Source organism: Maylandia zebra, linkage group LG4 (genome assembly GCF_041146795.1).
Source record: "Maylandia zebra isolate NMK-2024a linkage group LG4, Mzebra_GT3a, whole genome shotgun sequence".
Taxonomy (NCBI): Eukaryota; Metazoa; Chordata; class Actinopteri; order Cichliformes; family Cichlidae; genus Maylandia; species Maylandia zebra.
The window spans coordinates 31,253,600-31,389,688 of NC_135170.1; the positions used below are offsets into that span (position 1 = coordinate 31,253,600).

The 136,089-nt window shown below is 39.9% G+C and overlaps 1 protein-coding gene across 4 annotated transcripts; it reads right to left on the reverse strand.

The window, feature by feature from the left end:
* Positions 1 to 24,370: 24,370 nt before the first annotated feature.
* Positions 24,371 to 121,266, reverse strand: spop (speckle type BTB/POZ protein). 4 transcript variants are annotated; one of them, XM_012919365.3, is made up of 12 exons: positions 121,141 to 121,266; positions 105,796 to 105,931; positions 86,570 to 86,764; positions 77,239 to 77,442; positions 73,727 to 73,848; positions 69,837 to 69,988; positions 60,181 to 60,308; positions 42,196 to 42,373; positions 36,452 to 36,507; positions 33,312 to 33,434; positions 29,148 to 29,290; positions 24,371 to 26,517 (listed from the first exon to the last, which is right to left on the reverse strand). In XM_012919365.3, exons 4-12 carry the CDS (start codon positions 77,323 to 77,325, stop codon positions 26,373 to 26,375), a joined length of 1,134 nt encoding a protein of 377 aa, XP_012774819.2. In that variant the 5' UTR covers positions 77,326 to 77,442; positions 86,570 to 86,764; positions 105,796 to 105,931; positions 121,141 to 121,266; the 3' UTR covers positions 24,371 to 26,372. The 4 variants fall into 4 exon arrangements, with proteins under 4 accessions (XP_012774819.2, XP_004552476.2, XP_004552475.2 ...); XM_004552419.3 differs by lacking the exon at positions 86,570 to 86,764 and adding an exon at positions 107,378 to 107,461 and having other exon boundaries at positions 121,141 to 121,241; XM_004552418.3 differs by lacking the exon at positions 86,570 to 86,764.
* Positions 121,267 to 136,089: the final 14,823 nt, after the last annotated feature.

Below are 136,089 nucleotides of genomic sequence, written 5' to 3' on the forward strand. Positions count from 1 at the left end.
CACTGGCAGCCCAGAATATCCCAATAATTAAACTGTAATAGCAGACATGCTGTAAACAGCGTTTGCTGTGCAGAGAGTGGTAATAGCATTTTACAGAGAAGCGGACTGGGCCAGATTATTAAACAGCGCTGTTCACCTCCCCTGATGTGCTAAAGTGCAACCCTGCAAACACAGCTACCACAGCCGAAGCGACAACAATCTTCCAAACAAACACACGCACAGACTTGGAGAGACTGTAACTCCAGCCTCTTGGCTTCACCACGTCCTTCCTCTCTCCATCTGTCTGTCACCACAGACACGCACGCCATTCTAGGCAGCAGTCGCCTGGCAACATGGCTCAACCTCTGAACATATTTCCCAGTTCGGGTAAGATATACACTTTCAGCTACAGTGTTATTTCATTAGAACAGAGCATGTGGGTTTGTGTTTCTGCATCTCTGTCTCCAGCCACCTGCTTTTATTGGAGCCTGCCCCCGGAGTGTTTGCTGGGGGAATATTAAAAAGACGACTGCCGTTGAACGGGATATTATAACATAATTAGCAGGGGTTCCGGGCTGGCACACCACACAAAAACAGATGGCCTGCTAATTCTATTAGCAGGGCAAAAATGACCGCATAGCTTTTAGCAGTACTAGAATGCTGTGACCTTCAAGACCCTGGAAGAGGACCAGTGCGCAGAGCCCCAAACCATTACAAGACACTTTCAGTGACCCCAGACACTTCCTATTACACTTTTTTAGAAACTGGCAGTACTTGCGTGGGAAAACCTTTACAGTGAAGAGAATTTGAGGTCACGTGATGTAGTTTTCAAGCTGTGTTATTCATAAAGGTTTATGCAAAGATAACTAATACTTTCTCTAACAGACTAATTCTGCTCCACTGCCACAAAGACCAATAAAGGAAATGTTTCACATGTAAGATAATCTTGTTCCAAATGTTCCAAATAAAGGATAAATAAAGGATTTTTCTTTTCTCACCCTTTAGCAACCTCTTCTTGTTCTTATGGCATCAACTAATGCCATACATACTCTTAAAGCCAGTGGCATCTCACAGATACACACAAGGTGTCACTTGGAAGCTGCGTGTTGTGACAATACCAGACTATGAGAGCAGACAAAACAAAGTTTGCTTAAGGATGCAGGGGATTTGGCAATATCTTAAATCACTTTTCTCCATAGGGTGCCTGGGCTCAGCCTTAAAGATGCGGTAAGGATGTCGGACATCTGGAGAAAGCTTGGAGGAGATGAACTGCTCCTCTGTGTCAGAAAGAGCCAGTTGAGGTGGTTTGGGCATCTGGTTTGGATTCCTCTGGGCACCTCCCACTAGAGGCTTTCTCAGCATGCCCTAATGGGAGGACACCCGAGGGTAGACCCAGAACTTGGTGGAGAGATTACATATCTCATATGGCCTGGGGATGCTCTGAGATCCCCCAGGTGGAACTAGGAAGTGTTACGGAGTAAAAGGACATCTTTCTACTTAGCCTGCTGCCACTGCAACCTGACTTCAGGTAAGAGAATGGATGGATGGATGTGGTTCTGTGTTATGTACGGAACCTTTGTTTTTACATTCACTTTCTGTATATTTTCTTGTGTTATTAAATGTACTGGCTGGTTGCCTGTCATAATATTGATTGGCATCACTGTCACCACTGTAATCCACACAATACTTATTTTCACCTGTCATTAAAGACAAAGCACAGGTGTAACTGAAAGCATGAATGGTGGCTTTGTTCATGTAGTACATGAGATGCAAAATAGAAGTTTGCAGCCAATCACAGGGCTAATGGTATTATTTAGTGCTGCGCGATACTGCACATTTAGGTATTGATCTTTAAAATATTTTGCTTCCAAGGACCCAGATTTTCATGTCATTTTTTTAAGTGTTGTTGAGCAATAGTTCTCCAGACTTTCTGAAAGTCTTTCCGAGTTTTTCTTTGGACACTGGCTGCTTTTCCACTCATTCTCAATCCAGTCCTTGTACCTGACCATTTTCAAAGGATTTTCTTTTCCTCTTTGTTGATAAAGCTACCTAACATTGACCTTTCCGTCCATCAAGCCTTAAAAAAGGCACCGAATCCCAGGGATGAACCAGAATTCCAACTTTAAAGATCAAACTTTAAATTGTGTCTTTAGGCCCTTTTTTAATAGCAGCCTGTTGCAAAAAAATATTTCTTTAGTGAAATCTATAAAAATACCATAAATAAATAATAGACTGTATAAACTCTATTTATATTCATAGCCAGTTCATCACCTATATGTCATTTTCATTTTAGGAAAAGATAAAGAAATGAGTTGTAGCTCAATACTTTATATACTGTTTGTTCTTTGTTTTAAAGTAAAACAATATAAAATGTGAAACAACTGGTTATAGCAATTTGAGCACTTGGATTATATTACAGTAGTTTCTCCTGTCCATTCTCTGACAGGTCAGCACCATCTCCTGACAGTCAGCAGCACAAGATTGTCAAATCAACTTTACCTCCATGAAAGGAGGATGCAGTGATCACAGAAGCTCCTGCTCAGTTAGGATGTGTCATCAAACTGATGCGACACGCCTTCTGGTAATGCTGATAATTTGCTATTTTTATAATGCGGCTTTAAAAAAAAAGTATAATAGGAAAGAGAAAGCACATGGGTTCATCTATTTAGCATAAAAATGAGCAGTGGAATTACATATTGTATATTACCGCTGACATTCCTGCTTCTCAATATATTTAATCATCTTTCTTCACTTTAATATCCCCATTTTGGGTCACAAAAGTACTAAAAGCAGAGCTTTAGAATACTATCAGACCATGAACTATTACATAAAAAATATCATCTTTTATGTTTTTATTAAAAAAAAAAAAAGCGCTGCAGACGACATTCATGTGCATGAATTTTTAGAAACACTGCCTGAGCCTGGTCAAAGCATTTCTGTTTCTATATTCAAAGTACTGAATCACTACAGTGGATCCATGGTTCTAAAGCAGCTGAGCGCCATTTGACTGCCCAGATCCAAACCTCTGCTCTGCCCCGAATACTGAGGAGCTTCAGCCTTCGACTGTCATTCTCACACCCACTCACTTTTCATCTCTACCTCAGACTTAACGTTCTCCCTCCCAGGTTTCAATATGCCGTCCTTCATCCTTCATTTCTCAGAAGATTCCATTTACCTTCTCTATATATTTCACTGACACATTTTCAAGCCCTTTTCGCTTTTTCTTTCAGCCCCCTTCGCCACCCCCTTCGCTGTCCCTCTCCCTCTAAAGCAATCATCCTTCTTCCTTTCTCTCTTTATTTACATGACACCAAGGTTCTCTCTCAGGCAGGTGCGGATGGCAAAAGGCAGGCTTTTACAAAACGGTTCAGGTTTAATATCTTCCCCTTGCTTTTCATCACAACCCAAGAGCTTCATAGCAGAACTAACAGTCCTCTCGTAATCGCATTGTCCTTCTGTAAATATCATGGGCCCAGTCTCATCTTTATTTTATTACCACCTCTATCACTAAAGACCCCCAGTGAGGACCAATATTGTCTAGGCTTGAGGGCCAGTCGACGTCAATCTTATATCACCCACCCCTGCCCTGTATGAAATATTGCATGTGAAACACAGACGACTTCTTCAGTATGGCACGATCTAAAGGAACGGTTATCATTAAAATATCACCCAGATATGAAAATAAATAAAAGTGGTTTGGAGAAAATATTTCCTGTCAACTTTTAGTTTAAAAACGTTTGTATTATCTGACAGCTTGTTTGTGACTCAGTGTTTGAATGGTTTAAACAATGCCATTCATTCTTTTTTTGAAATGCACAGCTGAATAATCCCTCAAAACAATTACAGAGTAGAAACATTCTCCTCAGACTACTGCTCAATTTACAAAGAAAAACACAAACACTGTGGGAAGGCATTTTTTTTAATCGTTTATGGCACATTTTGTGAATAGATGGATTGGATGGACTGGGCACTTTGGCTCCACAGGTAGACTGTGCTATCTACTAATTGCACAGTTTTCAGTTTGATTTCCAGCTTCAGATTTCAAAGTATTTTTTTAGCAACTTTAGACACAGAACGCCAACAGCTCTCGATGCTTACACCAGTGCCTTGCATGGCAGAGTATCATTGCATGGATTTTTGAGCACTTTAAATGAAACAAAAACATAAATACAGCCCATCAACAGCCTTTTAAACCTCTGAAATTGTATTAGATGTTGATCAAATACGTAGATACATAGGCTACCCTGCATTTGTGAAATGTAATTTTGCTTCTGTATCTTTGTCACATTAAAGAAACAAAAGATAAATGTAGAGCTATATATTGAAATGAAGATGCTTCTTAGAAAAGATTTAAAAAAAAGTTTTCTATTAAATAAGCTTACAGATTGTGTGGTAAAGAAAAAGAAAATCAAATCAGCATCTGGTGTTCGTGACCTTTAACTAAAGCAGCACTCATTCTCATACACTTATGCAGATTTTCAAGAAAGTTTGTTCCAACCATCTCGAGGAACTTTACCCTGTTCGCCTGTGGATTACAGCTCGTTCAATATCGTTTCACGTAATCATCAAGTGGTTTGATTAGAGTTGCAGAACTCCTTCTTGTTCTTTATTGCAGATAGTTAGCTCATTAGTTCTCTGGCTTCACTGTTATGTTTTATATTTACATTGTGACATATCAGATGCATCTATTATGGCGAAAATCCAAACCCCTAAAGCACTTACAACTTCTGCATAGTGCTGTAAATGCCTCAAAGTCAAATATCAGACTTTAACCAAGTCGGGAATGAATGATCTATGGCGTATTGAAGTAGAGCCCAGTTTGACATTAGCTTTTGTAGAGTAGTCACAGTCATTTTCAGTTCCGTTTTTAATTTTTCTGTGAGAACTAAAATGACCATTTCTGTTGGATCAGACACAGGGAGAGTAGCAAGTGGTTCACTCATGCAGAAACTTGGCCTAAACTTTACCTACTGGAGCAGACCATGAAGGTCCCAGTGCACACTTTTTATTCTAAAGGAGGTTTGGGAGTCTGCAGCCATTAAGTCTGCAGAGCGTTGGTGACTTTTGCGTGCTACATGCCTCAGCACTCAGCCACCACTCTGTAACGTTATGTGGTTTGCCACTTCTTGGATCAGTTGGTGTCATTCCTGCTTCCACTTCAGAATAATCATGGAAAACATAGCAGGGAAGAAATTTTACTGAAACTGAAATTTTGTTATCCTATTACAGTACAGTGCTTGAATTCAGTGAGCTCTTTAGAATAACCCATTCTTTTAAAAAAGTAAAGACAAAATGCATGGCTACGTATTTGATCTTATACTTCTGTGTTAATGGGGCTGGAAACACCTGAGTGGGGCCCAATATTTTTGTCCATATGCATGTCTGGGTACTGCTGGGGATGAAAGACTGAAAATAACCCATTAAGTTACGATCACAAAGGTCATCTGGATCATGAGTCTTCATATTTTTTAAAAAAAACAAACTTCATTCTGCTGATTGGCTTCAACTCTTTCCCCTATAATGATGACTTTGATACCTTCCCCAGTACCCTTATTGACAGGTTTTGACAGGTTCTTTTAAAGGTAGTCCTAGTACACCGTAAGGCAGACATCACCCTCATTAACTTCTAATGCACACCCAGTCAGTTTGTTCTGGAATGACGCCTTAAATTTGACTGAAACTACTCATTTCTGAAAAAGGAAACAAGGGTTAACTCTACCTGGCATCCAAGGGGGCAAGAGTCAAATAATTATTTAATGTAATAATCATCTGGAGCATTAATAGGGCCACATATGCAAATCCCTGTGCATGTGCCATTCAAAACTAACTTGTAAATAAAAAAACTGCACATGCAACACTCACAAGTTTTATTTCATACTCCTGAACTTCCACAGAGGCTGAACAGATGTTTAGTCCAACAGAGATCTGAGCTACATCTTTTCCTTGACACAGAGGAGAGGAGGAGGAGAAAAAGTTGGAAGAAAGCAGAGAATCCCCATCAGACTCCATGTAAGCTGGCCGTTCTGTAAACAGAAACTACTCACACCCACTACTGGCCATCTAAAACACAGCATGCCATTATAGGTAACTTTTTTCTTTCTGAGAGGATATATATAAAATATCTTTGCCAGTGTGCAGTCATGAGATATGTTTCTGAAGTAGCTTTTGTGAAATCCTTCATTATAATCAACCAGCACAATCTCTCCCCACCGGTTCTGGTTTATAGCGTGTGTCATGTTGTCAGCTGTGTATTAATGGATTCCCACAGGAGCAGCACTGATTGCCGCAGCACAAGAGCGATCCAACCTACTTACCGTACGACCACTTTATGAAAACCTTCACATTGACATTTACCTTTCTGGGGGTTTTTGTTAAGCACATTGTGTTGGATTTGGGAGAAATGATGGAGAGATTGTTTTTATTTTAACAAAAAAAAAACGCAAAGAAAGAAACTTAGCGATGATGTCAACATTAGAAGTATGAGATGTAATACTCTAAAGCTTTAATCTGTGGCGAAATATTTGTTTAAACTCCAGACACACTGCAATTACACACGCTATATTAACGGCAATAGAAATGGCCTGCATTTGTATAGCGCTTTTCTAGTCCCTAAGGACCCCAAAGCGCTTCACACTACATTCAGTCATTCACACACACATTCACACACTGGCGATGGCAAGCTACATTGTAGCCACAGCTGCCCTGGGGCGCACTGACAGAGGCGAGGCTGCCGGACACTGGCGCCACCGGGCCCTCTGACCACCACCAGTAGGCAAACATGGGGTTAGTATCTTGCCCAAGGATATTTGGCATGCAGCCAGGAGGCAGCCTGGGATCGAACCACCGACCTTCTGATTAGCGGCTGACCTGCTCTGCCACCTGAGCTACAGCCACCCCAGAGCGCTGCAGCACATTGTACAAGGCATCATGTTCATAGTCATTAGCTGAAGCGACAGCACAATGATTATTATTATTATCCCCATCATTGCACACATACCTTTGTGGATCTACTGTAATTCATTTATTTTTCTTATTCACTCTGGATTTCTTAATGATGTGGTTCATTAGCAGAACGCAAATCACCATGCATCACGTTTTAAAATAGAGAAAACATCCCACAGAATGACAGGCCATGGAGACATCGTAAACTAAAATGAAAGTTTGCATGAGCACACACCTGCATGGTGGAGAAGTCTTCATTCAAATGAAAAAGAAATTGGAGTTTCTGAGGGAGAGAAGAGTTTGTTTCACCGTCATAATCTGCTGCTTCCATTGGAATGATTTTTATCATGAAGCGCTTTGAAAATTGTTTTCTATGTGAAGCTTATTATCCATGTTTTGACCTAATGAACCTCGACCAAAAAAAGACAAAAACATGCATCTGTCTTTCTGTTTCACATGTAATCAGAAGGAAACAGAAGCACCATGGTATTTTTAAAAGATAATGGAGGTTGTTTATTGGGTAGAACTTTATAATAATGTCACACAGTTAAGCATTACTAAGGTATTAGTAAGTGCTTAATTGATCATTTATAAAGCATTATTCAGCCTTAGTATATAATTTATAAATAAATGTATATATAAATGTTTATTCTTGATTAATGAGCTCATATATAACATACGAGTTTAAATAAGTGATTAACAAAGTATTTAGAAGCACATTATATATATAATGATTAAGATATACGGTCAGTGTAGAAGTATTAATATTGTAATTTATGGTTAATTCAGGAAGTTACAAGTTGTTAGTTAAGTATGGATATGTTTGCATCTGCAATAAATATTTGTATATTCTGTATTTGCACTTATTCCTGATCATGCGATGGAAAATGATTAGCTATGTGATCTGCAGTAGAAGGTAAATGAGACGGTCCTAGTGCCAAAATGTAAAACAAAGTTCACAGAAACAGACAGATTGTGTAATTGGGCCAGTGCAGATATGATATTTGGATTTTTCCCACTGAGAAATAACTGCACCCCCGGAGCACTCGTGAGAGAGGGAATGAGTGAGAAACAGAGAAAGACAAACTTGCAAAGCCTTACAAGTCAAGATAATTCTCAAGTGCAGTAGGGGGGAAATTGGCAGATTGAGGAGGTATAAGTGAGAAAGGCAAAAATCCTTTGCATTTTAATGAAAACTTTGAAGTGAACGTAAATAAAGGAAGGAATACAGCGGTATATAAACAAAAGAGGAGAAAAAACTCAGGCAAAAACCGCATCAGCTTTGGAGGTTTTGATGGAATTTTTAACCGAGCGGGAGAGTGTGTGTGTGTGTGTGTGTGTGTGTGTGTGTGTGTGTGTGTGTGTGTGTGTGTGTGTGTGTGTGTGTGTGTGTGTGTGTGTGTGTGTGGGGTCGGGGAGTGTTACGCTGTCATGATGAGGAGGACTGACACACAAACTCACCTCACCCAAGTGTGAGGAGAATGTGTGATGACTTCAGCTTGGACCCATCAGCTCACCTGAATGATCGGGGACTTCTGCAGAAGAGGGCAATCGGGTGTTTGAAGAATTCATGAGGTCTCGACAGCAGCTTCTCATAAGCAGCAACTATTTCACAGAGTCAGCTGGACAGAGATATTTTACAACTAATGAAGGGTAATAGCCAAAATGATGGACCAACATTCCTCACAGTGACCTTTCAGGTACACAGAGGCTTGTTTGTGAGGTTGTGTGTATGTGTGCACGCGCATGCATGCGGGTTTGTGTGTTGAGGGAACAGCAAGCCTGATAAAAGCGGTTAGAGCAAAGCTTCTTGAAGGACGAGTGACCTCATACATCATGCTGGCATTCCTCTGCACAGTGGTGAAATGAGGGATTTTCTGTCCCACTCCCTTCTCTCTTCACATGTGAGCACACTCTCTCACACACTCACACACACACCAAACAGATTCCTCTATACTTGTGGGGATAGTCATTAATACATTCTCCTGCCTGTCACTAGTCTCCCACATGGCTAACCCCAAAACTTTGCTTCAACCCAAAGTGAACCTAACACTGACTCTGAAATCAATTTTACCTTCCTCTTTACTGAATGTCATCCCAGGGCTTTAAATGCTACCACTCAGTCAGATGCTGCCGGCTTCACAGAGATACAGACAAAGTGCACTTTGCCACCAGCACCTTGACACACTGGCCAGGGCAATATTAGACACCAAGAGATCCCAGCCCTCCTTAAAGAGCTGCAGTCAGTGGTTGAAGGCTGGAGGGGTGGAGTAAGTCACAATCTTCCCACCTAATAGAATAAGGTTCATACTCTCTTAAGAATCTCCATTGCTATGTTTTAATTTACTTATATGTTTTAAGTTGCTTTTTACTTTCACTTTTACACACCAGTTTGGTATATATAGAAAAATCTAATTGTTTAGCAAAAGGTTGTGTGTGTTTTTTTCCCCACTTTTCAATGTTACAAACTGGGCAGAACATCCATGCCAAAAAAGATGCACACAGATGCCAATTATGAGAGACAGTTTAAGTTCATCCCTTTCATTTAAAATAAACAAACCATGGTGTGTGTAGTCAGTACAATTAGTGGTATAAATGAGCGCAGGGTGAACAAGTGGTGTAAGCAATGCTGTTTAGTGCGGAAAACAAAGCCAAAAGGGTTTCTTAGAGAGGAGAGCCATGCAGAAACTGATCTCTCGGGGCTTTTAGAGAGCACTGGCACACTGGGCCTGGGTGTGGCCAGTATTAATGATGAGAAATGAGCCACACCACCCCTCCAGCATCTGCAGTTGGGACCTGCCACATAAACTGGCTGAAAGGAAGGCAGGGTGGATTGGGTCATCACACCCAAAATTAAATCTGCGTGGCGTAAAATCATGCTTACCCACCAAGTTTAACTGTGACATCAAGGGGTCCTTTATAAGCATCTATATGGGACTAAAAGACCAGAGGGGTATACTTCGAACAAAGTTCAACACAGCCAACATTTTTATAATAATTGGCTCAATAACTAACACCTAAAACCCCAGACAGAGATAACGGGTATTGTGACGATGGTTATCAACTTTATCTGTTATGCTGGTTTTTGCGCTACAGGCTCTGTGAGTGCTCAAATAAAAAGGGGGCGTTTCAGGGGTCACATGACACTTTCTTGGCACAAAGTGATCCCTATGAGTGCTGCCGACTTCAGAGATGTTATCGGATGGCGATCGTTATAAAATGGTGATTAAGAATCTACAGTATAAAGAACATAAAAATAATAACAGTAAAATGCAACACTGTTGCAAATAACAAGAGATGAATGCTTCAGAAAATCGTTAATGCTGAGATTTATTGCACAGAGCTGTAAAAAAAATAAAATTAAAGTTTATGTATCGCTGAGCGCACTCTCAGTGCTGCTGTTTATTTCTAAAGTGACAGCTGCATGTTAGAGCTCTGAAACTCTGAAAATAGACACCTTTAAACATTAAACGTTACTGTCCTATGGCCTAATAAAGGAGATATGGAAATCCCTTTAGTTGTTGGCAAGTCAAAGTGAAACTACTTAATAGGTATTCTGTATTCTACTTGCAGCAACTCCAGCAGGGTAAAAGAGACTTAGCAGTAAATCAGAATAAAATATTTAAAATAAATTTAAAATAAAAATAAATGACTATTAAATGAATACACAAACATTGCCATGACAATGTGACACACACTTTGCACTTAAGTGGTTTTAGAAAGGTACCACTTAACATCTTGCACATTAGAATTTATAATGCACTTAAAACATGCTGTAAATGAAAGAATCTGTGAAAATGTGCAGCTTCCAGCAGATTTTAAACTGAACTCAGAACATAACCTGCTGCCAACCCGGTTAAGTGTTACCACAGTGATTTAGCCCAGTAAGAAGAAAGCCACTTTCATATCACTGAAAACTCTGACTTTAAGCTCGACGTAGTTTGCCAAGCCATTAATCTTGCTTCGTAGTACACAGTCTGTTGCACTGTTACCTTAACCCAGTGCATTAGATACCAATGACAAATGACACAGCCTAATAAAGGAAACTTAGTACCAGTAATATCATTGTAGAATAAACAAGTCACATTATGAACAATGTTGGGTTTCACTTTAACCTCTTTTTTGTTTGTTAATGCAGGCATATAGAACATTACAGCTACAATTATGTTGTTATTGGCATTACAAAGGATCCTCAATTATCTTCCTGATGGTGAGACAGAGAAAAGAAAGAGAAATTACTTTTCTCTTCCAACACACTTGTGCCCCAATCAGTTGATTTCAGTTCATGTGCAGAGTGAAGGAAAATGGAGTGGACACATTTGAGGAGTGGAGACAGAAAGAACTGCATTATGCTGCCAACACAACTTCAGCTTGTTGCAGATATCTTCACAGACAGATGTTTGCACTAACACAAAGCTAGCAAAGAGCCCAGAGTGATGTTAAAGCTTAGTGTCTGCCCACCACAGCCTAGCATCCAGAGCCTCATCTTCAACAGGTAGTAAAGACAGTGACGAGCAGTCAGACTTCCTATATTGTAGCCTTCATTTTTACCTCTACAGTGGAGTACAGTTTCTTTAGGGCTGGTTTTCAACGTTGCTTTGTGTTGTCAGCTGTGAGTTCAAACCTAAACGCTAAAAGAAAGATTGCATGTGTGTCCTCTTTAGGACAGGGATTTGTGTCAGTGTGTGGGAATGTAGCTTAAGGTTTACACTGCAGGATGCATTTCAGTGCATATTATGGAGAAACCAAAAGCAATGTAAAGAATAGTGTAGGGAATTACTTTCTTCGGGGAATAATTAAGCTACATAATGCATGAAAAGGAAAGAAATGTTTAATATCTCATCTCTTTCCTTTTTTTTTTTTCTGTTACAACCCCACATTGGATAAAGGTAGTCCTCGCTCTGGCATAACTGAGCCACCAGATCCCCCACTAAAGAGGCCATGGATTTTTTCCTTTAATCTGTCACCCGTGCGGTATGCTGAAACCTCAGACAATTAAGAGGCCGCTGGTCTCTGCCTGTTTCCATGACACTGCCAACCTGCGGTCTGCCCTCAAACCGACTATATTTCATAAAACCATAAACACGTCCAAATGACTGTGTAAGTAAGTGGACGCACGCACACATACACACAGAGATTAATCTGTTTTGTCTCGTCAATGAAGCTGTGTGACATTAGTGTGCAGTGTTGCTATCTGTCAGTAATCTGGAGATGTAGCAGGCAGCTCAGCAGTACTTCATCTGAGAAAAAACTGCTGATTAGCACTGGAATTATCCCATTAACAGAAATGATTTCACAAGCTTCAGCATACAAATGAGTCACTTACAAAACTTTCATCTGATACAACTGCAAAACTTATTAGATCATTTAATTGTGAGATTAAAGTGGGCTAATTTGACAAACCAGCACTAATCACAAATGACAATAGGACGGCCTCGAGGACTGAGCGGGGAGCGTGCAGCCTTGTGCTTATTTATATATTTCTAATGAGAGTGACTAAAGGGATACAGGGATGTTGGAGAGAAAATGAGGTAAACCAAACAGCTGAAACTGCAACGAGGAAGAGAATGAACAATTAATAAATGCTTAAAGGGAAGAAGAAAAAAAGAGTGTGTTTGGTTGGCCAGTTCAGAGCTAAGCTCCGAGACAATCACAATAAAGGCTCAATTGCTGCACGGTGAAGCAGACACACATGCTCAAAACAACGTGAGAGCCAGAGATGGTAATGCTGGAAGTAGCGGACTGTGATTAATCAGTGACAGCTAACCACTAATTACAACCCCCAATCAATTACCTCAACGCTCATTATCTAGTCAACACACCACCTGGAGAGCACTAATGCGCTTTACTTGCTGTGGGCAGAATCAGACTATATACTTGTTTTTTGAAAGCACTGACACTGAAAGTGAAAGCTAGCTTTGCTGAAGAACAACATTTGACAAGTGTGCAGTTGGTGTGTGTAATCCAGTGTGTTCTGGTAGACTCATGCTTGAGTAAGGGACCAAATGCATAATCCCCTATATGTTTTTAGTGCACTGTGTCTTTATAAAAGAAGGTGAATATGCAAACGTGTGTGGTAAAGGGAAAAATCTCTGCTGTGTCCCAAAGCCTCCGGCGTTTGCTTTACATTTTAAGCGAGACTAAAGATTAAAGCTCTTCTCCCGGCAGTTCGCTTATAGAGAACAACCCAATTACACCTCACCAGACCTGCACCTACAACCAAAAGGGGAAGAAAGGCAGAGATGCACAAGAAAGAGAAAAGAGACAATGAAGATGCTGGAGACTACAGGGAGTGATAAGTGAGTTGCAGGGGGGAAAAAAGAAAAAAGGTAGATGACTGTGGAGGGGAAAAGGACACGGGAAAAGATGTAGTTTATGTGAGAGAAGGGCAGTGTTGAAGGAATGAGTGCAATGCAAAGGAAGGTGTTAGAACAGAAAGTGGGAATAGAGAATATCAGAGGCGAGAGGAAAGCAATGTCAGACGTCTCCTTGGGGGAAAAATACTGTGTCCAGTTAAAAGCTGGGACTCCGAATGACAGAAAGAGTTAACTACTTGAAACTTCAAGACCTCAAAAAGCATGAATCATGCAACATGACGTCAAGAAGTAGACAGTTTGCTCATGTTTCAAAAGCCAACTGGTCTGTTGGCTTCAGGTCACGGCTTGGAAACGAGAATGGACCCACAAAATGTGCAATGTTCATTTCTTTCAATTCTTTGTAAAGCTGTTTTATGGGTATAACTCTAAAGATGGCAATCTCTGGGTTTTTATTGGATAGATTGTCATGAGGTTTTGTGCAGATATCCAAAGTGCACTGCTAGCATACTAAACAAAAGGTAAAGGTGAGGGAACGGATCGCTATTCAGATCATGCAAGCATGGTGATATTGGCATATTATTCAGACAACTGCAGTAGAGCCCTCACACAGCAGGATCGCTCTTCAGTTTTTTTTCTGCTCTTCTTTCGAGCTAAACTGTTAAATTGTAAAAATGAACTCTACACTATTTTAGTATACATACAGGGGAGAGACAGAGGCCAGACTTTAAACAGGGCACAGCCTATCTTTCCTTTTTTCGTTGAAAGTATACATTTCAAGAAGCGCCTTTTTACTGCTATTCCAAATTCATCAGTAAGCAATTTATTCTGTGTGCAATTACTTTCTTGACATACACAGCATCTATCAAAACAGCCACGCATAATTTATTTAGCTGCAGTTTATCCAAATCTGATAAACTGTAGCAAGGCTAATTTAGATATTTAGTCTTAATAAATACCACACTTAAATGAAAAATTGCATTAACACAATATTTTGCACTCTTGACAGAAATTCCAGGCTTAGTAAATATTCCCCTTGGTCTCGTTTAGTGGTGCCCCCTGGAAGTCGATGCTTCGAAGCATCAAGTGTAGATCCCACATGGCAAGCGCGCTGTGCTGGGGGGGGGGGGGGGGGGGGTTTGATTCATGAAAGAAGATAAAATCTAAGGCGGAGTAATGCTTACCAACCGAGCCCTTTCCTTTAAGGGACCCATATGAGACATGAATCCAGTGTTGTAAAGAGTGAGTAGTAATGTTACCAGCAGCAGGCCACAGCCTTTGTTAAAGTCAAAAGTTTTTTTCCCCCCCCCAACTGTCACCTAAAACATATTTTTTGCATGAATGGGACCTTTTCTTTCCTGTGTTTGTGTGTGTGTGTGCTTAGGTGTGTTTGTGTTGTAATACAAAGGCTCAAATGAGGTAAAAAGAAGAACACAAGATATTTCTAAAAATGCAATCAGGACAAAAAAAGGAAATCCAGTTGCTCAAATGAAGAAAAAATAATTTCCTACTATATCTACATTAGTCACCATTTTCAGCTGAATAAAGCAAGATAACTCTCTTCTCTTTGGTTGGCAAAACATGAAAAAAATATCACTCAGTGAATCAGATGTCAACAAGGTAGGTCAAAGGAAGGTACCTGAAGTTAAAAGAATTCAATTAAAACATGCAATCATAAAATAGTTTGGATTTCTGATGCTGAGAACATTTTTCCAACTGAATATGAGAGAAACGACACTCGCTGTTTCTAAAGCTAAAATTTCGTGTAGGCAGCATGCTGCAGACTGAATAGACAAGCGTGATTTTATGAAGAAACCCATTTTTGAAAGTGCTTTTTTTACAACACAAATCTCTAAATTCCAATCCAGAAATGACAGAAACCTCCTCTTCACTTTCCCCCCTCTTAACATCCCCCCCCAAAAAATGTTCAGAGTAATTATGCAGGTGATGATTGTAGCTGTCAAAGAGTTTTACACAACAAACCCAAACAGACAGAGAAGAAGTTGAAGAATAGAGATGAAACACGGGGAGAGATTAAAAGTGTGCGTCTGCTGTCTCCAAGCTTTACTTGCTTCTGGTAACAGCTATTCTTTACTCAGAGCCAGCAGAGTTTATCTGGTCTTCTGTAGCTGACTGATGATGTGAGTTTTTAGAAGCCAGCACCAATTTATCCCTAAAGTTGCAAGCTGGCCTTCATGTGTTCCTGTGAGCTGGATGAACATTTGGACCCTGGAACACAAATGGATTGAAATCAGATGCTTTAGAGTTTTTGGGTAATACATGAAAAATGTGTATAATTTAACACACACACACACACACACACACACACACACACACACACAAACATTTCATTGTTGTGATGTGTGATGCAAAAAGAAAAAAAAGTTTGTATTTCATACAAATCATCTTCAATTAAAGACTCAGATAAATATATTGCTCGGCATTCCACCTACTGACTGCAAGCAACCTCTTGCAGCCACTCGCCAGTCAGGTTGGGGAATACATAATTTTTCCTAGCAACCGACTGTTACCGGGGGCCACTGAGCTGAGCCACTGACTGGGGCCTTAGCAAACCTCTAGCAACCACTCACAACTGGTCAGAGAATGCAGAGATTTCCCTAGCAACTGGTGGTTGCTAACGGTACAGTCTGCTGCAACTGGAAGCAGTCACAACCCAAAAATAAGGAGCCACTGAAGACGACTGCGTAATTCTTAACGGTTTCCACTGGTTTTCTCACAATCTATAATTCCTTTCACAGCTTTGATTCATTCGATTTATTCTGCAAACAGATATAATACTACTGTGTCTGTCTCATTTCATTTTAAATCATAAATCAGACTTGAATAAAAGTAAAGTAAAGTAGTAAGGATTCATCCTTTTTTTAAACCAAGGAAAAATAATCTCATAGATAATTTGAGGCACCAGTGTGGATCAAAGTGAAGGATCTCACTTTGAGACATGTGGCCAGCAAATATTGATTAGTACAACTTTAAATATTTGTTCAGCTACTGGCATATGAGGCGATTGACTTTCAAATTTAGGTGCGGATAAATCTGACCCCGTGAAGCTCGTCTAGACTTATAGACGACTAAAACCACCATTTTACTGTAAACTGAAGTGTTTTGCTGCATTTGAGTTTGGTCGCTGATTTCTGACTTAATAAATGTAGTGGTCCCAGATCTAGGGGTGAAATTAAAAAAAATCAGAGTATAAAATTAATCAGCGGAAGCTATTTGAATACGGCTTATCAAATAACTTAAAAAAAAAAAAAAGAGAGAGACAGCCATTGCAGAATCAAAGATGGAGGAGGATGCTTGTATTATACATTCAGTGTATGAGAGAATGAATCAAGATTTTCTCTCCTCCCTCTATCTCAGCAGAATCCAAGCTAAAAAGCTAAATAAATAAGGAATGGCAGTGGGGGTCGCCGAGCCGTGACCTTTCGGCCCATTTGCTTTAAGAGTGCAGGAGTGCAGCCTCAGCTAGACGCTCCTCCAAACTCTAGAGGGTAAATTTTAATCAGCGCCGTGCCAACGGCCGAGGCACTGCATCATGCTTAACGAGGCTAGAAGAAGGCTCTCATTTACCCATGCACAGGTAACAAATGGACCAGTGCTCATAAGACAACCCCGTTTCCCCTTTTTCTGTGATGTCCTTCAGCATCTCTCTCCTCTCTCTCTACTTATGTGCTCACTTTTCCTCACATTCAAAAGGTTCATACTCTGTAACCACACCGTTTGATTTTTCTTCCCCGTATTTTTACCTGAAAACATCTGCTTTAACTCAGATACAATTTTCATTTTATTTTGAGCAAAGCAATTCCGGAGTCTGCCATTGTAAGGATTTATCTGAGCAAATGCTGCATCCATTTCCTACACATTTGTTTTATGTGAGTTTTCCACGTTGTGAGTTACACCCAAAGAAATCTAAAACAACTGCCCTCCAAAAGAAATCCTACCGCCTCAAACTTTATACATAAACTTTATGTATAGTTTGTATTTTTTTTAACAGTAAAACTTTACATTAAAAAACATAAAAACCTGCTTAGTTACTAAAGTGGGAGTGAGAAATTAATATGAAATGACCAGCTCACTGCCTTAAAAACTTCTCGATCTTATATCTCAATATTTGATGGACTGCTGTAACATTTGATAATGGCATTCATGTTGGATAAGCTTGTTTTTTTTATTTGTTTTGTTTTTGGGGGGGTGTTTATCTAGTATTCCATTTCTCCAGAACATTGGCTTATGATCAATTCAATTAAATTCAATTTTATTTATATAGCGCCAAATCACAACAAAAGTCGCCTCAAGGCGCTTCATAGATACAGAGAAAAACCCAACAATCATATGACCCCCTATGAGCAAGCACTTTGGCGACAGTGGGAAGGAAAAACTCCCTTTTAACAGGAAGAAACTACGGACAGAACCAGGCTCAGGGAGGGGCGGGGCCATCTGCTGCGACCGGTTGGAGTGAGAGAAGGAAGACAGGATAAAAGACATGCTGTGGAAGAGAGACAGAGGTTAATAACAGATATGATTCAATGCAGAGAGGTCTATTAACACATAGTGAGTGAGAAAGGTGACTGGAAAGGAAAAACTCAATGCATCATGGGAATCCCCGGCAGCCTACGTCTATTGCAGCATAACTAAGGGAGGATTCAGGGTCACCTGGTCCTATATGCTTTAGCAAAAAGGAAAGTTTTAAGCCTAATCTTGAAAGTAGAGATAGTGTCTGCCTCCCGAATCCAAACTGGAAGCTGGTTCCACAGAAGAGGAGCCTGAAAACTGAAGGCTCTCCCTCCCATTCTACTTTTAAATACTCTAGGAACAACAAGTAGTTCTACAGAGCGAGAGCGAAGTGCTCTAATAGGGTGATATGGTACTACAAGGTCATTAAGATAAGATGGGATCACATCAGTATGGTACTGTAGATCTGTAATTTTTCCACTCTATTCTTTGTATTCACTGTGTAAAAACCGAATGGTTCCTGTGAAACACTAAGGCACTACTCTTCTCACACCCTCTTTTATTTTCACTCATCTCTTCTTCCATTATGCTGTTCATCCTCAGCCTATTTTTACAGGATTAAAAGTCCAGTGGAAGATGGGCAGCAAAACATTGTCCATGCTACTTACGTATTGAGCTGATAATTCTGGGTGGAATTTCAGTTATTGCTAAAGTAGACGATGTAGCTGCAGAGTAGAATTTAGGTGGAAGAATGTTAGCCCACTTACCAGCAAGATTTTAGCTCTCTTGAAAACATGGTGGGTTTAAACTGGTTTGAAACCCCTGATTAAAAATAGATCTGAGTAAATTTAAGGCTTCTGACAGCAAAGATCAGGTTGACAAAAAGTGTAAAAAAATACATCGCTTATTAACCTAAGAGTTTTGCACCTTTTTTCTTTCATACCATTCAGCTTAAATCTCTCCCTCTCAAAGTCTCCATCACTTTTGGCTCCACAGGTCTCATTAGAGCCAGGCCAGTAGGGGAGATTCTAATGAACAGATGAAGGGGACACACACACACACGCACGCACGCACGCACGCACGCACGCACGCAACCTTGAAAAAGATTACACCAGGGACAAGCACAAAATAAAAACCTTGCACTTGATTATTTCACGTGAAATAAATCACAGCCCTCAGACACACACTCTAACCTCAAAGCAAGAAAAATGGCGATACAATAACATTTGCCATGAGAGCACGAGCAAACATGCAGCTATAGATGACAGCGCTCCTTGTTAAGGAAAAAAATGAATGCATACACACACACACACACACACACGCGCATTCAAACACACCCTTGGATAATGAAACGTATACACCCATGCACCTTCCTCTGTTGCACTGTGCACAATAAGTCTTGCTTCATTAAAGCCAAATCTCATCCACTATCAGTTTACAACCACAGAAGTCGTTTGAACCGCCAGGGAAATACAATTCCATTCCGTTTCAGGGTTATCTTAATATATGAGCTTGTCTCCACCACATTGGTCTGCGGTTATGAGCCGGGCAAACACCCACAGCAATGCAATATTGCACCGACACATTCACACGACAGATTGGAGCACACAAAGCAATTAGCAGCTCATATATATGTGTGTAATTGTGTCCGCGTGTGACTAAACTCCCTTGTCTACTTCTTATTTTACTCTAATTTCTACATCCGGTGTTATGAGCAAACAGTTCATTATGGATTGCAGTTTATTTGTTTGTGTCCTTCCCGTAATCCTGAAGACAACTTTCAGAGCAGAGGATTCACCGAAAAGGGCAACTAGTTACATTATGCAAAACTACACTGCTGCATTGTATCATCAGAGCTTTATGAAATTTAACTCGCCAAGACATGGTTGAAAAGAAGAACCAAGACAAATGGCGTTCAAAGAAGACAAATCTCTCAACGCTGTCAATGTCTGAGGTGCTTTGGCCATCCATCCTCGATCTCTCCTTCATTCGCTATCTGTCTGGCCCTATCCCACCTGTATGACACCCGATCACTCTTCATCCCTCTGTACATCCATTACCCCTGTCACTTCATCCTTCCATTTCTCTGGCCCAAGGCCTGAGCTTCCCTCGCCTGTCACAGATGATACTATCAGTGTGGATTACTTGGGATATCATGAGGAATATATGGTCAAATATCCCCTTGCAGAGGTCATAATATGTTAAATAATGACATTGCTATTTATAGGTAGTGTTGTTTTGTCTATATTTTATAAAGTGACTTAAAAATTCTGAGTACTGACTTACTATAAAAGAAACAGTGAGTGAGTGAGTGAATGATATTTACACTTTTAATAAGCTATTTATAATACATATTAATTATTACCAAATCATTGAGAGCTGCTCAGATACTCAACAGGTCTTTTTTACAGAAGATAAATAATCATATTTTCCATTATATAAATATTACTCATACTTTAATAGCTGCATATACAACCTGATATTTACAATGCAATAGTACAGCTGTCATTGTTTTTTTAAATTTTGTGACTCTGCGCATGTAATCGCAGTAAAATGTGTTTGGGTAATCATGCGCAATCATGCAGTTTTAAGCTCTTGGTCAAGTGTTTGTGCGTCTGTGTTTGTGGACAGACTTTTTCCAAACACTAGCATCAGGGAAGGATCAGCCTGTTGTGTGTGCTTATGCACCATGCAGCAGCTCAGAGCAGTCAGACTTCCCGCAGTCTCGGGTGGCCTCCTGAAAGGATTCCATCTGGGGCACCAGATTTCAGCTGTAGCGATAGGGCGAAGAGCTTCGACATCCAAAACAAGTAGGCAGTAGAGCTGCTGGTACTTTGAGTCAAACACAGCCAGCTGAGTCAAGCTCAGGTGGTTCGGGAATCTGATTAGGATGCTTCTTGGGTCTTTTCTTTCTAAGGCTTTCCTGGCATGTCCAGCTGGGAGAACACCCCAGGGTACGCTCAGAACTTACTTGAGGGATTGCACTGCTCCTCTGACCCAGGAATGCCTCAGGATCCCCCAGGAGGAACCTGGAAACGTAGCTGTAATACCCTGCTTTGAATTAAGGAAAAGAGATAGATGGATGGATGTGTAGCATAAATTCTTCCCCTAGGGTGAGACTGTCAATGAAGACTTTAAAATTCAGTGCAAATAACCTGAACCATGAAGCGTGCCATAGTGCACAGCACACAGTTAATTGAAAATGCATATATTTAGCTCTAGTCATAGACTTGGTTCTCGGCGACTTTGTCCTCTTCCCCAAAATGAAATTGAAGTTGAATGTGTGTGATTTCAATACAGTGGAGGAAACCTACTGATGCAAGTGAAAGTGGTCATGAGAGAATTTAGGAGCAGTCAAATAAAGGCAACCACACTGGAAACTGTAGCGCTACTCAAGGAGATAATGTAGAAGGAGGAAGACTGACCAAATTTAAATAAGTAAAATAATTGTTTTAATAAAAGTCAGTTGAACATCCTATTTTAAAACTGCTGCCATGTGTGTATAAAGTCAAAGGCACTGATAAACAAATAGCTGAGGTTTGAATTCTAGGCCCTTAAACTGAAAAGCCCGACAAGGTCTGACCCCCTACTCGACACTTTACTTTGCTATCTCCTCACTGCTATCCATCCTCCTTCCCCTCCTTCAGGCCAGTGCAGACCAGCAGGCATCAATCTCAGCCTTGATCTTCCTTCTCTTTATTGATGGTGGGGTGACACAGATGCAGAGCTTGTTACAGGCTTTCACAGCACTGACCTGCCACGCCTTGCTCTCCTTTCTCCTATAAAAGGAGTGAATGATGGGGAAGCGAAGGAAGGGGGGGCGACAGACTTATACAGCATGCATAACAACTGAGTACACCTCTCCACATGCATCATGCCATCCATCGCCCCCTGACTGTCTCATCTGAGGCCAATGGAGGCGCACACACACACAAACACACACACACACATTTACAAAGACACCGAAGGTTGGCTGCAAGCTGCTACCCAAGCTGACTATCAAAGCTAAAAAGAAATCACACCCTGGCGCCTCAAACTCCAGCTCACATGAAGAAGGTCACACTGACAGGCTCAACTCCAGTTAACAAAGGCTTTTCCTATCTCAGGGACATTCCCCAAAAAAGCAAAGTGCTGACATGCACGCCCACTCAGAGAGAACCATATGTCTGCGATGTTCGCACACTCTCAGTCCGACACACATGCGCACACACACCGTGACCTTTGCAGCAAAATTCTCAAACTCTGAAATATTGGCTGGACAGCTTATTCTGAGGGTTATCAGGCAATATAAAGTGTAAACCATCAAGTCTTGTTCTCCACTTTTGGCACACAGTTTAATTCTATAGTGCTATACACATACACTGCACCACAGTGGGATAAACACATACTGCCAGGTCAGAGGTTTAAGGTGGCATTCAAACAAAAGGCATGTTCTCCAAGGAATATAAATTTTATAGGAATATTTATTTTATTTCTCCGACTTCAGAACCTTGAATCTGAGAGTTTTGCAGACTCTTGTTATCAGCATTTCTTTAAAAACAGAAATTTCAGATATTATTCCTGGAATTTGCTGGTGCCATTCATTCAGTTTTTCGGTCTAATTGCCCCCGGGAATACTGGACGTTACCTTACACATCTATTCGAGCTCTTCGTTCAGCATCTGGTTATTCTTCATCTCCTTCCTTCCTTTTGGATGTTACTATCACCTGTGATTGCCACATCTATCACAACTGCCCTCTTCTGCTCCGAGTTACCACCACTATATCCGGTTGGTTAGCCAGCAGCTGTTTGTCAGTCTGGATGCTGCAGTCCCAGAGGATCTTAGCGCCGTTTCTCTCAGCACCTTTAGGAGGTGTGCCTCATGACGACTTCAGATCCATGGGCAGTACAGATATTTGTGAACACTAGCCAGTTATTTTAGTCCCAAAAATATATCTGCATTTGCAAATGTTGTAAATATATTAATATAAAGAACATATCCTTTTTGCCTTAACAAAAACTTGACAGCTTGAGAAATCACACAAAGCACAAAGTGACTGGTTAAATACAATATGCAAATTTAGAAAAAGAAAAAAAAATTGAGTCTATGTTAACTGAAAAAGGCACCCAAATGACCCAGTTGTATAAATTACTTTCTGGAAGTAGGGCTGTGCGATATGACCAAAATCTCAAATCTCAATATAAGACATTTATCGTCCTGACAACGATATAAATACAAAAATGTAATATTTTCTGTAAATTCTGTGAATCTCGGGCAACTCTATTTGCATGAAGTTTTTCCAGCTGGGCGGCCTTTACCTGGAATCGAGTGTTTTAACCACCTGACAGCTCTTTTTTGCTTCTCATCCGTAAACTCTCTGCATGCTCTTTCACGTGATTCGGTTTATTTTGAAAAGTCTCAACAGGATCTTGAGCTTTATTGTGAAAGGTTTACGTGAAAAACAAACGAGCGGCAGCGGAGCCATGGTTTTACGTCATTGTTGCTAACGACAACACGTAAAAACAGGCGCTTGTCCGTCTGTAGTGTAGTTATATTAAATATAAGAGAAAGAGAGAACTTTAAGAAATTAATATAGCCACTACAGTCTCCATCAAAACGATGAAAAAAAATATTGCCGTAAACAGTTTATTTTATGACACCACGAAACAAACGATAGCGTAATAGGAAACGATAGATGTTTTTATATCGTCATCGGATATCGTTATATTGAACAGCCCTATGTGGAAGTGCTTTTACACACACAGATGACTTTGTTCACTAGTTAAGATCATAACATTTATGCATGTATTTGTCCAGCTCTTCTTCTCAATGCTGGTTTGTACAGATGATGTGTAATAAAAAGCCTGCTAATATAAAAACTGTCCATTTTGAAATTATTGCTAAATAAATATTTTCTTTAGAGAATGACTCACAACACAATAAGAACCACCGAAGGTTCATGCGTGGATTGTCTCCTTACAACTCTTCTCATTTTTATACTCGCACAAACACTACACTCACATAAAAGGCGTAAAATTTGTTCACCATGACTCATAAAACTGTTACATAAACTTGCATCATAACTTGATATCTGATGTATGTAGTTGAATCAGTTCTACTCCCATGTGCCCAAACATTAAGCCCCTGTATACTGTCTGTATCACAAATAATGGCCATTTGTGTGTTTGATGAGCGCCAGCACAATGCCAGATTATCCCCAAAGACCGGTGGCCACGGCTGACTGTTTGATGAGGAGTGATTTAAAGGGCTCAGGGAAGAGCTTCCCTAAAGCTCGGAGGGCCTCTACTTTGGTCAACACAAAGAAATCCCTGTTAAAATACAGTCCGAGACAAAGGTCTGAGTCTCTGAAGTGATTACAATCTATCTGTTCTCTAAGCAAGAGACCCAGTCAAAGAAGCCTGAGAGGTAAGTCTGCATGCTACACAACTTGGTATGAGACCCATGTGATCTGCTAAGGTCGACAACATCTGTACAGGAGATTGAACACTGATCACAGCAGGATTACACTTGAAACTAAAATGTGACACTGAAACACAGTGACCTAGCACCAAGCTGAAAGAAGCTGTGCATTAATTAGCCAGTAACCTGTATATGTGGTCAAACTGCATAATTAGAAAGCAAGAAAATATAAAGTATTAGAAAAAAAGACACCAACATGCTGGGAAAAAATTCAAAAATATATGTATTTTACAGTTTTAAAGGGCAAGGCGGTGAACAAGTCAAGGGAACACATTAAGGCATGAGATATACTTGATTTTAATTATACACATGATGGTGAGTGTTTGGAGCTTCAGTTGTGAATGTCATCAAAAAATAAAAATATGTGTTTCAAGAAGATTCAAGAAGCACTCCAACGGTAAGTACCAGAGTCTGTATAGGCATGCTGGCATCTCTATGATGTGCTGTTGCCTCTGCACAGAGACAACTACACTTCATTATCAGTGTCATCTTAGGTATATGTAAATTAGACATAGGAACAAACAACTCTGATCGTTTAGTGGTTTGCTTGCCAAGCAAAAGCTCGCTGGTTCAATTCTAGCCAGAGAGACAAATTCCCATTGTGGTTGCATGACGAAAAACATCAAGCACGATCAAACCATCAAAGCCACCCGCTGTGGCGACCCCTGTGACAAGGGAGCAGGGGTAAAACAAAATGAAGACGTTGAGCTTTATCAATTGAAGTCCCACTGAGAATAAATTTCTTAAAAGAAATGGGCTGCCCTGATATTTACTGTTTTAGGTCATGCAAATATGGAAGCCCTCTGGTGGAATCCTCCACTAACACGTGTAGTAGGGAGTCAAGCACATAAAATGTTATATCATCACTGCAAGCGGATGTTTACGTTACTGCATGGTTAAAAAGCAAGTATCTCTTGCCTGAGGTCAACAGGTTAATGTAAAACATGTCATGTTTTGAAACTGGCAGATACCTTCTCTGTTGTGTTAGCTGGCAGCGCTCTCTTTTATTGGCCTTTCCTACATTTCATTTATGCTTATGTATCGTATGGCTCAACTGACCAACAGCAGGAGTGTAACAATAAGCAGCCAATTTTCTCAAGTGACACTTCCAATACAGTCGAAACGAATAAAAAAAATAAAAAAACGAAATAATAGGACTGCAAAACTGTGTTTAAAAAAAAATGACAAAAAAGCCTTATTTTGTGCAATTCTACAATGAATGAAAAATAAGAAGACAACATAAAAAGAGCAAATACTCTGTGGCTGTATGGTCTGTCAGCTTTGAAGCACAGTTAATGTCACAAGACAACAAATACTATGCCAATTATATTAAAACACTGCCCACTAGATATTAAAATATTGCCCACTAAAACATGCCCACTATAGATTACAGTGAATACTTTGATCGGACTCTTGTAAAATTACTGTCATGTCCTCAGTCACCCAAGAGCCGTACTGTTATCGATGTTATTATTCAAACAGAGCGACTGCGCCTCGCGCTACTTGCTAAATGACAACAATCTGGCAGAAGTCTGTCACTATTCGGAAAATAGTCAAAATCTGAGCTAAACATCTCGATGTGCCTGCCTGATTTTAATAGTTAAACAGTTTACATTTGTATTCTTTCATGGAAAAAAAATATAAAGACAATTGTTCAAGCCTTAGAAGAACAATAACCTGAACACCATTAAGGTCTCCAATAATGGGAACAACAGTCCTTCACTTTCCTGTTGGTTGATCCTCTTCACAAGCACAGTTTGGGTCACAACACTGTAGAAGTCAAGACGTCACAGACAAATATTTTCAGGGACTCAACACTGACTTTTCACTTTCAGACAGGAGATCAGTTCTTTACGTGCCTGACAGGCAGAATAGAGTTGTAGCCTTCCAATATCATTGATGATGGATATGAAATAAGCAAGGCATTGGGCTTGCAATCCTTAAATATCCAGGTCCAGGTCTTATGGTATTCACTCAGTTCATCTTACAGTGATGTGTAGTACCTCCTCTATAGCATTAGTCCAATAATTCTCTGTGCTGCCCAGCTGTATAGCTGCCCTAGCTATATATGTACCCAAGCCCTAGGCGTCAGTTGTGGGCATCTTGGGATGCTATAGGTACAAAAGTAGGATTGGGAGAGAGGAGCAGTGAGGCTGCTGGTACGGGAGGAAGCAGCAGGGTTAGGTCGGGAGAATCGCTCCAGACCACTAGGACTGTTTCAGCCGTTTTCTTGGGGGACCCAGGAAGGGACACTGGGCCGAGGCCAGAGAATGATAGGCCTCCGCAACCAGGTGTGGGTGAGAGATCACCATGGATTTCCATCCTGATGTCTCCATCACATCAGCAGCGTGACTGAGAGAAAAAAGGGAAATGAAATACAAAGGAAACGGAAAGCAGGAAAAGATGTTAAATTAAGAAACTAAACAGATATCCAAACAAAGTACACAAATTAATCTTTTTTCAGAGAGAAAGAGTTTGGGATTATAAGACTCCATCTGTGTGGAGAGCAGCTTTGAGACATTACAGATTTGTCATACCAGCTGGTGAGGCTGTTATTTATTTTATATTTTTAAATATTTAACCTTTGAGGTCATCTTTGTGATAAATAACATCACACAAATAAAAAGGCATCATTAAAGTTGCACAAATATACAGGCATGCGATAAAAAGGTTAAGTCATAATGTTTTTTATATCATATCATGAAATAATTACTTGATTAATCAGCTAATGAACAGGAAATTATTCAGGAAAGATTATGATCATTTGTTTATTTATGAGAGTCGATTTTTAAACAAAAATGTTAAACATTACCTTTTGTTAAGTTTTAATTGTGAGGATTTGCTGCTTTTCTGGGTCTAATGAACTAAATCTTTTGGTTTTTTGGACTCTTTTATACAATACTATTACACAGTACTCTTAACATGTACTATAATTCATATATTATAGTATATATAGTAAGCAGAACACAATATTAACAGATAGATGGTTCATTTTAGAGACCACATGAAAATCTCACTGTGAAAAGCAAAAAAAGGCACACAAATGATGACTAGTTCCCATTTTCAAAGCATTCCACGTTTAGGTTTCATTATTCACACCTGGTATTGTAATGAGGAGAAATAAAGATGGCTAGCATGTGCCTATTTCAGCTGAATTAATTCCATTAACTGTTCATTTGTTTGCTCTTGAAAGATCCTCAGACATTTAAACTAAATTGTTTTTCCTTAGTTGGGAAAAGGGAGGAAAAAGTTGGGAAGGTTTTCTAATTAAGTGCTGATCAGTTTACTTGTGGTTGAGCTTACACCAGCAGACCCTGTGGCAGTCTTCAACCTCCTGACACCCTCAGGGTGCTGGGATGCACTATCACGCACACTGCTGTGTGGCCTTTAATGACATTTTTCATGTTTTATTGTGTGTAAATAAACAACCGCATGCGTGTGCGTGTACACGTGTGTTTATGTTTTGGCGCGTCTGCTCCTGGCTGTTTGTGTGTGTGTCTGCGTGAATGTGTGGTCCTATGGTTTCCACACAGCAGCTCCAGACCTCCAGCCAACCTCTGACCCTATTCTCTGTGGAGGAAGTGAAGCCCTGCTCACAGTAATGGCCAGTACGCTCAAGCTGAGGGCAGTGAAAGGGCACAAGGAGAGCAACCACAGCAGGAGAAGGAGGGGAAGGGATGGACCGATGGAGGGGAGAATAAGACGGCAGCAGTGACAAATAAAGAAAAAGGGAGGTGACAAAGAGTAATCAAACGTCACGGAGGGAGGGAGATAGGGAGAGTGACTGGGAGTAGAGCAGTGATGTGAAGGTAAATCAAATTATAGTCTCCAGTCAGTGGTAATTATAAGTTACCAAAAAAATCTACTAAAAAGGCATTTTGTCTGTGCTTCACATTACTCGTGTTGTGTTTACATGCTGGTCTAAAAAAAAACTCTGTAAGCTTTTCTGTAAACAAAGTGGATTAGGAGAGTTTAGGTGCCTTTCCTCTCTGCTGCATCCCTGGTGAGGACGAATAAATGAGACAGAGGAAGGATAAAGAGGACTCTTATTGTCTCAACTACATGACTGTAAACTGCTTGTAAGGACTGGTGTGGAAAGAGGTTAAGGTGCTTCTGGGGGTAGGATTATTGGTTTCTCTGTGTCGTCTGTTTTCGATATTTGTCCTCTAAATTGATTTTTGTTTTGCTGCTCTTGTTGCTGTCGATTGTGTCTGCAGGAGCTGAGTTGATAACGCTTTGCTGGCCAGGAGTCCCCTGTGGCCAATTTTCCCACCACCACAACAACGCTGTCGCAAATTAAACTGTCATAACGCCCATAACCACAATTAATGACTGGGATTAGGGGGAGAAATCTGCATTACTGAACACCTTTAGGCACACATGAGCTCTTAAGCACAAAACAGAGGTGGGAGACGGGGAGAAAAGGGGGGAAAGGAAAGGATAATGGGAGTGAATGGAAAAGGGAGGGAGACGAAGCCCAGGCAGGAACAAGGAAAGGACATGAAGCTGTAAAGAGAGGACAGAGGAATGAACAAAGGGATGGAAAATGTGTCTGGCTCTAAGGCACACAGTTTGAACAAACACGGGTAAGGTGACAGGCAATTCAGGTAGCGACTGAGAGAAAGCCTTTTGTTTCAAGTGGGCATTGAAACACTGGATCAATCACCTGTCGGTGGACATAAATAGTAGTCATTGATGCTAATAGGCCACATCGTACCTAAACAGGCTGCACGCAACACGATTAACACCAGCAGCTGAGGTTTATTGCTAAATGGACCAATATGATACAGCAGCAAAATCATCTGATCTGGAGATTAAATTAAATTTCCTCGGGAGACAAAAATTGCTCCCACTGAAAATTAATGACATCCCCTGACAAAAAGCCGAACGCAGAAGCGTGCGTGTGTCGGTGAAAAAAATATTTGCATTAGTGTGGAGGTAGTTCTCAAGATGGATGATCTCAGCGTGAGCGTGTAACTCACTAGTTGATGAAGTCCACAGCCTGCGTCTTGAGCTGATCTGCACTGTGCAGGTCGGCCAGGATAAGGATCTCTGCGGCATTCTCCACAGACAGATTCGTGCAAAGAGCGTCCTCACACATCACCTTCAACCTCTCCAGAGCATACTACAAATGACAGAGAGGGAGGATAAACAGCAGGTAAACTAAATTACTTAAACAGCGCTGCCACCAACAACTGTAGCAGCGGTGTGTAATGATACGGTAACACAGAATTACTCCACCGCAGTCGCAACAAGCATTAAATTGAATAAGAAAAAAATATGGCAAAGAGAAGGGTAAGTGACAGATATGCATACTGAGTTGGAACTGATGATGGAATAGCATTACACGAGAAGCAAAAAATTATTTCCACTGAGTCTGATTACAAAATTACCAGCTACAATAACCTTCTCTCATATTCACACACACTTCAAGATGACTCGTAGAGGTTTAGCGGAGACTACAGTTTAATGTCGCAGTACTTCCTTTTAATTTAACAAGTTACATTCCGTCTATCTACATTCAGTGACATAAAGCAGTCGATTTAAATGATTTGTCATTAAATAAGACTTTTTTAAAACGACAAGTAAGCATGTGGAAAGATTTAAATAGGGCTACTGGTTCATGAAAATCCCAAAACTACCAGTTTATATTTATTGTTGAATGCCAAAAAGACAGGAATTATCCGTCTTGCTCCAAAGACACAAGTTAGGAAACTAGTGACGAGTTAACCTCCTAGGACCTGGCGTCCACACATGTTGTTACGTTTCGGTGTGTCAGTGTTTTGTTTTTGCATGACTTATGTATTTCCTGCTTTACTTTGAAAGTCTGTGTTATCTTAGTGTGTTCAGTTTACATTTTCCCTGTCTCGTCAGTTCTGAGTTGCCCCAGCTGTGTTTCCCTCTTGTTGTCCATTTTCCTGATTGCTCCCTCTAGGTATTTAAACCCTGTGTTTCAGTGTGTCATGGTCGCGATCTCCCCCGTGTTGTAAATAGTTTGGTGTTTTGTTGTAAATAAATAGTCTGTTGTAAATAGTTGTGAATGGGTTTGTTAATACTTTCGTCATGGGATATTTTCGTTTTGGGATTTTGGTGGAGAGCCTTCGTGGTTTTATTTTCCTTATCTTTGTTTTTCTACGTTGGGGGGACTAATCCCCGCCCAGGATTACTCCGAAAATAAAAAAGGCAAAACAACAAAAGAGTGCCCGAAGGAAGAACTTAAAACAAAGCTCAGCTGGACACTCACCTAACTAAACTGGGAAGTTGAATCTCCAAAGGTAAAAAACAGCCAGATAATCAAAAACCAATTCCAACTCAAAACTCCCTTTTCAACGATCCCGGACGAGCCCCCCTACTTGTTACGTTCCCCTGAGGGGTCTAGGCGGGGAGGGGGAAGTAACAAAAGTGACCGGGTCAGAAAAAGGAGTCAGGGAGGCAAAACAGTTAAATAAAACAGTTTTATTGAAGTAATTCAACTAAAAGAGACGGACAAGCCGTTATCACCATAAAAGAAACAAACAAAAACTCAGGCGTCGGTCAGTAAAGCAAAGTCAAAAGGAAAGCGCAGCTCACTAGCTGGAAACCACAAACACAGCTCACTAGCTGCAATCACCACAAAACACAGACAGCTCACTAGCTGCAAACACCACAAAAAATGGCACTCTGGCCCAGAGCTCACCTTTCCCTGGGCTTAAATACTTTTAATTACTGATGTGAGTCAGCTGTGTTACAGGGAAAGGTGGCACCTCAGGCGGAAGAAGTGGTGGGACACGCCCACACAGGCACCTTCAGGAGGAGGCCCTGCTAGGGCCGTAACACCCCCTCCCATAAATACAAACCCGTGGTTTGTCAAATTATCTCGATAACCAAAATGATTAATCAAGTCCGTAACCATTGCATCACCAAATTGCAGGTTTTCCACCTACCAAACCCCATAGCAACGGTTAGGCATTGTCAGCGGAAGCTGCCAACCCCATCTCAATGGGTTCAAAATACTTACTGAAGGTGGCCCCAGACCCTCAAAACAATGTCTCATGTGATGGCTAGGGCTTTTTTGAGCCATCACATGTGGAGAACACAGGCAGTCAGAAGACCTTTCTGCAACACTTTGCAGACGATTCCTCAAGTCACCGGTACAGGCATGTTTGTTAGCCAGGGTTGCGGGTCCTACTGGTGGTTTTATACACAGCCTGTCCCCCTGCAGGTCATTTTGGGGACCTGGGAAATTGTCAACCAGCGGCCACTCAGGGTTAATTGATCCCTTACACTGACCACAGGAGCCCCTTAAACAACTATGCCCCAAGTGTGGTCCTTTGCTGGGCCTGACAACCTTGTTAGTTTGAGAACCATGAGTGACTGCTTTCAAACCAGGCCTTCTTCCCTTTCGATACGCTTTCCGCTTAAGTGCCAGTTTCACACAATCAGCAACCACATGGCCAGGCTTGTGGCAGAAGAAACACAGTTTTGCTTTGGAACTTGAAACCACCACTTTTTCAGCCTCGTTAGCTGGCTCCCTCCTAGCTCTCCAAGATGTATTGTAGTGAGAAGGGATGTCACATTCTACAGCATTTGTTTTATGAGTTAGGGTAAACTCATCTGCCAGTATGGCAGCCTGCTGTAAAGTGGAAACCCTCTGTTCACTTAAATAAAGAGCAATACACTCAGGAACAGAGTTTTTAAAATCCTCCACAAGCATGAGCTCACGTAACGACCCCAAACTTTTAACCTGGCTTGCAGAGCACCACCTACCAAAAAGCTTTGCCTTCTCCCGAGCAAAGTCAAGGTAGCACTGACCCTGTGCCAACTCCAAACCTCGAAAGTTCTGCCTATAGGCCTCAGGCACAAGTTCATAGGCTTGGAGGACAGCACTTTTAATCTTTTCATAAACTAGGCTGTCCTGCATAGACAGACCAGAGCAAACTTCCTGAGCCTTACCTGTGAATTTACACAGCAACATCACCCCCCACACGTCTTCAGGCCACTGCAATGCAGTTGCTATGCTTTCAAATACACTGAAGAAGCTCTCAACACTGGATTCACAGAAAACGGGAACCAGGTGGACACTGACACTCCGAAACGTAACACATGTGGACATCACATTTTGGGTTATTTTAGACCAAAATACTCAATTTTGCTCTACTGGGGCCTGATATCCACTTACAAGGACATTATACCTCATATGTGGTTCTTATTTTTCTTAGAAACAAAAATCAGGTAAAAAAAAAATAAAATCTGGTAATTCTTTGTTTTTACATTCATCAGGTCCCAATATGCCCAAATTTCAAAGAGAAATTAAAAATGCATGCCGTGGAAGAGTTCAGGTCTTAGGGGGTTAAATGTTTTTTGGTTGCAAGTGTTTTAAACCCTTTGGCAAAATTTCTACAAAGCCTAAGATCGTGGGAGCAGTGAAGCTATGCTGAGTCACATGGTTCTTTGAGCCAAATTTGCACATTAAGCTACGACTATTAGGAATGTTCGTGATTTCATAATCACGTAAAAAGAAAAAAAAATTAGAGCTAGTAACTAATTAGTAATCTAATTAGTCTCTGATAAAATGATACACATTTACCGACCACTATTTAACAAGCACGGAAAAATAATGCATTAGTGATCTGCGATAACCAAGACGAGTAAAACAAGTTCAACCAAGGTGAATATAGATGACTTGGTATAAATACTAAAAACATACAAAGGTAAACACTACTAAAGCCTTTACACTGCTTGGAACTCCTCTGTGAATAAATTAGTTCATACAAAAAAAAATCAAACAAAAATGGTATCACATGCAAACTATGCCAGCTAAAGCTCATATATCATAAGTTTACCACAAGATCTTTCCGGTACAGAAGACTCACTCAAAATGTGATTTTACAGAAACAGACAGGAAACACTGAATATCCGGCATGAGTACAAGAATAAACAATGAGGAAAACGATTCATTGGAAGTGTGTGCATGTCTTTACCTTGCACAGTTGGGTCGGCTTTATCCTTTGCTATAAAAGTATGTTTGGATGTGTAAGTATGTGTGTTTAGAGGTTGAGGAGCATTTGGTGCTTCCCAGGTGTATTTTTGGGAACATTATCATGCATACCAGCTTGTGTGTAAATGTACATAGTAGCAGGTGCAATGCACACACACACTCTTTGTACCTTGTCAGCTGCAGCCAGCAGGTCATCAGCCATCTTGTCCAGGTTGGGGGCCTTGCCTGTGTAGATGAAGCACATCATCTCTTTGAAGACATCTGGCTCCACGTCATTTATCTCCACACGGTTCTGAACGGGTAGAGAGGACAGGAGAGGAGAATACATGCAGGGTTTAACAGAATAAAAGAAAAGAGAAGAAAAACAAACGCTTTGACAATCCTTCAAAACTATATATGGCAGCAGTGTCTTTTTTATTTCATGTAAATTTCCCAAAACCCACCTGACTTAAACTCTCTCACCTTGTTTAGCACACACACACACACACACACACACACACACACACACACACACACACACACACACACACACACACACACACACACACACACACACACACACACACACACACACACAGTGATACAACAAAACATGTTCCAAAATCACAATAGAGAAAGAAAGAAAAAAAACACCTTGAAGAACCTTCTGAGCAGTCAAAACACGTTTCAGCAAAACTACATTCTAGTAAATTTATTTAACTCTTTTCAGCAGATTCAGGAGAATTAATCCTGAGCATTCATTCCTTGACGGTGCCTGCAGCAATCAAAGTAGGCTTTATCGCTCTATGGCACAGTGACGGTAACCTGAACCTTTCCCCTCCACACTGACAAGAAGAACAAAGCAATAAACCAATTATAACAGTGCTTTATCGTCACCACAGTGACCAGCGGCGTTTTAGCAGGGTCAGACTGGGTGTACCAACAGTTTAGTGCATTTGTGTCAACTCTGACCACTCAACACCAACATAATCATACTGAGAAATAATCGAAGCAGAGTCTAAAAGCTTCTGGTCTGAGCCTGCAGTCTGCCATGGTAGCCTTTTGCAGGAATGCACAAATCACACAAACACATGAAGCCGTGAAAAAATTAGTAATTCTAACAGGCAAAATAACATCAATGTGTATAATATCAAAAACAACACACCTATTGTTTCTAAATTAACCTCAAACTCATCAGAATCGTTATATTTCTAATTCCTTTCTATTTTTTCTACACTTAACCAATTTCATTCTGCTAATTTCTAACGTGTGTTGGAGCGTTAATGAAATAAAAAAGACATACTACCACCAAACTACCTTGGAAATCACATGAGAAAAAAACATAACAGGACTTTCTCGCGTAATGAGAAGGCAGTGCCCAACCAGGTCTCATAAATAGACAACTCCTGTAGTTACAGTGTCTGAAGCTCCCCTCTATTCACAGAGCAGTCCTCTATCAGAGTGCTTCTTTATGAGCTCATTTGTCTCTTTTCTATAGAGTGCTGCAGAGGAGTGTTAACCCACCTATCTGTTTTCTCTGAGTCGTATGGGGACGTGGCCCACAATCTCTCCCTCTTTCTGATGAAGACGCCTACTTAAACAGCAATTAAGATGCATTTCCTGGCTCTGTGCTTTATAATTTCCCCATTTGAGCTCTGCAGGCATCAATATTCCGCTGACATGACGGCTAAATCACCACAGTTGAATCTCACCACCTCCTATCAGATCAACACAACCAACTGTGGCAGAGAGACTCAGTGCATCACACATGTACAAGCACACACAGACACAAACACTGTTTTGTTTCCATCACGTCAGACCTAAACTTAACCCTATTTACACTAATTTCGTGACCAAGCCTCACTAAACCATGAACTAATTTAATTATTTGTATTATGAGGACTGGAAGGGGAATGGCATCAGAGACATTATATTTATGGGATTTATGGGAGAATTCTGAAATGCTCCCAAAGAGCAAATCAACAACAGAAACAGGAAACAAATGAGCCAATCATGCTGTTACACTGACACACGAGAGGTTCACGACCCTTTTAGTTTTCTGGTGGCAGATGCATCTTTCTGCTCATTATTGTAGCGAGGGAGTAGCTACTTTTTAGCTCCTGTATCCCTAATGTGCATTAGAATGGAAAAAAGCAGAGACACTGATGGTGCCACCACCCTGTTATAAAACTGAGGGGGGGGGGGGGGGGGAGGGCAAAAACCTTTATAGCTTATTCTGGGACAGGAAATAACTGCAATGATTCATTCCAGGATGGCTGTTGAGTTGCGACACTTGCCTCAAGAGGAACTTGGATTGCATTTACCTAACTTTACATAAATTTGCACATAAATCTTCAACGTTTTTTCCATCTCTTAAAAGTATTATCAAGCTACTCGCATGCAGAACTGTAGCAACAGGAAGCTTGAATCCACACCGTCAACCTGCTAATAACACTAATCAGTCACAATAGCTCTCAGAACTATTCATACCTCCACAGTACTTACACTTTAGTTTTACATAATTAAATAAGAAGTTATAGGAGAGGCAGAAAGTTATCACAACTAGCATCATCTTTCCATCATCTCCACTGTAAATAGGACGACGTCAGACAGGTTATTTAAAATACACCCTTATGACACCGACTCCTGCCTTATAACTGTCTGCAAACCACTTCCCTCTTTGGAGCAGTTAATATTCCCACTAGACTCTCTCTACTTTCCTTTAAAGGTCAGTACTGTCAAGACATTTTGCTACTGATCAATGGCACCTATGCATGTGTTAAAGTTCACTAAAGTCAGAACTTATAAAAAAAAACCCAAATTGAGTAGATTTACTGTGCCCATTTCATTAAATTAATGAATTTTGATGTGAGGTATGAACATTTTGAGCAGCAGCAACACCAGGCACAAACTGCAGCACAAAAAAATGGCAAAAAGATATGTATATTAAAAAGATTAAAAAGAGATATCAAAAGGAAAACCAATTCCCTCATGACATTGAGTTCCAGGAACAGAGTGATCATACTGAAAGCAACAGAGACTTCAGTCATTTTGTCTGATACAGTCTTGTTAAGTCTACAAATAACACGCTTTATGCCATCAAAGAAATATCAAAGATTATACAAGTGATAATGATATAATCACTTAAGGATTTTTTCCATATAGTAGCTGTGATGACACCATATAATAGTCAGCAAGACATGAAGGAACATGTGCAGCCACACTTGTTTAAAGAGGCAAGTGCTTCCTGATGCAACAGAAGGAAAGATTGAAATTTAAACATTTGACTCACCATGCACTGAGGGAGCAGGAGCGACAGAGTCAACTCACCTTCTTACTCTCTTCCATCTCGTGCTCAAACATGGCACTGAACACCGGCGAGCGAGCTGGGACAGAGAGAAACAAAAGGCCGAGACAGAGAAAAGAGGGTTTGTTATTGAGTGTAATGTTGATACACGGTGAGGTCTCTGATATCCGTTAACAGCTTGCCACAGGGCCGGAGGAGAGCAAGGACATGACTGACAGCAGTAGAGGCATCATGTGGAAAAAGTCAGCTCCTTTCTGCTGACAGACTCTTGACAGCCTTTCTCGTTTGTTTAGCCAGTATTCAGCGTTGATGGGCCGACTTGAGTGTTGCTTATCTCATATATTATGCCCTAATAAAGATCTGTTTTCCTCTTTTAGTTGCACTTTCACTTGCTACCACTCAACTGCTATTTCTTTTTTTTTTTTTCCTTTCCTAGATATGGTTTTTCACACGGCTTTTGCATCACAGCACAGTCTACAAATCCTCTCAAGGAAAGTTCAGACTATTCTTCCATTTATAGAAAGTGATAAGCCGTGAGAGAGAAACAATGTAAAAGAGCTGCTGGTTATTTGCCAAGTCACAACAAGAAACAAAGAGGGTTTGCAATGAAAAATGTATTCTTATAATCCAAGTTCACACAGATTTTATATTGTATATTTTGCTAAAGACATTTTTGCACATTTTGACAATCTCCAAAATAACAAAGATAAAGTCTAGTAGGAAAAAAAGAAGCAAAAGCAATGACCCAATGGCTATAAAATGGAAATATTAATGTATTTAATGTTTTGCGTATTTAGTGAAAGCTTAAGCACAGTGTTTTTCACTGTTGTTATCCCAGACGTGACCCCAGCTGGAGAGGTCATGCTTAATCTCCAGTACAGGCAGAACATGACGGCCCAAACAGAGCTCTTTAAAATTTCAAATTACTGCTGTCTAATAATTCTGCAGGCTTAAAATAATCACCGCATCTTGTCCCTGTAGTTCTGCTTAAGGCAACAACACTGTATTTTCTCTCTTGTCGTCCCAGTGGTGACAGTGGTTAGTTTTGGCACAGAATAAAGCACAGCCTCACAGATGGAGCTTAGCCTGTACTTGATTTCCAGCTACTGTTATTACTAGTAGAGTAAGAATGTGTTCCTACAAAGGTAGACCTTGGCCTTTTACTCAGAGTCGCATATATACTATAGCCACGCTTTTCTGACATGGTTCGCTTAGTTTGATTATGCACTGAAAGGGTAACAGTTCACATTATTATTCAGAAGTGAATGCCTTATTAGCTAGTCATTAAAATCTAACAAATGTTGTAACACATTATTAAGTATGTGTCAAAGTCAGTGATATAATAATTAATTCAGACACTTAATAATGAGTTATTAACGCAAAGCTATCTAACCATTTAATTACTCATTGGGTTACACGGTCTCATCCATTAAAACTGCCAAAGCCACAAATAGCTATAATACTGTATAACTGAATAAGCATTAACAATGGACACTGAGGCTATAAGGTCAGAAACTCACTCGCTACAGGAGAATCTCAAATCCACTAAATAAAAATGGCTAACACTAAGTCTCTTAACATTTTCATACATGTTACTTACGACACGTTTAGAGTTTTAGCAAAGGTGGGACATTGGAAATAAATGGTGTTCATTTTAGTTACTTAAGTTGTCACAGTAATTTTACTATAGTAGAGAAGATAATTTGATGAGAAACAGACAAAATCTTAATCTTTGAAGTCCCATTGCCACAGGTTTATAAAAAAAATAATAAAAAAATCAAGCACCAAGCACTTATTTTGTAAGCGTATGGGGCATTCTTTAATAATAATGCAAGTCAGTTTTCAAATTCAAATTCAAAGCTTCGTTTAACATCAGCACAAAAACTGCAACAGGAGTTTCATGGCATGTGTTTCTGGGGCTGAATGAGTAGGCGGTCCAGAACTTCGTCTGATACAGTGTAAAAGTTTGTTCAATATCAAAGGAATTGCTCGTGTTCTCACACCAGTGAAAATGTTGAAACATTAAATAAATGATGGATAGCATCTTAACTATCAAGCTTGTTTAGTTGATAATGGAAATTCACATAACCTTCAAATATTCCTATTCTCCCGTCTCTTAGGAAGGATACTTCTTTTGTGTATATATGAGGTAAGACAAGCTAGCCACAAAATGTTTTTTGAGAAAATTAAGTTTTAAGAGAGTCTTGCTGTCCACAGGATATTAAGAAGTGCCATGTTAAAGACTTCAGCATACTTTATCCATTATGTATATGGATCCATAACTGAAGACGTAGTACTAATATCAGTACTCTTAGATGAAGTTAGAAAGTTTGGTCCTGTTACGCTTCAATGACTTGATCGGGAGTCCGCCTAGCCTAGACATTCTCTCTGTCTTAATGTCTGCATGGAAACTAAGCTTTGCACTGAATGGCCTGGTAGGACTCTGGGAACAAATCTACACCAAGTCTGTCTGGTGCAGCTGGTGAGCTCATACTGCAGTAGCAAATCGAAGGGGTGGGTGAGAGAGAGAAAGAATAAGGAAGAGGTCACAGTAAAGAAAGCATGGAGAGGAGAAAGGAAGGAAGGAAGAAGAGGGATGGACATGGGGAGAAAGCGGAACTGAGCACAATTTAAGAGGAGAGAAAAGCATGAAAACCACTGGGAAGACATTTAACAATCAGAAAGGCGCAGATAAAAGACAGGGAAAAGGAGATAAGAAAAGAATACAGTCAAAGGAAGATAATAAAGAATAAAAAAGGAGCAAAAAATAAAAAGCCTGAGTGAAAGAGAAAGAAGAAAAGTAAGAAATGTAGAAGCGGGTATAAAATTAAGGTAAGCGACAAAGATCACATGGCCAATGCACAGCCAATTTGAGTTACTCTCCCTACGCCGTTTGATCCCACTCTGTCCGTCTCCACGGCGATTAACGGACAGCAGAGTTGTCACGGGAACAGCCTAGAGGGGGAGTAACGCGGAGGAGGTACGTCATCTGGACTGAGCGGAGAGAGAAAGCACGGTAGCAAGAGAGAAAGGGGAAGACCCCAAACCACAGCAGCACATAATTAAAATGGCTCCTCACACACACATTTCAACAAATCCAATAATGAACAGCCTCCCCTCGTCTCCGCAGAGACACACAGTTCACCAGTTTCTTCAAACTTTTCACTAGCTGATGCTGGCTGTCATCAAAGTGCCAATATCTGAAACAAGTTTATGCTTGTCTGCATGAGAGTGTGAGAAACTTTATTTTCATCAATATGGATTCCTGAAGGCCAATGAAGACACACAGGTGCTGAAGGTGTCAATAGCGAATACGGATATTCAATGTATTCAAATTTAATCATCCCCGTGGCGAGCAAAATTATTCATCAAAATTAAAAATTTGATGAAGTATTTCCCCCAGAATTTAGTTCTCGTCACAGTGGAAAAGCCTCTGTAACAGCATTCACACCGAAACGAAAACTCTCCAGTGAAGCCTAGAATAATGACAGACTCCTCTATGAATAATAACAAACTCCACCACCCTCATAAAACTTTGAATTCAAAGTATTTTAATATAAACGGTGGATTAGAGTGCAATGTCAATGAACTACTTTTTCATCAAATTTTAATATTTCAATTCAATCTAAATACAGACCAATTTTAACAAAGGCATAAGGTGTTATATTCTTTACCATCAGAGTAAATAAAAGAATAAAAGAAACAAGGTATATATAAAATAAAACAGACCTTACTTAAATGAGGCCCTTTTCCCCATTCGAGGCCACTTCTTTGTGTACCAATGGACCACTTTACATTTGGTTCTGACTATTTGCACTTGTGCATCTGCAATCTCACCACTGAATTCAAACCTGCTTAGACAGCAAACCTGAACTTCTGTGTCAAACTGACCTAGCATATATTGAGGGGCAGCAGTATGGCTTCATGCCGAGAAAGAGCACTACAAGCGCGATGTTTGCTTTGAGAGTGTTGATGAAGAAGTATAGAGAAGGTCAGAAAGAGCTCCACGGGGTCTCTGTAGGCATTGAGGAAGCATATGATAGGGTGCCAAGAGAGGAACTATGGTACTGCATTAGAAAGTCAACAGCAGCAGAGAAGTATGTGAGGGTGGTGCAGGACATGTATGAGTCAAGCAAGCCACTGGTGAGGTGTGCAGTAGAAGTGTTAAATATGGAGCTGCCAGACAGAAGTAAAAGAGGAAGACCACAGAGAGGAATCATGAAGTAGGACATGCGAGGTTGGTAAAACACATATGACATGCTAGGGCCATGGTGAGATGGAGGCAGATGAGCTACTGTGGCTCCAAATAAAGGGAGAAACTAAAGAAACGGAAGCAGCAGCAGACTGGTGATCATGGCAGGTTTGTGCTGAGACCAAGAGACCAAACAGCAGTAAGTCTGAAGGGAGAACTCAAGTCACAAGTCATTAGTTGACCTGAAACATGGTTCTTGTAGTCCATAATAACCTAAGGCATGGCAAAAATTTACCATAGCGCACCTACACCAGGCTTACCAAAAAGGCTGATTTGTGGGGGGCTACAACAACAACAGGGTATTAGACCCCCATTTATATCAATGCAACTTCATCCTCTTCTCTAAAATTAAATTCAACTCGGGGGTGACCATCTTCATACAAAGAGGAAAAGAAGGCAAGCACCACAAACGTGATAAATGGTCAGAACTTCCAGGAAAGAATTTAAAAGGACACGTTGAAAGTGGTAGAGAGCTGCCCAAGTAAATAATCTTGAAGGAAGCATCATGAATTTAAATCGGATGTGTTTTTTGGACTGCATGTGCGACCATCAAACAAAACAAAAAAAAAGAGAATCCTAAAATGAATTTAATGCATCAGTGTTTAATGTGAAGTACTGTGCACAAAAACACATTGTCAAAAAGAAAAGACAAGTATACTCCTGGGAACAATCAACCAAATGTTGCCACTAGTCTAACAACACTAGCTGTTAGGATTAAAACAAACATTGCAAAGAAAGTTTGCCCATCGTTTGCCTATGGCATATCACTGTGTACTTTAGACAATGGTGTGATTGTTTTCTCAGCCCCTGCTGATTCCAAAGTCATATTGATGCAAAGTTTGATTAAAACAAGTCACTTGAATGTTCATAAAATGAACATGGCAGCTCCAGGCAACAATCAGTCATGTTTTATCTAACGGAAACCTCAGCGCTGTCAAATGAAGCCAACGTGTTGCAGTTTCTTAAAGGGGCACTTGTGGCTGGTTTAAAAAACAAAAATAAACAGTTTGTAATACAATTATCTGACAGACAATCCAAGATCATTCTTCATGGGTTTCCATCAGGGTTTTTTGCCATTGCTTGGCAACTCAGTTTCAGCAAGTTTCAGCTCTGTCAATTAATTTTCTATAGGACTGAGGTCTGGAGACCGTAATGTGCTTCTTCTTTAGGCTCCACTCTCCCTCTTTTTCAGAATTATTGTCTGACAATCTTAACTGATAATTTGTCTCTCACCAATAAATGAAACTACTATAAAAACTATACACGTGAAATAATTACTTCCCCTAATGTATGTATTATTGCAAAGAAGACATTAAAGTTGGACCACAAAAATTCTAAATGTCTTAATTTATTTATCAATCATAAACTTCATTAAAAGCATTTTATCTTCACAGACAACACAAAGCAGTAAGTGTATTGCTTTAAACAACGTTTCCAGCTGGGTTTTAGCACCTAAAGGCTAAATATAAAGCTGTAGCAATAACCTCTTACACATGTGACAAAGGATATTCTCACCTGCCAATATGGCTTTGTGTGCCTGGAATTTCTGGCCAGCAACACACAGGGAGCAGTCGGTGAATCTGGAGCTTGCCCACAGATCTCCAAGTTCTTCCGCCAGCCTGCAGTCAGGAACCCTCACCATGTTCATGGTGTTCTGGCCTGAGATATTCACAGAGTCTTGCACTACGCTCACCTGAAAAGACACACACACACGTTTACAGATTACCCCCCCATGTCGTAAATTTTGTGCCCTTTTTATTGTGTAAATCGGAATAACTTGTTTTAGAGTGAATAGTTCCTTTAGCACACTGACTGGTTCACACAGAGGCAAATAAACAGCATGCAATGTTCATAAAAGGAAAATAAATCGGTAAATCAAACATGCTGTGAATGCTTAATGTGGGTTCACTGTCTCTGTAATCAATACATCAGCCACTCAGTATGGAAGTAATTTGAAGAAAACCTATTGTTCCTTCTTTATCAAATCAGACTGGCTACACTCCCAAACAATCCAAAAAACCCGCATTGAAGTCAAATTGGGAGTGCCAGTATGTGTGTGTGTGCATGAGAGTTGTCTGTATGTCTTCCCTGCTGACTTCACCACCTGTTCCAGACAATGTCAACCAGACTCATTTATCTCTCAACAGGACTCACTGCAAACACACACAAACAAGCAGGTTCATGAGCACAAACACACCCACATATTCACACACACACTAATTACTAAGTAATTTCCAACAGACTGGATTGACTGACTTGCAGTTTTTCACCTGCCTGGAGTGCAATCTAATCAAAGAGAAAAATTAGCTAGCTATAGCCTGGTTTGGAACATTCTGTAGTTAGTTAATTAATTAGTTAGTTGTCTGGCTTTCGATTCATGACAGATTAGTCTAGTAATGACGAAGTCCAGAGTCATTCTAGCTAGCATCCGCGGAGTGAGGGTTAAACGGTGAAGGATTATTAACTGAGTTCCAATAATAAACTAAAACTAATGGTCTAGTTAATTTTGTTGAAATTATTGGAAGATGTCCTATTCTGATTGGATTAATATAATCTTGTAACGATTGAGTTTTTAGTAGAAGACAAAGACTGCATTGACAAAGTTACCAAGGCTACAACTTTGGTGTCAAAGAATTAATTTCAAAGAATAAAGAATATGGCTCATATTACCAATTATGATAAATTGTCAGTGTTCAACAAAGTCTCCTTTAGTGCACAACTTGTAAATTAATGTGTTTTAAATTGTCTAGCCGAGGGCTCAGTAAATTGTCAAATTAAGATTTTGCTAGTTTTCTGTTATTATAAGACATTAAGGCCATACTCCCCAACTGGGTTGCTTTCTTTTTCCTTTAAATTAGGCCTTTTAGGGTCAGGTAAGTTTACGGACACTGTAATGACACTATATTATGATTTTTTGAAAAGAAGTGATCCCACTCGTAGTTTTTTATACTTGTAACCATTTGATTAAAGAAAAGCTGAATCGTATTATTATTACTATTACTGTATTATTTTCTAAAATGGCACAATGGAACAGTGGTTAGCACAGTCACCTCATAGCAAGAAAATCCTGGGTTTGAATCCAGCCTGAGGCCGTTCTCTGCAGAGCCTGCATGGGTTCTCTCCAGTTAATCTGACGTCTTTCCACAGTCCAAAGAATGTATGGGGTTGGGTTAACTGGTCATTCTGAACTGGCTAAAGATGTAAAGTAAGCATAAAAGATTGTCTATGTCTTTGTGTTAGCCCTGTGATAGATTGGTGACCTGTCCAGGGTGTACCATGGACGGGTGCCCTATGACATCTGGCACAGCCAAAACTCTGGATGGATAGATTCTAAACATGATTTCATTAGAATATTATTGATTTTCAGGCTAAGCACTCTTGCATTCAACAAAACACTATTCAAAGACTTCTGACATGTTTTTTCTATCAACTTAAATAAATGTATTTTGTCATAGCTGGCAGTATTGGTGGTGGATGGAAAATGAAATTTGCAGGACTTGGTTTTCAGTTACATTTAACACCACAATTAAGAGCTACAGGGCACCTGACACCTGATAAATCAAAGGACGCTTGTTCTCCTGTTTTTCTCGCTGACACCTTCGAATAGCTTTCAGTAAACTATTGTCAAGAACAAGGCCAAAAATCCCAAAACATCCCACAAAGTGACCTTGCTGTTAAAGCATCAGCAACTGAGGCTGACACCCAAAAATCCATAAAAAAAAAAAAAAAAAAAAAAAAAAAAAAAACTAAACTAAATTACAGCCCGGTTCCCTTCTCATCCATCCCCATTCAACCATCAGCCCACCTATTCGTCCAATGCCACATCCATCCACCTATTCAAAGAACACAAAAAGAGTCCTAGAAAAGGAGGAAAAGTGCATACAATAGAGAAGTACGTGGCAAGCAGGAAATTGAATGTCAAGGAGCCTTGTTTGCTCCTGATGGAGGTTTGAGGGTTAGCCTGAAGGGGACAGAAAGACAGACTGATAATAAAACAGAAGAGTAAGAAAAGCAGGAGATTGGGGGGGAGGGGGAGATATGGAGATAATAAAAGTGGAGAGAATACAGATGCAGAGATACCAAAAGACAGACAGACAGAATAGAGAGAAGCCATCACACACAAAAGAGCTAGGAGTGAGTGAGCCATTGGTGGGATCTACAGTTGAAGATGACCTCTCATAGTAGCAGCTCATTCCTGGTACAGAAATGACAGGGACAGTGTGAAGAAAATGTGACTATTCTGAAGAAGGAGAATTCAAAGCATTCCTGTGTGTGAGACAGTCTGGTTTCCACAGCTGGGCCTATTATTCACACTCTAGGAGATGCAGGTTTGACTGACATATGTACATCTCAACACACTGACAGATGGGAACTAAAAATAAAGCCACATTCACACGAGAAAGAGACATTCCTGTGCACAGACTTTGGCATTCATAAAACACTGATTAGTAATACAGAAGGCCTGGTAGATAGGGATTTGCTGCGTATAAGGGAGGAACAGGAGGAAAAACAGAAGAGAGAGACAGACGCACAGGCAAAGACAAAGAGGGCGGAGGACAGAAGTTCACTGAGCTCAAGCTGGAATGAAAAATGGCTTTAGGAGGAGAAGAGGAGGAGAGAGGGGAGAGTCCAGAGCTGTGTCCTGAGTACCCACTGAATAAAATAAACAAGTGCTGAAAAGCGAATTGGAAGGGAAGCCTGGAAGCTTGGTCCGTGCGTTTCGGTATAAATAGCCCAATTAGTATGGTGGAGCCATCGTTGGGCTTTTAGATGCAGTGTGGCAGAGCCGGTCTAATTACTGGCTAACTTGACCAATTATTTCACTGTTTAACCAGGCAGAAACTAAATCGCAGCACCTGGTTATTTAGATACACTGGCTGCCCAGACAGTCTTCACACCATTAGCTGTCATCTTCAGTCATTGTCAGCTTCCTCCTGCTTGCATTTTCCCCACTCGAAAACAATTCTCATAGTGATCGAGCAGACAACATTCCTAACCATGTATACACTTGATCTTAATTCAGTCTTACAATAAGTATACTTTGTCATCTTAAGTCTTCACTTATTTTAGTAGAGATGGGTGAATGCTTTGTGATGAGTTATTTGTCACCTGACAACAAAAATGTAAGTCCTCCCAAGAAAAAGGCATTAGTGTTCAACATCTTAATAAATGTCAAAAACGCATATACAGACTGTGTGACTCTTTCGCATCGAGATTTCCTCAGTGAAATTATAAACTCCACTAACAGACGGTATATAAAGATGAACGTAGCCTCCAGGTCTGTGAAGCCAATGCATTAGTGAATTAAATCCTCATCGTTTCCAAGCAGGGGGTGAGTCCCTTTATAGAAGTCTAAGGACACAATCGTGCTGCTTGCGTGATTTATGGGTTTTATTGTTAGTTTCTAGTTTTTTTTCTTAGTACAGCATCACATTAATTGTCTAAGTACTTGTCAACCTAGCAGTTGACAAGTACCAACTGTATGAAAGCTCTCAGTCACATCACATCCGGCTTCAGCAAAGCAAAAGCTCAGGTGCAGGCTTCAAAACAGCTGGATGATGTCACACTAGTTGTTTTATATGTTTTTATATGAAGTCCAACTTATTATAAGAGAGTCACAGTCATGACACCCTCCCATCCTCATATCGTTTTTAATTAATATTAGATTGTTCAGGAAGACGTGTGGAGGCATCCCGGGTAAATGTAGTTTTTTCTTTAAAGATACCTCAGTAATGGAGTGTTAACTGAATGTTGGTCAATATCACAATTTTAATATCGACTTTGATTCTAAACTTTGAGTTTTGGTGTCAACGAGGTCAATAAGAATGATCCCTCAGAGGAAAACTCCATAGTAACTCTGCCAGCAGTGCAATTCAATGCAATGAAAGAACTGAATTAACCAACCAACCAACTAAATGATTGACTGATTTGTATTTATTACCCAGTAGTTATACTGATGATTATCATGATGATGATGACGACAGAAACCACTTATGTATACAACCTTAGGTAAGAAAATAACAGTAATGAAGAATCATTGCAGCTATATCACCACAATCATCATTTGTTTTGGTAATTAAGTTCCAGAGATAAGTACTTACTAAAGCGCTTGCCTCCCAGTTAGTTCCTCAGACATCAAGATGAATCTCATTGTAAACCCTCCAGGCAACGCAGAGTTAATATTGAGTTTCAGCACCCAGATGATTTATTCATAATGCATCAATCTTTTTCTGCCTGTTTATGTGTTTGTTTATGGATTTACAGTGTTTTGCCATGCGTGAAATAGTTCGAAAAAGGGAAAAAAAAAGAGATTCAAATCAAATGAAATTCATTAAGTTCTGGAACACTTGTTCCTTTACCTGCCAAGACTCATTTTCTCGGTGCAGTCCTTTGCATTCACAAACACGTAAACACGGGCCGAGATGACGGACGAAGCAGACGGACATATGGACAGATGCATGCATACATACACTCACCTCAGCAAACTACACACTTTCTCACACATATGACAGGACACTACTTGCTGCTGATGTATTATTTTTTTTAAAAAAAGTGTAATTTCCTTCTTTCTGTTATTTTTTACCATAGATAATTTGCATAAATATTATTTGACTTTCCACACAACATAGTTTTAATGACCTGCTTTGAGTGAAGGCAAACTTCTAACCTAGTCTGGCTTCCGTCCTCTGCATAGCACCGAAACTGCTCTTATAAAAATAACAAACGACCTTCTTATGGCAGCTGATTCTGGTCTCCTCTCCATCCTTATTCTCCTTGATCTGAGTGCAGCGTTTGACACCATCTCTCATCCCATTCTTCTTAGCAGATTAGCTTCTATTGGTCTCTCTCATATTCCATTAGCCTGGTTTAAATCATACCTGTCTGACCGCACTCAGTTCATTCAATTAAAATCCTTCACTTCTCAGCCTTCTCCTCTATCTACTGGGGTGCCCCAGGGATCTGTCCTCGGGCCCCTTCTTTTCATCATTTACCTTCTTCCACTCGGACATATTTTTCGTAAATATAATATTCAGTTCCACTGCTATGCCGATGACACCCAGCTTTACCTCTCTACCAAACCTGATTCTACTCTTCCTCCACCCTCCCTTATCCTCTGCTTAGCTGAACTCAATTCCTGGTTCTCCTCCAACTTTCTTAAACTCAACAGCAATAAATCAGAACTTCTCCTGGTCGGCACTAAACGATTGCTATCCAGAATTAACAATTTCTCTCTTACCATCAATAATTCGCTGGTCCCTATCTCTCCCTTGTCATTCTTGATAGCACATTATCCTTTAATTCACATATCAATAATGTCACACGTGCAGCATATTTCCAACTCCGTAATATCAATCGCCTCCGCCCTTTCCTCACTCCTCATGCCACTGCCATTCTCGTCCATAATCTTGTTATCTCTCGAATTGACTACTGTAACTCACTATTATTTGGCCTTACACAAAAATCTATTAACAAGCTCCAACGTGTCCAGAACTCTGCTGCCCGTATTATTACTAGGACTTCCTCTACCCACCACATCTCCCCAATCCTGAAGCAGCTTCACTGGCTCCCGGTTAAATGTCGCATCCATTTTAAAATAATCCTCTATACATTTAAGGCTACTCATTCTCTCTCTCCACCATACCTCTCCAATTTAGTACAGATGAACTTCCCATCCCGGTGCCTCAGATCTTCATCTTCTCTTTCTCTCTCTGTTCCTTCCGCTCGTCTGATTACAATGGGGGGCAGGGCTTTTAGTTGCTCTGCCCCTCGACTTTGGAATTCCTTACCCCCTGACCTCAGAAATATTAGTTCATTCCCTCTTTTTAAGTCCACCCTCAAAACTCATCTGTTTAAAATTGCTTATGTTTAAACCTCTGTATGCTCTAACTTTTATCTGTTATTCTTATTATTGTGTATATTTCCAGTTTGTGTTTTTATCTGTTGTAGTGTCCTTTGGTGCTTTGAAAGGCGCTATTTTTAAATAAAATGTATTATTATTATTAACCTGAAAAGGTGCTATCTAGACAGACAGCACTCAGGATGAGAATAAATATCCACTAGTTCTATGCAAAATAGAATTCCTTTATGCTGCTTTCTCCCAGACGTCCTCACCACACATTTTCATGACTGTCCTTCCGATTCTTTCAAACTCTTTACTTCTGAGATCATTAAGGATGTCATTCGATAAACATAACAAGTCTTAAAATTAAGAGTATTTGTTATGTGGTATGTTAAACAATAACCTGTTAAAGGAGGATGTTTTTCACAATTATTCAACAGCTTAAATTTGTTAACTTTTTGGGTCATTCTTCTAAGAAAAAAAACCTAATGAACATAATGGGAAAAACAAATTCTGTCCATCTCTGCAGGCAGAAGCAAAGTCTGACAGTAAATGGTTCAGAAATGGTTGCCAGGTTGGCAACGAGCCGCTGCCAAAATGGTAGCCTTATTTTAATTGTTTGGAATTGGAACAATTATGTCCATATTTCGAAAATAAAACCTGATACCAAGATCATCTGAAAGCAATTTACATAACACAGATGTTATTTTTTAATCGTCTGTACACACATACAGAGGAAATGTTACCATTGTGCCTTATTAATTATGCAAATTAAAAATATCAGTGTGAGGCTGAATGCATTTGAAATCACACATTTGCAAGTTTTGGGTCATTTGCCGCCACTGAGGGGGAAAAAAGGAAGATAACAGTTCCACATTTGAAAAACTGCATTAAATTAAACCAGAAACTGATTTACTGCATGTTTTCCATCCTTCTCTATTTATTAGATCAGTGTTGCTCCCAATCAGTCTGTCTTTTAGTATCAGTACAATGATACACTTTATTTTTCTTTAAGTATAAAGTCAGTTCTGTTGAGTGTTATTTATTGTTTTATTCAATCGTTTCACTGTTTTATTGCACACCTCACTTTTGCCTTTAGATGTGACAGTGTGATGTAATGCAGCTCTAGCACACTCATTTGCCTTGACAAAGATTATACACTGAAAGCACTGAATAGACATGAAAAGTGCTTCCTACAGTGGCAACCACACCATACTAAATGGCTGACAGTGATCCAAATGTGGCTGCCTGGGGCCACTAAAAACCTACTATTGATCTCTCTGGAGGTAACTACAGAAGCATTAACAAATTAAATCAGACAAACATCTTTTACAGCATTACCCACATTATATCACTGCTGTGTTTCAAATCAAACACACTGCTAGTCTGAGGATTCACTACTAGTTGTGTTTCTACTGCTTCAGTGGAACAAATGTGTTTAAATAAATCATTACAAATGTATTACGAGTTAGTTCAAGGAAAAGCACAGCCACACTTCAGAATTTCATTTATCTGTTATTTACATTTTTAATGGAAATTTGATTGCAATTGAACCTGAATCAAATGTCAGGGGAAAATATTGCATTTTATAATAGATTTTTAAGACGCAACAACAAGGTGAGTGCATGCTATCTGAGGAATAAATCTAATAACAAAGTGCATGCAATTCCACTATTTTTCGATAAACAACATAAATACACACTCATGATGTACACCTACTCATTTCATCGACAAACTCTCAAAAGATCTGTGATCTTTGAAATTGTCATTTCAACCCTTAAACACAAAAATTCATCACCATCTTTTTATAATGTACAACTTGCTCTCCACTCTCTAGCCAGCTAGAGTAAACAGGCTTGATGTCACAGACGCGGTCTGCAGCTCTCTTACTCATTCCCTGCATCTACTTTTAGATTTTATTGCTCACAAAAATCAAAAAAACAAAGCGCAATGACAGGATGTTGGAGTTTGGAGACAGTCTAATACACGGGTCTGAGTTAGTGGCCCTCTGGCAGCTGCAACAGGTGACACAACTGATTAAACCGGAGAATAATAGAGGAATCTGATTTAGTCCTGACACCATTAAACAAACATAGCCCTAAATCCCAGAGCTATTAAACAAAAGTCAGAAATAAACACTGTTCACAGGAAGGCGACAGCTAAAACCGCCACCTTCTTTAATTAAAGGCTATTCACTTCCTCCCAGCTGATCATTGTTTTTTAACCTCCTTATTCCACCCATAAGGATTTAATGGAAGCTCTTATATTTCCAGTGTTTGCTCGGTCTTCCCTTTGGTGAACAAAGAGTAATTAATTTTATTTCTGTTTTGTTTGCAGAAAACTTAGGAAAAAAAAAAGAACCAACCACTAAATACTGGATGACTAGTCTGAGCAGCTATAGACACGAGCCCCAATCAGACAAAGAACACTGCTGCATAATAACAAAAACACCACTATAGCGGTTTTTGATATAGCTTGTGTTTACTCCTACTATGCAAGACCATAGTGCTATAAGATTGTTAGCAGTAGAAACCACACTTTCGTTAAAGGTGACCTATTATGTCATTTATTATTCTTGGAGATACGATACTAGAGCAGCTTTAAACGATTCACAGTTTAAAATATACCTTATCTATTTTATACCAACTCCTGCTGCAGCCAGTCAGTTCATCTTCTGTCTGAAATAGGCCATTTCATTTCCTTCCCCACCCTCCCTTTATGATACCTTTCTTCTGAACCAGCTGCCCCTCACAAACAAAAGATTTCAACAGCGTATGAGTGGGGCTTTGTGCGGAAAAGTCATGTTAGAGATATCTCCTCTCACTGACACTGTACATAGCTAAGAAAAGACAGTCAGACAGTGTTTGGAGCTTTTAGCTAACAGGGATCACATGCACATAAAGTAGATTAAACAAAGATTCAAATATTGAGGTTAATGTGTATGTTAACACGTATATTAATATCTTTAATATTAGTTTACACACTCACCGACCACTTAATTAAATACACCTGTTCAACTGCTAATTAACACAAATATCTAATCAGTCATTCACATTGTAGTAACTCAATGCATTTAAGGCTGCACACCTGGTCAAGACAACAAGCTATAGTTCAAACAAAGCAAAAAATAAATAAATAAATAAATAAAAAATAAAAAATGGGGAAGAAAGGTGAGCTCAGTGGCTCTGAATGTGGCAAGTTTCTTGGTGCCACACTGGCTAGTCGGAGTTTTTCAGAAATTGCTGATCTACTGAGATTTTCTTTCCAACCAGCTCTAGAGTTTACAAAGACTGATCCAAAGAGGTGAAAATACCCAGTTCTCAGGGTGAAAATGCTGGAGTATAGGCAGACTGTTTGGAGCTGAAACGAAGGCAATAGTAACTCAAATACCCACCAAAGCTGAGGATCTCTGAATGCACAACGCGTCAACCCTTAAAGCAGATTGTCTACGGCAGCAGAAGACCTTAGAGCAGACAACTGAGGCTAAAATTGGCACAGGCTCAGCAAAACTGGACAATCAAAGAGAGGAACATTTCTGCTTTTATATGGTTAGAATTTGGCAAAAAAAACCAAAACAAAACATGCAAGCATAAATCCATTCTGCCGTGTATCAATGGTTCATGCTGGGGGTAGTGTTGTATGGGTGTGGGGGATATTTTGTTTGGGCCCTTTAGTGTCAACTGAGGATCATGATAGTGCTGACTATGTGCATCCCCTTTCATTAAAGTGCATGCATCTTCTGGTGGTTACTTTCAAATTACCTCTATAGTTAATAAATATCAATCTAAGACCACACTTTCAGGATGTGGTAGAACAGCACATTGCATCATGCCATCATGTCAATATGGACCAAACTCTCTGAGAAAGTTTCCAGCAAGTTGTTGTCTCTATGCCAAGAAGAACTAAACCAATTATGATGGCAAAAGAATCCAAACAAGTACAAGCCTAATACAGTGGCTACTGAGGGGGCATAAAAAAATAAATAAATAAAACACACACACACAGACTACCCAACAGTCCACTGAAAGCTCAGGGCATATTTCCATCAACAACATGATAACAAAATATCAATATATTTGGACATTTCTGAGTTTATTTCTAAATGTTACAAAAATATACTGAACACTCATTATCACATTTACTAAAGGAAATGTGGGAAAATGAGGAAAACTACTTTGCCAGGTGTAGCACGAAATGAGAATGCTGTTGCTAATTGCATAATGGGAAAAGCTGGATTATTGATAGCAGTTTTAATTCAAGGTAAGAATAATTAGTTTTTGGCCAAACACAACAGTAGCTCTTCTTTTCTAATTCCGACCAACAGCACACTACAAAGTTAAGCCAAGAAAGTTAAAGTTTTCACAAAATATTAACTATAGGTATCCATCCTGGTCTTACAGTGGTCACTTCACTGGCTGTGTGCAGGGATCCAGCTGTGTGAATTTCTGAGACTCTGCTCATAGACATACCTACTGCCCTGCCACTGACATGGTGGTATTTTGGTGAATCTACACAGACAGAGGCATATTTCATGCATGGTTTGAAGTCAAGCTGTTGAACGAGTATCATGGCTCAGGTCCTGATTCACAGCCAAGTATGCTGAGCCAAGCCAACTTTGTTCTTACACATACAGGCACACACAGACAGACACACACTCAGACGCAGTTCCTCTACACACATGCACGCACAGACAGACACACACATATAATCAACACACGCTCAGTAACACCACTAGCTGCGAGCATGAGCCTCTGCTTTCAGTCTATGAGAACCAGCCATTTGGGTCTCCTTTTAAGTAGCTTTGTTTTCTCTGCTGGAAGATCACAGACACCAAAGTGATAGCTTTGAGACTCTGATGCCCGATCTAAGAAGCTTGAAGGAAATGTTTGGACAAAGAAAATAAATAAACAGGCAAAAGTTGCCTGTTTGTTCAATTTTCTGCAGTCTTTACTCTGGGAGAAGCAAAGTGCTTTTGATGGGAAATGAAAGAATATTTGTGCTGTTGGTGCGAAAGCACTGCAAAGATAGTATCTATTAAAGGATCCACTGTGGCTCAAGTCACATTGTGAGACAGAGGGGGGTCAAGCTTGCACTCTGTTTGCTTTGTTGTTTCACCTTCAATCAGCAGTTTTACATATCCGTCTTTGATTAAATCCAAATTTACACCATTTAGCTACTACAAAACACAGAACTACACAAATATATTTCACCTCATTTCCCTTTTGCCTAACAAAAACCAAATCTCTCTGTGCATCCTTTCTCCCACGCCCCTTCTTCCTTGTGTCTCCCACCGCTGCCTCTTCCCTGAACCAAGTGCTGCTCATGTGTGTGAGTGTGTGCATGCCCGTCTTGTTCAGTGTGCAGGGAGAGAGCAGCTGGAGCATCTGCAGTCGTCTCCTCTGACAGCAGCACAGCATATGGCAGGGCCCTGTGAAGGATGGGTGCTGTCACCCGGCAAAGTGCTTACCCACCGATGGGAGAGGCGAACCGCGCTAACACCATGAGGAAGAGGAGGAAACAGCTGAACATCAGCACCCCACTCATTTATTCTCCCACCCTAGGAGAGGTGTACTGGAGGAGCCTTGAAGAAAGGGCTTTTACTCTAGCTATGGCCAAAGTCACAAAATATTAATATACTGTAAATCGCATCAAAAATAGTTATTCTGCAGGAGTTAAAGTTTCAAGAGAAAAAAAAGAAAAAGAACAGACAACCAGGTAACACATGCAAGTGCTGAGCTTCATGAACTCATTACAGTTTTATGACTCACACAGAAGTGCATGAAATTTTGTGCAAAGTTGCATGTATAGTTTTGTAAATGATGATAATAATAATTATTATCATTACAATAACAGTATTATTATACTATTATGCTACTACTATTACTACTACTAGACACTTAACCTTTAGATTTTAAAAATTATTTCAGCCTAGGTCTTTCCTGCTTCTAAGCCTCTGCCCTTTTGCTTGAGTATCTTTCCCATTAATGTTGCTTTTGTGGCTTTAAGTCTCAAAAGTTAAAAGTTTGAGCATAAATCTGAAGAAACTTGTTCATTGGACATGTAGTAACAAACTAGATAAAATGGTTCATTTCTGCATGGGAAGAAAATCTTCTTTTCGTAGCTTTTCATGCTAGCACTGGCTATGAGAAATCATACGCAGGTCATTATATTTCTATTTGTAAGTCATTAGTTGCTCTCTGGACTTTTTTCCTTTTCATTTTGGCTTTGTAATAAAATATAAACCTTTTCCATCAGGTTGCACCACAAGGAGAGCTGAGTGCTCAGTCAATCCAGTCAGAACATTTATCAAAGCTGATGATTCATTTTTAGTGTCTCAATCATTCAGGAACACCAAGATTCTCCGATTCTGGCCTCATCGGAGCCCAGTCTGACTGTGACTGCTTTTGTTTTCTTCCTAACGTGGAAATACTGAGCACAGAAACAAGGTTTTGATGATGCTTTGTTTTCTAGGCATTCCTGTTGTTTTTCTGCCTCTGTCGCCATCTTCCAGTTCTCTGGATCCAACAATGTGACCAAGTGTCAAGCTTAATCAAACTTTAATCCTGTTAATGATCCATGAATTTTGTTCTGCCCACTGTATTTAGATAAGTCTCCTCAGCATATAGTAAAGACTGATACACTGACCACAGCAACAGTCAAACTCTAGCATGCAAGTAGACTGCTGTGCGCACACAAACCTGTCATTCCTTGAACCTTCACAATAGAGGTTAAATATACAAAGTCACATGACCACAGTAATTAGAAGTACATGAAGTTGAAATAAACTGAAATTGTCATTTTGAACATGTCTAGTAAACATCTTAGGTGGCCATGAATAAATGTATCCAATTATGGAATGCTCTACCCAACATGCAACACATGAGCCATCTTCACCGCTAGCTTGAAGACCACGGCAGCCAGAACTGTACTATCATATTATGAAGGGTGTTTTGGGTTTTCATTTGGAAAAACTGTTCCAATTTTCAAAAACTGTGGTTATAGCCTGTTTTACTAATTTAATTTTCCTCTTCTGGATCAAACAGTGTGGTTTGGCTATGCTCTTCCTCAACTCCTTTTCACTTCTTATCTCTCTGCAGCTTTCTTCTATGCTATATTTACTAAGCAGCCCACATTTATGATTTAGAATCTTCTTATAATTAAAACCACCTCCATACATATTCTGTTTCAGTTTGAACTACGTCACTCCACTGCTGATAAAGAAGCTCTAACTTATTAAACAAACCTTGCTTTTTCTCTTTTCTCTGTGGCACTTTCCAGTGATGTTTACAGAACCTGAAAAAATGTCCCCATCTGAAAACTTCATCTCCAGCTTAGCGGTTAATTTCTGTCTAAATCAGACAGCCGCCAAATATGAAGTAGTTCTCAAGTTTACGAGTGTTTGGTGCTTGAATGGGAAGTAAAATCAATGCCAATCCAGGTTTTATCAACAGTCATTTTCCCTCTGCATACTCCCCAGTGAATTGAAGTGATTGTTGCAGGGGCAAAATACAAACCCTGATTGTGGATGGGGGAAAAAAAGGAATCAACAGGTTCCAGTTTGGTTCTCACACCTGAATCCTGTTTTTCACACGTTTTCCTTTCTAAAATTATATTTGTCTTTTTAAGATTTGACATTTTGACCACAATGTTAGCAATAAAGAAATTTGTGTGTGTACAACAAAAAAAGGCCAAAAATATTACATACTGGCATCTCTATCCAAGGTTAAGACCGAGAAAATGTAGTTTCTGCATGGTGGAAACAGATGCTGTTGTGGTTCATCCTGGCACCATTTCAGGAAGCTGGTATAAGCTAACAAATCCGAATTTGTTAATCTTGACACGACAAAACTCCACTTTTCTGCTTCAGAAAGAGTTAACCTAAATTCTGAGCTGGTTACTGAGTTAACAGACTCTGAACTTAACCTGCTTGCTGGCAGGTTTTCTACAACAAACTGAGTTTGACTACTCTCCTCCTGCGGTACCTGAACCAACTGATTGTGGTTTCGATTCCTCATTCATAAAGTCGCTGTCAAAGCTCGATGCAGAGCAAATCAACTGCAGAAGTTTTTATTTTCACAAACTTGAAAATCCCAGTACTTAACATAAGTGCTAATCAGTAAGATGCTAATTTAAGGATGAAGTCAACTATTACGTCAGATTTTACATTTTAACACTTATTGAAACCTATTAAACATTTACTTAATATTTAAAAAATGTTATTTATATAATTTTATAACTGCCTGAGGTTGGATGCACCCCAGAGTTTATTTCTATCTGGATAACTAATGTCACGGGTCAATTAGTAAACTGTCTTATCTGTTTCTCTGTCATTTTTTTCCACTTGCATTTTGTCCCCGGCAGGTTGAAATTTGAAACAGGGATTCCAGCTTCTATTGAAAATTCAAGTTGTGACCAGTATTAAAAGAATTATTGTTTTTGTATCAAACTTTTATTCTGTCTATGTTTATGATAGAGCTATACAAGCTAAGTCTCATGCACACTCTTTTGGTCCGATGGATTAAAATGGAGGTCAGATGATGGCTTTCTTTCTCTGCTTAACTCAGGAAAAAAAATACTCAGAGCTGTCGAAACTTACTCTGACCCACCATACTGGAGCAGGACACTCAGAGTTGCTGAACTTTGAGTTTAAAAATAAACTCAGAGTTTGTTGAATACACTTCCTGGAATAAGGCCCTGAAGCCACAGCACACAGGACAGGAGGAGAAATAAACCATATCTGTGCAGCAACGTTAGTTCTGTGACTCTAGTTCTTATGGAGTAAAAGGGGACCACTGTGCCTCTGCTTTTCAGTGGCCAATTTACAATGACTGACAGGTACGTTTCACTACAAACTTTCCAAAACAACCTCTTCTTTCCCCTTTAGTCAATCAAAACAGACTTTCTGATTAACTCTTACATTGTCAGTCAACACGACTCTTCCAGCAGGCAAATAACGGCAGCCCAAAGTTGTTGGGTTTCTTTTTTTGAGGAGCCACTGGTCCTCCCGAGTGAGTCTGGCATTACTCTAAAATTTCTCTTAAGCATCTGCATTACCTGTAGCATGAACAATAGGATAAGCAGTGGTTTGACCTTAGAGCTAGAGGTTACCTGTGTTGCTGACAGGGGAGGAGAAGGTCAGTTACAGAGAGAGAGGGTTTAACCTCCCTTACCTCAGCATCGCATTAAAGGAGGAGGAAGCAAAATGAAGGTAAAAAAAACAAAAAAAAACAACTCCAAATCCAATCTTGGCCTTTTGTTTTTGTCCTTTATCGTCTTTATTTTTCCATCTTCATCTGTTCTTTACCCCTGCGGCTTGATGCCACCCATTGTGCCCACATTCGCAAGAAGGCTTTTCCTTCAGTCTCTTCTCTCTGTGCCTTCTTCCCCTCCTTTTTATCTCCCCCTGTCCCTCATGCTCTCTTTTGACAGCCAACGCAGCACCTTTAATGGGAGCCATCTCCTCATTAAATACCTGCAAGGTGTCTGCAGTGGTTTGGCAGGGATAGAAAGACAAAAAGAGATTGAGACAAAGGAAGAGACAGAGAGAAAACACATCAACTATTGTTTAGGCACTTTCTGACATGACACATAGACAGACATAGACAGATTTCACTGTGTTAAATTTGAATTACTAATGTCTCTGGAGGCAACTGAACCGAACAGAAAGACCAGGGGGTCAGGAGGAGCGGCTGAGTCAGTTCCCCCCCTCCAACCTTAATCTGGCTTCTTTTCATAGCCTTTTTTCCTCTGACACTCTACTAGAAATACTAAAAGAGGAAGAATTAAGGGAGGGAAAAGAGGAAGGAAGTAAAAGTAGAGAAGCTCAGCAGACGGGTGAGGCAAGGGATACGAAGCAGAGGTGAAGGTAGAATGAGGAGAAAAAAGTAAGAAACTGTGATGCTCCAAGTGGGAGGCAGCAAGACATGAAAGGAAAAGGGAAAGGAGGAGGAGGAGATTGGGTCTGAATGAGAGATAAGATGGAGGGGAAAAAGAGGAAGGAGAAGAGATGAGAGAAGAGAGAAGAGGGAGCGGGCTGGGCTCTGGGGCGATGGGGCTCTCTCAGATGCAGGATGGGACCATCTGGACAAAAGTGGAGCCAGGTCTCTGACAGTAAACACTGGGCATCACTTTCACATGGAAAAAGACCAGGAAAAGAGATTCAAACACCCGTCCACACTTTCTTACCACCATCAACCCACTATGCTCCACCCAGTAGCTAACTCTGCCAACCATTCTTCACACATGTTGGTGAAAAATACTGCCACTCCCCTCAATATTGGCAATTTCATCACTACCACACAAAACACCCCACTTCCAGACTGCCTTTTTTCTCGAATAACACTCCTTTGCAGTATTTTTTTCTTTCAGAATTGATTCTAAAAAACACTGCTGCCTGTCTATATATCACATCTGACTTTCTCTGAGAAAATAAACTCTGTGTGCCCCTCAGGTCACTTAAGGCCATTCCTCCAAATGTTTCTAGAGTTTAAAAAAATGGTTGCTGTTATGCTGATGAAAACTTCCAATGTCTCCATCTTCCATTTATCTAATTTTCATATATAGCACTTTTTCTCTCTAAAATGTGCTATATAAATTTCCGCCGTCCTGCTTGTTCATCAGCGGAGCTGGCTAATTACAGCAGCAACAGATATTTACAGGGGAGGAAGTGGCCACTGAGGACTTGAACCAGCAACCCCATCTCTTTCCTTTCAGGAGAGTGGATGAAACCACACACACACACACACACACACACACACACACTATGTATACGATATCACGCACACACACTCAATTCTACCCCCTCCCTCATGGCTCTGGAGAAGCACAACTGCCCCTCCTACCCCTCTGTCGATAAGCCCGGTTTGGAGACACTTTAAACAGACTTGCACACTGCACCGCTACAAAAAGGGAAAACTTCAAGACATGCTCCCCTCCATACCCGCAGGGTTAATTAGAATTGTTTTAAACAGCCACGGCCATGCTTTTTAAACATTTATGGGGTGCATGCATTACAAGTAAGGCATTAACATATCCGGAAAGTTTAACCTCTTCTCTGCTCCCTGGCTCCATTACGAGTAGCAGAGGGGAACGAGAGAGAGGACAGTTGACCTCTGCTGCCCCCTGTGTTACAGCTGAAAAACAACAAGGGAATTTTCAATGAGGAGCAGCAGCCAGATTTGGATCAGAGGAATCGGAGCCAAGCCACCATGCAGGATGAATGACAATCAGCTTGTATGTTAGTGATGAAAGAGAGAAACCCAGAGAGTATGTAGTACCAATAAAAACATACATTATTAACTAAGAGGGACATAGAATAAGTAGTAGTGACAAAAAAACAACTCAGTGAAATAGGAGTTGTGATCACTTGTGGGCAAAACCACCAAAACACAGGAAATGTAGGTATTTCAGCAAAATTGAATAATTATAGGTTGGACTTAATAAAAATGATATATTCTGGGTTAATCCAAATAGCTCAACTAATAGAAACACAGCTCAGAATATGATGTCAATGTTGAAATATCCCATTTCATGAACAATCATTTTGATAAGGATTTTCATTTTTGGAGGTGCAGCCTGTACTGTGAATGCTTAAAAATGAAGACACAGTGAAATTAGTTCAACAAACAACATGAGTTTTAATGAACAGTTCCACCTCTTACCTCACAGAAAAGAGTTAGTTTGTCATCAGGCAGCAGACCGTTGGCCTCATCCAACAGGAAGTCCCTCCTTATGAACTTCTTGAAACCCCAGTCCTTCCCCTGGACAAAGCGATACGCCCTCTGGCTCTCTGGAAAAGAAGACACACGGACAAACAAGGAGAAACAAGATTACTTGAAGACTTTCACAACGTGATTAAGCTCTGCGTGTGTGAATGTGTGTGCGAAAGAGAAAGTTTGTTATGAGTCATGGCCATAAGCAGCGGAGAAACAATGGCAAAAGAGGCTGGATGCATGAAGTAATGCCTGCAGGGAGCTTTTAACACTTCAGAAGAAAACAGAATCTCTCTCTCTCCCCCGTTTCACTCTCTATCCTCTCGCTGCCACATAAAGACTAGTGGTAAACATGAGACAGAACTGCTGTGCCTCTTTGGCCAAGAAGTGAGAAATTGCAGGGATCAAAGCAGTCCAATTATCATGTGTTTATGGAGTGCCAATTATCTCTAACAGTGGCAGGAAGGATTCTGTAACACTCAGTTGCACTACAAAGACACAGGAAAGGTGGTGGAGTTCTTGTGTGTACAACAGGCACACTGTGGAGGCGGTCACAGCTATCTACAGTCACCTAACAGTCACAAATACTCACATACAAGGTCAAAACATTAATGGCTTTGAACTGCGGCAGCTACAGAGATCACAGCAAATTAAAGCTAATTGCAGATAGAATAAGGCCAGCCGCTAACACATAAATTTTGCAAGTAACTGAAGCTCTGTTGGAAGAATAAGACACCATTCTTTGGAGAAATTACATCATTCACCATTTTGCTAATGAGAAGAAAATGCTTCCTTGAGCACTGTTCTGGGATTACTGAGCTTAAGCGACAGACCCTTTTTGTGCATGGAGCCATCACTGTCCATTCCTGTAAGCGCAGACATAACTATATGACATGATACGGTACGGTAATAAATTAAGGTTTTATAGCTGTTTTTTTGCGCGCCTGTAAAGGATTAGATGACGCTACAGGAAAAAGCTCCACAAGCTACAATGAGAGTCAATAGAAATCAGTTTATTTGCCAAGTCCTTGTCATTTCTTCCCCATTAAGATCTTTCCAAGGATGCTCTGTAAGACACAATAAAAATGTAATCATCCATGCTTGAATTGTGCTGGCACTAAGCAGAAACAAGAAGAAAATTTAGTAAGGACACACGGATAAACAAATTGGCAAATTACCAGATGAAATTGTGCAATGCTTGGTCATACTGACAAGAGTATAAAAGCAACGTGTCCCCAGTCTCATTATAGTATATTAGAGCCACGCAGTTTTTGGGCAGTAGCAGTGAGAATTATTTCTTTTAATAAATCATAAACTTTTTTTACGTCTTCTATTAATATTTGTTATGACAACCCATTTTGCCTTCAAATTGCCAGCAATTCTCCTGGGTACACTTGTGCATAATTTTTCAAGATAATTGGCATATAGTTTGTTCAAAGTATCTTCTGTGCATTCAGATTGTTTCAGTGACTTCTTCCTCTTCATGTAACCCAGACTCACTCCACAATACTGAGATGAAGGCTTGGTGGAGTCTCTGTGGAGACTATTACAGGAATCCTTTTCTTTTTTCGTGTCACTGAAGATAGTTCTTTATGACTCTGGCTACGGAGATGTACTTGTTATCATGCAACAGAACGAACACAGGACAGCCAGAACGCTCCCTGATGGTATTGGATGAAATACCACCAGGTATTGCAAAGTGCAAGAGTGTTTTACATGAACCTAAATAGACACATAGATTGTATAATCCCCCAAATTGCTTTGATAGATGTTAGTTTTGCACCGTTTTCCAAACACAGTCAGAGTATGTTCAGTTCATTATGACCCAATCTGCCAAGAGCTGTGCATTGTCACAAACTAACAAGATATTTAGCTGGGGGTAGTTTCTAACAGGACAGGTGCAGCTTGTTAATTGTAAAACGCATAGAAATGTAGGTCATACACATCTATGTTAATTGTAGGCCTACAGTTGCAGTCTGGTAGAGAGTTGTTATAATGCACACAGGATTCAGGAACTGACAGGCAGGACTGTAAACCAGCCGACAATAGTTCAACATTGAATTCTTTCGCATTCTTCTAAAAAAATAAATTACATCACTTTAAACTGGAAATGCCTGACTGACAAACATTTATTTCTATACAAGTGTAAAAAATTTTTCCACTGGATTTGTTTAGTATGGTCGACCACTCAAACAGCCATGTGCTAGAGCACAGCTTATGGGAACATGGTGAAAAATGTATGCACTGTCCATGATCCTGAAATTGGTTCATTTAATACAGTGGTCCCTCGCTATAACGCGGTTCACCTTTTGAGGTCTCGAGAATTTCTTTTTTTTTTTTGTGCAATTTTGCGTTGTGTTCTGCCTCCTGATTGGCTGTAGACCATCGTCACTCGATCTCCTCCGTGCCGTGTCTCCTGTACAGTACAGAATGCGTTCAGCTTGTCAAATTTACATAAATCCTTGATCGCTAGCAGTGTGACTCTGAAAAGTGTTGTACTGTATGTTGGTAAGTTTTCTCCCCAACAAACACAACAATGCCGATGAAACATTTTGCAACGTCAAAGGCACCTGTGGTAGCATCTAAAAGGCAGAGGAAGATGCTAACCATCGCACAAAAAGTTGGACTTTACCTTATTTTTCAGACCATAAGGCACATTGCATTATAAGGCACATTAAGCAAAACAAAACAGTCAGATAAATTTTTCTCAACTCATTCCTCATCGATGTTGGATTCTCTCGCAGCTGCTCAATTTCCCCATGTTCTGGACCTGAAAACAGGGTTCGATCTTTGGTTTCATTCTATAATACTGGACTTTCTGCAACGGTTTGAACTTTGAGAGTGTTTAAACAGGAGAGAAAGTGTGAAAAGGTTCATGCCTGTCTGAGAAAAGTGTATAAAGTGTGTTGTGATGAGTTTTACAGCCTTAAAATATCTATAATAATTGTAAAAGAAATAACGCTGGCTACTTCGCAGATTTCACCGGTCACGGGTTATTTTTAGAACTCCCGCACTAAATGAGGGACCGCTGTATTTTGCTCCAAACTTTCGGACCAGTTCAAAACATCAATATGAAACATGGGTCACTATAAAAACTTCCCATGCTTGACATCCATCCAAGGCCTTATTATTTTCAGGATCGGGTCCAAAGTTAACATTGTCATCCCTCTGTTCTCCTCATTCTTCAGCCACTTTGAACCCCACAGCACAGCCTGTGGAATTCTTGCCACAGAAGCCCCAGCATGTTTAAAAGAACCAGACATAAAATCTGGCCCAGTGTTGGCAAACTTAACAAATAACTTTAAGTTGTATGAGTTGAGAGGTGGACCTGTGGCACTTCCAACACCTCTTTATCAGACTCTGTTGGTAGGAAACCACCACTACTAACCAGGATCTACCCTCAAGCTTTTGCTCTTTCAGGCATGCTCTGACACAGCTGGTAGACAATAAAAACCTGACCCTAGCGAAAGTCGTAAAGCTTTTTATACCAACAATGAGAACCATCAGCATCTATTGTCCAGACCTGGCCATGCATTTTCATTAACTTATCTGCGAACAGGTCACAGGGGCAGCAGATTAAGCAAGAACGCCCAGACCATCCACCTCCTCCAGCTTATCTGAGGGGACACTGAGGTGTACCCAGGCAAGCCAAGAGACACAATCTCTCCAGTGTGCCGTGGGTCTGCCCCGGGGCCTCCTTCCAGTGACCTGGACATATTACATACAATGTTGATTTTTAAGAAAAACAGAGTCAGAAAATAGTGAACAGAATCCACCTATGCTTGAGTTCTTACAAAACAACTTCACAAATGTTTTTAATCTCAATCCAACTAATTTATTCAGTACTTTAAAAGGGTTCAGGTCATCACTGACATTTCAGACTTCTGTTGAACTTCCAGGCATATTACATCCACTTAAAGTCAACATTAAATTTAACTTTTAATGCAGATGACAAAATGTGCTAAAAATAACCACTGTGTCACTGAGACCTGGTAAAACAGCACAGTGAAAGTCTCGTGTTGATTCCAGCTGACTATAAGATACACAATTGGTTTTTTAGGCGTGGGTTGCAGCCCTAAACAATTCCAAATATTAGTCGAGCTGCATGTAAAATCAAATGTTCAAATCTGTCTTTTCCCTCACAACTGCCCACTGCAAAGTATGTTTGATGTCCGGTCGAGCCATGAGTAGGTATCATCATCCTGTATTCTGCATCCACAGTCAGAATCTCTTTTGCTGATGTTAAAAAGCCTAATTCCAGCTCCATGTCCAGCCAGACTCTCCCAACAATGTCCAGAGGTAAATGTGAAAAAGGCTACAGCCACCCCATAAAAGATCATGTCTAAGGCTCATACATCTGCAGGGTGTGTAAACTTAATGTGTATACACTTGCCACTTCAAACAGACTCCTCTCTAGCCTACTCTTGCATAGAAACCCCAATAGGAGATCTGCTGACAGTTCACAGTAGGAAGCACTAGGATGAAGTGTCAATGCTACTGTAAGATCCTGTGTCTAATCCCCTGTTTGGATCTGAGAGAGCAGGCAGCCAAAGAGGGGATTGGCGGGGGAGTGCAGTGCATATGCAGTTATTCCCACCACTGCTCATGCAGGGGGTCCTTCACTGTAATCCTCTGCCTCTGGAGGCTGTGTACGCAAAAGAAACTGACAGGAATCCACATGCAAACCGATACACAAATAAGCTTGACTGAAAGTCAATTCACAAAATGTATTTATGCACTTTACAAAGCTACTTTATTCATTGTTCTCCCAGCTGAACAGTTACTCTAAAATCGACTGAGGTTTTTTTTTTTAAGCCAACGGTATCTCCAGCAAAGTCTAGCAGGTTTGAAAACTGTGTCAAACTTTTGCTACACTGTACCTTTTGTGGCTGGGCTGAGACAAAGAATTAAACTTAATGCAGGTATCTTTCACAGGCTCTCAGTAAAATCTTCTTTCTTTAGTGACTTTCACCCACTCTTATGTCCTTTAAACATGTCTGATGGCTCTAGCATGTGTGACCCAGATGAAGCCCCAAAGCACAGAAGCTACTTGTGAAGTTGTGTTATTTGGGTAAGTAACAAGACCAGTGACGAGTGAATAGTTCCCCAGTGGCAGTATCTAAAGCTAATCTAGGGGGTGAGGAGAAAGGCTGGCAGCAGGAAGAGATTGGGGGGGGGGGGGAAGAGTGAAGAGAGGTGAGAGGGAATGCTGGAAAGAAGCCCCAGCAGACTCAGTGAAAAGAGAAAGAGAAGTGTGATTTCTTCAGTGTTCAGCTGTGACAGTGAGATGACTGTGGGTGCATGTGTGGATGTGTGCATGCATACAGGCACCAATGATGACGGCTTTGTGTGTGCTGAGCTCAGCTAATGCCATGCTATCATCTCCACTGGGGCATCAGAACACTGCACTGGCAGAGAATCAACTGCAGGTCAGATCGCTGGCGCTCACTCTTTCAGTGAGCTGGCCAAGGTGGTGGGAGTGCAGCCACTCTGCCAGAATACCAAAAAGAGCAGGGCAGCGGTGGAGGGAGGGGGGTAGGTAGGTGCAGCTGAGAGATCCGTACACATTTAGTGGAGCTACACATACCTCTTAATGTTCGGGGAAATTATAATGAACTTGTATGAAAAAACAAAAAAACAAAAACACACTTTTAACAAGTATGAATCAGCAACAAGTGGAGATAATTGTCAAGTTTTTAACAACGCCGCAGTTGCACTTCGATATTTCACTACCACTGAAATTTCTCACCCTGCCAAAAGAGAATCTAAGGTGATGCTGAAGGTGAGAAAAATGATGTCTAAACTGGCGACAGCGAGAGAAAGACTAAAGGGGAAGCCAAGCCAGAGTATTTAGGTGTGCAGGACATCCATATTCAGGCAGAAAACTCAAGGGTACGATTGGCACACAGAAAGAGAAGGTCGCCAGAAGACAAGCTGGCATGTAGAAAAATAGCAGCTGACAGAGCAGCCAGAGTCAACATCTCTCTTGGTGTCTGTCACTTTTCTGGACTTACTTTTTACCACTCAATTTTAGCAAAATCCCACTAACCACAACTTATAATTAACAACAGACTATACTGATCCATTGTTCATGCATTGACTGTTCAAGGACAATTAGTCTAGTCTTCAGTTAGCAGTAATGGGCATTCTACTAGCTTTTATAAAAAGCTGAAAAATCGAATGTAAAACGTTGCTCCCATTTACACACTGATTCAAACTGGCTGGCATAAAGAGATATAAACGTGACAGCTGTTCACACAAGAAAATCTAACCTCTACTAAAGATCGAGCTCTATAAGCTAATGTCAGCACAAACTTGTCTATTGACATTCTTGCTAGCAATGTCAATACAACCTGATTATATAAAGACTGACCAATAACTTCTACTCTATTACACGGTGCTCCACTCCCCCCACACAGAATGCCTGATCGCCTCTATCAGTCACTGAGGGCAACAGACTCTGACAAGTTCACATCCACAGCTTCAGTTAAATGAAACCAACATTTCTCATTCTTAAATTACAATATAAAGCAGACCACAGCCAACACACATGAGCTCACTTAGCCTTTGGCTACAACACAACAAAACCATTGTCTGTAGGGGAGATTTAACATGGAGACCATTTGAATACAAAACAGCTTGCGGCAATGGTTGAGAACTTTCCATCTCTCCTCTCTGAGCTGTCAGAACAGGAGTCTGCAGGGGGGCAGCTGTTTTCTCTGGCAAAAGGAGGAGGGGGGAGGACGGAGTGTGTGTGTGTGTTGGGGAGAGGGGGGAGTGGGGTCAAAAGACAACTTACAATCCACCCAGTAGCCTCAGAGGGGAGAACCAGCACATTAAGCAAGAGAGAGAAATGATGTGGCCAAGTCTGGTGTAGGAAAGGGGGGGGGGGGGGGGGGGGGGGGGGGGGGGGGGGTCTGCAGCTGATGTTTGAATCCATCTCCATTATTAAGTACAGACCATCAGAGGATCCACAGACAAACACCCTCTCTAGTGAGAAGCTCAAGGGCTGACTGATGCAGATCGGGTGTTTCATTAGATAATGTCAAGCAAATCCGTCATAGTATATCCTACACCCTCCTGTTATGTACTGCAGGAATATTCATATTTTCCATATAAACAAACCCAAAACATGAGAATGAATACATCTGTAAAAATGGAAAATATAAATATGTCTTTACTTCTCCAGTAAGCTAAAAAAAAATATATATAAATGGAAGCAAAGTTAAGATACTGGACTTACTCTACTTTAAGTTCTCACTAGTTTTTCTAACCATTTCTTCCTTCTATTCAACTATCCACATTAAAAGAAATATAACCCAATAACTATCATATTAAATATGGTCCCTACAGGAACACAGTATAGAGGCAGACAAATCACTGTCCTGCCACAAACAGTCCACAGCCGCTCAGCTTTCTTAATTAAGCCAATTTGTTTTTATTTGACTTTTTTTTTTTTCCTAGAGGCCTGGATTTAATTGGATTCTAAATGATCCAGAACCAATAGAGCAATCTTTACTACCATATTCTTAGACACAGTGCTTGCTAAAGTGTCACAAATATGCTGGCAGTTGGGTAATTTTCTCCATTGACAATGCAAGTGCAGTGGAGAGCCTAGGTTTCCCCAGGGGGAATGTGGGAAGATTGTAGGAGGGCATATGGCAAGAATGGGATGGGGTGTGCACCATGGAGCATACCATTTATTACAGAAAGCCCCTTGAGACAAAAAGAGAGCAAGAGAGTCAGAAAAAGAAGATTCTTTTTTACTTCACTTGGCATTCCCAAAATTCAGGTTTTCTCTGGCGATTTAAGGGACCAATATTACCAAAATTGTAAGGCCTTGAAATTATACATCTCCACAGTCTAATTATTACTTCTACCAAAGAAAAATCCTCCATGCAAAACTAAACTATAGATCACAAAATACCTAATATCCAGTATAAGCACTACAAGAGAAACTCTTCTTCAGTCGGCCACTCAGAATTAAGATTTAGTTTTCAAATAGTGATGGAATTAAAAAGGATAAAAGAGAAAGAAAACGAATTTGTGAGTGAGAAAAATGACAAAGGTCTAAGTGAGCAAATGAGGTACCTAAGTTCACATGGGGGAATGTTTCTCAGCAGGAAAAATGATTTCCCTTTCTACACAACCTGCACCGCAGGGTGTTGTACACAACTTCACTGCATATGCCTCTCATTCAAACACATTTCCGCCTCCCACCTCTTCTCGTCTCTCTACCTCCCTACCCACCCGCCCCGTCTTCCCTCCTCCATGCTTCCTGTACAGTGAGCTGCAGGGTACTGGGAGAGAGGGAGGCAGCCAAAAAGCCTGATAACCAGGAAGCGGTCACATCTGGCCCTCACTAATTCAATTCCACACAAGTTTGCTTTTCCTCCCCATAACATAACCTAATTAAAAATAAAAAAAAAGGAATTGGAGGTGCATTCACTTCCAATTTATCAACAGGGAGTGAGGCTGTCGAAGACTTCTAAAAAGGTTGGGTCTTTTTTTAATTAAAATCAAAATTGCCCCACGCTACTTTGAATTATATATTTACCAGAAATGAATCCAACCGGCAGTGATTACACAAGCCCATATGGCTATCAATACCTTACGTTATTAGACACACTTGGGGTATTAGACACACTCTCCACCTTCTACATTACAAATTTCAGTGCCCCAAAGACACAGGTGTGACAAGAGTTTTTCATTTTGAAACTCTTAAACTTTGAGATATCCCTGGCTTTGTGCTGAATATAAAGTCTATGTGGACAGCTTAGGTTTCAGTAATGAATTTGAATATATTTTTCAGTGTCAATTAGAACAAGTTAGGATTTCAGAAAATAAAACTGGACTCCCATGTATTTTTAAATGCTTGTTAGTCTTAACTTCTTGTGCCGGTGAGGGGGGGTCATGTGTTTATTATCATGTCAAAGCTCCTCATATAAAACATAATGTTACCATCTTGATCACCTGTATTATAAATATGTTTTCTTTCATCAGTGTGTGCAATGAACTTGCAATCTTGTTGCTTTTCAAATAGTTGCTTCGAGGACAGGGTCTACGATTCACAAATACTGACATAGTTGCTAGAGATTGGCCATTTAACTGCAGACTATGCTTTTATAGGAATATAACCAAAATGCAACCAGTTGGCAAAACTGGTGTCTTATTGCAAAGAGATGCATCGCAGATGAGTTGAGCCCAGGTAGACTAGCTCAGATTGATTGCAATGTGTTGCAATCTGTCTGTGTTTATGAATTAAAAAGGAATTCCATGCTCTTTGTAAATCTGTCTGAATGTGGCTGCAGTCAGTCTGAGTCAGACTGTGACTGTTTGGAGACAGGTTTTCTTCTACAAAGTGATCTGTGCAATCACCTTGTGACCAAAAGGAGTCACCTAAAACTTGAGGATGTTGCACACTCAATCTCTGGTAAGCCAACAGGTCGTCACGCCTACTTGAAATCAGTCACCAAATTTGAAAACATTCACAAATCAACGATTTTTTTTTCCAGTCCAAGGAGGTTTTCCTATTTTGACTGAGCCATAAGGCTATATAAATAAAACTGACTGCCACTGTTTAGGGCCTGGTGATTCTGACTTACCCATGGCTTTGGTCTCCTCTCCCTTGGCATTGAGGATAGAAAACTTAAACTTGGCACGCACTTCACTTTTTGGGCAGCTAACCAAGAGGAGGTAAAGTGATAAATAGTCTTTGCTCTCCTCATCCAGACCTTTAGGATTCACACGCAAACACCTAGGGGAAAGAAAGGGAAGAAACACACTAGTGAGACCAAAAAAAGAAGAAGAGAAAAAAAAGGACAAGGGGGAGTATCAGTTCCTGGAAGTATCTGTAATATTTGTAAGTGACAATCTGATTATTCTTAGATGAAAAGTATTGGAAATTATTGACAATGATTTTTACTTTTCATCTGATATGTACTTTAAACGGTCACTTCTATGCTCCACTTCAGCTTTTAAATGTGTTTTATAATGGCAAAAAAACGTCTTCCTCATCAAAAACAAACAATTACTTAATCGAATTATGTTTTAGCCAGTATGAAGCAATTTCTCTTGATTTCACAAATTCTCAAACAAGTTGTTAAAAATCGAATAATGTCCTTATTCACAAAGCAACATTTAATTGAAGCTTTAGACTACATCAAAGCACAGAAACCACAGCAGTTAAGGCTACTAAAGATCTGCTTAGCAGCAGTCTCAGACTACTCTTCATGTCCAAAGCTATTGTCACCAAAACCCTCCAGTATCAAAGGAAATGATGCTCAAAAGTAAACCTATAATCTGTCTGGTGCACTATTATGTTACTCTGACAATAAGCCAGACAGACTCACACTTGTAACATGGTTTCAGGGACAGTGAGACAATACCACTGTGAGGTAACCCACTGCTGTGCCATGGTTGGTTAATGATCCCATACACTTAAACAAAGCCACAGCAGCAATAACGCAGTATTATAACTCATAAGGATCAGGATCCGTCACAATTTGCAGGTTATTGCAGGTAAAATGCCAAGCACAGTTTGGATGAAGACCTGTTAGGTGATCACCGTGTCTATGTTTGATTCGATTCTGACCAGGAGGAGTAGCGATTCTTGTGACATGTGGCTGTATGGGAAGACTGACAAATCTCCAGAGGCGCTGTCACGGCATAAATTCATCAGATAAGCTAAAAACATATTTTGACATTATGAAACTTGTGAATAAATAAAATACATAGGATTTAATATATTTCCTAGTCACTAATTAACCACGGTATGCATTAAAGTGGAAGATATAGCCATTAAAAGGGTATTTTTTTAACAAAGTAGGAAGCAAAACCAATATAAAGTTTCACTGTACTCACAAAAACCCAATAAACAACACCTGATTCTAATACTCCCAATCTCCCCTCAAAGTCTTCTTCTTTGCTTCCAGCGAAGCTACTTTTATTACAATGCACCTGAAAAGTCATGTTCCAACACCTCACACGTGTGCATCAGGAGTTCCACCTTTGATCTCAAACTTGTGCAGACTTCTGTGTCAAGCTGACCCAACCTTTATGTCAAGGATTGTCACTACTAATATGAGCCATTTTCAGTAGAAGTACACAGTGTCCATGGTGAGATCCGTGATCAGCAGTAAGCTCTTTGGGGTATTTTCGTTTTTTGTTAGTTTTTTTTGTTTGTTTTGGGGGGTTTCCCTTCCCCCTGTGCTTTTGGGTGGTTTGGGGTTTTTGTTTTTTGGGGGGTTTTTTTAGGGGGACATTTAACCCAAGATCAGACCGACTGTTGAGGGCTTCAGCAGTAATTGAATAAGGAGCCTGAGGGAGAGCATTCAGTGCAAAGTCATGACCTGTGGTGCGTGTCAATTGTACACCAATGCACACAAACTGAACTTTGGCCACAAGCACAGTCATCACTCATCACCCGCCATACTTGTCAGATCTAGATCCTTTCGATTCTCCTCTTCCACAAAAACAAATGCAAGTTGAAGATCTAGAATCCTTCACAGACGTGAAATTGGTCTGAACAGCAAGAGCATCCTCGAAAAAGTAGCGTTATAGGCGCTGCCAAATTTCACAAGCAGACTGGAATTGGCCAAATTGAAATGAGGGTAAATCCAGCAGAGTTTTATAGTCAGTAGTGGTACAACGTAGTTGAGCAAAGAGTCTGAGCTTTCCTAATATTTCAATATGAAACCGCAATAATTATAAATAAACATCAGAAATCTAAAATAAATCACAGGAAAAAAGGGTCCTCAGCAATGCAACAGAAACCAGTTTCACAAAAGAATCATAGCTTTGTGTTTGCAACATATGGATTGTTTGTTGCACAGCCTGTTACAGTTTAAGTAGCATCAAACACTTTACCATGGCCATATGGACTGTTAAGCATCTGGAAACTAATTCTGGAAATTATTTAATAATATTTTACGACATTATATGAATTACTGTAATAATCCTGGCATCACGTCATAGTCAGCTGCCAAGTAAGTCTTACATTTTTCAAATTAAATAACCTCTACTTAAAAAGTATTATAAGGTAAAAGAAAATGAAAAGAAAAGCGAACCTGGCCTGAATTCTTAACAAGTTCTTATTAATTCATTTATGTTTGTCTCTAGTTTTTATTGTACAACTTGGGGGGCTGATCTGCAGTGCAGTGCACTGGAAAAAGATGCAACTGAAAAAGAGTTATGCTACAGATGGTTAAAATAAAAATAAATAAATAACAGAATCGTTCACCCGGAAACAAAAGACTAATTAAGTCATCATTCTTTAACATGACACAGTTTGCATCCAATTTAAACAAGCAACTTACATAACCCAATGTGACTAATGCATTGTTTTATCCCAGGACATAATCATTGCCTTCATCCCCCTAAAATATCTTTGGCCACTACATAAATGCATGAGATTTTAAATGAGTGACCCTGACTTATGTGGAAATGAAATCACTGGCATGTCATACTTAACACAAATCTTTGATGATGTGGATCCAAAAAGTACTCATCAGTTCAGCCATCTACGGAAGTCAAAGCATGACAGCCCAGTAGCTGTTCACTTAGCCAGTTTGTACAGCTGCACTCTCGGCAATTAGGTACATTTCCAACACCGGATGGAATAAGTCTGTCAAGTCATTTCAGGGCAAACTAGTACAAAATCAAATCATCAAAAATTTAGCTTTGACAAGGATGGATAAGCACTGTAGCACCTTAAACATAACAGTTTTTTCTTTGAACATTTTTTGCCACACTTTGCAGGAATCAAACAAAGTCCAAAGCTACGATCTGGAAAATTCAGCATACATTTATCCATTTTCCCCTGGTCAGACTGTGAATATTAGCGGACGAAGAATTATAGAGCAATTTTCTGTGTACCTAGCCACATCCTCCACATCCCTCAGTTCTTCCTGGGGAGTTGCCAAGATGTTTCAAGGAAAGATGGGAGGTGTGAACTGCTCAAACTCAACCTATAATTTTAAACACGACAAGCAGGAGGGTGCTCATCTCAGAGCAAAGTCCCCTCATCTCACAGTAAAGTAATCCAATTTAAATGTGGGTTTAACCTCAGATCAATTCATGCATACTAACGTGTCATGCAAGAAGGTTAATTTTAATTTCAAAACATATGCTAATAAACACTGCAAACACAGACACGTTAAAAGGCACAGAGCAATGATTGATACTCCACGTGTAGAAGCACGTAGATCACGTAAATGGTAAATGGTAAATGGCCTGCATTTGTATAGCGCTTTTCTAGTCCATAGGACCCCAAAGCGCTTTACACTACATTCAGTCATTCACCCATTCACACACACATTCACACACTGGCGATAGCAAGCTACATTGTAGCCACAGCTGCCCTGGGGCGCACTGACAGAGATCTAAGTTGAAAATCCTTAAGACGACTTCTTGAAAGGACATTCTCCAAAAGCACTCTTAGAGCAGGAATGCTGTACTTTATATGTGTTAGCTAGAATGATGAGACTTTACTAACCATTTGAGTTTGTCATTGGCTCCTGAGGAAAAAGTGGAGCTTTTGATGACCTCTCCCATCTCCTCACGACAGAAGCTGAAGTTGTTGATGGTCCACATGTAGGAGAACTTCACCACTTTGATCTGCATAGAAAAAGCACAGGATCGGCTGAAACCAGATCTCCTTTTTTATATATTTATCTATTCTATATGGGTAAGTGGTCTTTGGTCAGCCAGGACTTCAAAACCGCACATCAAAACTGCCTTTCATCTTAATAAACACTGACAACAAACGAAGGGAAAGAAGAAAGGATAATGGAAAAGTAGCCACGGAAAAAAAAAACAAAAAAAACAATTTTGCAAGGACGTAGCAGAGATGAAAAAACAGACATCATCAATGACATACTTTATCTAGCTTTGCTCTTATCAGGAAAGTGTTATCTGAGCTAGTAAAGCCTACACTGCAATAACTATAACAAATACAATTTCATAGAACAGATAACCATTAAACAAAGAAAACATGTAAAATGACATCAATTTTTATTTAAAAAAATTAAAAAATTAAAAAATTGGCTGGTAATGTAGAAGCCATCAGGGAAAAAGCATATCAGCAAGCTAGATTTAATATTGCACAAATACCAAAAAAGTTAAAAAAAAAAAGATTCACCATTAAAGATTAGCAAAAGCTGCACCAGGCTGATTAAAGCAAAAGATACATATTGTGTAACACTGTTCAAGAACACCTTTATGGCTGAATTACTCCTCCAATTTAACACTGCACCTTGTAAGTTTAGAGAACTTTTTTTAACATTCAAAATTGATGCAGAAGAAACAGCGAAATCGCCACCTTGTTAAAACACAGAACCTAGTTCACCCGCAATATAGCTCAACGTCTGACAGTTTATCTAGTAATCTGGGTGTAAATTATAGTAGTAACTGCTAATATAGCCTTGAGCCTCTAGCCTCAAGCAGAAATAAGAAGCAGGCAACAAAAATCTCTTACCAACAAACCAACAATGTTTGAAGAAGCTTGAAGCAATTTGTCAGACTGTGCATAGCCAATTCTAAAGCAAAGATTGTACTTTATAAATGATGAAGATAATTTTGCTTGCATGAATCAAACTGACATTTGATAATCTACGGGCAGAAAACAACAAAAGGAGGAACCGAAAAAAAGAGTATCTCAACCTCCTGACTGCATGAAAGCATCCAACAAAAGGGACCGATTACCAAGTAATTACCAAATTACTAAATTCAGAGTTCTTCTGGGGTAGAATTAGATTGTTTTGCTAAATCCAGCCAGGTAGTGCATATGGTACTGTGCAAAAGTCTTGAGTCAGGCCTCATTTTGTTATATTTTGCCTCCAAGGAACCAAACGTTCTTCTAATTTTTAACGTGGTCTTGAGCAGTAGTTCTCCTGGCTAGTTAATCATAGTTTCATTTAAAAATTAGCTGCTTTTTAACTTATTTTCAGACCAGAAAATATGAACATTTTCACCTGCATTTTTTTTTTTGGTTTGTTTGTTTAGTAAGTCACTTAACTTGACTCATTCAAGCATAAAAAAGGAACTTAACAAAAGTGATAAAGCAGTGTTGTATCTACACATAACAGGAAAAAATGGCAACAAAGGGTTTTTAAAGGTGCTATGTAGCAAACGGTCAGGAAAGTTAAACCTGTAAAAAATGCAGCAAAAAACAAACAAACATTGTTTTATAATGTTTTTGCAACACCAAGTTGATTCCCAAAGAGCTATTGGCCATAAAAGTGGCCAGTCTAAAAACCACTTGCAGCCACCACTGCTAACCCTCAGCCTCCTAGTGGAAACACCTATGGTATCAATTTCAAAAGTGACTGCATTCAGAATTTGCCCTGTGACCTTAAGATAAAGGTCACCGGGATTCAAACCTGTCTGAGAATTTTAGCAGCTACACCTATTGGTACCAAAACTCCTACGCTACCTCGTTATGTAATCACATTTTAAAAAAGCTGCTTGTCCACGTTGCCTGCCCGTCTAGTGGGGATATAATAACAATAACTAAAAGTCGTGTTATTCAGCAAACACCAGACACAGGACCTGAGAAATGTATTTGGTCCATCAGTTGATTGATCTACTGTTTGCTGAACCCTTATCAGAAACAGTCTCAGTGCAAATGTGGCTGTCAGAAAGCAATTTTTAAGGAAGCGAAATGAGAAGAAAAAGCTGAGGTTTGCCAAATTACACAAGAACTGGGCTGAAAATCAGTAGCAAAAAGGTCTTAATGAGTGCTAAATCCAAATTTCTCATTTTTATATCAAATCATTTTCAAAATGTATTAAAGAAGTCAGAGGAGAGGTACAACACAACACAGAGGTTCTGTCATCCTTTGGTGCTGCATTTCAGCCAGTGATCTCGTCAGAAACGATGGAATAATGAAAAAAGAAAATATTGTTAGATTTTGATTCATCATGCAATACCATTTGGAAACTGTCTGATTGGCAACAGCTTCATTTTTCAGCATAACAATGATTCCAAAAACACTGCCAATGCAAAAAAAAAAAAAAAGCACCTGGATGGAAGAACACACAATGGAACACAACTATCAGGCATGGATTCACATCCCCAGAGACTGGACTTCAAAATTATCTAAACAGTTTGGGATCATCTGGAAAGTGAACAAAAGGCAGATGACATCCAAAGAAGATGTCTGGAATTTCCTGAAGAACTATTCCTTATAACTACTTAAAGACATTACGAGGAAGCTTGCCGAAGTGAGTTCGGGCTGGTTAAAGACAAAATCTTATAAATCCTCTAACATCTTTAAAGACCACAAATTAAATAACCTCAGCATTTACAAGGGGTGAAATTAAAATTATGGTTACAAAAGCAGTCCAGTAAAATATACCCCATTTCTTATTTCTCAGTTTGTACATCTTCATTTCCTTTTTTCGCAGAGTATCAAATGAAGGAGGTGATAAAGAGATATGAGGAGAGAAGAGCTGAGGCAACAGGCGTTGAACAAAATTAAAAATCACTGCTTCAGAGCCTCATTTAAAATTGATTTCTAGTGAAAACAACTATTGCCACAGGTGTGTCATAAATTGCTTCGTTATATCCCAACTACAGCTGTATTTGTTTCATCTCAGATGGTCAACGGTTTTGCAAATCAGCAAAATATTATCTATTAAGTCTACTTTTTAATTAAATTAAAAACGTGGTGCAATGTGATCAGATATACTTCTTTTGTTAAAACACACACACACACACACACACACACACACACACACACACACACACACCATTTTTACTTCAGATGCATTTTAGGAATTGAGACATCCTTCAGCATTGTGTGCTGAGATTAATTTCCAGGCAAAAGGACAGGAGACACAGGAGACTGGTTAATGGCACTGGTTAGTGGTTACCATCTTAAGTAATGCCTGACAATCTAACTATAATATTTCAAGATGCATTCTGGCCTGATTACGGTTCAGTTTAGTAAAACACAAGGAAGTGAAAAAGTGAAACACAAAATATAAAAAGTCAAGCATTACTCACCTGAGTATAACACCAGCTCTCAGCCACAGGACTGCTGGACATTTCTGCCGGTGGTGAGGGACTTGGTACTCTGGACATTGCCAGCATTGATGCTGAGAGCACAGAGTTGGGCAGTGGCAGCAGCCAGATGTGGGATGAGGTGGTATGAGGTGTATGAGGTAGGAAAGGTCCAATAATCAGTCAAGCTGGCTGCCTCTTAAACCCCTGCCATACAGAGAACAGCAGAAAGTTGAATTCAGTACAACAGACTCTAAAATAGCTACAGGCTCCCTGTAGTGTCACAGAAATACAGCCATTAAAACAGTTTGACTTTTAAAGCAACAAAACCGATAACTAAGAAATCTGCGACCTTGTGCATCCCATGTGTGTATGTGCCTCTCTTTGTACATGTCATGGCAATTCTTAATTAAATGTTTGGAATAATTGAGTGGTATTTCCCAGTAAGTAGGAAGCAAGGGCTCTGGATTTATTTGTTTTGGGGGCAGGGATAGCTCAGTAGGTAAAGTGGTTACCCCATGATCGGAAGGTCGGGGGTTCGAATCCACTTAACGGCTACCCTGAGGTACCCCTGAGCAAGGTACCGTCCCAACACACTGCTCCCCGGGCGCCTGCTTAGTGGCTGCCCACTGCTTCACTGAGTGAATGGGTCAAATGCAGAGAAAAACAAGTAATTTCCCCATGGGGATCAATAAAGTATCCATTATTATTATTATTATTATTATTATTATTATTATTATTATTATTATTATTATTATTATTATTATTTAAAAGAGTCTTTGGCAGTCAAAGCACAGCAGCAGCGTGCAGTCGGCTTCACTAAGGGAACCCTTCCTTTATCTGCGCGTGGTTTCGTCTTTGTTTTGCTTTGAGATGAACAGAGTGCTGTGCCAGCCACGTGATTCCAGCCAGGCTGCATCCCATCCGCTGTGGCTGTAAGTGAAGGGCAGGACTTAAGACTTTCATCTCAAGCAGCCAGTCTGTACTCACAACACACACAAGGTCACACTTTACTTTCAAACGACTAAGAAAGGTCAAAGTTTTGTTTGATAAGCACCTGTTCCAAGGCTGTTTTTATTCCAGAATACTGCGGTACAGATTTAGACTGTAACGGCTACATCACCTCTCCGCTTCCATTTGAAGCAAAGCGGAGTTTCCTCATTATTTTCCTATTCTAATTTTTGGTCCGTTCTATACTAGCAGTCTCAAATGCCTGAACATCTTACTGAAAAATAAAAAGGAATATGCACGGTTTGGTTTCAAAGTGTAATTTCTCTGCTGTCTAAATCTCTCATTTCCTCTCGTCTCATTCCCTTACGCTCCTTTCAAGTTCCTCTCCACAAATTTCATACCTAAGTCATCAAGGTCTCAAGATCTGGCTTTTCTCACTCAACCTGCAAGTCCCCCTGATCTCCTGCCAGAGAAACCTTTCCACTCCATTGCTTAATTAGTGTCTGATTGAAAGACAAGTTTAGGACCTAAGAAAACTTGGCAGAAACAGTACTGGACCAAGAATCCAGAGAGACAAAAAAAGGGAAGGAAAGGGGTAAAAAGGTAAGAGGAACCTCTGTCTCTTGGTGAGTGGATTGGAAACAGAAGAGGCGACACGCGGACCTCACCGGCTCTGGAACCAGACAACTTAATTAATGTTTAGAGCTAACGCCTGAATCTGATCATCTCAATTCAGTGCCCCCTTTTCTTCTTTTGTGCCACTTGTATCTGATGAAAACACTGGTGGCATTTTCGCTCAGTAAAACAATAAAATATTAATCAAAAAAAAAGTCGGGAGAAAAGAAAGCTGTACTCATTTGCAATTTAAATTACCTGAGACTTCCTGGCAATTAATTACAGTCTATACGAGTGAGCGAGGGTGATTTTTTACATGCATGTGCTTCCTCGTGTCATCATTCTGGTACTGTATCACAGTGTATTCAAGGCACAATTTACCAAGTGGCTTTCTTGTATCGTGTCCCTTAAAGAACACAATGAATGCCTAGTAATCACAGGAAATCAATTTAAGAAAACATGACAACACTGGCAGCACTGCTAACAGCCTCACAGCTTTCTAAATACACCCAGATGACACTTAACCAGAAAAAAGCTTGGGATGTTTTTTTTCCTTGTTTTTCATGACAAACATCAAGAGCAAAGCAGTAGGAGAAAAGCAACAATAACAACTGAGAGACAGAGGAGATGCGTGCTAATCATAGGACTCCCTCAGGAGAAATGTCTTCAGACAGTTCATTTGTCACAGGAATCTGAAGATGACGGTGTGAACGAAAGGAATGGCTAATAGGTGATAATGCATATGATGTAGGGAAAATAAATATTGTCACATTACAGTGTATGGCAGGCACAAAGACTGTGCTCTCCCAAAGGCAATTAAAAGACAAAGGAAAGAGGTAATCGAGGTGCTGTGGTTCAGATAAGGACTGAAGAATTTTTTGCAGCTACTTGGTAGCCATCAGCACTTCTAAGGTTGGATAAAAAGCAGTGAAAATTAGGATGAGGATAAGAAGTGCTTAGAAAGAGAGAGAGCAATGCAGAAGAACAGCAAACAAGTTCAGATTCTGCAGAGTATACATCAAAATTTCTCTGCCTGCAAATACAGCAAACTAAAGAACTAGACAACAGTTTACTCTTCTGTAACAAAAGCATACAAACGCTGTGCTAGGGATGCTGCATTGTGAAGACTAAATGACCTGTCCTTCTTTACCACTACAATTTTTGAGGGCTATTGTTGTATTGAACACCACTAAAGTAAGAGGTTCTATTTTTAATCTGAAAAACTAATGTCACAAGCTCACCAAAGTATTTTCTGCATGGTTTTCACATGCAATTTACAGGCCATATAAAAATGATTTGAGTCACAAAGATGTCACCATCTGGTTTGTAAACTGCCATTTCGAAGACTCGGTTTTAGCATTGTGGCATTGGCTCTCCTTTTTTGTTTGTTTGGGGGTTTTTTGTAACTGTTAAGTTACAAGATAAAACTACAGAGCCTGGTTAACAGTGCTGCGATGGACTGATGGACAACATCACACAGTCACAGAAACCTGCTAACGCTAGGCGACTGTTAGTCATGACAAAATAATGCTAAAAGGTTAAATGTTCACAAAAATGTGTACAGGGGAGTTATTTAAAAGTTTGCCCCCAAACAGCTGTTGCAAAAAATTTTCATTTCTGCTGGGCATTTTAGCACAGAAGTCCATGGGGACTCATCTTCAGAGCAATTTGTCATCATTTGAGTAACTGGAAATGAAGAACCGTTTCTGGCACTTCTGCATGAGCCTTATTATAGTCTTGGATGTTGCCACTCTGGTTTTAACCCATTCTGCACTTACAATAATTACAGTTTAATCAAAAACAAAGTGCACGGTAGAAAAGAGAAAATGTTCTGCACTCCTGTCCTTCAACATCTGTTTTTGCACATCTTTATTGAAAATGTCATTATCACAAAATCTTGACTGACAAGACACATCATTCCTGATTTTCTGCACAACAACCTCAGCACTAAAACCTCTTGCAACCATTCATTTTTTAACCTATGGTTCATTTCAAGAAGTCATGTTTTAACAAATGTTCTTACTTTACATTCACATAAGTGTCAAAATGGTTTATGTCTCTCCACACACTTACACTTAATGTCTCTCAACACACACTTAATCTTAAATGATATACAACAATTTATCAGCTCTTTGACATTAGAATTTCCTCAGTTTTTTACATTTCAGGACTACAGACAGTGAATAATTAGAAAAAGAAATAGTTTACAAACTACATAAGCAGAATAAATGTACCCTACAGATCAGAATTCAGTGCTATGTTGAGTTATAAGTGTAACTTGTGGGCTTCCTTAGGGCACGTCATCATTTTTTACCTTTTACCTTGCAGAAGATTATGTTCAAGATGCCCCTTTCAAATGACACCTTAAAACCAAAATGCAGCCGGCAAAAAAAAGCATGGCACAAAACAAGTTTGATCTTCTGTTTTCTGTATGTATAATGCAGAAGGTGTGACTGTGTAGCAAAAGGAGTATAGGAGGATGGGCCAACTTCAATCCACATTCTCATCCCATGTCTGCTTTCAGAAAGGTAGGCCAGATGAGGAGAGTGAGACCTGGAGCCCATTTATATTCATTACAGAAAGACAGTCTGCTCTCACTCTACCAGTCCAGTCACCATCTCTCTCCATCTCTCTGTCACATACTTCAACACGCCAGGGAAGAGACTCTGACAAACCAAAAGACAGATAGATTCAACTTCTTCTGCATAAACAAGAGGTAAGCGAGGTGATGCTGCGTCTGCCTCTGCCATCAGGATGAGAGCTAGAGGCCACCAGCTGTCCAGACTGTTACAGCCCCACGGTATACCGGTACCACATCACTAACATGTTACACACTAAGTGAATACATGACACTCGGCTCATGGTGTAATAATTCCTGTGCTGCGATATTCACTCCATCTGTAAATTTTACGTGGTGATAGCATATTCTGTGCATATGTTACCTCCATCTGCAAATCTGATATTGTGAAGAGCTTACAATGCATATTTACACTCGAGGACACATTTCTGTTCATTTGTTTTTCCATCTGTGCTTGTGACAATCTGAATAGCTGGTGATGCACATCGCTTGCACAGCCTTCCCAACCTCAGTGTCAGTGAGAACAATGCATATTTAGCTTGTTTACTTTCAATATGTCTAGCTGTTGGAGTATTATCTTTACTTCATTGCAGGATAAAAGTATTTATTGGCCCTTCTAAAAAAAAAAATAATAATAATCTTAACAGGATCAAAGAAATGCCAAGTTTGCCAGACATTTGATATTTAAAACATTTCCAATCATTTAACTAGACTTGCTTGGGTTTGCCAGATAAAACGTGTAGATCACCAATAAGATTTCCATGCAGGATCCGTTGGTGCACAGGTTAACAACCATGGTGTAGATAGGAAGAGAAATGGAGAAAGGATCATGTGAACAATGTTGTAGAGGTGAGGAGAATATCAGCCAGGATCATGAGTTTGAAGGTAGAAACTGAAGCGTTGATGCTGAATGTTCTTCGATGAAGAAATGCAAGTAAAAAGGAACAGGTGTGATGAGGTGGTGTTAGAGAGATATAGTGTTAAAAAGAGAAAAGCACAGATGGCAGAGAAAAGGATGGATGAGGTGAACATGCATTTCAGGAAGAGGCAGGAACATAGGGTGACAAAAGGTGGGGAGGACTGGGAAAGTACAGCTGAAGTGGTAATTTGCTAAGAAGGTGTACACTGTGGACAGAGAAAAGGAGACTTGGCTTTGAATGAGGAGGTACAGGAAAGCATTCAAAAGGGTTAGCAAAGAAACAAGAGGGATAGTCAGGAGGACGAGTAAAGTAGACAGAGCATTGGGAGGCTAGGTGGCAAAGAGAAAGGAAAAGGTGTGTAGTGATTTCTATGTGAGGCTGGAAAGGAGCTGAAAGATGTTGAATATGGAGCTGCCAAGTAGGAGGAAAAGAGGAAGACGACAGAGAAGATTCATGGATGTGGTCAAGGAGGATATTCAGAAGGTTGATGTGACAGAGGAGGATGCTCGGGATAGGGTGAGATGGAGGCAGATGAACCACCGCAGTGACCCCTAAAGGGAGCAGCCGAAAGCAGAAGCTCATGCATAGAAATGCTGGAGAGTGCACATTGTTAAGCTGCTGGGCTGACAGAGCATACATCAGTTGTAATTTTCTCTGAATTGTTAGCCTGACTTCTCCCAGATTGTGTTCTTTTAGACCAACTAAAATTCAAACAAAAAACATCTTTGACAAATAACATTTGCTCATATTGTTTCCTCAATTAGACTGAACAGCCATAATGCTAAAACCACTGAAAGTGTAATTTTCTGGGAATCTTCAGATCCTGATATTTACTTGGATGTTATTTGATATGAGGCACCCCCTAAACATCCTTGCAAATGATCACATTCCCATAGCAATGTCACTGGCAACGGCCTGCAGTACAATGCACCGTACCACACTGGACGGGGGAGAAAAAAAAAGAAAGAAAGAAAGAGAGAAAGAAACAGAAGAAAATGAGTCAACAAACATGACACAGTGTTGACTTGGTCTCCAAATTCCTGAGATTCTAATCCGATCTAGTACCTGCAGGCTTTGTCAAAACAAAACCGGTCAATGCCTTATAACCCACAAGACCCAAAAATCTGATTCTAACATCCTGGTTGCAAATACCACATGGCACCTAAGAGGTAACATATTCATACCATGGTGGGAGCTGCAGGAGGTGAACCTGTATAATATTCAGCAGGTTGGATCATCAGCCTATAATATCTTCACAGATCAATAATTGCAATTATGCCAGTGACTGTGGCTACAGAGCCAGTCGTCCTAACATAACATTCTTGGCAGTCCATTAGGGTACCTGTTTCAGTGTAATACTTCACCTAATTAACTGATAGTTACAGCCAGGGACCACTGCTGCATTGCACATTTTCTCTTTATGCTGCTTCTGCTGTCATGGCTAAATAGTAGCAAAAACACATGCAGAAAAAATATTTAGCTTTACTATCCCTACATATAAAATGTCGCTGTTGAAAAATTACAATCTACATTTACCATCACCACGAGTTTTTGGATTATGAACACAAGTGTAGGTGGTGTTCATATTCTAAAATTAATACTTGTTCCAACATAATCTAATGTCACCTACTCTAACTTTACAATAAATTGCCATTCTAAAGACAAACAGATCCTATTGTGGTTACATAAGTTATGTAGAGTTATAGCAATGTTTTTGTATGAAAAGGTTAAGTTTATCCAATAAATCCTTCAGTATGACCATATGGCAGGGACTTCAAGCAACCTGGTCTACTGTGAAATAGGAGTGACAGAACAAAACAACAAAAAGCCTTCTGGAATTCATTACAGCTATCGCAGAGTCTCAAAAACAGAAAATATATTCATTATACAAAAGAAAAGGAAAAACACATTCTACATGCAAGCACACAAACACACATCAATACACAATTAGCCTGTCACTATCTTAATTCCCTTTACACGGAAAATAAAATGGAAATGTCAAAAATATTAAGTTACCTACTATCCTCTCCCTCAGAGAAACAGGTGGGAAGGTGCTGAGACATTGCCACCAGGTGGACAGGGGGTGGAGGTGCGTAATTTGGCCGCTACAAAGAAAAGCCAGAATCACAGCAGGGATCCTGGAGTGTTTAGAGGGTCACCTTGTGCAACAACAGGCACAGAGCAAACCTGTGAGGTACACAGGCGGGCTGCAGAGTTGAGAGGGACAGACTACAAACACTGAAAACCTGCCAGAAAACTGAGGTTAAGTGACAAAGTGCTGCAGACTTCAACGTATGTGTGACGCATTTCTGAACGTAAATCAAATGCCCACATGCTAGCTCATCTTTTCACAGCCTAGAGCCAGGCCATGTTCTTCTATCACCACCACCACAATTCTCTTTCCTCCAGCTCTGGTGAGCAGTCTGACAGAGGGTTAATCAAGCCTGTTCATTATAACGTCAGATTTCATAAAAAGCTTAGGCAGTATGTGCAGATCCATCTGGGGGGTTAGCAAGATTGATCAAGTAAAGTAGCCGACCCTCATTTCTAAAACTCACAGATGGCTGGAGGTGCACATCCTGTCAAATAAGTACATGCACATGGATCATAAAAAAGGAAGATATCCCAAATATTCGTTATGAGAGATTCTGGATTTGTAGCAGAAATTAAGGGCAAGAACACTGAAAATATTTGAGCTTGCTGCAGGAGACACTGGCAGGCAAAACATGAAAAGGGAAGGAGAAAAGCCTCTCAGTGTTGAGAGAAAGAACAAGTCTAGATGTGGAGCATGTATAAAAACACTGTAAAACAGTGTCTGTCCATCTTGCCCGAGGCAGTGCTGATAGCCCTGACATTCACTCAGAGAAAGAAAAAGAGTGAAAACAGGGATAAGAGAAGGCCAGGAACAGTGGGCACACATGCATGACAGAGCTGAGCATAAATTCGTCAGCGGGTTGGGAAGACGCTGTAGTGTGTCGGATCCAGGACCGCAGGAGGTGTGATGGATTAAGAGGCACTGGCAGAGACAGAGGTCCTCCCTGAACCGTGGAGCAAACTCCAGCGAAACACCATCACTATCCCTCTCCGTATCACCAGTCATCTTCTCTCACTCTCCATTTCTCACAGCTTCCTTCTCTCTCCCCTTTTTAAATCACCTAAACTCTCCGTTTTCACTTCTCTTAATCCTTCTCAAGACTGCTATAAAACTGAGCAACCATGCCTTACTACATACCTTGCTTTAGATCTACTAATTCACGTGGCATTTTCTACTTTAGATGATTTCAAACGAGAAAGGTATTACTTGCAGCTAAGATAACAAAACTACTATAATGCTAGCAAATAAAACAAGACAGCTTAGCTCAAAATATATCCCCAGCTGTACTGCAACACATAACATACCGATGCATGTACTGTATGTACTGCATGTACTGTAAGTACGTCACAGTGTTTGCTATAGTCATACCAAGAAATAATTACATTTTCAATACAGTAAGTGAAGTCAAATCTTCCAAACTGGAGGAGTTCCAAACCTCCTCTGGCATCAACATCAGCACAAAAAACATTTGCTTGGAGCTTCATGTCATGGGTTTCCATGGCTGAGCAGCTCCTGTCGGTGTAATATACAAGTAGCCCAGTACGTCTGTGCATCTAATGTAATAGTAAGGCTGAAAAGACAAGAAAAGAATATTTTGGCAGCATTTGCCCTTTTCCATCATCCTCTCTTAAATCCTCCCACTTCTCCATCATATTCTGATCTTTACCAAATCTCTCCATTGCTCTTCTGTTGCAGAGCAGACCAGCTGCTACATGACTCAAGTGCACATAAAGGTTATATAAAGAGCAGCTTGTACACAATTTAAACTACAGTTAAAATGACTTGAGAAGTTTTAACACAATGCAATGCAGTCCAGAATTTACACATGAATTACAGGTCGGGCAAACCTGTAGGTGAGAATGTAAACATCTGATTCAGTTGGAAAAGTTATTAGATGGTTTTTACCCTCTCAGCTCCCTAGTATAAAGTGTACATTGTGTTTCCTGCATCCTATATACTCTAGAAAAGTAGCAAACCTTGTCTAAATCAAACAGAGTAGTTCAAATCGATAGCCAACTATCTCATGCTATACAGTGTAGCGCAAACATGTTAAACCACTCGTCTTTTGTTTATTTTTTGTAGGAAATTTTGAAAAATGTGCAGTCAATGATTGAAACACATCCAAACATACATAGAAATATATTCTATAAGGGAAAAACAGACTGGTATGTCCACCTTTGTTTTTCAGCACAGCCTGATCTCTCTTAGCCAAGCTTTCTTCTAATTTCTTTAAGTGGTCTTCAGGAATAGTTCTCCAGACTTCTTGGAGGACATTGCAAAAGTGCTTCTTTGCATACCAACTGCCTTTTGTTCCATTCTCTGTCAAGATGATCCCACGCCACTTCAATGTTGCGTGCTCATGTCCAGGCTCTGAGGAGGCAAAACCATGACTGATTGAAACATGTCACTTCATAAGACCAGTTGCCACCAATTTTCAAATAAATTCTTGTGTAATTTGGCATACCTCAGTTTTCTACCCATTTCCCACCTTTAAAAATGAAAGAAAAACTGGAGAACACAAGACTACTTTACGAGTGGTGGCTCAAGATTTTTTGCACAGTACTATATGTGAGAATGGGAAACCTCTTGATTTTCCCCAACACTATTCAAATTGTGTGTGTCAAAACACCTGCAGTCTGTTCAAAGTTTTTTCCCCACACAAAGATGCAACGTGTGAATAAATATATGAAAGTGAATGGCTTGGTATACTTCCTTACACATGCCAACTGCTTTTCTGCCTTTTAGGATTAGAAAAATGCAAATTAATCTGTTTGCATACTGGCAATATTCTTTTCCCATATTTTGCAAACTCCGATAGAAACCATTCCAATGTAACATTTTTATCAGTCAAATCTGCAGGAAAGATAAAGGACTTCTCTCACATATGGGGTACCTTTTGCAAGTGGTACGGAAATACAACCCCTGTAAATAATGTGCCATGCTATGCTGGATTTTTATGGGCCACATCTCAAGCCTCTCAGTCTGCATTCACACAGTTTGTCCTTGTACACTTCTCCAGTGTGATCAATTAGCTCTACATAATTACTGACAACACAAGTGACAAACTAATACTCCTAAGCGTAGACACACACAAACAAACACACACAAAGACACACAGCAGAAACAGTCAAACCTGCTGAGAAAATTTGCAGCCCTGAAAAAATAAAAATTATTATATACTCTGAGACAGACATCAAATCATAGTGGGCCCATGTTGCCAAGATAACAGAGAAAAGCTTTTTAAATGACAAAATGATATTGGCTGCAGCAAGTCCAGAGGTTTTTCACTGTCTTCTTTTCCAGTGCCCAAAGCAAAGTCTGTCTTACTATCGAAACAAAAATCTTCTTTTAGCAATGTATTTCTTCTAAACTAAACTGATACAAACATCATTTGTATAACGTTTTCATACACTCACTGAGGCAAGGCTTCATTCAGCTTCACCAACTGTTCTCTTACATATAACTCTCCCTCTTTAATTTCTGCCCAGCAGAGGCTCTCCGCACGAAGTTTCAGTCTCGTGAAGTGAGCTGAGCTTGAAGCAAATGGGAGGAGTGAATGGAGAGAGGCAGAGTTGTTTTGTTACCGCACTCGGTGCAATGATGCAATTTATAATTAAAATGCAAATGGAACGACAGGGAGTCTCTCTTCACCTTGTTTTCACTTTACTCCAACATTCTCAGGGGAGGCTGATCTCTGCCCGGGATCTATGTATCCAAGTCAGTAAATCAATTTTATATGAAGCACCGAAATCAATTTGAGACTTAGGCTATACAAAAACTCAAGTACAAGACACTGTTTAGCTGAGAAAAAAAACTTGAGATGCATAGATGGACACATCCAGCCTGTGGCTATAAAAACAGTCTTTTGCTTTGCTATGATGATGTGAGGGATTTTAAAAAGCTCAAATCCCTAAATTGAAAACTAAAAGCAATTATTCAGCAACAAGAAAACACAGACCTGTCTGACACGTCCACCACTGACCTGTCTCCGTTTTGACTATAGCTTATCACAAAAGGTGGTTCAAGCATCCCCTAAGCTTTAATCTCAACAAACAACAAAGATAAACACTGTGGAATGAATCATTTGAGAAAGTTTTATATCAAAAGTGTGCCTGACAGAGAAAACGATGGAGAGGAGGCCTTTTTTAGTGGTTGTCCTTCAGCATGACTTTGTCATGTAACACATTTCCAGCTCAATTATCTGCATCCAGTGGATTTCAAACACATTTAGCAAGGACCAGAGAGCTTGGTAATTAGCAGGATCCCTGGCTCATAAGGGGACCAAAAACAAAGCCTGTCTTTAGCTCTATCTTTATCCCCTTCGTTTGTCTAATCTCTTCTTATCCTTCTCTTTTCACAAAGGGTGTTGGACATCATGTATGCACTCTGTCAGTTTCTTTGTATGCCAACAGGTTTCAGCTTTTCTGGACCAAAGCATTATGCAAAATGAGAAACTTGGAGTAGGCCTGAAAATTAGTAAACGGGGACTATTAAATTGTATCCCACATAAAACAAATTCAATTAAAAAAAAAAAAAAAAAAAAAAAAACCTATATATTGAATTACTCTCCACTTCGTTGTTAGGTACACTTTACAAATACTGGACCCCTTTTGCCTTAACAGGTTCCCTAATTATTTATGGCACAGATTCAACAAGATGCTAGAAGCATTCCTCAGAGATTTTGGTACATATTAACACAATAGCTTATAAAGATTTGTCAGCTACACATCCATGATCCAAATCTCCAATTACCAGTACGATCTATGGACTGTGGAGGCCATCACGGTCATATTCAAGAAACCAGTTTGAGCCATTTGCACCCATCAGAAGATGGTTACACTCGGGTCATAAAGGGATGGAGATGGTCAGCAACAATACTCAAGACAGACTGTAGCATTTAAACGATGCTCAATTGGTACTAACAGCCCCAAAGCCTGTCATCAAAAATATCCCACTGAACCACTGATGGAAGGCAGGATTGATCCATGATGATGTTTACAGCATTTTCTGACCCTACCACCAAAAACTGAGACCTTTGCATTCTTCTATTGTCCAATTTTGGCGAGTCTATGCAAATTTAGCCTGTTTTCCTGTTGTTAGCTGGCAGGAATGGCACCCAGTGTGGTCTCCTGGTGCTGTAGTCCATGTGTTTCAAGGGTTGATATCTTGTGCATTCAGACACACTCTTCTGCATACCTTGGGGGTGATGAGTGAGTTTGTGAGTGACAGAGTCTGTCTCAAGTTCAGAGGAGAGTGGCCAAACTACCTTTCTCCTGTGAACTCTGATGTCAAACAGGCATTTTGATCCAGATAACTATTGCCCACAGTATATTTTCTCAATTTCATACCCTTCTCTGTAAACCGTAGAGAATGTTGTGTGGAAACTTCCCAGGAGATCAGCATTTTCTGCTGGTATTAAAGTTAAGACCATAGCACACCCACTTTCCATTTTTTGTTTCCCTTTTAATTATGGCTTGAAATCCAAGCAACTTTGTGCATCTCCAAACATTCATAAGATTTAATTTCAGCAAGGAATAATTTCATTATCCTTAACAATGTTCACTATGGTGCTCTGTCTAGAATGGCTGCCTATGCTTGCATTTAGTAGCTTTGAGTTTGAATTCAGTGACAATTATACTTTTAAGTACCATAAAGCTACAAATAATCCTCTTTCAGGGGAAGGGGGGAAAAAAAAAAAAAAAAAAAAAAAAAAAAAAAAAAAAAAAAAAAAAAAAAGCAGATTCAGGGTTTTGCTAGCGATTTTAAGATAACAGTGGTGGGCTACATATACAGTAATGATTCCAAAATCTCACAGTAAACTACCGAGAGCTTAAAATATTTACTATGTAGAAACAGTGGTGTAGGAAGGAAGCAATTTCAGGCACAATGAGATTTTCTGCCATTTTTTCCATTTATTTCCTCCTTACCATTCCCTCCTTACTCTCCAACAATTGTAATGACGAACTGTGCCGGCAGCAGTACAAGTTACTGAATTTGTGGGATGTCATCCTCAACAGAGCCGTGTGTCTGCAGAGTAAAAGAACAATGACAACACATGTGAATCCACTGATATTGGATTGGGGGGCGGAAAAGAAAATATTGTAGAATTTTGAAAGCATGTCTTCAAATACCAAGTGCCATTGACCATTCACCAATTTATCTTTTCTTCTTGTATTGCTCTCACACGGGAAAAAAAAAAAAAAAAAAAAATCTGTGAAAACCCATCAATGAACCAAATATTAATGTAAAGTATGAACGTCTTTTTGTAAAGTACATCGATCCCTACTGCTGTCTTTCCATTAGCATTACAAAGGACATAAATCCCAGTTGGATACACACCAACACACCCACACACAAGGAGCCAATTAGGTTCAACTGTTCGCTTAATGTGTCATACTGTCACATCACTGTGCAGCAATATTGGGATCAAGGGTGCTCTAATGTCATCGATGGTCAACGCTGGGATTCTCTCACACTACCACTCGTCTTTACCTTGGGGAACAATATTCCTGCTTCTTACCAGATGTCAACAAGAACAATTATCAAGAATAATTCAACAAATGTTAACAAGAACTGTCCAAGACTGTGTAGCTCAACCAAGGCTAAAAACTACTGCCAAACCATGAATGATTTGAGTCCCGGAAAGATATCTGGATGACTTGTGTTTCAATTTTCTTTAAAACAACAAAAAACAACACGCGTCTTCTAATCTTTCCTGTATCAATTTGATGTGATCCAATATGACTAATTTTATCTCATCCCTAAAGATTTCTTCCCAAAAATTCCTAGATTCAAATCCAAATATGGATCAACTCCAAAAGTAGATCAATACATGAAACTAATAACAAAACCTGGAAAATGAAATGGGGGAATTAAAACAAACAGCACAGCATTTCTCTCGATTTCTCCAACTGTATTTCTAGTTACTTACTAGTAACTAGTAATACTTTCTCTTGTGACTCTTAATCACAGTAGTATAACATCACAAAACATATTTTTTCTCCAATAGTGACTTTTTTGGATCGTCAGTGATACAATTCCCTGCTGATTGGGCATCTCAGAAGTATCATTTTACATTGTCTAAAGGGAGCAAAATGACTCAGACAAGTAAGAAATACCACACAGAGACTCAAGTCACTTGCAGCTTAGGTTATGTTTTGAATTTGCCCAAGTCTGTATTAGTGAGCTTGACCAAATAAACTGGCTTCCTGAATCCAAAAAAAAAAAAACTAACATCAACAAGAAGAGTTAATTCTTAAGAAATAGCCGAAGCAAGTCGTGAGGCTGTATTTTAAAGTACCTACAGATGAGAACAAAGAAATAGACTTAGTACTAATGTACTTCCTAAATTTATACAATCACAGGTACTTTATATCCAATAAGAGAATACATCTGAATGCATGATTTAATATAAACTGTCAACAAAGTAATTCTAGGAGATGAATGAACCATTTAAGAAAGTTCATTCCTCTCTTTATTTAATAGAGCTACAGAATTCACAAAAACATACTGAAACCAGGCAGTCTCACAGACCATTGATGAGATTTGGAGACAGATGCAGTGCTCTCTGTCTTATTGCTTTGCTGTTGCTCTTTTCAGTAAAAGAAAGGAAAAGGTAGTTGTGCTAATAAGTTCAGTTCCATCCATCGGTTACACATGGTACGACAAGGGTTGCTCCTTTGTGTGCCCCAACGTCACTCTGCTTCCCAATTACGACGCTTACACACATACCCACACCGACACCCACACATGCATACACTCATTTATATTCAGGAAGAATTTTAAATGCTCTTCATTAAATTACTAAAAGATGGACCAACTCTTAAATCCAAAAGTGATCTTCTCACCTTTTACACATTGTTATCTATACATTAAAGAGCACAGATATTATACAGCGAGGGCTGAAAATTACCCATCTCACTCGGTAAAGTGCCAAACCGCAGCCCTGATAATAAGAATGGAAATGCAGGTAGCACTAACAGATAAAAACACTGTTGGTCAGACTAAGCATTAACAGCAAGGATACATAAACCTTTAAAAGAGAAATGTCAGAGAAATAAAGGACAGGTAAACAAGCATCGGTCTATTCTTTCAAACTATATTCGCTCTCATTTTTAGATCATTTGCATAAAAGTTGAATGTTTCATTTGTAACAAGTATGGTTTGTTAATGTAGCTTCAATAAATTTTATGGCGTTTTCTCTTTCAAAAAAAAGATATGACATTCAAAATGCTAAAATTTCAAAAGTTTCAACTTAAATGTAATTTTGAGCTGACATTTTCAGTATTTACTTGGAGGAACCCCAGTCGAGATAGTGGTGGGCGCTGGGTGCCTGCAGACGAACATCTCTGTTTGTCTCCTGACACCTAAATGCCAACCTCTATCCTTGCACCACTGAAGTGGAAGAGACTGCAAAGTTGCAGCCAAAAGCTGATACCACCCAGCTGGAAATGTGTCATATCATCTATATTAATCAGCCAGCATCCTGATTTGAGATCAGTTCATTACCTGCACAAGGGAGCTCACGGAAAGTTGGCACTGGCAGAATCAAATCCAAATTCCCATGAAACTATTAAGATAACAGCTGCAAAATAACTGCTGGTGTTAGTAAAGGTGACAAAACCTTGTGAGTCACCCTCCAAATCTAAGCCTTTCTAATTTGTGTTAAGGTTACAAGTGTTCCCCTTAGTATTCTCTGCAGCACTGAGCCTTTTGGAGGGTCATCAGATGTTGCTTGGTACCACAGTCAGTTCTGAAAACAGGAAATGCCAGGCAGATAAAGCTGCTAGACTACCACAAACACACATTCACACACAAACACACACACACACACACACACACACACACACACACACACACACACACACACACACAGTGACATTTCAGATCTTCACAGTAAATCTGGGACCGTAACCAACAGTTATGCTCTGAATTGAAGCTTCCCTAATTCATCTCCTTCTCTTTCACTATCTCTGAGAACACTCCTGCCACTATCAAACTTTTAGCACTAAAACTCAGCTTCCTCGCCTGTTCTGCCATTTGAAATTACTCACGTTAACCATTTCAAATGTTTTGTCTTTTGTCTAAATGGCCTTTGTTGAAGAATGCCTTTGGTGAAGACCCCCTCTGAGATTATCACTCTCTCTAATGAAGTCATTTGTGTCAGGCAGGCACATTCCAATCTCTAAACAGCCAATCAAAAGCACCAGAGAGACTTTCTCTGCTCTGGCAGATGCCAGGATGGTGGCAACAGTAGACAGCGATGGACTTAGAGATGGAGGCAGATAAAAAAAGAAAAAAGAAAAAAAAAGAATGACAAGCCTAAAAAACAACATAAGACAGCACCCATTAAAGAAAGAAAGAAAGAAAAACATTAAATATATAAACATAATAAATATGTAAAAAGTTATTTAAGATGGTAATGAATGGGGAAAGAGATGGATATAAATGGAAGCATACATGCAGACACAAAATGAGTAAGGGAGAAAGAAAGCAAGGAATGTCTTTAAAGACAAAAACTAACACAAACACAAAATCCAGATGTCAAAACAAATTAGATTTCAGTCTCTGTAACTTTGGATAAGCAGGCTGGACATGTCTGGATGAGCCATTTTCTTCATATTTGCAAAAAGAATTTTCAAACACAAATATTTCATTGCAGTTTTCACAGTGAGATCTCATTAACTACATAACTAGAGCCATGATGATTCCCACAAGAGTTGCTACCAAAGTAAAATAAAAATTAAAAAGTACTCTGGTTTCTAGTCCGGTCACTTTTTGTCGATAAAATATCTCGAACAACTTTTGTGCCCTTACCCAGAGATATCTGTGAAAGGAACAAAATCAGACACAGTGAAGAATGAAAGATGTAACAATAGAAGAAAAAGGAAAGTGGTGCTGGACAATAAACAAGCATGAACCAGTCCAGTCATACAGTATGTGAACAGTATTGTACTGGTTGGTATTAAAGTGAACTGGGCTATCTGTTGGTATGCAGTCAGTCAGATCATTGGCATCTTACCATTTGCCAGTCAGTACACTAATTAGATAGGCTGAAGTTTTTTTCGTAGTTATATTCAAGTACATTTTGCTGATTGTTAACTTTAACAAGTAGTAAGATTTAGCTGAGATCAAAAAAAGAACAACACACTAGGACAATTTAATCTTCTATATTTGAGTTGAAGTAATGTGTAATCATCTCCAAGCAAGCAGAAAACAGGACTTCAGTGGGTATACAAATATATATCAAGCATTAAAGATATATCAGCGAAGTACACTGGTAAACTGCAAAAAGCATATTTGAAGAAAAAAAAAAAAAAAAAAAAAAAAATACTGGAGACCACCAATGCTACGCTTCAGCCTCCAATCAGGCAGACCTATTGATTTCAAAAATCTACGTCGCCGTGTTCTTCAGTTATCGCATTCACAAGATCGTCAGAAAACTTGACCTCTGACTCTGACTTTGAGGTCACTGAGATTCAAACCCAGATTTTTAGCTGGTACAACAACAGCATCAATCTTAAGCTCCTACATCTCTTTGTTCTCACATTCAAACTTAATTGTCCATGGCACCCACCCAGCATGGTGACGACAATACCCCATTGGCCTTGGTTTTGACCATTTTCAAGTCAATGACTGTAAGTCCCATTCCAATCAAGTGCACATGCTCAGAGAGTACACGTCACGTTCTGTATCATACAGACCAAAATTTATGTCAAGGATCATCACTGGTGATAAGAGCTAGGTCTTCAGGGATGACTCAGAAATCAAACACCAGTAGTTTAGTAAAACAGACCACATCACCCAAGCCTGAAGGATGCACATCAGCTCAAGCAGTGCAGCAAGGAGCATGCTGTGCTACAGTTAGACTGTCAATGGGGAGTTCTACTTTAAACATCCTGAGGTGTGTGAGTGAGGACATTTGGTGAAAACAACCTGAACTGCTTGGCTTGATACTGTGCCATCATAACATTGTGAAAGTTTTCTAGCCACCCTAGCACAACAGCTGCTCACCACCTCCCCTACTCAGCATATCTTGCTGCCTTTCCATTCTTTCCCTAGTCTATAAAGAAACTCAAATGAAGAGGTCAGTATTTCAACATAGCAGAAAAAACTCCATATGCTCAGCAAATGCCAACATGCATAAGTGTATCAAAAAAAGTAAATGAAAAATACAGTAGTGGCTCAAATGCGCAAGAAAAATACAGCTATTACTGGATATCTTAAAAAAATAAAAAAATATTATGGAGTGAATATCATGCACCCATACCAGTTACAGGTATTAGTTCTCATCTGTTTCGGGAGGTTTCTTTGAACTCCAATCATGAACTGAGAGTTCAACGAAACTCTGTTTGCATTTATGTAGATCAAGTTTAAACAATCATACAAGGCACACTGAGCAAATTAGTTTGCATCAGAGTACAGCACTGCATTAGCAGTGAGAGTCCACCTCGTGTCTCTGAGAGATGGTTTTCTTGCACGACTGACAGCTAACTGTTATGAGAAAAACAAGAAAACACAAGACAGCCAGCTACAAATCAAAAAAGGAAGGAAAATAAAGGGCAAGAAAGAAAGCAAACGAGTAAGCGAGAAAGAAATAAAATGAAGATACAGGACATACTATAAAGCCAGGCTTATTCAAGAGTCAAGGCATGCGTGCCCTATCAAAAGGAACCCTACCGGAGGAAAAATATAAATAAAACACAATCATTAACCAGCTCTGCCACACTTAACAAGGAGCTCAGAGAGATGAGGGAGGAGGCATAAGTGTAGGGAGCCGCAGGGTTACCGCAGCAACTGAAATTAGAGCCTAGGATAACAAGAGAAATGAGAATGTGTGGGATGACCCAGGTGAGGCAGACCAAGAGGGGGAACAGACAGAAGATGAGAGGCAAAGAAAGAAAAAGATTTAGAGACAGAATAACAGATCCACCTTCATTTTGTTGAGCAACCCTTACATAACAATATAATAAATTAAATGCTGGTAGGTGTTGTCATTTAAAATCTTAAAGCGATGTCAGCACCTTATTCCTCTGATGCATCAGACAACGATAAATATGCTCTCCTGTAGTGTGACGTTATCATCATTTTTTTCATAATTGTACATGTTTACATATAGCTGAAGAGTTATATAACTGTGTGGAAACTGATGCTATAAATAGCGTATGATAAATTATTATAACTTTGACTTCCAGTTATTAATTAAGTCAGTTTTATTTGTATGGCCCATAGTCACAATGATTCTCAAAGGATTTCTCAATACCCACACTATAAAAATGCATTAAAAAAAATGCCTTAAAAACTCAGGCCCTCATTGGAAATGAGGCAAATCTCCAACCAACACGAGAAAACTGGCAGCAAAGGTGACACTAAGAGGATCACAAGGGGCCACAGCCACCAGTTTCTCACTGGCTGTGCTCACGGCTAATGTGAAACTGATGCTGGCTGGTGACATTCATTCACTAAAATCTCAAACTTGACAGTCCAAGTGCTAGACGCTCTGCCCCAGAAACAGCATCACCAGCCCATTCCTAGACCAAAAAAAAAAATTTATTTGTGACAGTGTATACCAGATAATCAAGTGAATGGTTACAGAGTAATGTTATCTGGGTAAACGGTAACGTACAATCTTGACACATTATGGCAGTTATCACAATATGTACAGTAAGTTTAAACCAAGTTAGGAGAAACATCAATACGAAATAACGCTCTCCTATTACAGTTCACTGGGAGCACTGGGAGAAAGAAGCACTCCGATCTTCCTCTTCATTTGACAACAGCAACAATGCCATTTTAAATATGTATACGATAAAACACACACACACACACACACACACACACACACACACACACACACACACTTTATATCTATCTACCTACAAAAACAATGACTGTGATAAATGTACATAAAAGAATCAAAGGCAGTGAATTGTAAAATCACTTTGTTTTGTTTTTTTTCAAAAGCACGTATGCTCATTTGAAATTTGATACCAGCAATGTGATGCAAAAAAGTTGGTACAGAAGCATGTTTGCCACTATGTTGCATCATCTTTCCTTTTACCGAGACTGTTAGACTGTTGGGAAGTGAGGAGACCACTTGGGAAAGCAAGATGTTTTCCCATTGTTGTTTGAGTCAGGATTCAGCTGCTCACCAGTCTGGCGCCTTCTTTGTTGTAGTTTCCATTTCATAATGAGCTAAAATGTATTCGATGAGTAACAAGTCTGGACTGCAGGGATGGCTGCAACGTGGCTGAGCAGCAACTACAGGGCATTAATGCAGAATATCGTTTGGCCTTGTCATGCTAAAAAAGCTAATTATTTTGACGTGGAAGCTGGATCACAGCATGTGCTGCTGTAGAACCTGCATAATAATTATATTATATATACACTCAGCATTAATGGTGCCTTCACAAATGTGAAAGTTATAAGCATATATTTTTTCCATTTTTTTTTTACCTGTGATTTGTTCTTTTCACAATAGTTTTACTTTGCCTGTAGAGGCAACAATGTGTTCCCAAACATATTGTTTTTAACATTCCTGTCTTGCCCATGCACAGATTTTCACAACAGAACAGAGTCAGATTTTAATGCAGCATTGTCTGGGGGCCCAAGAAACATGCTTATTCAGCATTGGCTTTCATCCTTGTCCTATAGCATACAGAGATTTCTCTTGCTCTTCTGGATCTTTTAAATTTCAATTCTAATTTTATTTACCTAGCACTAACTCAAAACAACAGCTACTCCGAGGTGCTTTAAATTGCAAGACTCTACAATATTAGAAAGCAAACCCCTCAACAATCACACAACCCAATTGCTACACACTTAGCAACAGTGGGAAGGACGAACTCCCCAAGAGGAAAAAGCAAGTTCAGGGAGGAGTCTTAATCTTTCAAAACTGATGGGGGTGAGGGGAAAGATTAAAGAAGAAGAGGAAGGAGAAAAAAAAGGTAGAGAAAATTTGATGGCATTCAATAAATGAAATGTCATGCAGTAGAATAATAAAGAAATGCTCAGTGCATCAATCATTTAATTATATTACATGCAGCAGATGAACTAACCTCCATTTTTAGTAACTTTACAGAGTGTATAAATGAAAAGGGTACATCGGTATACAATTCCAGTATTGATGTAGTTTTCAGCAAAGCTATATACATAATCAAGGCATAACAGAATTACTTTAATTCAGTGATAGATTTGGATTTCAGTGTGCCACCATGAGATTTTTAGAGCCCCCTTGTGAAGCATTAAAACATTTCTAGAGTCAACACTGCTTACAGGAGATACTTGCCTCTAAACAAATATGCAACATAATGATCTGTATAATACTGATAGAATTTAAGGAAATCATCTAAGCACAACTGACAGTTATGAATTTAGCTGTGAGCCTTTATCTAGCACCTTTGTTAGTCTGCTTGGAAGTTGCCAAGAGACTGATAATGCCAACTGGAGGCTGGCAGTTTATAAGGTCTGAGTGTTAAGACCTTAAATGCCAATATTTGTCCCAAGGGACGGAATAATTAAGGCGTAAAGATTTAAAAGGCTTGTCACATATGGCTGGCCAGCTGTCACATCTGTCTATTCATATTCATACCGGTAACAACTGGGCCTATACTAAAGCAGCAACAGAGGATGTAATGGCTGAGCATTAAATGTCAGCAGACTGAGCTACAGTATAACTAAAGACTTCCACAAGAAAGCACCCTGAATGAGTAGAAGCCTGGCATTTAAAACAATTCACAAGCCCCACTTCTCATTTTAGACATTCACTCCCAAGTGGAGTGTTTCAAAAAGATCTATTCCCTATGGCTATACTGCACACATTCCCAGTTTTCAGTGTTACGGGAAGCAGCACTTCAGAACCAGCAGAGGGGGCACATTATTGCAGCCTCAAGTAACTCAGTAGCAAGATGTAAGAGATTGGCAAGTTTCACTTTTTACAGCATCAGCCAGACAATCTCTCAACTGAGTGATTTCTAGGTGCAAATACCTGAAAAATATCTGCAACGCCATAAACCACTGAGCTTGCTTGTCCCAGCAGCACACTTTCAGCTATTAAATTAAACCATGTAAATGCACCCTTTTTTTGCATGCAACCTCTTGCTTCGACTTCCTACCTTCATCATGGTTTCTTCCAAAGATAACCATAAACTTAAAAAAGTAATCTTACTTGAATTGTATAAACTATCATAGTCTTTCATTTATCGTTACCGTGCAGGACGAATCTGAAACCTTCTTTGCCGTTTAGGTATGATTTCGTGCTAGTCAGACATCAAACTGCATGCTGAGGCAAGAGAAAAAGAGAATTTCTATGTCTGGATGATGAAGGCGTGACTTTATGGCCTTTATGAACTTCAGACAGCTTGTTTTGGTCCAAATCATAGAACAAGTTGTTTCTTTGTTGCATTTATAGAATGGTTACTTTATGATAACCATAGATAATTTTCAATTCAGCCATAATTTATCAACAAAAGCCATGTGGGAGGCAAATTATTCAAAACAAATCCAATTCTAGTCCATGTCACTTTAGCTGAGCTTTGTGGGCTTGAAGTCTTGGATCTCTGTTTATACTGAGTTTTAACACTTTTCTTGTGCTCTTTCAGAGTTTAGAAATACCCATGAATTGGAAAAGGCCTTTTATTGCATCTCCAGTCCACATTTGCCCTTTTTTCATTTTGTTATGCTTGGCTTTTCAAGCATGAGTAAGTACAGGCTATCAGATGGCAACATTCTCCTTATAGCTATAAAACTGCAGTTCAGGGTCACGTCTTGTAAATGAAGGTCCAACTCTTGAAAATCTGTGTTTCTGCTCACTTGAAGTCTATTTTCAGGCCTCTTGGTATGTTTGTAACGCTTTCACTTGACTTTAAAATATTTTGAAAAATGAACAAAAGAAGTTTGCAATAAGTTGCATAAATGGTGCAATCATAAAATTCTGAGACTCCATCATACCAGAACAAAATCTTTCCACTCTCCCCTTCAAGATTAAGATCTTCTAGTCTGAATCCAGCTCCAATGCTAATTTTAGATTCCTATGTTGCAGTTCCCTTGTACATCTCCGATTTCAATTTGGACCCAAATAAGCCCAAATTTGACTGAGGATCATCAATGCTGATAAGAGAGGAATTTTACATTGGGTTTGGAAGCTGTACACCTCAACGGTGGAACTTTCAGTCAGAAGCATAACCAGGACCACTTCACTAAGTTTTTGAACCACGAACTTTTCTCACTTTGCCTTTACATTATTATCTACATATAATTTCAGTCAGTCTGCAGCTATGAGTGCAACTCGTCTGCTCATCGAAAAGTAATAAACACACAAACCTGAGTTACTAATGTTTGTAGCAGACAGTTTACTCTAAAATGTGCTAAATTTAACACCAAAACCCATATCTTACATAACTTGCTGAAAAACCTAGAGTGATGTGTGGTTTAACGGACATGGCACACTAATAGTATCTTCACAAAGACATGGATGGCTCGGGATCTCACATGAATAATGTTTTGTGTTCCTTTGTACATTTCAGCTATTTCAGCAATAATTACAATATTATATGTAATAAAAACACACTCTGGATAAATCATGCACTCTATCCGAGTCCCACACCACAGGACTGCATACAGTGCTCAGCAATTTCTAGCAGAAGAGTTCACCCTTGTGTCATAAACGTATTGATTCTTATGCAGTTTCTTTTAATTTATCTGAACAGTTTTCAGATAAAAGCAATGTCTAGAACCTGTAGTACTTTTAGTACGTTATTCACAATCTCAGTTTTGAGCAATAAATTTGCACTGCTCTTGGTCATTAATGGAATTAACTAGCTCTGTTTGTTTATAAATGTCTAGATTGTAAACTTATACATTTATTTCGTATTTTGAGATTCTGCATGGTCTGCTGGTGGTGAGTTCCCCACTGGCTCCTATACAGCACTACAGGTCTGTAGTAGATAGATTTGCAACAGATATCACATTTATCACAGCTAGTCTCTATATCAAGCCTGTTCAAATGGCGGCCCAGAAGCAACCTGAGAGTGGCCCTGCCTGTGGTCCTGGCAGAAACAGAGAAAACGCAAAAAATTAATCAATTAATTTTAAAAAATTAAAAATTCCTACAGCGTAGTGTAGACTGAATGTTGCTAGTAGCCTAGCAATATTTAACCCACAATGCACCGTAATGTAAATATATTCAACTATCATTGTAATGCATGATGCGACAACAGCATGTCTTTCTCAGTCCAAAAGCGTAAATTGACAATGAAAACCGTCGGTTTAACCCTGGCTGGACTGACAAATCCAAATGCCAAACCAATGTGTTTAGTTTGGAGTGAGTGTGTTGCAGTACTTACGAAGGCACCACAATGACAAACACCAGACTTTCTACACAAACTTTCCAGAGCGATCTCAGGAGAAGGCGGCAAAAGTACAGTTTAATAATCTTACAACCGGAGTTGTACTACCATGGTGAGGGTCCTGTACAGCCCAAGAGAGAGCTGCAGCAGCTTCCCTTCGTGTTTGCTTCTTGGCAAAGAAGAACAGCCTTTCACAGATTCTGAAACAGTGAAATACTGCATGCTGGCCGTGGTGGATGCGGTGATAAGTGACAAAAAAATTAAAGTAAGTGTGACATCTGCTATTAAAAACGTACACCTGTCAGACAGTTCAAATATTCGTCGAGTTGAAGTTCTGTGAAGTTCTGGCGTCAGACGAGTTTGAAATGCTGTTAGATGACCTGAAGAAAACTGATTTAATGTCTATAGCAGGAGATGGGTTCACAGACAGAACTGATAATGCACAGTTGTGCCTATATGTCAGTTTTTTGGATGGAAAATTGCTCTGCTTACTACTGTTAGAGGGACACACAGCTGGCGAAATAATGTTTGAGAAGATTTCAGCTCTTTTTGAGGAAAATGGTCTGGATATGAAGCGTGTCTGTATACTTGTGACAGATGGGGCTCCATTCATGGCAGGAAAAGTGAGTGGTCAGCAAAAGATTTATTTTAATTTGAAAGGGAAATATCAAAATGTTTTAGTATTATCATTATTAATATTATTATTATTTCAAATGTGCAAAAAAATAGTTTATAGCTCCCTTTTTTTAAATAAATGGACCTTTCGGTGTGCATTCTTGAGAGGTCACCACATTTACAGGGGGAAAAGGAATAAAAAAATTACTTGTTTTTCAATACAGTTGTGTGGGTTTGAAATTGATCATGATCTGCTGCTTACTGGCTGCAAAAAAATCTGGCCCAACTAACTTCTTAGTTGAATAGCCATGCTCTATATTATTGTAAATAGACTGAAGGAATCAAAAACAGATGCAACTGAAAATCAATAGCAGATTAAACTGATGAAACAGCAATGAGACAGTCAAAGAAGGCAACTGACTATAAGTGGATCCAGAACTGCTCCCTGCCTTTGAAGCGACCATTTAAAGACAAGGACATGACAAGGTGCTTGCACATGGTCAAAAAAAAAAAAAAGCTTTGGTCGCACCATGGTCAGCTACTGCAGCCCAATAGAGCCATTTAGTGTAATTAATTCAAACGATGGCACATGATAGCATTTTCACATGCTAGTATGTCATCATACTAGCTCACCATTGTATATAGACAGAGAAATAGAAAACACAGGAGCCTTTTGGCTAGACTAACATTTCTTTAACCCAACTCACCACATAAGCCTTCGTTTTAATCCTCTTCACTTGAATAACATTAAAATGTTGTGTGCATCACAGAAACACAAGTAGTGGCCATAAAGAGACTACCAGAAGGAACCTTAAAATAACAAAAATAAAAAGCAGCAATGCTGAAGGTATGAAACACATGAGTAGATGAACTCTAAGGGGAGATCAGCTAAATTTAACTTTAGAAAGGTGTTTTATACTCATGGGCAAAGTCCCAGACCTTTATGATGGCACCTGATACAATACAACAGACCTCAGCTGTTTTCACACATAAACTCAAATGCTGGGAGAATTGGTTCATGGCTTTGTTTAAATTTGCCTTTTCCAATATGTACTAGACAACATGTTATGTGCCACATATTGTAGTACATTCTCACTACATTTGCTCTAGCCAGAATGCTTCTGATGCATTCTCACTACAGGAAATACTCAAATTTGTGTGACAGAGATGCCACGATATAAATCACTTGATGTAAATTTGAGACAATTATGTGGTTTTTCTAACAAGATCCATCAAACAGACATTGTACTAAGGAGCTGGCAAGTTAAAAGTCTGTTTACTCCAAGATCCCAATATGTTGGACATTTGCACCTGTCAATTTCCAGTGAAGTGGGGTTTTTTGTTTTGTTTTTTTAAGGTAACTGTGTACTAAGTATATTCCCGGGATCTTTGTTATATCCTGGGTTTGTAGACGATCATGTGTTGGAAAAAGCTTGTGGGTGGCAGGAAGCTGCTGACAGACGTGAGTGACAGGTCAGGTGAGTGCTGTGGTCTGTTCAGGCATGCAGATCCAGCTCCTCTGAGTGATCTGAAGTGGCTTCAATTAACTGAAGCAGCCAAGTGTAAGGAAGGGGACTGGGGAGCATGGGCCCCAGACAAGCCTCCTGACAGATTTGGGAGGGGGGGGTGGGGATAAGATGAGTGGAGGCTTCTGACAGGTCCTCTAATACCCCACGAATTCCAACCTTTCTCCATCTCCTCTTAGCTAATTACTAAGTATCCATATGGAGACACTTGTCACTGTGATCACAGCAAATTGGCTGTAACTACAGGGTCAGCAAAGACCGTTATTCACTTATATATAAACACAAGAATACACACAGAATCCAACCATCTAATTTTGCAAGAAAACCGAACACACACAATACTTTTCTTCATCTCCAATACTAAAACTATTTTTAGTTTCATGGGAGAACTGAAGTTACCACCGAGAAATCTAATATCACCGGCACTGCTTCATAACCATCTGAAAAACCACATTCATGTTGATTTTTCATGATGCTCTTTCTATGTGATAATACAGAAAGGAGGTGATTAAAATATCCCAGCATTTCTCAACAAATCCTACACAGAGATTTAATTTTCATGGGTATACACAGCAACACTGATGTCAAGAGACACTGCCAAATGAAATGTTAAATAAAAAAAAATACTCTGAAATTCACTTCTGAATGTATGAAAGTAAACCACACACCAAACATGTGGGAAGAAAGAGAAAAGGTTTGAACTGTATCTTGGAATTTCTTTTGTATTAATGTCAACACCAACCTTTTCTTTGAGTTTAAACCCAAAGTAAAAAAATAAATAAACGTCTTATCTTATATGTGATGAAGGAGTGGAGAAGCAGACTGATCTGTACACTAGTAGGGCAAATTAATGTATTTATCATTTCGTCATCTCAGCAAATACAAAACAAATATCTCATAGCCTCTAAATGGAAAGAGACTGCTACTTTACACTATTTTCACCAAGCTTTTCCCCCCCCTTCCTTTCTTCCCGTCTTGCTGTTCTTGCTAGTTTTACACTACCTAATTAAGAAGTTTGGTGGGGGAAGCATGAAACACACAGGACCACATACTTTACCCTCAAGGATTTATTTTATTGTTCCTCTGTTTTTTTTGGTCTCCAATGTTGGCACATCCTCTATACCTCCACCCTTATTTTCCCTTCTAAAAACCCAAGCTTTTCCTTTTTTCACCTTTTCGGTCTTTTATTAGAACTGGGTCCAAATTCTGCTTATAAATGACAGATGAATACTACCTGAAATGTCTTATCGAGCTGCCATTTATATGATCAAGTGTCTGCTGCTGTCTCTATTCTCTTGCTATTTGGTATTCCTTCACTGGCAGCCTTTAGATCTTCTTTCACCTTCATGCTTTTTGAAGGTTTGTTTTCTATCCAAACCAAGCTTATTTCTTATGCTGGACCATCCACTTCCTCTTACCCATAATTTGATTCAAAGTTAGCCTTATGAGAATACTGTAGGTGTTGGTTTCTTAAACAGCTAAACAAATGTAGCTTACTTTAGAAGAAATGACTAATTTTTTTCAACCTGTTTGGAGGGAAAAAATAAAAAAATAAAAACACGCTTGAAGACAACTGAAGTTGTTCAGAAGTCAAAAAGGCAGCATTTCAAACTTAAATGAATGTGAAATTGTCTGCTTTGAAAAATGAGTACAGAACACATGAACACAAAGACTCCAATACTTAAACAGTTGTTAAAAGTTAGCTAAAAACACTTGGTTTAATAGTGCTGTCATCAGCTTGAGATCAAAAGTGGTCATTTTAATGTTTTATCGTCATAGACTAAAATTGCTTCTAACAATCGCTCTTCTCCACTTCTCCTCTCCCCACCCACGGCAGATTTGCAATTTCCCAATATTGGTACAGACCGATGCCCCCCCTTCCCTCCCCCAGATCCACACCTCATTTGGTACTCACCTAGATCAAAGTACCTCGCACATCTGTTCCGCTTGCAACTGCCATAACTAGCCAGCTGGACTCTCTCCGTCAGGTCTTGCTGTCTGTAGGTGTGTCAGTACTGCTCGTCTGTCCAAAGCCAGAGCTTCTTGGCAAGCTGCAAACACAAACAGCGAAAAGAATCAACAAGACTGTAGTTGTGAGAGTGAGCGTGGGTGTGAGCCAGTGCCTTATCATAGTCTTGCAAGAGACTCCTTGTCAAGTTGACTGTTTGTGTGTGCATCTGTTATGTAGGAGACTTGAATGCAGAGTATTCCTGAGATAGAGCGAGTGTGTGTGTGTGTGTGTGTGTGTGTGTGTGTGTGTGTGTGTGTGTGTGTGTGTGTGTGTGTGTGTGTGTGTGTGTGTGACAAGATATTACAAAAACACATGTTTTACAGAGACTGTAGTAAGGTTTACACAGCGAGGCGGAACAAAGTGGGACAGGGGCCCACCTTCCACAATTACACGCAGCTTTAAAATACTAATCCAAGCACAAACTGTATCTGGACTGTATCCAAACAGCAAACCAAAAAGCCACAGGTGTAAACAGAGCAATAAAGCAATGCAATCTCAATCCCACAAATGAAATAGTGCTGCTTATAGCAATAGCATTCAAAGCAGGATCACAGCAAAGCAGGCTTAATGCTTCCCTGATACTTTTTATGCTATATTTACAGTGGCCCATAAAAGTGGATAAAAATCTTTGTAGATAAAATTCACCACGTTAATGTGATGCATAAAGGGCCCACACAGAGCCCGATAGCAAAACAATCATCTGACAGAACAGACCCACGGTGGCTTCAACTCTGCAGTGTCATTAAAATCCTCCAAGTCTAATTCTCTTTCAAATACCACCTCTACCTAAATAAACATGACCAAGGACGCTTACTCATACTTCACATGCCTGCCAACCACAGATGAACAGGATTTCACAGAGCAGACTGGGTGTGTTTTGCCAACCATTACTGCAGAAAGGTCTGCAGATTGTGACAAAATGTCTCAAGCTAAACAGCCACAGTGATGCACTTTGTTCTCATAATAAAGCCAATCCATAAAGATGTCTGACATTTAACATGCAACTAGAGAAAGCTGTGTGATTTAAGTCAATTTACTTTGACACTTGGATCATAAAGAATAAAACAGGATTTTAAAACAGGCGTTGAATGACTTCAAACTACGGCAATCCAGGGAGTGACAAGTTGCCTCAGAGGTGTAATAAACTGCAACTCTAAGGCTAAACACTGACTTATATTTGGCTCAGAAATACTGCACCGAGAGTGTTACTTTTTATATTTTGGTGCTTTGTATTCACGACCGGTATTCAAACTGCCTGTGGGCTTTTACCTCAGAGAGAGAAAAGATGATCTGCATGAATGAATGAAATATCTTAAGATCCCTGTGTTTACACATATATACCAAGGAAATGTCAATCAGATGCAAAATACAAAGGTTGAGCCCTGAAAGAAATGTCAAAAAGGTAGACTGGCTCTGTGATGTGTGAATGGGACCAGCACCATTTGATCAATAGCTCACCTGAAATGAATACAAGATTCGTTCTTACCGACTCAAAACAGCAGATGTGGACTCCAACTCCATTTGTCACAAACTTGGATGAAACCGTTTCAGCTGATGAAGTGGAGATTGCCTAAGATAACACATTTTTAAATATTTGTTATTGGTTGCTTTCCATTTGTGATGTTTATTTGAGGCTCTTCAGAAGTGTTATGCTGAGTTGTTACCACAGGAAATTACATGAAGTATAACCTGAAACAACCCTGTCAGGAGTATGAACAAACATAACGTTATGTGCCCTTCATGTTCTTCCTGGTTTTTTTGGTCTTGTATCATTTACCCTGCTCAAGTCAAGTGGTCAGCTCAAACAGGAAGCGATAACAACAGGCAATACAACCAGCCATGCCACCAAGACATGTCAAGCTGACCCCAGCAATGCTGGGACGCCATGAGACAGCAAGGGCTGTCTCAAAAAAAGAAAAAGAAAAGACTGAGGAGGGAGCTGACAGATGAGGAGGTGGAAAACAAAAAAATACAAGACGGGAGAATAGAAAGCAAAAAAAAAAAAAAAAAAAAGTCGTCGACAAGACAGAAGAGGGAGAGGCAGGATGAAAGATAGGTCGATGTACCACAGGCTGATGAAATAGAGCGAGAAAGGCAAAGAGAGAAAGAAGCGGAACAGCAAGTCAGACAATAGTCAAACAGAGGAACAAAAAAAAGACACTAAAGGAATAGGAGACAAATTAAGGAGAGGGCATGGGGGGGGATGGGCAGAGACAGGGGGAGCCCAAATATAAAGACAATGTCAGATTCAATACTTCTCTTAAACGAGAGAAGAATTAAGGAGGAAGGAGAAAGAGTGGCTGTTCTATATCTCGCTGCTCCTGAAACCTGAAAAGACCAATACGTAGAAAGGAACAAAACACCGGGGGGGGGGTTAGATCAAGCGCTTGACTGCATTCAAAAGAGCCACAGAGGGAGTATAAGTGACACAATTAAGAGCATAACTGTCATTACAGCCAATCAACCCAGTGCCACCCACATGGCCACTGAGCAACAGAACCATCATGAAGAGGGATGAAGGACTGCTTATTCCCCTTAGCAATGCAGCAACAACTGTTAATACTGACTAGCACACATACCTAAAAGCCCTAAAGGCCATTGCATCGTAATGCAACAGCAACACAAGACACGTGTACAAAATCGTTCCATCAAAACATGTTCTTGTCTCATTTGCATCTTGAGAGAAGAGCTGACATTTAAATATAATCCTGCTGACATGCAAACTAAGTGCAGCCAATTCCATAGCCCGCGTGTGCATTAGAAAAGGAAAAAAGAAACGACGTGTGAATCTGAAACCAATCACAGTTTGATGTATACTCTCACTCAATAAAATAAAAACCAAATTTAATGAGCTTTCAAGCTCCTCCACAGTGACATTTCCTCTCCCAATTCTCCATCTTTTACAACCATCATTCACCTTACCTCCATTTCTCTTTATCCCTGCTACCGCTTGCCTTTCCTCAACCCTCCCTCACTTAGTTTTTCATTTTAAACCCACTACTTTGCCTCCATCTTCTTCTCTCTCCATCCAAAACAACGGCCATTCCAGAAAGAGGGCCATCAATCTTCTTCAATGAGACCAGAGTGCGAGAGAGTGCCAAGGCTACAGCAGATTACTATCTCTGCTTACCTCCGCTCAACACTGGATAACATATAGAAGGAGAGAAAGGGCAAATGGAGAGTCAGGGAGGGTCGAGAGTGAGTCAAAGAAACCATGTTAGATAGAAGATGGACATTAGATCTTAAAAGCCTCAAAAAGATTTAAAATAATAATAAAAACCAACTTCCACTCCTGTCACCAGCAGAGGCTTGTCAAGAAAAGACACCCAGCAGCTGAAATTAAAACCTCTAATCCTAAGTGGCAACTCCAAACCTGATCCTTGATTTACTTCCACAGAGAGCTCTGCTTATGGAGAGACATGAGATACAGGTCTTCTGTTAGACTGAACATGAATCATACTCTGCATCCAAAACAGAGTTACAAATTTAGAATCAAAATATGTACTGTTACTGTAACTAATTTAGTTGTTAACTACGGTACCAACAGGTCATTACAGTTCAGTTTGAACGGGGAAGAAAAAGTGACGGTGCATGTATAGAAAGGAGGTGGGGGAACATGATGGAGCAAGCGCTGCTTAATTACTTAAACACTACACAGAAATTGTTGTTAGTGCATATGCGAATATTTCTGTGTGTTTCACAAAGTCCTGTAAGCCAATTATCCCGCCTGATGAGAATTCTGAAAGCAATGTGCGAATGTTTGTTTGACAAAGAACTGACACAATGGTGGAAAAGCCAGAGCTGTGACCTTGCAGCAGAGAGGGGTTTTTAACAAGCTGCCTCACTGCCCTGTGTGGTGCAGTGGCAATAATCTGCACACACACTGTGCATCACAGGTAAATCCAAGGCTGAGGACGTCCTTCTGAGGAAACCTTATGTGAGAAAAAGATTGGTTACATGGCAAAGTAGAGTTTTTGCATAGAAAATTCTGGGTATTTTTGTTGTTTTTTGTAATGCAGTGCAGCAAACGCTCAGTGAACTCTTATATTTATAAAACATGGCCTTCTCAAGCAGTCTGCAACCAAGGACGCAAGACCACCAGGCCAGCTCTGACAGCTACATCCACAATTGAGCATGATAGGGCTAATCGCTATGCAGCTTTCTCACTGAGGAAAAACCTACGTGGGGGGAGTTTTGTCAGGCATAATAAACTCTCCCTGCATTGTCACACCACTGTTGAGGAGGAAGGTTAAACTTAGAGCTGTCTGTAAAGCTGTCCCTCTGCAGCAGCAGTGCTCTGACTGGGGATCAGCATAGTGTGGCTTCTGTGGGCCACACAGCAACGAGTGGGAGGAGGCAGCAATGGGGCTCAGCCAGGCGCTAAAGACTTTGACACTAACATAATCACTGATAATTGATTCTGCTGGTGAGGAAGGTTTAACATTAAAGGATAAAAAACAGCAACGGCGGTGGCAGCACGGCGCTCTGGCTTAATATGAGCTGATGGGACTGACGCCACCTGTCACACACCATCTAATCACACGAAGACAAGATTCTCTAGACGAACACATATCATCAAATCACTACCGGCCTTGGACACGCTCAGCACCCTCAAAGCAGCTTTGATCAGCAGTGGGTCGAGAAAATCGAGGGGGCACAGAGGCTAAGGGCGGTGGAGGAAGAGGAGGAGGATGAGGACAGACAGACAAATAAGACAAACGTCCTTCACTATTGCAGGACAACAGCCCTGAGATATCACATGACACGACAGAATAAAAGCACAGTGTTTCAAAGAGATATATAGAAGAAAAAAAAAAAAAAAAAAAAACTGCGCACTAAACCGAATGCAGTTATTACAAGCAGTGTGAAACATTTGTTCCATACTCGCGGTAATGGCAATTGAGCTGCAGTCAGCTGACATTGCAGTTATAATTCGGCTAATGTTATTCTCATTAGCTTATAATAAAGTGACTACTATTATACTATAATAATCTTCCAACTGCCTTTTATTGTAAACTGCCAGCCTGTGGGAAACACTAATAAATCTGAGGCAATAAACCCATTTTAACCCGTTTCACCTGTGATCTGAGCAGACTGTTTTTTAAGATGGCTAACCACAGAACACTATTTCTAGTCAGCCTCACAGATTTGTTGTTAAAGTATAATGGAGACACATGAGCTAAGTCTAGTAGCAGTGACTGGGGTGTGCCTATTTGCTGAGTGAACTGATGAAGACGGAGGGCTCCCTGTAGCCTTACAGTCAGAACACTGATAAATTGGCCAGCATCCACCCTTTCCCCAACTGCAAGAAGGATATGTGTGCATGAGAATAAGTATGAACACCTGCTAGACTGGAACTGACAACATAAAGTGGCAATGCAACTGATTTCATGAACAACACAGGAGCACAAAGGAAAAGGAAGACCTCCATTATGTCACTAGCAGACGTGTCACCACGAAGGAGACAGTCGGACTATCGGTCCTCCAACCTAGCAATGGCAGACTCACCTTCTTAAATTAAAGGGTGCTTAATACAAAGCATGTCCCAGACAGACAAACACAAATTTCCACCTTGGGCTGCAGACATAAACACACATCACTTCATGTCGAAAATGACTGTTTGGAGATCAAAGGTTTAAAATATGCGAGGGTCAGATATCTTGCAGGGAAATAAAGGAGGAAAGATTGAGGCTGAGAGGGGAAAAGGTAGCATCGGCAAATAAGAGATGGAAAGGGGACCAGAGAAAGCCCCAGGCTGATGGCAGCGGGGAGAGAAGAGGCAGACTGGATGATGAGCTAGTGAGAAAATGTAAATGAGAATCTGTCATGCAAAAAAAAGGAAAAGAGGGGAAGAAAACGTGAGAGATTACTATAGGAACTGTTCGAGGAGAAACTGAAGAGCAGAACAAAGCTCAAAAGAGGAAAAAAGGGGGTGGGCAGTGCACAGGAGGAAACAGCAATCCAAGAGACATGACAAGCATGCACTACACAGCCTTTTGCTGTTAAAATGGGCCACATAGTTTCTAATATGTCCTTCAACATGTGGTGAAATCAGTTTTAGTCACCACAGAAAGAAAATGCAAAAAACACAAAAGATAAGAAAGGTAGCAACAAATAGTGAGAGGTAAAATAAGAAGACAGAGATGGTCCCTGAAGATGTGACTCATGGCATCCCTTTGTCACAAGTCAAGACCACAGGGAGGAAGAGTAGGAGGAGTGTAGGCAGTAAAAAGGCAGCTCTTTTTCTCAGTCTTTCACTCCCTGGCTATCCTCCACCAGCAGCTGGAGGCTAAACTTAAGCTCCAGCAGCCACGAGGGAGAGAGGAACGGCCTTGGGAATAGGTCATCCACAACCACAGACCAAAACAAAACTCAAGCATCTGCATCATTAGCAAAGGAGCCCAGAGTCCCCTGATGTCTACCCACTGCACAACAGATCCCTCAGAAATGTGGCCACAACAATCCCCATGCACACAATCATCCGCTGCACAATCGCCATACAGCGATGTCAGCCTCCTCTTCATGAATATTCATCTGCCTCATTAACACTCAAGTGGGGAAACACAGCATATTGCAAGAGACTCCCGTTACTTGGAGAGAATGAAAGTTAAAGGCGGAGAGGAAAGGGGAAGAAGAGATGGGACACATGGTGACTGCAAAGGAAGGAAAGGGGAAGAAAAAGAGTAAGAGGCAAAGGCTTTGTTTCTTTGCCTTCAAACTTTTTTGAATCTCAGGAGAAGAGGGGAGGAAAAATGTCCTATATTGTTCCGGGAGCTGATACCCTCCAGTCGCTTTTCCTTATGAAGCCAGATAGGGCAGTATGAAAGCAGCGTCAGCAGCAGGGACATCGCAGCGGGAGCACAGGCTAAGAATTACAGACTGTTTTACCCTGTAAATCCTACTGCAATAAAGACTTTAAAACAGCTGCAATTTCACCACTAATGTCTGGCTGCTCGCAGTAACTGCTAAACTGTGGGGGATATGTGTGAATACACCTCAACGCAAGCTGCAGCTGAACAGACACTCATGTGACTCCCCCGCCCTCTGTTCAGTAACAAAACACACAGACGTAAGAAGCCAGTCTATATCGTACACAAAGTCTGTCAGTCCACTCGGCCACACGCTTTCTCTCAGAGCCACTTGCCAATAGAAAGACACACAAGCGCGCACGCACACACGCGTGCACAGACACACGAAGAGAAAGGATTATTTTCTCTTCATGTTGTAATGCTAGTGAATCTCTTAACAGGAACTGCCAACAGGGGAAATCTTCCATCCTGCAGCTGTGTCCTCAGAGAGACTCTGGAAACTGTAGAAATTTCCTTGACTCTTTTCTCGTCGTGGCTTTGGTTGCAAAAACAGCTTGGCCATTCGGGTATGAGGAGATGAGGCAGAGTCAGGTGCTTTTCTATAACGTTGCCCCACCAGAGTCGCTCTAGTCCTTTAAAAAGGGCAGCGGGAGAAAAAAAAAAAAAAAAAAAAAAAAAACTTGTGGTACCAAAATTGGACCAGGTCTGTGGAAATCAATACTGCTGCTTACGTGAGGGGCCTCCACTAAGGCTATTTCATATTTCACCATATATACACAGTTTCTGAGCAGAAAGAAAAAAAAAAAAAAAAAAAAAAAAAAAAAACCACACAACCCCTCAATTTCAGAACAGTATGAACTATCGATTTCACAGTCACGATTCTTACTCTTTCTCTGCCCATTTCTGTCCTCTCTCTTTTCCATTCCCCACCTTTGATGTGGAACTCCTTCCCCCCACCCCCCAAACTTCTGTTAAATGAAAACTGTTTATTATTAGGCTTCTCGCGACGGAGAGGTCGTTACCGTCACATTTTTACATCTTTCACATTTCTCCTAAAAGAAATGTTTTTTCCATTGACATCACGAATCGATCGATCTGTAAGGTGAAACAGAAAAGCTATTTCTTGACAAAAGTGAATACCACTGCCCTTACCTTGTACACTTTTGAGATATTAAAAGGTGGGCCTCACAGAGTAACTTCCAATGGCACACCGTAACAATGCACTGCCTATTATAATGACTATATCGTGACTTGAGATGCATCACGACATCTATTTATTCACTGCTGAGGCCTGTACTGTGTACTATGGGCTTAGTGAGGTAACTTGAGATTTAACCCTGGGTTTATTTAGTGCTACAGAGGTGGTTCACTCTTATCCTGGAACACCAACATGATAACTTAGATACATTTTTTTAAAACGTCCCTGAACTGTTTTATTTGAACCAGTCTTCTCTTAATTTCTTTTAACATTTCACCTACAAGTGATATGAATTTTAAATGCCAAACACTGTTGGAGCTTTAAAAAAGTTGGATCTGATGTTCAGAGTATTTGGATGGGTCGCTGTTTTCCCACAATCTAATGCCAGTGTATCAGCAAAACTGAATCTGACTTTTGGGCAATGGCGCTTTTAACCAACTGTGTTGTCATTCATTTATATTCATACAGCTTTCCTGGGTCATGTGTTTTGCTGAGCAGTCTGGCAGAGACCGGGGACCTGGCCAGTTCAAATCACAGGTCCAAAGTCAGCATGCATGCATGATTTAAATACATCTAAATGGCAGATGGTGAGAGACCTGGCTGGGATCTGGCTTCAAGACAGAAGCAGTAATGCAGGAGAAGCAAAGGGATTAGAGTGAGGAGTGACTTGGCTTGTCTTTAAGATTACTTTTCCTCTTAAAACATTCACTTCATCTGTGTCACTTCTGCTCTCTACTTGTTATTGGAAAATAGCTTCATGCAAGAGAGGTGGAAAACCATTCGATGCCGGCTCTGTCTGCATCAGTCACACACTGACACGCACATACACAAAGAAATACATTTCATCCTCCATATCCGAAACAGCCAAAGCACTGGCAGGCATTTGCGACCCCAATCCATATTTCAATTTCCCTCCTCTCATGCAAACTAATTCAATACTTGTTGCCTTCCCTCACAAGCGATCAGCAATATGAGAAATGAGCTTCTTCGCATGTTGCATCTAAAAAAGGTCCAATCTGAGACATTTTTGAATGCCTATATCAATTATGTCTTAGTAGTGCCGTGCATATGCAAATTGTCCTTAGGAGTAGCATTGCAGGATAGAAAATCTAAACTACAACCAAAAGGAAATTTTTTTAAATCAAATGGCGTGCCATTTGAAACTCGTACATTACACCACTGCCTGTGTTTATATCAACAACTTCATGTTTTCAAAACATTTAAATAAACATTAAGCTAACAGCATCGAATGAGTCAACCGAATGAGTAATTTGAATATGATGTTCATATATGGATTTCATTACCTTAGTTTTTCCTTTAAAAGAAATCACTTCAGCTTTTCACGAAGCCAGAACAAGAAGTATCAAAGCTGTATGCTGTGATGTGATCAGCCAATACTTTTTGAAATCGATCCAGCGACACAGCTCAGAAGACTGGACAGTATGGGCCTGGTTTTAGAGGAATTTGTGAATGTTCTTTTAATCAGGCTCATTAGTGAGATAAAATCTTCAATTCTGACATATTAAAGATTTTCAGTAACACCCAATTTCCTTACCGACTAGTATTGATGTACTGACCGGTGTAGCATTTTACACTGTTACACTCCAAACAAATTCACACATCTTGACATCTCCCACTGCTGCACACACCAAGAAAGGAATTCTCAGAAGAGCAAATAAAAATACAAATCTGAAAACATAGGATACAGTCTGAGCCTGATGGAGAAATGGTGCAGTGCTGAAACATTTGTTTGTTAAGGTCCACCACATTCTGCAGTAATTCACTTTTTACTTGACATTATATAGTGGATAGTATATCATTGATCCATTTTTCAATGCGCTCTGCATTTGACCCTGAAAATACACAAGCATGTGCGCACACACCGACGTACTCATTTGGTGTTGAAATGAGCAAAGATGAGTAACAACATCGTCTCAAACTCAGGAACACGGGTGCACTCTTTGCCCATGTAAAGAGAGAGGCAAGCAGGTAATAGCGACAAATTTAGGGGCTTAAACAGCGACAGCTTTACGATGCCTGAGCGGCCTCTATGACTCCATTCCTGTCAGATTCTATTAGCCTGGCCTCCACCGTGTGCTTCGATTGGCTCTTGGCCTATTCCCAGCAGTTACAGAAGCACCACCCGTAAATAAACCAAATGGCTGCATCTTGTAGTATATGAAGGGGCGGGGGGCTCTTTGCAGCTGGGCGCTTGTGTGTAAAGAACATCTAACAGAGTGGTTGAATAGTTTAATATACAGCAGCGAGCTGAATGGACACAGTCAACTAGAGGGAGAGCGCGACACATCACTGTAAGAGTTTAAATTTGAGGAATACGAGAAGCCAGAAAGGCACTTTTAAATCAAGACAAGTGGTCTCAGTCCACACACACAGCTAGATACAAAAGGAAAAAGTGTGCCTATCTGCCAGCTGCCAGGTGGAAGTCTATGGAAAGGCCACCTGTCTAATAACCACTTTTGATGCATACAGCTCAGCAATATGAAACACAGCATCTGGCCTGTCCCCTCCAAACTGATCTTGTTAACAGCCTGATCCGTGTTCCTCTTACATAGAATTTATTTGGGCAGTTCACTCAGATTTAAAAAAAAAAAAAAAAAAAAAAAAAAAAAAAAAAAAAAAAAAAAAAAAAACCACACACACACACAAACAAGAAACACAAAAACATAAGTTTGTGTTTATAAATTCAACCACTGCAGGTTTTAGGTTTTTTTTAAAATGGCTTTTGAAGAACTGTGGAAAAATAATAAATTTCCTAGTACAGATTTAAAAAATAAATAAATAAATAAAAAATAAAAACAACTGCTGGCCTAAAAGTGAAGAAAGACTGACGCTGGCACAACAAAGTCACAATTACCTATATGTTTAAATTAACAGTCATTATATCCTATTATATCATGCATACTAGTGGAAAAAATATAAAAAGAACATTTACAATAGTAATAACATAATGATCTCAACCAAATGCTAGCTTCATTGCATGCATATATTCACTGAGCATTCACAGCTAACTATAAGAAAAGGTATAATTAAAACAATTTTTATAACCCAAAACCATGTGACTAAGGAACCTATTTGGTTTTCTTTTGTTGTTTTGGGGTTTTTTTTTGTTTAGACTCAAAAACATTACTAATTATTTGTAATTAAAATAAAAGTATATTTATGCTACCGATTCATACAGTAAAGCTCTAGCATCACATTTGAGTGAACTGTATGATTACTGTAATAAAGTGCTTTAATCAGTCAATGTAACTGGAAAACAGAGTGCTTGTCTTCAAAGAAATAAATCATAGGATTATTGTGTTTATTGCAACTTGGGAAATATCTGTTATACCTTCAAAACTCTGAAAAGCTGCTCCTCTGTGCCTGTCTGTGGCAAAGTGGCCTTCAGCATTAACAGGCTATTACTTGTGAAATGTAACCAATCAAATTGGAAAGGACATTGCTCAAGACCACAGAGTGGTGGCTAAAGACAGACTGAGGCCGCTGCACCACAGTGAAAGCAAAACTTTGTTTGGTTTTTTTTGTTTTTGTTTGGTTTGTTTTTTGTTTTTTTTTAAAATGGGACACATGAAATAAAAAAAATGTTTTACTTTATTTATTTTAATCAAAATGGTTTTATTTTAATTGAAATTGGTTTAAAAAGTTACAACAAAAAAATATTTATGACTAAAGGGCCATTAAACTAGCAAAGAAATTGGACTGGACACCTGGTTGATTTCATTTATACATCTACTGCTTTCCTTATATGTCATATTGAAATATCTACCAAAACTACACTGTTAGTTTCATTAGTCCTGTTCTTAAACAGTAGATTAGTTCACCTGCATTCAGAATATGAACCGAAAGTTTACCAGTTTGTATCCACTTCCTTTTCTGACAGACACAACAATGTCCGGAGAGTGAACAAAACACTTCCATACCAACACAATAAAAACAATGATGTGACATCACATCTTTTACAGTCACAGCTAGACAACTGTGACTTAAGTGCCAACAGCTGTTACACAAAACTGACTGGATGTTGAAATTCAGATCCTGAATCTGCATAGTTCGACCGTATTGTAAGCTTGAGGAACGAAGTCAGTATTTTATTTTGTGCAATGAGCTGCAGTTTAATAAAAAATTCAATTTCCCTGCACACCAAAACAAGTCACGAACTTGTACATCAAGAATCTGTCTTTACCAACAGATATGTGAAGAATGTGTGGATGTGTCACGGTTTAAGAAGATAAAATGAGAAAAATGCTAAGCCAGTCAAAGAGTTATCTTTTGGGATTCAAATTTGTTCACCATGGAATCTTCTGAATCAACCCAAACTCCCATTCAGAGCATTTCTGAACTCCCACATGCCCTTTGCTCATGCATACAATCGCAGCACAGCTGAGCAGAAAACTCTGTGGGACAAACCAGCTGAATTTTTAGCAAGCACTTAGCAGATCTTTTACTAGAAAATTCAGCTTTGCAAAAAAGTGTTCCACCAACTTTTGTCACATCACTAATAGAAAATACGAAATGAGACATGTTTACCTGCCCTTTCAGATGGCCACCTAATTATTTTAAGGATGCACTGTTAGATCTGGTCATTTATTCCAGCATGATGTGTAAAAAACAGCTTTTGGTGTCCTTATAGCCACAATAGTGAGTTTTGGGTTTTAAAACATGAATCCAGCAAGGAGAAGGGCCTTTACAAGGCAACAGGATGAGAAACCCTTAAGCCTCTTAATAGAAACAAATGATCAGGGTCCACAACCACACATTTTGGTCTAGATCTCAAAGGTGAATTGACATTTAGCACCAATTTAAGTCCAGTGTCACTTAGCACAGTAACTGTCTTGTTTTGTTCCATTGGGAACATGGTGCAACAAGAATTTTACTTCTTCTTTTGGCTGCTCCCTTTATGAGTTGTCATAGTAGATCATCTGCATCCATCTCACCCAATCCCTAGTATTCTACTCTGTCACCAACCCTCTGCATGTCCTCCTTCACTTCATCCATAAATGATCTCTGTGGTCTTCCTGGCAACTCCATCTTGAACATCCTTTTTCAAATACATCCCCGATCTCTCTTCTGCACATGTTCAAACCATCTTAGCATTGCCTCTCTGACTTTGTCTCCAAAGAGCTCAACCTGAGCTGTCCCTCTGAAGTAATTATTTCGAGTCCTGTCCATCCTGGGTACTCCCAGTGAAAATCTGAGTTTCATCAACTCTGCCACCCTTTCTTTCACTTTTGCTGACGTCCTTCTGTCACAAATCACCTCAGGCACCCATTTAAACTCTTCCACCTTCACCGATATACCTGTGTCCTTCTCATTCATACACATTCTGTCGTGCTTCTACTGACTTTCATTCCTCTTCTCTTCAGTGCATACCTCCACCTCGCCAGGTTCGCTACCACATGCACACTACTCTCACAACAGACTTCTTACTCCCAGATTCTACAGGAGAATCTTAATATAAAACATACATAAATATAATACACCATAATGCACTACACCCACATTATCAGAGCCCAAGGAGCTAAACTTGGCACACTAGTAAATCTTGAGCTCTGTCCACACTGGAAGCAATTTGCATCACTTTGAAGCCGACTGCTCGTCCCTGACAGACATTCCAGGCTCTAGTTGCCTAGGTAACCCACTAATGTATTTACCACCAGGTCATATGCCAGTCAAAGGTATCCTCTGCTCTTTTTGATAATGCTGTCCGTCGCTCGCCTAGAACTCCAGAAAAGTTGAAACCAGGTTATTTTGCCTGTAGTCACTAAAGTTGCAAAATTTCCTTCCCTTTCTATGGTCTCTAGTCATCACAACGCTTCCAGTATGGACACAGCTTTGGACCCCTGAAGGCTCTTACCTTTATCAGATATCACAAGGTTGCCTAGCAACCACCAAGCAACGGACTTAAATGTCCTGTTTTTAGCAGGTATGCACCTATGAAACGCTATGAAAGCATTTGATCATGTTTATTTCACAGCGATAATATCTATTAACTCATATTTCAATTATGTACGAGATATTATGATGCCAAACACTGAGCAATGGGCTAAAATTACCCGTTTCTTGCCTTTCTGCAGCCCAAACAATACCGTAGCACTGGCATGTACTAGCGTCAGCACAAATCCATCTGGTAGTTCCTATTAGTACTTGGTTTCAATGGAGCTGCACAAGTTAATAATTATGAAAGAAGCAGGCTACTAAATTAAATAACAAAATTCACAAAAAAAGAAAAGAATCCCCGCCTTCCTCCAATGGCAATGGACTTGGCCAATTAGCAGTAGATATTTGTTCAGTCATCCAACTCTAATGACTGCAACAGTTATTGCTATTACTGATTAATCTGATCATTATTTTTTAATTAAACTTGGTCTATATGTATCAGCTAAACTAAAAAAAAAAAAAAAACATTAAATTGAACAAAGCAAAAGATAAAGTCTTCTCTCATTTTAATAAAAGCCAAATTCCCCCTAGGGGTTTCTATAAGGTCTACTGAAATCTTAAAGACGTTTTCTGATTTTTTTATTTATTTTTTCATAAACCAACAAACTACTAGTTTTTGTAGCTCCAGTACCAAATGTTTGCCATTCCATATTTCATTTAAATAGTTGTGGGTTAGATCCTTGAATTTGGATATCACAAAAAAAGTTATTCATAGAACTTTGAGTTCATTACTTTATCTAAAAGTCACCAGTTTTTTCCCCAGCCACCGTGCAGAGGTACTACAGCCTGCATTGCAGTAGCCTTTCTGCTTGACTCTCTCTTTTCAGATGCTTTCTGGCAGACTGAAACCTGCAGCTGTCCTGCACTGCGCATTGGGAAGCAACAGAGGGGAGAAGCCGTGGTCACTATTTGGCAGGATACTGAGGCATGATGAAGCATAACATGTTTTTTTTTCTAACATGGGTCTCATTATTTTGCATATCCATGTGGAAACGTTAAGACTGATAACTCTTGCCGTGACAACCCAGACGTGACAGTCATGGCATAAAATTGCACAAAAAAATCCGCGGAAAAGTGAATCAGAAACGGAAACAGTATAAATAAGTCCCGAGCCGCTACCTACCTGCTAACAATAGCCAGCTAGCGGCTAATATTGAAGCTCTGTAAAAGTGCTTCCAGCGTTAAATTACGGCCAAACTTTAAACGCACTTTACCATAGAGGAATCAATAAAAATCGTAAATAACAGGCATATGAAGAGCTCATTTTACATCTTTAAAACTCACCTTTGTTTCGCACTTGAACGAAAGAGATGAAGGATTTTTGACAAGAGCAGTCACTGCACTTCCGGGTTAGACTGTGACGTGTCCGAACGCCCAATAAGCGACTGGCCATGCTGGGATTGTTTTGGTTTTGACTCTGGGTGTTACGGGAATATACAAATTTCCTATTTAATTACGAGCAGCTGTCTGTCATCAAAATCAGTAGACTAGCACATTTACTATCACTCGTAGACAAACTACATTTTCTTTATTTTGTTTGGTTTAGCTGTAGGAATTTCTTTTCGTTTTTTAAGATAAGAATTAAAAGAAAGCAAAGGGCACATAATAAGAATAAGCCTCAGATAAGAAATTCACTGAGTTATGGTAAAAGGTTTGTAGTCTGAGTTGCTCTAAATTCAAAGTATTTCAAACAAGGAGCTTTTCCCTTGACCTCAAAATAATTTAGTGGCCCTTAATTATAACCAGAATAAGAAAAGAAGAGAGGATATTTTAAAATAATTGTTAATTGAGAAACCAGAGATTGCTGAATCAAACCATCAAGGATTGTAATCCTTTATCTCCAGATTATTATTAAACCATCAGGCAGAAACCATGAGTGCATTTTGAGACAACAAGCTCTTTTGTCCTCACACGTTATATCATTGCTATAGCTAATATTTTCTGTGTAGTATATATAAATACTTATAGTCACATTAGATTAAGTTTCTATGGATGTCATATATTTTATATGCACTGATGTGTGAGATTCATTATATTATTAGTTGTAAAATAAAAAAATAAAATAAAAAAAATGTAAAAGATTTGTGATATTATGTGTGAAATTCCAAAAACTTAACACAATATGACAAAACCCTTTAAGTATTTCAGAAGTCACCATCTGTACAACAAATATACATAACGATATGTTTTATATATATATATATATATATATATATATATATATATATATATATATAACATATCTTCAGCTACTGCAACCCTTCAGCTTATTATCCACAATACATTTTGATCATCATACAATTATATATAATTGATGCTACATCTTTCTGTCTTTGCACCTTTTGCTAATTTTATAAAAAGCTAAACACTATCAGACATGCCGCCTTCACTTACCCAGAACTTAAAATGAAAGGCAGCTACCATACAGTAAACAGCACCAAGTATCATCTCAGACTTCTTATTGCATTGTCTGGATGGGTATACAGGCTGTTATTATGAAGGAAGTTTATTTTTAACAGGCCTCCAGTCTGTCCTGCTTTAGCAGCTCTAAAACATATTCTCAATTACCATATGCTGTAAATAAAAAAATGGTCATAGCTTCCAGATATAAAAGGAGAAGAAAAAACAAGAGTGTCTAATAGCTGTCTAATAGCATCAGGTGGCGTCTCCTCTGGTTGCAAAAAGACATTTGGCTATAGAAACTGGTACTTGGCTCCCACGATTCATGACCTCAGCAACACTTTCCTGAGGAGTCATCCTCAGTAAAACACAACATTCATTTTATAAATGATAGTCCGATTAAAGTAAAAGAGCAGGATAATTTGGTATGCTTTACTGTATGACTGACAACTTGATACAGTCTGAGTATGCAGCATCCCTTTGTTTCTCTGTCCGATCCACCCCTTACATATCACAATGTGTTCAAAACATTTGAACAGCAAAAACACTCTGCTTCAGTGCCATTCTGTAAGGACAAGCAAGGCAAGCAGTGCTTCTTTGTCTACCTTTAACAATGACTTGAGGTGAGCAAGCTAAGAGGCCAGTAGCCGTTTTCTGGTTTAGGAAAAAAGGCTGATCTTTCATTGTAAACTGATGGGAGACCAGCGTGCGAGGCAAGCTGCCGCTGGCTCCACTTTCACTGCTCTGAGACTAATTACAATCTGCACTTTGTGTGGAAACCCAGCTAGCATTAGCAAAGTTGTTAATAACTCATTTAATACACTAGTGAGGAAAGCAGATGATGATGGAGAGGGGACAGCAGCTCTAACTATGTCTGGCCTAATAGAACAGGGAAGCTGAGCAGGTGCAAGTTCAGTAGCACTTTCAGATTAGCATCTATGAGAATGTCTGATTGTAGTACGTTTAACCAGCTGCTTTGCCAACACTTCATTTTCCATTCATATTTTAATAGCCCCTGTAGATATTTACAGTTAACTGTGTGACAGACTGCTCAGGCCTTTTAGTTCAGCTGATTTATTTTCATTTTTGTTGTTTTTACTATACTATTTTAATATACTTTTTAAAAATAAATATATAGGCATGTGTTTTGGAGCTCATGAAAACCTTTTTTCTTACAAAATATGTGGTCCTCATCGGACAGGACAGCCAGTAGAAACAAAAGATTTCAAGATTATGCTTTGCATTAAACCAGGGGTGTCCAACTCCAGGCCTCAAGGGCCAGTGTCCTGCAGGTTTCAGATGTGTCCTTGATCCAACACATCCGATTTAAATGTTACCTCTTCAACATGTCTTGAAGTGCTCCAGAGGTCTGGTAATGAAATAATCATTTGATTCAGGTGTCCTGACCCAGGGTGATATCTAAAACCTGCAGGACACCTGCCCTTGAGGCCTGGAGTTGGACATCCCCGCATTAAACAGAATATAAAGTATTTAAAATGAGCTCAACCTTAAATATATACAGCAGTAATATTAATATGTTTAGCACAAATTCTTTCCTTAAAAACAACAGAATCAGTGACAAAGCAATCCAACTCCCACAGGAAATAAGTCTGACTTACTGCTGGCAAACCCAAGCTTTTGCATCAGTTGTACAGGGACCACATGGCCAGTAGAAATGGACCAGGCAGCCCATACTGAAGGGTGGCTGGCCTCTCTGTTAGAGATAGGGTGAGGAGTTCAGTCATTTGAGAGTCATGTCAGAGTAGAGGCGCTAATCCTTCACGTTGAAAGGAGCCAGTTCAGGTGGTTCAAGCATCTGATCAGAATGCCCCCTGGCCGCCTCCTGACTAAGGTGTTCCAGGCATGTCCCATTGGAAGGAAGCCCCAGGCCAGACCCAGGACGTATTCGAGAGATCATGTCTCTCAGCTGGCCTGGGATTGCCTCAGTGTTCCCCCAATAAGCTGTAGGAGGTGGCTGGGGAAAGGGGAGCTCTGGGCCTCTCTGCTTAGACTGCCTCTACGACCTATTCCCAGATAAGCAGAAGAAAATGCATAGATGGTTGGATGGATGAACTTTGGGTGCACAATTTTCCAATATAGCTTTAATTGTACTGTTTTGGTTTGAAAAAGTCTTCAAAATTGGTTTTTTTTTCTTTTGGGGGGGGGGGGTAATATAATAGATCTGCGGGACATTGGGGACCTGTCCAGGGTGTGCCCAACTGGGATAGTCTCCAGCCCACCCGTGACCTTGTCAAGGATAAGCGGAAGAGAATGGACGGATGGATATAGTACATATTTATTTAACTATAGAAGTGTTATGATCCAATGTTGTCAGTGTTTGTTTTATGTGTGACTCCTCCCACCAGAGGATGGCTGTGGGTTTTTTCCCCTTTCTCTCTTAGGAGGTGGACACCCAGGCGTGCCTGCTGAGTAGCTGGATGGAGTCTCTTCCTGTCCTGGGATTGGATAATTGGTTGATCACCTCCAGTACTTAACTACCGGATGACAGCCCTCTCTCTACTAGCCTCCACCATCCAACAAAGAGCATGTGTTTTTGAGTCGTTGTTTCATAGAGTGTCTTTGCCCATTGATTTGCAAGTATAACCGTGTGTGTGACTTGTGTTAGTATCTTAGTTTTGTAAATAGCTGTAAATAGATTTGTAAAGTAGCAATTGTGTATTTTGTTCACCTTGTATATATTCTTCACTGCAGCAGCCTAGTAGGTGTGAGAAGCCATTTTTGTTTAGGTTTTCTCCTGTTTTTCATTCAGGAAGTTGGGTAAGTGAATTGTCTTTTGGTTGGTTTTTCATTTGTGTAGGAAAGCACAGGGACCGTTATTTTTTGGCACTGCTCACTGCTGAAGAAAATAAATGGCTGCTTAGCACTTGATATTGTGCTGTTTGGTATTGCTGTTTGTGTTCTTGCTTGGGTGGTGTGTGAGTGGGCCAATTTCTTGTTGCGTTCAATACTCGCCTAGACTAAGAACGTAACATTTTACAATTCTTCAACCACGAAGGACTGCAGAAAGACATCCATGTACGGTGCAGACAGGCAGGACAAATAGTACGTTTAATCTGATCCAGTTAATCTTGTGAAATAGGTAAATAGTGGTGGATGTTTTTGTTGGTGTGTATACGGGTGGGGGATCGTCTCTGCTTGCCTTTCTGTAAAAGTCACCACACTCCACTGCTCAACTTGGCTTGAGGCTTCACATGGGTGGCTGTGTTGATCTCTTATACACAAACTCTGTGAATAATACTGTATGTACAGTAATAATACTGCAATACGACTATTTATTTTTGGGGATATAGTTATATTGTTTGAGTTATTTGATATTATATTTGCACTATCCTACTGTATATTACTGTATACTAGTATTCTTATTGTATAGCGTATTCCTCTGTCTCTCTTGCTGCATTGAGCATGTGTATGACAGAAGAATTTCCCTCGGGATAAATAAAGTTAAAGTTAAAGTTATCATATGCGTTTATATGTGACGTTGTATGTGGTCTATGTGTGTGTCTGTTTATGAAGTTTACTTATGAGGATTAAGACTCATGAAACTTGGCAGATCCTGCGGTTGAAATTAGTTGTAAACCATATATAAAATGCTATATTTATAACTGAAGGGTTGTGCATCAATGCTGTACCCATACATGGAATAAAAATCCTTTTTTTTTATTGCAACATGCTGTATCCTTTTTACCTTTGAGACTAGGTGCTCAGTGACACGTCAAGCACACACACAGATGTACTTTAGTTTGTCGGCAGTGATTGCCTTACTCTCATCCCTGAAGTTCAGTCAATGTAAGCACAATATTGTTGTGCCTACATTGACTGAATTGGGGATTTGCTGTTTGTTTTTTGTTTTGTTTTTTTTATTTCTGTATGTGTGTGTTTGTTTTCAGGGAAAATAGTGTTAAATGCAATGTATCTGCTATTAGGGAATTTTTGGCCCCAGGAAAGTGGGTCATCACAGCAGGAAATAAATGCAAGTCAAGAAAGAATTTAAGAGATAATGTAATAAGCAATTAAAAATCTGTGCAGAATAACACAAGCTATAACTTACAGTGCACTGTCTTCATAAAATGTGAGCTTTACTAGTTTGATCACATTGTGAAAAGATGTGCTATAATGAGATTATGATCTTGATGCCAACATTTAAAGTGACTTTGAAAAAAAAGGTGCTTGTTTATGCTGCAGATGTGAGTAGGCAGTGTTGCAGATACTAAGTCATCACTCGTGGGTAGCTGCCCATGTAGGGTATCTTGGCAATTTCACTGTGTTATAAGAATATTGTAATGTGATTTTTCTCTGTTGAATTCAAATCACATTCATCAAACTTTAACAAAGGCGCTTGGGATGTACTATGAATTTGCTGTGAAGCTCATCCAAAAGGTTGTCTGACGGGATATTTAAATTAAGGCAAAGCAATTTGAAAAAATAAACAACAAAACAACTGAAGACAATTGGCAATTGAATAAAGGAGAAAAGAGACAAGTTTTTATGATACGTGGATGTTTTCTTCCTGGGAATGTTTGATCTGAGAAACACAACGCTATGGGGATGCTATCATAAGATCTTCTCACAACAGGAGTTTGCTTTTGTTTCCACAGTTTTTAATATGGACATTGATAAAGACTTTAATATTAGAGTTTGAATTATATGTGGGGGGTTTTATATATAGATTTTAAAATAAAATAAAAACCCTCCAAGGCAGTCTATTTAAAACTGCATTTATTCTCAACGTTTGTTCTTGTGAAAAACAGGTTTCAGCACCTGGGGTGTTAAATAGATTTCATGGAAGTAACCTCTCTTTTTACCAGTAGGAATGCTCCACCTGTGGCGTTTTACCAAGAAGAATCTTCTAGGAACTTCAACAAGGACAAAGTTTCATCCATTCTCTTCCGCTTATCCTTGCATAAGCTGAAATATCACTAGCTGAAAAAATATGAATGTATTTCCGCTGAAGAAAAAAGTCTGCGTTCACATTTTATACTTGTTCTCCAGTGAATTAAAGTCGAGACTCATTTTTCAGCTGCTCCTTGTTTAATGTACAGTGCATTCTTATGTGATATGTTGAATTTTCCTAGTCAGTGGGACGTTGCAATACACGAAATTGTATTACTGCGTGACAATCCCAGCTTACTCCACAGGTCTGGCACCATGTTCAGCCGTGGCTCAGCTCTGGAGTTTAATGCAATTATAAATAAATAAGCATGTGGTCGGGAAGAAGACAGGGCCCTATGGGGACAAGCTGAGAGAAAATAGAGGAAGTTTAATTAAAGCTGCACACTGCACTCCTACACAAACACACACCGATACACACAGTAATATGTGCAAAATCCATATACTTATATGTGTTTGCATGTGCACTTCACTTGCCATTATCCAGCTTTACATGCTCAAGTGTGTCTACAGCTACAGCTACACAAAAGAGGAAGTTGTCCACACGCTCACTGATGTGTCTGCCACAAAGTGTGCACATATCTCCAGGTAAACCAAGACACAGGGAGGAAATTTTCAGCACAGAGAAATCCCATGTGGTATTCAGATAAGATTCTCTAAATTCCTTCATCACACTGAGGATTGGTGTGTAACCTTTCTGACAACAGACAGGGAGGCCTTTTTGTCTTGCTCAGTATTTCACCCCCAGTAACCCAGCTATCACACTCCACACATCCACTGTAAAATTATGTGGTGTGCGCCGCTACATTTTTGTAACATTATTTCCTGCAAAATGATTGAACTGCCAGTCTCCTTGTAATTACCTAAGGGGTGCAGGCAATGGCACAGCCAGTAAAAGGCTGATGAGGGAGTATTGAATTTGCACTTCAATTAGAGTGCTTATAAAGTGTGGATTACACAAGGACTCCAGGGCCAGAGCTTTCACTCAATTACCACAGTGCACTATGGGAGGAGGGACAGCAGGCAGGAGGGGTGGACAGCAAAGACATGGGGGTGAAGGAGCAAGGTGGTGGAAGAAGACCTGAGCCAATACTTTAATCAGGATAGATTCATGCAAAGGCAAGTCCAGAGAAAAGGATTAAATGTGGAGAAACAGTTGGAGGGAGGTCCATTCATGTGTAACTCAGGTCTCCGTCCCTATGCTCTAACCTTGGGTTGAACAAGGATTTCTGAAAGCACAAAGCCATCTGAGTTATTAAACTTCCCAGCACCATGCTGATTTGAAATGCCTGTGAATGTGCATTCATTTCCATTTTCCATTTTTTCTGTTGTTTAAACAAGTCTCCTTCAAGTTGAAGGGGGTATACAGAGCGATCTGTTCAAAAGGAGCAGTAAAAAAAAACGGAACAATGTGTCTGAGTCCCTGAGTAAATTCTCAAATGGATTATTGAGCCAACGAGTGAAAATCACCGGCCATTTAGAGTGGATTTGTCTGCAAGGCAGCGATAAACGGCAGCTCGCCTTGCTACGGCTTAGCCTCTCGATTCTGGGAAGGAGATGCTTGAAGGACACGCTTTTGGAGTAAACAGGGCAAGGGAAAATAATTTAAAAAAAAATTCAATTTGATTGCTTGGCTGAACTTATAAAGACAATGTCAGATGATGTGACTGTGAATGATTAATTGTTTTAGATTCTTAAGAGGAGCTACTGGTTCTCAATTATTTGTTGTGATTTACAAAAGAAGAATGAAGAGAGCAGGGTAGAAACACAGAAACAAAGAGGGGCTGAAGAAATCCCTTTTACGGTAAAATAAGTTAAGTGGGCGAAAAAACACATTATGAAATATCTCGGCTAAGTATAGGTAGGTTACCTGAATATAATTTGACAGCCTTATAAGATGCAACTGGCAGTTACTGGAACACAAACCTCATGCTAATTGGATATGTGAACGAACAAATAAAGGGAAACCTAACAGCTAACTGCAGAAAAGGATTTTATATCTGCACGTACCTTTAATCTCCCAGACTCCATCCCTTTTTCTGTCTGTTTAGATCATCTCCTTCCCCTCTACCTTTCTCTCCCTCTCTCTCACTCTCTCATTTCTACTGTCAACAAAGAATGTGCAGGCTTCCCACAGGCCCTAAAGGAATCTCTCACACTGCACTCACATAATCACTTCAGACCCGGCTGTTTAGGCCGACATCTCCACTGGGACTTACCAGCCGCACACTGCAGGCCAAATCAGACCGCTGAGTTTAAAAAAAAAAAAAAGCACACAAAAAAAACCAACTGCAACACTGAAACAAAGAAGTGCAAGTCAGACAGAAGAGCGCGACCAGTCTGAGAACATCAAGGACTGGTCTTTTGGTGGCTGAGTGTCATACTCTCTTCCTTCAGTAATGGGATGATTTGGTGCCCTCCTGTATGGATAGAGCAGACTTTAAGAAGCTTTCTTTGAGGACACAATAAACACCCACGCATGTGTATGAACAGAGAATGCATGCATTCATGAGACTGTTTGTGTTTGTGCAGCAGGGCAAGCACCATCCTTTGGCTGTCATCAGCCCAGTTCAGAATCCACCAAGCTTTCCAAAGACTAAATGTGATCTAGCGCTTCCTCTACTTATATCAAAGAAGCTGCATTTAATGACATGTGTAATTACTCCTTCCATTGGCAAATGGGCTTTATTTGAAACCTCCAGAGCCGTCAGAAAGAAGAATTCTCTCCTCCAATTAGAGGCATTCTTTGGAAGACAGATTTGCTGTTCTTGGCGAGGATCATTTTTTCAAAGATAGAGAAAGAGGAGCAGTTGATGCTTTGTCCCCGGCTAATGACAGGCTCGAGCAGGCTGGAAATGCATTAAACTATCAAGGTGGGAAAATATTTTTAACAAAGGTAGGCAACTGCGAAAGCCTTATGGGAGCTGACAGCTTATGAAAACGAGTTAAATGCATATTGTGATTGGTCTCAAGCTCTCGCTACTGTGTTTAATGGTTGGTATCGTCATATGGTATTACCATAACTTTTCCCCCCCACTTTTTCTGTTTGTCTCAGGTCGTTTTCAAATTTTTTCAGGATCCACACTTGCTGCAGTAAAGCTTAAAAGTTAACAAAATAATTGTAAGTAGATAAATTGTTAAAAGTAGCAGATTTTTGCTACAAGCATAGATTGACTGAGTCGACTAAATTATCCATCCACCCACTTTATTCCACTTATCCAGCTCAGGGTCACTGAGCAACTTTGCTGTGACGGTGAGAGGTATGGTACACAGGTTGCCAGTCTGTCACAGGCCCAACAGAGAGACAACAACCATTCACTCTTATTTTCACATCTACAGCCAATTTGGAAACACCATTTAGGCCAACCCATCATGTTTCTGAACTGTAGGAGGAACCTGGAAAGGTACAAAGAAGGTGATGCAAACTCCACATAGAAAAGATCCAGCTTGGATTTAAACCAAGGCAGCAGTCCTAACCATCACACCATCGTGCCACCTCGACCAAGTTATTAATATCTTAATTAACAAATACAATACAAAAGTGTGAGACATAAGGCTCATAATGCTTGTTCTCATAACAAAGGCTGTGCTCGAAGCTCTCAAAAAGCGCATTTTGCTTCAGTTTTGTCTTGTATACGAATATTTGTGTAATAAAGTCACGTTTAGAAACTGAAAGGTTTTCAGAGGAAAATGTCTGTCATAATAAATGAGTGAGTTCAAATAGTTTAACAACCTGGCTCAAAAGCAGTAATATAATGTGGAAACTAAAACCAGTTTTAAGGAATGTGGCTTTCATTTTAAATTGCTTAATACACTCAGCTAAAGCGGTTGCAAGCCAGAGTTTAAAGGCAAGAAGTGCCATCTCCCCAAAGACAACCTCAGGCATGCCTTTGTGCACACATCATCAGTTGTAGTCAATCAGCAATTAAACCCAGGCAACACCTGAAGACTCTTACACTGCCACTGCAAGGCAGGGGTTGCAAAGGAGTGTAATAATACACATTTATTTTTAATAAGAAATATTTAAATCTAAGCAAATGCATTTCTTTGCTATGGTTTCGAAACTGTCTTTGAAGCATTATCTCAGCAATTTGATAATGTTCTTGTTTAATGCTGGGGAACTCTGAAAGGCAGATTAAAGTAGACAAATGAAAGCAGCAAGTGTGACGTTGTTAGTTCTTAGTCTCACAAGAATGAGCATAACCATGCACCAATCCAAAATATTTTGATTCCCAGCTGTTCATAACTGCTGTTCGTTTCAACAAAACTATCGTTAGTAGAAAGTAGGGTACTAATGACTGCAGCGCATCTTACTGAGATGTGAACACAGTGCACGGAAATACATCTGTGGAGCAATGAACTACTTTTTTGCAGACTATAGTGGTTTTCTTCTTCTTTTGACTGCTCCCTCTAAGAGTTAGTGGATCTTCTGCCTCCATCTCAATGTATCCACAGCATCCTCCTCTGTCACATCAAGCCTCTGCATGTCCTCCATCACTACACCCACAAAATCTCTCTGTGGTCTTCCTCTTTTCCTCCTCCTGGCAGCTCCATCTTGAGCATCATTTGCCCAGTATATCCACTATCCCTCATTTGTACATGTCCAAACCATCTCAGTGTCTCCAAACCGCAACCTCGAGTTGTCCCTCTGATGTACTCATTTCTAATCCTGTCCATCCTGCAAAAAACCAACTCCTCAAACCAGGTAACTTGAAAGAAAGAGAAATTAATTAATATAACAGAATACGTTTTAAAAATGTACTTAATGCACATTTAACTGCAAAACGAAACTAATGATGTGAGGACATATTTTACCAGTGTGTGGCTGAGGTCGTCACACCCAGGCTATAAAAACGTTTCCCACTGGATTCAGTAAAAGCACTTTGCCTATATTTTATATTTTGTTTATTAATGATATATGATATAATTAATTATTAATTTATTTATATTTATATAGAGATGTGGGGTGGGGTTGCAGCAAGGGACCATTACAAATTCCACATTTGTGTACAAACTTGCAATAAAACTGATTCTGATTTTGATTTGATTCACCCTTCTACTTGCCTCCTTCTTATTCACATACATCAGAATCAGAATCAGAAAGGGTTTTTATTGCCAAATATTGAGCAGGTTTACAACATTAGGAAATTGCTGCGGTACTTAGTGCAAACATACTGTCATATAACGCTTAAATAGACATAAAAATAAGAATTAAAAGTGCTAAGTAGATAGCTATATACATGAGTGCAGGTGGTGATCAGTGCCAAACATGGAATGATGCAGTGAACACAGCGTAGGGTCATGTGTTAGTGGTGGGAACAGTCATATGGTTATTGTTCATGAGTCCAACAGCAGAAGGGAAGAAACTGTTCTTATGGCGAGAGGTCCTGTTGCGAATGGACCGGAGCCTTCTGCCTGAGGGGAGCAGGTCAAACAGACTGTGTCCAGGGTGAGAAGGGTCAGCTGAGATCCGAGCTGCACGCCCCAGTGTCCTGGAGGTGTACAGGTCCTGCAGAGATGGGAGTCTGCAGCCAATCACCTTCTCAGAAGAGCGCACAACACGCTGCAGTCTCTGTTTGTCCCTGATAGTGGCTCCAGCGTACCACACGGTGATGGAGGAGGTGAGGATGGACTCGATGATTGCAGTGTAGAATTGCATCATCGTCCGTGTTGGCAGGTGGAATTTCTTCAGCTGCCTCAGGAAGTACATCCTCTGCTGGGCTTTCTTAATGACGGAGGTGATGGTGGGCTCCCACTTCAGGTCCTGGGTGATGGTGGTACCCAGGAAGCGGAATGAGTCCAGAGAGGTGATGAGGGTGTCGGTCAGGATGATGGGGGGGAGTGGGGCTGTGTGCTTCCTGAAGTCCACAATAATCTCCACTGTCTTCTGGGCATTCAGCACCAGGTTGTTGTGGCTGCACCAGGACACCAGACGTTCAACCTCCCTCCTGTAGGCAGACTCATCCCCATCCAAGATGAGTCCAATAACAGTGGTGTCATCTGCAAACTTGATTAGCTTGACAGACTGGTGGGTGGAGGTGCAGCAGTTGGTGTACAGGGAGAAGAGCAGAGGAGAAAGAACACAGCCCTGAGGGGAGCCGGTGCTGATGGTCCGGGAGTCCGAGACATTCTTTCCCAGCCTCACATGCTGCTTCCTGTCCGTCAGGAAGTCAGTGATCCACCGGCAGATGGGATCAGGCACATTCATCTGGGAAAGCTTGTCTCGGAGATGGTCTGGAAGGATGGTGTTGAAGGCAGAGCTGAAGTCCACAAACAGGATCCTGGCGTAGGTTCCTGGGGAGTCCAGGTACATGTATTCTGTCTTGCTTGTACTGACACTGGGGACTGTGATGGTAACAGGAGAAAATTCCCATTTGGTCAGAGAAGGGTATTCTCACTCCTAAATATGGCTGATGATGCCAGCTCAGAAAGACACACCAGTCACAGCGATAGTGAGAGAGGTCTCCCTCATATTTGGTCTCATCTCATATGAATCAAGACCATATTTTGCTACATTTTAACAAACTGGGTACTTAGCAATGTTTAGCATGCAGGATTAATGCAATGTAAATAAACATAAAAATATTACTGGTGCTTATTTTAACAATCAGAAAAAACAAATAATAAAGGAGAAGTGCAAACACAAAGCTTTCAAGCAGTACACAAACTACAGTCCTCTCACTAATAATCTTGTGACTGAAGCCTCTTCAAATTCACCGCCACCTTATACAGACTTTTTCAGACTGTTTGCTCTCAGAGTCGAGTACTGCCATGACCAGAGTGGCACTAACAACAAAGAACATCTTGCATGTAGCTTTGTAATGAAAGCTCCTGATAAAATGATGTATTTTGACACCTCAGGAGAAGAACAGGATGGTCAGAGCTCGCAACAAACTGTGTGTATCTTTGAGGTAATTTGTTTGAACAGCCCCATTAGTCCCTGGTGAGCCCAATTCCCCAAATCCCATAATCCAGCATTCCTATAATTTAACCTCATAGCATCTTTTATAAGATCTTCACTTTGTCCACACCTTGAAACTCCACAACCCCACAGGGTAAAACTACTTTTCTCTTTTCATTTTAAATTCTCAAGCCCAAGCTGAGAAATGTCGAAGACATCATTAGAGGTTTTTAAAAATTGAACACTCCCTCCTGAGCCAAGGAAGACATGAAACAACTTTTTTCACTGCCGGCATAGCAGCCAATAATTAACCTCAAATTTGTTTGTAAAATAGTTTGAATGACCCTTTTAAATAATGCTCATTTAACAATAGCCAGATGCAACAGCAAACATTTATTTCTACTAACAGAAAAAAAAGGAAAATTAATGAAAAATCTCTTACAAAAGGAAAGAAACAGTCATATAAGTTCAACATTTTTTAGCCAAAAACCCATAGTGCAAAGACACATCCTTGAAATCAGTATTAAAAATTGATTCTCCTACAATTACTCCAAAGAGGCCCTCTCTGTGTCTTTCAAACTGCATTCATTAGTTTCAACTAAAGTAGTTTCTGAGACAGAGAGGACACTGGGTGTCTTTCAAGGCTTTGGCACACTTGGCTTCATCTCAAACAAGCTTCACTATTACTCTGCATCTCATTCAGTAGATAAACAAGGACATGAGACAAACTGTCAAAAAGTCATGGTATGAAGAACAAACCAAGCAGAAAGCTGTCAACAGCCTTTTGATTTGTCATTTAAATTAACCCCTTCATCTTCATGTTGGTGGGGTTTCTCTAAAAAGACTTCAACTGATTATTCAGCAGCTATTTTCTGCTCACTGACCAGCAGCCAATGCACACTGGAAAAGTACAAACTGGCTTATCTGTTTTCCTGACGCAGCCGGGGCATAATGACCTCATGCTACAGGTCAAAACATTTTTCTGTCCGCCATCCCCCAAATGAGGCTGCCTCTGGTCATTAGGGAGCAAGCGTTTTAAAAACACAGAAAAACAACCAGTGCTGTGGCCATTAAAGATGCCATCGACTTTTTAATTAAGTCTTATAAAGGGTCTATCAGTGCGAGGGGGATAATGAACGACGGCATAAAGCCAATCCCATCCCATTTCTATGCTTTTTGAGGCTTTAACAGATCTGTTCTCATTTCACGCTATTAGAGGAGGTCTGGGACCGTAACACTTAACAACTCAGCAGTCTCGGGTCTAATTTCTCATCATGTGCTATAATCCAATTCTGCGATTTCATGCAGCCGTTTTTGGGGGGGGGTTTTTTCATCTGAAGCTCAACAATCAAAGCAAAGAAAGTTTATCTAAATAGCCCTCTTTTAAAGATACCAGCAAAATACATTAAGATGTGTGTAGGACATAAAAAAGCTTTAAAGCAGCTATAATTGCAACATATGACTACAAACTGTATTTTCCATTACCTTTGAATCATGTTTCTGTGTTGTTTTTCAATTTCCTGCCAGCAATTATACAGTTTTGCAGAAAATAGTAATAGTATAAGGAAAAATAAAAGACACCACACAGTTAAATACTTAGAAGCTCAAGAGACCACATTTTTCAGGAGTTGGGGCGGTGAAATTAAGCTCAAATTGTTCATATGCCTCAGTGTCAGAGTTCTTTAACTAGCTTTGTTAACAGATGCCCAAATTAACTTATGGTCAAGGTATTAAAAAGGCTTAAAAGTAGCATTCAAAATACAGAGAGAAGTAAGATTTTTACAAAGTAAAAGCTTTCAAATTCAAATTCAAATTTTATTTGTCACACACACAACCATACACAGTGTGACATGAGGTGAAATGCCTGTAGCTGTGCAATGCAATGCCCGACCATTAAATGACAGTGGTTTTACAGTATTTACTATTTACAGGTTATACAAAATTTACAGATTTAACTTAGAAATTTACAGTAAAAAAATGTGCAAATAGCAGAAAGAGATTATAAATTATAGGAAGTGTGCATG

Excerpts from the sequence above, each read along its gene's own strand:
- spop (XM_004552418.3), bottom strand. The coding sequence starts at position 77,325 with ATGCTGGCAATGTCCAGAGTACCAAGTCCCTCACCACCGGCAGAAATG. Across the intron at positions 33,435-36,451 it reads AGATGGAAGAGAGTAAGAAG|AACCGTGTGGAGATAAATGA; the intron begins GTGAGTTGACTC and ends CTACCCGTTCAG. Across the intron at positions 29,291-33,311 it reads TGCTGGCTGCAGCTGACAAG|TATGCTCTGGAGAGGTTGAA; the intron begins GTACAAAGAGTG and ends TGTCATTTGTAG.